This window comes from Prionailurus viverrinus, chromosome A1 (genome assembly GCF_022837055.1).
Source record: "Prionailurus viverrinus isolate Anna chromosome A1, UM_Priviv_1.0, whole genome shotgun sequence".
Classification (NCBI taxonomy): Eukaryota; Metazoa; Chordata; class Mammalia; order Carnivora; family Felidae; genus Prionailurus; species Prionailurus viverrinus.
In genome coordinates, this window is record NC_062561.1 from 143,658,699 (window position 1) to 143,802,877 (window position 144,179).

Here is a 144,179-nt window from a genome sequence, read left to right on the forward strand (position 1 = left end):
TGGTCCATCTTTTCATGGCCACATTGTGTTAGTCGGTCATTAACACAGGTCAGCCTGTGCATTGGCTGAGGCCAAACCTGGCACCTAGGCCAGGCCCACTGGCTGGGTTGGTGTGGGAGTGCCAGGGTGACTTAATAGCACCCAACATACCACAAAAGAATGAGCACAACTTCTTAAGGAAATCAGGAAATACATTTCTTTTATACCATAAGTAGGATTTCTTTTCTTTTTTAATGTTTACTTTTTATTTTCTTTTTATGCTTTTATTAATTTTTGAAAGAAAGAGAGACAGAGCATGAGCAGGGGAGGGACAGAGAGAGGGAGACACAGAATACAAAGCAGGATCCAGGCTCTGAGCTGTCAGCACAGAGCCTGATGCAGGGTTCGAACTCAACAAACTGTGAGATCATGACCTGAGCCAAAATCGGACGCTTAACCAACAGAGCATCAGGCGCCCCAATGTTTATTTATTTTTGAGAGAGAGAGAGAGAGAGAGAGAGAGAGAGAGAGACAGGGCACGAGCAGGGGATGGGCAGAGAGAGAGGGATACACAGAATCCAAAGCAAGCTCCAGGCTCAGACGCACAGCACAGCAAAGAGCCCAAAGTGGGGCTCAAACCCATGAATCATGAGATCATGACCTGCGCTAAAGTCAGATGCTTAACTGAGTGAGGCACCCAAGTGCTCCTGGGCAACATTTCTTTAAACATTTAATATTCATCTAAATTTTCTATGCTTTTTATTGATCTGCTTTAGTGCTATATTAATAGGACATGAATTCAATGTTGTGCTTTCATCATTAATTAATGCATAAAAAAAAACTCCTGGAATTGTCTATTTTGCAGAGAAGAAACTCAGAGATGGAAAATAAGTACCTTAATGGTTACAGGGCTACAGACAGAGAATGAGAAGTGGGATCTCCCAGGTAAAGGGTTTAGCCAGTACCTAATATCCAAACTGAGAGAGTGGATCTGGAGGGTTTTTGTTGTTGTTTTTTTTTTTTTTCAACGTTTATTTATTTTTGGGACAGAGAGAGACAGAGCATGAACGGGGGAGGGGCAGAGAGAGAGGGAGACACAGAATCGGAAACAGGCTCCAGGCTCTGAGCCATCAGCCCAGAGCCTGACGCGGGGCTCGAACTCACCGACCGCGAGATCGTGACCTGGCTGAAGTCGGACGCTTAACCGACTGCGCCACCCAGGCGCCCCTGGAGGGTTTTTTTTAATTGGGGTATAATTGGTACATACAGTTAATTTCAGGTGTGCAAATAATGATTCGATATTTATATACACTGTGAAATATCCCCACCAGGTGAGCTACCATCCATCACATCATCACAAACTTACGTTTTTTTCTTGTGATAAGAACTCTTAAGATGTAGTCTCTGAGCCACTTTAAGATATGCCATGCTATATTAACACTATTCACCATGATCTCCATTACATCCCCAAGGCTTATTTATAGCTGGAAGTTTGTACCTCTTGACCCCCTTCATCCATTTTGCCCCCCACCAACACCTCTTCACTGTGGCAACCACCAATTTGTTCTCTGTATCTGAGTTTTGTAATGTTTGTTCATTTTGTTTCTTAGATTCTGCATAGAAGTGAAATTATATGGTACGGTAGTTCTATTTTTACTTTCTTGAGAAACCTCCATACTGTTTTCCATAGTGACTGCACCAAGATAATATTCTTGATAATTAGGAAGTTATCAAGATTATCAAATTTTGTTACCAAGAAAATTTCCCTCTTTTCTCATATAAAATAAAGACACGTGGAAGGGAAATTAATGGTCTGCCAGAATTCTAATATATGATTGCTTTAATGAAACATTTTAAACGTATGTAAAGGGGCGCCTGGGTGGCTCAGTCGGTTAAGCGTCCGACTTCAGCTCAGGTCACGATCTCACGGTCCGTGAGTTCAAGCCCTGCGTCAGGCTCTGGGCTGATGGCTCAGAGCCTGGAGCCTGCTTCCCATTCTATGTCTCCCTCTCTCTCTGCCTCTCCCCCGTTCATACTCTGTCTCTCTCTGTCTCAAAAATAAATAAACGTTAAAAATAAATAAATAAAAAATAATAAACGTATGTATGCTTGGCATCTTTGCAACACTTACAAGTTAAGAAATTATTTTATAACCTGTTCTAATTACAGAATTTTACGTCTCACATCCAACTTTAATACCCAGGAAAAGCTCAATAAATGTTTAACAAATGTGTGTCTAACAAATTTTAAGTGATAAGTTACCTTTTACCAAAAAAAGGTTGATTTGTTCAGTCCACTGAATTTAATTTCAAAAAATTTATGAGGGAATTATTTCTAAATGGATTTTTTTCTTGCTGTACATAGTGCTAAGGGCCATCCTGTCATCTCTTTAGCTCTTGTTTGACCTGCTTTGTCAGATGCTTCATGAAATGATATTCAGAACGGCACATGTGATGTCAACTTGCATTAATTCTTTCCCAAAGAGAGGTGTTCAGTATTCAAACTGTGTTTTTACTGGCACAATCTATGTTTCAGCTTCATTTCAAAAGGTCTTCAAGCAATGCTTCCTTTGGAAGCCTGTTCTTTTTGCAACCACTCTTTTAAAACAACCTTTGGAAGGACAATAATGATGTCCCATAATACTGCTTTCAGGGAATTCATTAGGAAAATAAGTGTTTCAGAGAGTTGAATAACAATTTATGTATCAATATTAAATTTTACTGTTTTCATTGTATTACGTTATAAAAATTAAAACTATCCCTTATTCAACTACTGTTTCCTAATGAAACACGTCAATGAATAGTATTGCATTTGTTTTTATGTAGAACAATTAGTTTGTTGTCAGGTAACAAGAACCATATGCATATGCTCTTACAATTATATAATTTCCTCTAATTCAGTTATAATAGTGATTGTATATTCGCAAACACCTAAATGTTTTGCTGAATTTCATAAACAATATAGGGTAATAAAAACATTCATTTCAAATACCTTCATTTGAAAGAACAAAGTACAGCACTAATCCATTTTTCTTCCTTGTTTAGAAAAGAATTGTTATTTTATTAAGATGAGAAATCTAGATTTTGATGATTTTGAATCAATTATTCAAATTATTCATTTGAATGAACCCATGAATTATTGGTTTCTTGTATTCCCCCCCAAAACTCAGTTATGACTTTTGGTAGTCATAGAGCACACATAATTCAATTGCCTGCTGAGGGTCTTTTTCAAATTTTGTCCTTTCCATTTTTCTTCCGAAGCCGGTTTCTGGCTGGTTCTGTCAATACCAAGGGTTCCTGTATGACGGTTGCCGGATAATTTGTGCCTAACAGTTCAACTTCCACCTGTTGTCCTACTTTACTTAGCTCAACAGGCACATAGGCAAACGCCAGACTCTTCTGGACGCTGTAACTGTAGCTTCCAGACGTCGTGTTGCCAACCACCTGAAAAACAAGACCCAGCCATCCTCAGCAGCTTGGCCACAGCCTTGTGCTCCTCCTCTCCAGACTGAACTCTGAAAAAATAGGTTTGCCTTACAATCTGAAAGTTTTAGGGAATACTGTTTATGGGGCTAACAGCGGGCAGAAAATATTCTCGTAAGTGAATTTAGGCTTACAAAATTATGAAAAATAATTCTCAAAATAAATCATCAACAGTACTCTCACACTTCTCACTTTTAGGTAAGAACACCTGGTTTTTTTGAGTAGCTGGCACTATTTTGCTCAGTTTGGTGGCAAGAGATCTGATGGGAGGAAGACTCAAATATTTTTGCTTTAAATTTGAAAAGCATTATCTTCCAACCAGCATGGCAATAATAGATATAAGGGAAAATTCCTAATAATCCAAATATAAATTTACTCAAGTGTTCCTCTTGTGGTTTAGGATACGGCCTGCCAAAATAGTGGTGAAATAAACTATTGATACATCAGTAGTCAATGTGAAGCAAACTTTCTCTATGAATATATAGCATTTAGCGATTCCTGGAGATGGCGAGGCCCTTAAATTAATGTCAACTTTGCCCTCTCTAGATCTACCAGGTACAAAACATTTTGCTGGGCATTCTAGAAAATGACTGAGGTCTGGTTCCTACCCTCACGAGCTTCTAGCCTAGCTGAGAAATTAACACAGAGATGCAGGAAAATATAACCAGGGAGCCAAGAAAGTCAACATAATTAAGCCAGGATTTGTTCCACATTTTGAAGGTGGGTGGAATTAGTAGGTATATAAGGGGGACGAAACTTTGCAGGACGAGTGGAGACATGGAATTAGGCATGAGCCATCAAAATTAGGGAGGTTGAAATGGAATAAACTGGGATGGTAAACCAGAGAAAAGCACTGAGCAAACAAACAAAACCTAGGAGATGAAAACAAAGCCTTTATGCAGCAAAAAAAAAAAAAAAAAAAAAAAAATCTCATCAGGCTTGTTACAAAGATAAGAGAATGAGTGGAAACTAGATCTGAAGGAAAAGATGAAAGAGAAACAGTAGAATGCAAAAAAAAAAAAAAAGCAATACAACAACATCAGGTTAAAACACCACATTTGAAAAAATGTAAAAGGAAGACAACAAAAGCAAAATATGATAAATAGCCCTACTCAAAATGGCTTCTCCTGGCTACACAGCGTTGCACTAATCCTTACAGCCTCCCTGTTTCACACAGTGGGCTGCTTGTAGCTGGTGCTGAAAAATATTCGTGGACATGAATCGGCCAGTGATCTTTCAGCTGCCTCAGCAAAGAGTCCACTACAATCAACAGTCTTATTATAGCATTTCTAGTCTTTGAGATGCTGACACATTTATGACAGTAAGTACAGACTCCTAGCTCTGTGGTCCCAGTTTGTAATTATCTCACTGAATCCCCAAATCAGAAACCTCTCCATATCATTCCTGAGCTTATTATGGGGAGAACTGGTTGATTAAAACCAAACAAACATGAATGCATTCATTAGTAAAAGCTGTTTCTCTGGCAGGTTATTAACTGCCAAGGTATTGCTGAGAGAACACATATGCTTTAAAACGGTTTTTCTCTTGGGGTGCCTGGGTGGCGCAGTCGGTTAAGCGTCCGACTTCAGCCAGGTCACGATCTCGCGGTCCGTGAGTTCGAGCCCCGCGTCGGGCTCTGGGCTGATGGCTCAGAGCCTGGAGCCTGTTTCCGATTCTGTGTCTCCCCCTCTCTCTGCCCCTCCCCCGTTCATGCTCTGTCTCTCTCTGTCCCAAAAATAAATAAATGTTGATAAAACGGTTTTTCTCTTTTAGATCATAGTTAAGTAATGTAAGGCAGGGCTTTGGGTCAGGAAGGTTGGAGTTTTAATCACAGCTCCTTGAAAGACTTTCTTGGTAATCTTGGTTTCACTTCCTAGTCTGTAAACCTGAGGTTTGTGTTTGGAGCCCTGGAGAGGTGACCTGATTTGCTTGGGCATCTTAAGAATATAAGAAGAGGTCAGACCAAGTCTCTTGGCCAAAGCCCCTAACTCAATGGGTCAAAACCCCACATCCCTCTTCAGAGATTCCCCAGGCCTTCCCATCTCTTAAAATCCCAGCAGTGATTCATCTTGCAGTTATGCCTGCATGAGTAACGTAAAGAAATAGTGTATTTATTGCAAGAGTGCCATTTTTTTAAATATTTATTGAACGCATTGCTTTCTGCTAGATTACTTTCTTTTCCCCTTTAATTTCTCTCTAATTCAATGCTGAGTAACCCGAGTATTTCCCAAGTCTGGCCTTTCCTTTTATCTCATTACAACATCTCTAAGGAAAGGTTTTTCCTAGCAACAGTTTTATATCCTTCTACCCTAAAATATTCCAGATTCAATTAAATCTATTTCTTCTCTTTGCTCAGTGAATCACAAGAACAACCTGTGCCCACCTTCTGCCTAGTAGATTTTCATATTCTATGTTAATCACAGGCTCTCCTTTTACCAATATAAGCAATCCTCATTTATGTTTAGCCTTGTCTCATTCCTCCCTTTGTGAGAATTAAAGGCACCTCTGGCTTAGGGGAGGTAACGTGGTAGATGGCCTTTGAAAGAGAGAACATAATTTAAATTGGATGATACATGGTGTTTCTTTGGCTGTCTCTGTGTGTTTTCGTTTATAAATAATAAAAAAAGACAGCTTTCTCAACTCTCCAAACTTCATTTCTACCACACATCTTTAAAACTTCCCAGCAAAGCTGCTTTTATAACAGCAGCCCTTTGCATGCCCACTCTTTTTCAAAAATTAAACCTTATTTAAAATCCTAATCTCTCCTTCCATCACTGCCCATCTCTCAATTGGCCTTTACTTTTCCCCAGGGCACTCATCACTCTCAGATGTGCCATTTTATTTCATTTAGTATGTTCGTTGTCTACTCTCTCTCCCCTGGGACGTAAGACCCATGGAGGCAGAGATGCTTGTCTGTTTTATGCACTGCCGCATCCCCATTGCCTAGAAAATATTTGCAAGAACAGAATACCAAATACCAAAGGCAGTACAAATCTCAACAAAGTCAGCAAGTAAGAACAAAAAGTATGTCATCTCATTCCAGAGTATAAAGAGGATCCAGGAGATTCATCTGCAGGATGAGACGATCACCCTACTGAGCAACAAAGAGCAGACAAGTGGATATCAGGAAATTCAAGGGATATTTGATTTATAAAGCCAACTACAACCGAATTAAAAGCTCTTTAAGCAGATGGCATATGGGAAGAAAGATGAAAAATATAGCATGTAAACTCAGTGCACAGAAACAGCAAAGGAAGTGAAATTCAAAAAGGAACTGGGGTTTCCAGGTCCCCCCTTCCCAGCTTTGAGATATAGTTGGCATGTAATGTTGTGTAAGTTTAAGGTACAAGTTTCCAGGCTTTTTAACTTGAATTTGCGTGTCAAGACTCACACCATGTTTATCAGGGTTGGTTTGGGGTTGCATACAGAACACGACGGCATAATCTGCAACCTACGGCCAAAACGGAAAGCCAGCGCAAGGGTGGGCGTGGACCATATTAGAAAGCTGGATGAAAATAGAGTGAAAACAGGAAAAACGGAAGATGGGGCGGGGGAAACTTGACACAGCTCATTTTCTAGGATGAGAAAATGGAGGTCCAGAGAGGCTAAGATCAGGTCAAGCAGCTAGTTAATGGCAGAGGTGTGTATCAGTTGAAAGTTGCAGGTGAATGTGAAGTTGGAGGAAATGCTTATTAAGAAAAGACGTCTGGGGCGCCTGGGTGGCTCAGTCGGTTGGGCATCCAACTTCGGCTCAGGTCACGATCTCACGGTCCGTGGGTTCGAGCCCTGCATCGGGCTCTGGGCTAATGGCCCAGAGCCTGGAGCCTGCTTCTGATTCTGTGTCTCCCTCTCTCTCTGCGCCTCCCCCGTTCATGCTCTGTCTCTCTCTGTCTCAAAAATAAATAAACGTTAAAAAAAAAAAAATTAAAAAAAGAAAAGAAGTCTCAGGGCACCTGAGTGGCTCAATAGGTTAAGCATCTGACTCTTGATTTCGGCTCAGTTCATGGTCTCGTGATTTGTGTGATTGAGCCCGTGTGGGGCTCTGTACTAACAACACAGAGCCTGCTTGGGATTCTCTCTCTCCCTCCCTCTCTGCCCCTCCCTCTGCTCTCTCAAAATAAATAAACTTAAAAAAAAAAAAAAAAAAAAAAAGGAAGTCTGAACCAGAGATTTAGAACCAAAAGAAGGGGGGAGACAGTGAGGTAAGAATGGTTCAAACAGGTAAACAACCTTAGCACAATTAAAGGTGAAGAGGTTCTTAAGAAAGAACTTGAAATCTGAAAAAAAAAAATCTTTGGCTTCATAGTGTCTAATAACATCCACCCGCTTTGGGATGTACAAGAACTGTGGATCTATGGTTAAGTGCTGAAGAGAATACTGTGGGACAGCAGAGACAGAGACAAGCGCGAATTGGCCTACTCAGCATGGCTTAGGAGAAAGGGTAAGCAATTCAAAGTCCGCCTATACCCAGATCAGAAATCAGCTGTCAGTCACTGTGCAACCTCAAGCAAGTTAGCTGGGATCTGAACCCCAAAGTCTAATCTCTAAATTGAGATGATCATACCCATCTGGGAGGGGTGTTATAAAATTAGAGTAGTACACAAAAAATATCCAGCACACAGTAGAAACTCTGCAGATGTTAGTTCTACATCAAATGAACCCATGCCTCAGTCCAAATGGCCATTGGCTGAGAGCCAATTGATCCCAAAGGCTGAGATTTTATGCCACTGGCTTTCCTCACTTCCAGGGCTCTTTTTGTCACTGAAGAGAAGAAGAAAATGGAAACAAGTATCAAGTAGGCTGCAGTGCTTGAGAAAAAACCCAGGCACCAAATCTCTGAATCTTTGGGTATGGACCAAGCAGATCTTGTTCAATATGGAGCAGCTGTTTGGATGAGCTCTGAAGGCCCTGTGCTTACCCCGTGGCCTAAGCAGAGTCCCACATCTGCCTGCTAACACCGGCCAGAACACAGCAAAATCTTAAACCAAACTGGGTTTTACAAATAGTTGTAAAAAGTCAAAGCAATGAAGTTCAATTGGTAAGTTATCTGGTTTTACTGGATACTGATAGAATAAAACCTAACATGCCCAAATGGGAAGAAGGCACATTTACTCTTTCTGAAGAACTAAATGGTTTCTACCGCTCGCTTTACTTTCCAAGGCTCTACTCTCTGTTGTCATGGATATTTTCATTTGGATTTTTTTTTCTTCTGATGTGCTCAGGTTAGAATTACCTCTTTCTCAAAGACGTCTTAGAAGCTAAACCATCATGCCAAATTCTTTACAAAATTCATCTCTTGCATTCACAGATACGGATGTGGAGTGAGCATGTAGATCATTTTACCCTCTAACTCGTACCTTCCTCGTAGCCCATTGAACTTTAAGCCCTTGGTTTTATTTTCTTTCATCAAAGCATGGAGGATTTTGTTTTTTAAAATGAGTAGCATTTCATTTTCCTTCCAGTTAAATGATTTCTGCTTCTTGAATGACAGCTCAAAAATCAAAGTGTATGACCCAACCAAAATATAGGTAAATAGCAAACAAAAACCAAAAAACAAAACCCTAAAAGGAAATAGAGACAAGGAGAGTTTCTGGTACAGAAAAGCTGCAGTGGCCCCTAGCCACAAGGTCCTCAGCACTCACCTTGCCATCATACCAGATGCTTTCATTTCCCTCCGGATCAACATCGTCCGTTGCCAAGGTGAGGCAGACCAGTCTCCGTGTCAGCCCCTTGGCTTTAATCTGTTTCAGTGCTTGCTTTCCTATGAAGTCTGCGGGCTGCAGGAATCCAAGATAATGATGATGAATGAATGCTCAGACACTGTGACAAGGTTAGAGATGCAAGCATTTAAATTTGTCTTTGCGATTTTCTCGCCAATTACACATCAAATAAAAATACAGATTGGATCAAACGTCTAGACAAATATTTCTTAGTCCTCAAATGACAGTATCAGCCAGCTTTTCCTTCAGATAGGTTAGACTGAAGGGTAATAACTTGTGATAACAATTTTACCAGAACCACCTAGGCAGAAAAACATAAGGCATGATATTGCGATGGTGGATTATGAAAGCAACCCTTGTATCTAATGGTTCTGGACAGCAGTACTGGCTGGTGGTGAGCAAAGCACTACTCAATTTCCACCTACAGTAGGACACTTACAAGAAGGAAATTCATGTTTTTGATGTGTTATGTCAGAACAACCCCAAAACGCTGCACATTTCTTTCCTTCTCAGAATAATGGTCCAAGAATTTGAGTTGTACTCAGTTCATTCAGGAATGTATTGAGCCCATACTATGTGTGAGACATGCTTACCCCTGTGTGAGTTATAAAAGTAGATAGAGAATAAGCTCTTTGATCAAAAGTCTAACACAATGCTTTTCAAACTTGTTTTTCCTCCTTCAATGCAACACATGACAGATGACATTCCTATTCCTAATATGTTCCCCTGGTCACACTCAGAGTTATTCCTAATGCAACGCAAGTGACAGTGACATGGCTATAGGGATAAGCTCCAGTCCATTCACACACCTCACAACAAACAGGTTAGTGATGACTCTTCAGTGGAGACACTTAGCTAATAAAGGAGGCACAATTCTACCTACCCAGAATGCCGGGGATACTAGGTAAGACTGAAAAGGTAGCAGAGGCCAAGAGCAGTGTCAGTGGAAGGAGGGAAGGCTGACCCAGGAGGGGTGTGGATTAAGGTTTCTACTGAAGGGAGCCCCAAATCATCTCTTATCTTACCAGGGGAAGGGGGTATCTGTGATACACAAATCACATCTCTATGAAGGAGATTTAATTAGAGATTATAATGTGAGAGGGGAAATTCTCAAAAGAGTTCCCATATACAGACTAACCATTCTCTGAAAGAAGAAAGCAAACAATTTTAATTTCCTCATTGGCCAAAGAAGAAAGGAAATAATATCTCATGCCAAATATGTCCTCTGCCATCAACATTTAGGATTTATACAGCTCTTTCTGCACACAAAACATTTAGGATTGGGTGCAATGAATCCCCTTAACTGCTCAGTGAAACAGCGGGAGGGGTTCTCACATACCCTCTACCTGATGACCACCCCCCAGTTTACTCCTTTACTGGTTCAGATCTTTTAGGCTAAGCCCACAATGAAGTATGCTTTCTATAGATATTGCAAGTTTAAATTGCTGACCTTCACAGGAAACTGAAAGTTTCCATTGTCAGTGTCCATTGGCCAAGGTTAAAATAATTGCAAAATGAAAGTCCGATTACCTTCCCCAGTGTGATCCAGATGGTGAGAACCAACTATAAAGCTTTATTATGAAGCCAGATAAAAATTCAAAGACAGCTGGACCCGATGTTATTTAAGTCCAGACTGGTGGGGAAAAAACAAAACCACCAACCCACAGAAAAAGCCTGATTCATTTGAATTCATATGTAAGAGAAATTCCTGGTAACAAGTCATAACAAACTGTAACAGCCCTTCAATCCATCTTAAGGATTAAGTGGCTTCAAGTTTATGCACCCCATGCTTGCTGATTTAAGTCCCGTAGTCTGTAGCCAAACTAATCTACTTCCCTTGAGATCTGCAAACCATAGGCCTTGAGGAGTGAAGAACCAGACTTTCCCGGAAGAGAAGGACTAACCACATTTGCAAAAAACCACTGCTCATACTAGCACATCTATTTGAGGTCATGTCCACACACAACTAACCACCTGAGCACCCACTTCCACTGCAGGGAGCCCACTCACCCCCTTCCATGTCCCTCACCTTCCCCTCTAAGACCCTCTGCTTTTGCCAAGACAGGAAGGTGGTCTTTGGGACTTCGGTTTGCCGTCTTCCCAGGTTCCCAGCTTCCTGAATAAAGCAACTTTTCCTTTCCCACCATCCCTGTCTCTCCATTATTGATTTTTGACTGGCAAGCAGCCACTCAGGGGTGCTGAATTCAGAACTGGTTCTGTCTGGTAACAAAACCATAGTTCATTATACTTAAAACATGTCTATCTAAATAGAGAAAGAACTTCAACAAATTTTTATGATCGTTTTCAAAGACAACTTGCTATCATGGAAAAATAGTGACAAGGGTGCTTTTAATTTTTCCTATTTTTATTTGCATTTACTTTTTTAATGTTTATTTTTGAAAGAGAAAGAGAGCCAGAGGGTGAGCAGGGGAGGGGCAGAAAAAGAGGGAGAAACATAATCCAAAGCAAGCCTAACATGGGGCTTGAACGCACGAGCTATGAGATCATGACCTGAGCCCAAGTAGGATGCTTAAACAACTGAGCCACTGAGGTGCCACTCTTACTTTTATTTTTTAAAGTTTGTTTGTTTGTTTATTTAAAGAGAGGGAAAGACAATGAGTCGGGGAGGGGCAGAGAAAGGGAGAGAGAGACTCCAAAGCCGGCTCCATGCTGTCAGCACGGAGCCCGATGTAGGGCTCAAACCCATGAACCATGAGATCATGACCTGAGCCAAAACCAAGAATCAGACATTTAACTGACTGAGCCACCCAGGTGCCTCAACAAGGGGTGCTATTTAGAGTTCTTGTCTATATAGCAATCAATAAAAAATGGGGGAAAATGTCTCACACTTTGTGTAGACAAGCATTTTACAACAACACTGAGAGGCAAATGGGCTATTTTGTATGATTTGTGGAGTGCCATGAGATCATACTTTCCTATAATGGAATATGGATCTTTCCCATTAGAGATTCATTTAGATCTTGAAGGTTTTGGGTCTTCCTGCATCCATATTAAGAGAATTTTCCTTCAACTATTTACTCAACTGTTGTTATCCCCCTGCTGTGTTCAGACACTGCGTCAGGCAGAAGGCATGCAGAGATAAATAGATATGTTCTTGTAGTTTCTAGGAGGTCCCTGAGATGTCATTCCTTCTCTCCACATCACAACATGCCCAGTCCTGAACCACTTAAGCCAGTATCTGCTACACCTTTGGAGTGGCTGTGGTGAAAGATGGCCATGACCAAAGCTTTCAGAAATGGGCCCCCCCCTCCCAGGACAAACAAGCTTGACCATGATGCAGTCAAGTTCCTCCTGATACCAAGTCAGCCATGAAGAAAACAGAAGGCAACAACACACTTGTGTTCATTGTGGATTCAAGGCCAATAAGCACCAGATCAAACAGGCTGTGAAGAAGCTCTATGACACTGACATGGCCAAGATCAACACCTTGATCAGGGCTGATGGAGAGAAGAAGGCATATGTTTGACTGGCTCCTGACTAGGATGTTTTGGATGTTGCAAACAAAATTGGGATCATCTAAACTGTGTCCAGCTGCCTAAATATAAATATAATTTTTTTCACATTATAAAAAAAGGGTCCCATGGGGCGCTTGGGTGGCTCAGTCAGTTGGGCGTCCGACTTCGGCTCAGGTCATGATCTCACGGTTTGTGAGTTCAAGCCCCACGTTGGGCTCTGTGCTGACAGCTCAGAGCCTGTAGCCTGCTTCAGATTCTGTGTCTCCTTCTCTCTCTTCCCCTCCCTAACTTGTGCTCTGTGTCTCTATTTCTCTCAAAAAATAAATAAATGTAAAAAAAAAAATTTTTTTAAGCCATAAAAATTTAAAAAGGGTCCCTTTGTGATGCTAGACAAGAGCTCCTGAGGCATGTGCTGAGGGGTAGGAGGAAAAAGGTGTGCTAGAAGGGGCCTAACTCCACCTTTGCCAAAATCACAATTTAACCAAAGTCTAAGAGGGAACATAAGGTATCAGCTCATCACAAGAAATAGGAAAAGCGGGGAAGGGGCCTCAGAAAACTTTCTTTAAAAGAGAAAAATAAATTCAGTGAAAATAAATATTAAATACTATTTACAATTTATTAGGCACTTGCTATGTGCCAGACACTATGCTGAATGACCTCATTTAATCCTCATGACATTCCTATGAGATAAAGAATTTTATCCCCCGTTTATGAGAGAGAAAGGCCCAACAAAGTCAAGGGTCTTTCCTGAGGCTCAGTTACATGGCCACACAAGACTTCACTTTTAGATTTTATCCATGTATTTTTTAAAGTGACTATACCTAGAGTCTATCATTGGAAGGTCTAGGATATGTAAATCCTCTAAAGAATGTTTCTTTTAAATTATTTCTGGGTACTCTGAACCCGTTTTGAAGGATGTTCACTACACAGTATTTTTGAACTACCAAGGAGGATTTGAAAACACTCTCAAGGTTACTATTAATGAAATCTGACATCTGTATCTGTATATCCTTAAATCAGGAACTGATCTGGTCAGCAATATTGTCCTCAGATATGAATGAAAATACTGTAACGATGAGGCGTCTGGGTGGCTCAGTCAGTTAAGCATCCAGCTCTTGATTTCCGCTCAGGTCATGACCTCACAGTTTGTGGGATGGAGCCCCACGTCAGGCTCTGTACTGACAGCAACAGAGCCTGCTTGGGATTCTCTCTCTCCCTCTCTCTCTGCCTCTCCCCCATGACCGCATGCTCTTTTTCTAAAAATAAATAAATAAATAAGCAAGCAAACATTTTTTAAAAATTAAAAAAAAAAGAAAATACTCTAACAACAACAAAAACCTAATTAAAAGTAAGGCACACACAGTTAAAACACAGATAAAAGGTAACACCTCTCCCTGGAGACAATTCTCTTTTCCCAAGCTAACCTTGTGCCTGACACAGATTTAAAATAGGGCAGTGGCATTTCATTCTCCTTTACTTGGCTTTTCTTCCAAGATTGTAGATTTTATACATGAGAGAAGAAAATATGTCTGAAGATAAATGCTATGATTAAAATTGGTGCTATCAGGATGACCTGAGAACAAAATATATTTAATGAATCACTGCCAACTTAATTATATAAACAGCTGTTAATATCTTTGAGAAACACAAATTTCTGGGGGCACTGAGAATACAGTTCAAAAAGAGTCTTCGCTTATGTTTCTTAATCTACTAATTTTACGAAACAGTAAAAGCAATTAAAATAGCTATTTGTAGGGGCGCCTGGGTGGCGCAGTCGGTTAAGCATCCGACTTCAGCCAGGTCACGATCTCGCGGTCCGTGAGTTCGAGCCCCGCATCGGGCTCTGGGCTGATGGCTCAGAGCCTGGAGCCTGTTTCCGATTCTGTGTCTCCCTCTCTCTCTGCCCCTCCCCCGTTCATGCTCTGTCTCTCTCTGTCCCAAAAATAAATAAACGTTGAAAAAAAAATTTTTTAAATAGCTATTTGTAATATATACTAAATATAACATCCACAAAGATGATAACATTAAGATTTTAAGTGAAATAAAATTACTCATCTTATTAGCTCTACTAAAAGCACTTGTATTACCTCAAAGCATATGGAAATGAAATAAATTAAACCAGTACAGTTTTGGTTGTGATTCTTAGGTGAATGCACAGTTGGCTGAGATGTAGCTAAATCTGAATTTAACACAAGCAGTGCTAAGAAGGCTCTGATATGGAGAGTCAGGGTAGAAAATTCAAGGAAGTCATCGTTTTCATTTAACTGTCCCAAATCCTTTAAACCTACATATCTAAAGTCTCCAAAGACTAAATACAATAATTGGGGTAACATCCTGGGTCCCAGAAAGCTCCCCTTAGAAACCACCGGCAGCATTGGTGGGAAAATCATGTTCTTGCTTTGACAAGGATGGAGAGGGTTGCAGAGAGAACAGTTAGTCAAGTGTCAATGTAAGTGGCTGAGTGGAGATGGAAATCCAGGTGACAGATTTCTGCCACTTGTCCCCCAGTACTTTCTAGAAATTATTTTAAATGGGGCTCAGGGACCATCATTTAAACACAGTCCTGATAGGATTCCCTCTTAGGGCATGTGGCCATTATTAACTGACCGTTTATGTAAATCTTAACTTTCTTCCATCAGCTGGTGAATATCAGGTACATCTGTGCTTGTCTCACAGTCCAACTGATAAAACTGTATACGGGTTCATTCATCTAGGGGATGAATCAGCTGACCCACCACCCCATCAAGACAGAGTAGACTATCATTCCTTTCACTTTCTCATCATTAGAATCACAGTTTTTAAGCAGACAGAAAACATAAGGGTCTTTCCTGGGGTGATAAATGTACCAAACCTTGAACCCAAGCTTCTCAACTCTTGATTCTTTTTCCACTATGCAGAGCTTGGTAACATTCCGTGTATGTTTATATAATGACTACAATTTCACTATCTCTTTATTAGCAAAATGTTAGGTTATTAGTTTAGAAACTTACATCTGTTATTATTGGCTCCTACCTACACAGTTTTCATTCTTTGCCCTTGGCAACGTAAAACAAAGTAGCATTTTCTTTTCTTTTTCTTTCTTTCTTTCTTTCTTTCTTTCTTTCTTTCTTTCTTTCTTTCTTTCTTCCTTTCTTTCTTTCTTTTTTTTGAGACAGAGAGCACGCACACATGAGTGAGCTGGGGAGAGACAGAGGGAAAAAGAGAGACAGAACCCCAAGCAGGCTCTGAGCTGTCAGTTCAGAGTTCGACGTGGGACTCTATCCCACACACACCACCCTGGGATCATGACCTGAGCTGAAATCAAGAGTCCAATGCTCAACTGACTGAACCACCCAGGTCCCCCTCATCTAGCATTTTCTCAACAAAAGTACTAATCAGTTAAGTATTCTTTCTTGAAAAAAGTATTTACTATAACTAGAAAAGCAACTCTCTTAACTAAAAGAAAGCTGGGGATAAACAGAAACCTAAAGAAAATATTTAAAATATTATTTATAATATTAAGCCAGGCCAAGAATTAGGTTACAGTTAGCATTCAAACCAAACTAGCATTCAAATTTTTCAAAACTGAAATAGCCCCCATTACATGTATGTTAGGACTTTTACTAGATTCCATTTTAACAAGAATATTTACGTTTCTATTTTTTTAAGTTTATTTATTTTGAGAGAGAGAGAGAGAAAAAAATGCACTCAAGTTGGGGGGGGGGGCAAAGAGAGAGAGCAGAAGAGAGAGAATCCCAAGCAGGTTCTACACTGTCAGTACAGAGCCCAATGCAGGGCTCGATTCCACAAACCATAGATCATGACCTGACCCAAAATCAAGAGTCGGCCACTTAGGCAACTGAGACACCTAGGTGCCCCCAATATTTACTTTTCAGTTTTGGAGTCCAATAATCGAAAGGACAGCCATGGAATGCAACAGACCTGTGACTTTAGCAGATGTACTTTTATGTTTAACTGTGTTACTACTAATCACGATGTAGACTTTTCATGATAGTTTTCATCTTTAGACTCAAGCGAAGAACAATTACCCATCTGGTATTTTACATTTAGCACTCGAGCCTAAATGAAAAGTAAATAATTATTAAATACAACAAGAAACACATGAATAAATGAGTCCTCAATAGGGACACAAGATCTTTCTTGCTGGGGTCTTCAAAAAAATGGAAAGGCTTTTCTCTACAGCTGTTTTTCCCTAAATACTTTTATATTCACTTCACTAAGATGGAACAAACTAACATTTATTGAGATACCACATGTTTTTTACTCCTCTTATAAACGAATGAGGTCGCTATTTTCTTCATTTTACAGATACGAAAACTGAAGTGTTGTTAGGTTAAGCAACTTGTTTACTTTCAGAGCAAGTGGCAGAGCCATAACTCAAACCCTTCAACAAATACTCAGGTCCTACTAATGACCAGACACAGCACTAGCCTAAGGATTCTCCAGCTGTCCTGGAGAAGCTCACAGACTAGCTGAAGCAGCCGACATTATGGGATATGCCAAGTATCACTACAGAGCTACGTACAGCATGCTATAGAGCACGGGTTCCCAGGGGTGCCTGGGTGGCTCAGTCCGTTAAGTGTCCGACTTCAGCTTAGGTCATGATCTCCCAGCTCGTGAGTTCAAGCCCCATGTCAGGCTCTGTGCTGACAGCTCCGAGCCTAGAGCTTGCTTCAGATTCTGTGTCTCCCTCTCTCTCTGCCCCCCCTCCCCCGATTCACACTCTGTCTCTCTCTCTCTCTCTCTCAAAAATAAACATTAAAAAAAAGAAGAAGAAGAGGGGATTCGCGACACTCCCCTGGCTTTCATTACCACCTATACGTGAACAATCCAAATCCATACTTTCAGAGCAGAGGTTCCCAAACACATGTGCAGCTGTCGGTTGGCTGTCCCACAGCCCCTCAACCCCACCAGTCCTTCCAGCCTCCCAATTACACCCTTTGTGTTTCCCCATTCGTGATCAGTATCCTAAATCCTCTTCTCCACTCCCTTCACATAGAGTCCCTCACGTGGTCTCCATCCTACCTTCTTCATATCACTCACACCTCTTTCTTCTCCATCCTATGTCCAATGCCTTAATTGAAGCCGTCAACATCACTCCACTGCATTTCTTCAGTAATTGGGAAATGCTCTCCCACTCACCAGGCTAGTTCCTTTTTAGTCTATTTTCCGTCATCTGTGGGTCATTCCTTAAAATTGTTCAGTGGCTCCCCAGTGTCTCCAGGATTCACTCCAAATTCCTTAGCCTGGCAGATGAGACCTTTCACGACGAGGTCTCAGTACTTCTCCAGCATCAGCTCTTGGCACTACTTTCAACAGCAAATTACTTGCTGGGCACCTGCTATATGCCACCCCTGAGCTGGGTGTTAGGAATAAAAAAGTAAACAAAATGTATTTTGTACTGTCAGAACTTGTACTCAAGAAGCTCATTCCAGGGGCGCCTGGGTGGCGCAGTCGGTTAAGCATCCGACTTCAGCCAGGTCACGATCTCGCGGTCCGTGAGTTCGAGCCCCGCATCGGGCTCTGGGCTGATGGTTCAGAGCCTGGAGCCTGTTTCCGATTCTGTGTCTCCCTCTCTCTCTGCCCCTCCCCCGTTCATGCTCTGTCTCTCTCTGTCCCAAAAATAAATAAACGTTGAAAAAAAAAATTTAAAAAAAAAAAAGAAGCTCATTCCATTCAAAAGAAAAAGGAAAAAAAAAATAATTGTAAGCTGTGATACATCCTAGAAAGATACTGCAGCTGCAAAATATATTTTAAAAATGATCAATAGGGGCATCTGGTGGCTCAGTTGGTTAAGCAACTGACTTTGGCTCAGGTTGTGATCACACAGTCTGTGGGTTCAAGCCCCGGGTCGGGCTCTGTGCTGACAGCTCGGAGCCTGGAACCTGATTTGGATTCTGTGTCCCTCTCTCTCTGTCCCTCCCCCACTTGCATTCTGTCTCTCCGTCTCTCAAAAATTAACGTTAAAAATATTTTTTTAATTTAAAAATTACCAAATGAGGGACACCTGGGCGGCTCAGTTGGTTAAGCAGCCAACTTCAGCTCAGGTCATGGTCTCACAGTTCGTGAGTTCGAGTCCTACATCAGGCTCTGTGCTGAAAGCTCGGAGCCTGAAACCTGCTTCAGATCCTGTGTCTCCCTCTCTCTCTCTGCTCCTCCCCAGCTCATGCTCTATCTCAAAAATAAAATAAATATTAAAAAAATAACAATATCAAGTGAAATCCAACAATATAGAAAAAGATAACCCGTCATTACTAAGTGGATTTTGCCACTAAAATGAAAAGTTGAGTTAACATTTTAATATTAGTAAATGTCCTTCATTGTATGACAAAGCAAAAAAGAAAAACCATATGTTTATCTCAGTAGATGTAGCAAAGGCATTTGCCAAAATCTGATATCCTGATTAAAAACAAAACTTTTAGCACTCAGAATAGATAGGGATGTCCTTAACTTGATAAAGAGCATCCATGAAAAACGTACAACTAACATCACACTTAATACTCGATGCTTTCCACCTAAGATCAGGAACAAGCAACAATTCTATTTAACTCTGTTGAAAGTTCAGCCAGTGGAGGAACTAGTCATTGTGGTAATGCAAGAAAAATAAATAAATAAATAAATAAATAAATAAATAAATAAATAATAAAAGGCATCGAAATTAGAAAAGACAAACTATTTGCATACAACATGATTGTCCATGGAATCTACAAAAAGTTCAAAAAAGTACTAGAACTACTGAGTTTGGCAAAGTTGCAAATTACAAGATCAATACATAAAAACCAACTGTTTTCTATATACTAGCAGTAAAATGAAAATCAAAAATACCATGTAAACATTATCAATATGAAATACTTAGGGATAAATCAATCTACAAAAACATATGCAAAATCTGCAAACTACAAAATATTTTGGAAATTAAAGGTGACCTAAGTAAATGGAGGGATACGTGTTTTTCATGAGCGCAAGACTTGAATTGACCTGTAGATGCAACACAATTCCCATGTTTTTATAAATTCTAAAATTCATGGAAATTCAAAGGACCTACAATAGCTAAAATGACTGAAAAAGAGCACAGTTGCAAGGCTACCACAACCTGATTTAAGCCACAGTTATCAATACAACACAGGAATCAAGAAAGACATATGAGTCAATAGAGTCCAAAAAAAGAGTCCAAAAAGAGACTTCAACATTTATAGACAACTTATTCTTGACAAGGGTACACAGGTGATACAGTCCAGAATGTGCAGCCTTTCCAATGAATGGTAATGGAAACAAATCCGTGGGTATATGCACACACATAAACTTTAATTCATATCTGGCACTAGATATAAATATTAACTAAAAATAAATAATAGGCCTAAATGTAAAAAGTTGATAAGACCTCTAGGAGGAAACAGCAAAAAAATCTGTACGACTTTGGGTTAGGCAAAGATTTCTTTCTTTCTTTTTTTTTTTTTTAAATTTTTGTTAACGTTTATTTATTTTTGAGACAGAGAGAGACAGAGCATGAACAGGGGAGGGGCAGAGAGAGAGGGAGACACAGAATCAGAAACAGGCTCCAGGTTCTGAGCTGTCAGCACAGAGCCCAACGCGGGGCTCAAACTCCGGGACCGCGAGATCGTGACCTGAGCTGAAGTCAGACGCTTAATCGACTGAGCCACCCAGGCGCCCCAGGCAAAGATTTCTTAATATGACACCAAAAGCATAATCGGTAAGAACAAGTTGATAAGGACTTTAAATATTAAAAAATTTAAAACTTCTGCCCTTGGGGTGCCTGGGTGGCTCAGGCAGTTAAGCATTTGATTCTTGGTTTCAGCACAGGTGATGACCTCACAGTTCATGGGCTGAAGCCCTACATTGGGTTCAGTGCTGATAGCATGGGGCCTGTTTGGAATTCTCTCTCCCTCTCTTTCTCTCTGCCCCTACACCGCTCATACTCACTCTCTCTCTCTCAAAATAAATAAACCTTAACGAATGGCACCTTTAAAAAAATAAAATAAATAAAACTTCTCTTTGAAAGACACTACCAGAGGTATTAGATGAAAAGAAGACAGAGTGGGAAAAGATATTTGCAGAGCATGTATCTAATAAAGGACTTGTACCTAGGATACATTAGGAACTTTCAAAAACCAAAAAAAAACAAAAACAACCCCATTAAAAATGATCACAGGGGTGCCTGGGTGGCTCAGTCAGTTAAGCGTCCAGCTTCAGCTCAGGTCATGATCTCGTGGTTTGTGAGGTTGAGCCCCGTATCAGGCTCTGTACTGACAGTTCAGAGCCTGGAACCTGCTTTCTGTCCCTCTCCCACTCGTTTGTTCCTTCGTTCTCTCTCTCTCAAAAATAAATAAACATTAAAAAAACATTTTTTTAAATTAGTAACAGAGGGGCACCTGGGTTACTCAGCACCCAACTCTTCATTTCAGCTCAGATTATGATCTCACAGTTTTTATGTTCAAGCCCCACATCAGGCCCTTGGTGGCAGTGCAGAGCCTGTTTGGGATTCATTCTCTCTCCCTCTCTCTCTGCCCCTCCCCTTCTCACTCTCACTATAAATAAACTTAAAAAAAAAAAAAAGGAGTAAAAGAGGGGTGCCTGGGTGGCTCAGTCGGTTAAGCATCCCCCTCTTGATTTTGGCTCAGGTCATGGTCCCAGGGTTGTGGGATCGAGCCCAGAGTCACCGCAGAGTCATGCTCAGTGTGGAGTCTGCTTAAGATTCTCTCTCTCCCTCTGACCCTCTCCCTGACTCACTTGTGCATACTCGCTCTTCCTTCATAAATGAAGAGATAGGAATGGTGGACAGACAAATAAAAAGATTTTCAACATCAAGTCACTGAGGAAATCAAAAGTATGAGACCCTACTACTTACCTCATAGAGTAACTCAAGTTAACAAGACTGACCATGACAGGTGTTGGGTGAGGATTTGGAGGAACAGAAACTCTCATTAACTAGTGGTGGGAATGTAAAATATAAAATGGTTCACCACTGTGTAAAAGAATTCCTTACAAAGTTGACATATATGTGCCGTTTTATGCAGCCATTCCACTCCTATTTACCCAAGAGAAACGTCCTAAACTAGAAACAACCCCGAAGTTCATCGAGTATATAAACAAACTGTGCTATATACATACAATGGAATCCTTTACTTAGAATTAAAAGGAACAACTTATTAATACATATAATACCACAGATGAGTCTCAAAATAATTATGCTTAGTGAAAGAAACAAAACCAAAACAAAATATATTATGAATATATTATAGGATTCCATTTATATAAGACCCTAGAAAATGCAAAATTGTCTATAGTGACAAAAAGTTCCTTGGGAAGTAGGTGAGGGTATAGGGAGGGTTGGGAAGTAGGGACTACAAAAAGGCCTGAACAAATTTCTGGGAAGAGGGATAGGCTTACCATCCTCAATTGTGGTCATAGTGTCACAAGTGTATACATGCATTAATACTTAGCAAATGGTGGGGCGCTTGGGTGGCTCAGTGGGTTAAGGGACCCACTCTTGATTTTGACTCAGGGCATGATCTCACAGTTTATGGGTTCAAGCCCAGTGTCCAGCTTCACACTGACAGTGCAGAGCCTGCTTGGGATTTTCTCCCCCCCCACCCCCCCGCCCCCGTCTCTGCCCCTGCCCCAGGTGCATGTGTTCATGCCCTCCCTCTCTCTCAAAATAAACATTAAAAAAAAAAAAAAAAAACAAAACCTGGGGCGCTTAGGTGGCTCAGTCGGTTAAGCGTCTGACTTTGACTCAGGTCATGATCTTGCGGTTTGTGGGTTCAAGCCCCACGTCAGGCTCTGTGCTGACAGCTCAGAGCCTGAGCCTGCTTTGGATTCTGTGTCTCCCTCTCTCTCAGTCCCTCCCCCACTTGCCCCTGTCTGTGTGTGTGTGTGTGTCTCTCTCTCAAAAAATAAATAAACATTAATAAATATTTTTTAAAACTTTAGCCAATGGTGCACTTTCAATATGTCCATTTATTGCGTGTTTAGTTAAGCTGTTAAAATAAAAATATAATAAAAGCAATCTAAAGAATTATTTCAACTTATTCCTAGTCCTGAGTTTCCAGAGACTTCTAAATTTTAAAGCAGGCATCTAAACAGCACACTTACACTTTTAGGGTGGAAATAGAACATTGTTTCCTAACAGAAATTGGATACATATGAGGATACTGATTCAATAGCTGGTAGCTTAATATACTCTGATAAATGTTTTAGGCATGATAAACTCTATCTCAGCCTAGGTTTTACTTCTTTTCTTTCATTTTTCCTTTATCATTTAGCAATGGACATGGGTAAGGGAATAAGGATGGCTTAATTAAAGTGTTACAATTATGTGGCTCATATGGATAACCGTAACAACGTCCTCAATTACTCCGCTAGGTGGTATTTCTTAGGGTTTTAGACATGTAAGGAGCCCTCATTTTATAGACTAGCAGTCTCGGGTGCAAAATGAAACTAAGTGGCTTTCCCAAGGACACACAGCTAAAATTTGGTGACTTAAAAAAAAAAAACATTCACTTACTGTCCAATTCCAAAGAGAGAGAGAAATTGGGGGCAGAATGTATTAACTGTAGCCTAGCCAGAGTAGGTGACAGATTTACTTACTTGCAATTCACTACCAATTCCATAGCACCCTCCTTTAACCAAACCACTTGTTTTAAGTTCTGTTTATTTACAGGACCACACAGGCATAAAGGTAAAGAACTCAGAGAGTGGGTCTCAATCTTCATTGCATAAAACGAAGAAACCCAAACCCTCCCTGCAGAGCTAATCCAACTGGTTTCTGGTCCAACTGGTTTCTTAAACTTGAGGGAGCATCAGAATCACCTGGAGGGCTTGTTAAAGCAGATCACTGAGCCCATCCCCAGAGTTTCCGATTTGGGGATGGTACTCAACACCTGGCAATTCTAACCAATCCCTAGCTAACACTGATGCTACCAGTCTGTGAACCACAGCTGAGAACCACTGAGGGTAGGGTAATCTTTAAAAAGTTCTTCAAGTTAGTGACGTACAGCCAGTTGAAAAGCGTTGGTCTAGCACTATCCCTCTCCATCTGTTTTGGAATCACCTGGAGAATTAAAACAAAACAAAACAAAATTGATGCCTGAGTTCCTACCCTCAGAGGTTCTTTTTATTTTTTTTTAATGTTTTTATTTATTTTTGAGACAGAGAGAGGCAGAGCATGAGCAGGGGAGGGGCAGAGAGAGAGGGAGACACAGAATCTGAAACGGGCTCCAGGCTCTGAGCTGTCAGCACAGAGCCCGATGCGGGGCTCGAACTCACGGACTGAGAGATCATGACCTGAGCAGAAGTCGGCCGCCCAACCGACTGAGCCACCCAGGCGCCCCCAGAGGTTCTTTTTAAATTGACGTGGGTTGCAGCATGAACCTCAGAAATTTTTTAATCATTTCATGATTTAAAAGAATTATACTCCAGATGATTCTAATGTACGCCAAGACTGAGAGTCACTGAAAATTTTCTGCCTCAATGCCTATTACCATTTACCTAAAATTTCCCCAGAGTTGGGTACTTATACCACTATAACATATTAGAAACTCCTTTCTGACTTGTCTGTGAGTAATTATTTATTTCCATTCTGGTATTTTAATAATGCTAACATTTATTGAATACTTAGAATGTAGTAAGCCTGGTGGTGCTTTGCCTCTTTGTTTTTGTGTTGTTTTACTTACTAGTTACGCCTTAAATAATTTTTCCGCAAAGACAGACTGTGTATTTCCTATCAACATTGTCTTCTCACTTGTGGTTATTATCACCTTATTCTGTCTCTACTGGTTAGAAGCCTAGGACAGGAAAAGAGAAGCCAAGGAAGAAATTGGGAGTGGGAAGGATCTTTAAAAAATCATTGGGGCACCTGGGTGGCTCAGTTGGTTAATCATTCGACTTCGGCTCAGGTCATGATCTCACAGTTTGTGGGTTCGGGCCCCGCGTTGGGCTCTGTGCTGACAGCTGGGAGCCTGGAGCCTGCTTCGGATTCTGTGTCTCCCTCTCTCTCTGCCCCTCCCCCACTCGAACTCCGTCTCTTTCAAAAATAAACATCAAAAAGAAAAAAATCTCCTAAGCTGCTTCAACATGTTACATTGTTACTTCAGTCTCTGAATCTTGGCAGAAGTTGTCGCTAAATGGACATAGACTCAGTATTTCCAGGAGGAAAATTCCAATACTTATGATTCCATTCTAAGGCAGCTGATTTTCCTTTTGCTCTTGACTAATGCATTTTATTTCTAAAACAAAAAACCAAAAGCCAGAACCACTAATTTTTCCCAAAAAGTAGCTTCTATTGAAATTATAATACCACTAATAGCAATGATGTAACTTTTGGGGGGTAAAGGGATTTTAGTTGAGATTTTAAAGAAATAATTTAATTATTTCTACTTGTATTACGCTTCTGGTTAATGCTTCCTTTCCAGGCTCTATGCTCACTGTCCACAAGATGGCACTGTTGTGTACTGCTAGACGATCCTCCTGGATCGATATTTTCAGAGTATTAAGAATGTTTCCTACAGTTTCAGTTCCTGAAATGCCATTTGCTTCAAACGTCATGAGATAGGAGAGCCATCAGGAGTTATGTCGTTAACTGTTAGACCTATGTCCTAGCACGGTATTTAATGAATGGTACTTAATGTTGACTCAGAAGGAGACTGAGCCTGTGCACAACTACTTCACATTGATGCGGGAGCGTGGAGCGGGCTGACGACAAAGTGCAAGCTAGTGTGCGCACGCACACACACACACACACACACACACACACACACCCCACCACCACCACCACCACCAAATGGATGTGTGTGATATTCCTCAGGCACTTCTGGCTGCCCAAGGACAAAGGAAAGAAAACAAATGGCCGATTGATAGAGATCACAGTCATGCAGAACATGGGTCTCCATCAATGCACAAATACCTTACTAAATTACAAGAAAAAGGCAATTGTATCAATAGGCCAACCTCCAGAAGCCTGTAGACTGTTTCCTGGAGCCCCAATATCACCCCTCCATAGTGATATGGGGAACAAAGGCAAGAAGGTAAAATTAAATTTCCTTATAACCTGCAGGCCATTGACAAATACTTGAGGCAAATACAGAATATAACATTTCTCCAGGAACCCCCTAATGTCCTAATGTAAATGCCTTACTAGAGGGAAAACAGCCTTCGCTTGACAATAGCAAGGCCTCAGGTATCTTAGGAGCCCTCTTTAACAGATCAAAGTCCCTTGGGAGGCCTCCCTTTTGACTTTACCTCCCCAACTCCATAGTATAAAACCAGGTATTCTTCACAACCCCAGCGTAGCTCTTCCTGCCCATGGGTCCTGTCCCCATGCTTTAATAAAATCACCTTTTTGCACCAAAGACGTCTTCAAGAATTCTTTCTTGGTTGTCGGCTCCGGACCCCTGCCACCATCACCCCAAAACCTCATCAACATCAGCCAACGCCGTGGGAAGGCTGCAGCTCAAACAACTCTCAGAAGTAAGGAAAGCAAGCAGCATGCACTATCTTCCTTTGCCATCTAAGATTTCTTCAATACTCCATTTTTCTTTTCCCTACTTTTACACTGGTTTTGACGACAACGCAGTTCTCTCCAAAGAGGCCTGATGGCCCATCTCCTCAGACACCCGTTTTCCTCCTTAATGTGGTTAAATCAGCTATTCTGATCCTAACATAAAACGCAAAATCAGTTACAACAAAAACATGACTGTGGGAGGCATCAATTAATAAAACATAGTCCATGCATATTTTAGGATATGTTGCCAGAAAAACATTCCTGGGCAGTTATTCAAGGTTGAAAAGCCCATGAGGAGAAAGGACTTTGTTGGGGAAAGTGGTGGGTGAGGGAGCACTGTGGTGAGGTCAGAGGTCACTATACCTTTCCTTGCTTCAGTTTCCTCACCCATAAATGAGGAAGGGGTACTGAGCCACCTTCAGGGGCCTCCTAGGTCCAACACAGCCTATGTCCTATACAATTTTTTAATATTATGGCTTATACAATTGTTGTGTAAACACTCAAGGGCCAAGCGGAGAATTCTACATGCTTGCTTCAAAGAGAAAGGAAGAAAAGGATTTTATTTTTATTAAAAAACAATTTTTTTTAATGTTTATTTCTTTTTTGAAAGAGAGAGACAGAATGTGAGTGGGGCCAGGGGCAGAGAGAGAGGGAGACACAGAATCCGAAGCAGGCTCCAGGCTCTGAGGTGTCAGCACAGAGCCCGACATGGGGCTTGAACTCATGAACCATGAGATCATGACCTGAGCCAAAGTTGGACACTTAACTGACTGAGCCACCCAGGTGCCAGAGAAAGAAAAGGATTTTAAACAATTGTGAAATGCCCAGGATTTTTTTTAATTTTGTTTTCATTGGTGTATTTATGGAATAAAAAAATATTCCTCTGTCTTAACTGCTGCTTCAGTTCTCATAGACTGTCAACTTTCCAACGCAATATGAACTGGCATTACATATTCTTTAAAATGTAGTATGAAACCAGATTGGGCAACATTTTTATTTTTAGGCATAGAACGTAAAGTATCAAATTACATCATTTAGTTTATAATGTTAATTAGTTTTTCAGAAACCTGTTTCATTTTATAGACTGCTACAAAACAAAGATAAAGTTGTGAAACCACCATACAGAATCTGAACAAAGTTGATCCAACCTATTCCCCAGTCTTGGAGATTAGCTGGCATCACAGTGACACCCATGAACCACCCAAGTCAACATAATTGAAAAAGACTAGCTCAGTTAGGTCCAGGTCCTGGTGCTACACCGCACGTCAACCAACGTAATCACTAGAAATTAACTCTGTGACACCAGAATGAAAACCAGTAATTCAGAAATCATAAAAAACGTACCATAAATCAAAATCATCATCTGGTAAACAACTTAATTCTGAGCTCAGCTTGGGTTATTGAACTAATTTAAAGGAACTAATAAATACACAATCCACACCTGCTTATAATCATAAAGAGAGTTCCAAAAACCCAATTTCAGCACGAAGAGCTCATTTATCTCTGCCTTATCCCCAAACAATAATACCCAAACACTGTGAAGCAAGAGAGTCAGTTACCTATTTATCTTTTGGTGACCAACAACAGAACTTTAGTGCTTTGAAGAGTCAGGCCATTTTTATCCTTATTTTAAACAACTAAACGAAGACTTCTGTTATCAGAAGGAGCAATCTGCTGTAAGGGTCTGCCCAAATTCTAAGCACCTGCTTTCTCTGGTCTGGAGGCAGATGGTACATCATAAAAATAAAAGTCATAGGGAAAACGCACAGAAAGATATTCCCTTTAAAACCCTTAAGGAGGCTCTTTTTCCTAAAATCTAATACTATAAATATACATGTTTATGTTAATATCTCAGCTTAGAATTTGGGAACTTGATGCAGGGGCATTTAAAAAGTTTTCTTAGCCTGATTCATATGCATATGTTCACATATTTCCATAGAATGGGAAAACGGCCTTTACTTTAGCTGACTAGCACCTAAACAGGACAATTTATTTTTGAAATTCTAACAAGTATCCTACACAGCAGCAGCTGCTGTCCTATCCTTCAATATTACCACTGACTGCATCTCCGTTAGGTTCTTTTACGGTAACTAAAACACTACCCGGTGGGTATTTGAGTCAGCTTGGGCTGCTGGAACAAAATATCATAAACTAGGTGACTTTAACAAGAAATTATTTCTCACAGTTGTGGAGGCTGGTAAGTCCAAGATCAAGGTGCTGGCCTATTAAGCTCCCCTGTCAGTGTCCTCTTCCTGGCTCACAGACAGCCGCCTTCTCACCATAGCCTCAAGATGAGGCCAGAAAGCGAGCTCTGGTGTCTTCCTGTTTCTCAAAAGAACACTGATTCCATCGTGGAGACCCCACCCTCATCATCTGATTACTCCCCAGAGGCCCCACCTCCAAATATCATCACATGGGGGTTAGGGCTAACACATGTACATTTTAGAGAAACACAATCATTCAGTCCATAACAAAGGGATCACTTCATGTATAGTTGCAGGACTTGTATAGACGAAAGAGGCTGTAAGAAATTGGCTTCGTAAGACACGTTTCCACAATAATTATGTAGGTTGGTGCTTCTCAAATTTAGATGCATCAGACTCCCCTGCAGCTTGCTGAAACACAGGTTTCTTGGCCTGAGCCCCAGAGAGTCTGTCTTAGCAGATCTGGGGTGGGATCTGAGAATTTGCATTTCTAACAAGCTCCCAAATGATGCTGATGCTATCTGTCTGAGGTGAGAGCTCCTAAGGCAGGGGTTCCCTTTGGAATGTGAATTTCAGTTATCATACCTGTACTGGCTTCTCAGTACTCATTTTATGCTAAACACTTGAAATGTATCATTTGCTTACACTCAGATGTCGCAGTTACACATGAAAGTGCTTAATAAGCAGATGGGAAGATCTGCTGGCACGGCTTCTTTATGCTGTGAGCACCCAGGGAGAGTCAATTAATGCTCTATGTGTGATTAGCTAACGTGTGACTTCACAAATCACCAGGATTTGCAAGAATGTCTACTGACATCTTATCCTTACTAATTTTTATCCCGGAATTTAGCTTCAGTCTTTGAAGTTGCTGGATTCTGCTATCTTACATCTATGAGCATACTGCAATGGCTTGAACTGATACCTAATTTTGACAAAAGCTTAATACAAAGCATATGAGCAATGCTTAGTATTTATGTTCAACTCATTTGTCCTATAATCACACTTGGTTAAATTTTAAAGCATAGCTCTGTCACAAAACAGCATCATAATTTTAAGATGTACTTCAAGTACCCTTCGGAGTATAAACATACCTTATTTAGCTTTATAAAATAGTCCAGTCCAGCTTCCAAGGGATTTGTATCACAGTTCATCTAAAAGGGAAGCACACAGTTTTTTAAAAAGCTTTTTTTTTTTTTTTTTTTTTTAAGCAGGCTCCACACCCAGAATGGAGCCCAACACAGGGCTTTAATTCACAACCCTGAGATCAAGACCTGAGCTGAGATCAAGAGTTGGACACATAACCAACGGGACCATCCAGGTGCCCCTAAAGATTTTATTTTCAAGTAATCTCTATCCCCAACACAGGGCTTGAACTCACAACCCCAAGATCCAGAGTCACATGATCTACTGACTGAGCCACCTAGGTGCCCCTGGAAACACACATTTTAAATCTTAGACAAGTGAAAATCATTTCAGTAACATCACCTTCATATATTATTTTCTTAGGGAAGAGAACACTTTTGGATTGTGAAAATAGATTCTGATAGGAAAATTACAGACTGGTCCCCAGAGGTATTTTTTTAACTCTGAAATTTAAATGTAGTCTGTCAGCAAATACTATTTGAATAGCATATTAGACACTAAAATTCAGTTTGTTTCCATGGCTCTTTTACTGATAATAATTTTTTTTTAACGTTTATTTATTTTTGAGACAGAGAGAGACAGAGCATGAATGGGGGAGGGTCACAGAGAGAGGAAGACACAGAATCTGAAACAGGCTCCAGGCTCTGAGCAGTCAGCACAGAGCCTGACGCGGGGCTCGAACTCACGGACCGCGAGATCATGACCTGAGCTGAAGTCCGCGGGTTAAGCGACTGAGCCACCCAGGTGCCCTCTTTTACTGATAATAAATATTAGAGGGATAAAATAACATGCTATTCCTCCCTGAAATAAGACTTTACTGTGTTTTTATATAATAATTTTACATAGTTAGGTTTGAAAAATTATTAAGTAATTTACTTATCTTACAATTGGCCAGAAATCAGGACAAGTAGACGAGAAAGCAGATGGTAGGAAATTGGCTTCGACAGAGTTCAGGAAAGAGAAAAGGAAACCGGAGATCGCGTCTCAAATCTTTTCATATAAGGTTGAGTAATTACAATATACTTTAAGCTAAAGCCTCTATTTGAGACTAGACCTGCAGTTGATAGTTTTTGTTTTGTTATTACTGTTCCCTTTTGTGCTAAGAGAACTGGTCTAAACTCCATAAAAAGTAGCCAAACTTTTTAAAAGACAACACAGAACTCATATAAATTATATGAGTAATATAAACTTGTTTTATATGCTCTAAAATTTGGTCTCACGTTTCCTAATCAATCTGAGCAACTGTAAACTGATTTTTTTATCTACTGTATTTTCAGATTTTCTCCAGGAAGAAAATAAAACACAGCACAGAAGATTGCTGTAACGCCACTAGAGGGCGTGCTGGCACTGCTGGGAAATCAGAGGGATGTGGGAGGAAGAAACGCCAAGGGAGGGGAGGGCTCAGGGGAGCAACCTCGAGAAAATGAAACGCAGGAGAGTGGAGAAATGGCTAACTCCCAAAGGCTGCATCAGCGGTTCATTCCCTGAGGAGTTTGGGGACAGAGCTGTCCTCTATTTCTCTCCCTGCAGCGGCCTCATCGAAGGCCCCAGGTTAAGGCTGAGAATCCCCCTAGAGAGCGCCTCCCCTGCAAAATAAAACCCGGTAACTTGCCCCAGAGCCCTTGTTCTTTCAGTGACTCCAGGGCACTGCCTCTCCACCTTGTTTCTCCCACGTTTCTGCTCACAGTCTAAATGTCCCAAGGGCCCCCGCTTTCAAACCCACTTTTCCCTCCAATTAAATTCATTCTATCACATGCTAGGCACTTTATCTAATATCTACAGTAACTCCGTAGGATAAAGATTATCTTCATTTTTTAGAATAGTAAACAGAGGCTCTGGAAGGTTAAGTCCATATAGCTAATAAGTGATGGAGGATAAATTCAAACCCAAGAAACCCCACCCTGAAGTATATCTGTTACTACTATCCTTTATGTCACTGCTCAGGCCTCAAACCTCAAGGAACCAACTTCTAAGGAAACAAGTAGGAATATGAAAAAAATTAGGTATCCACAGATAGCCTGTCACTGGAGATAAAACAGAACACAGTTTAAACTATAGTTTGGGCACGTTCGTGTTATCTGGACCAAGTTATTTACTGTTTCTTAGTGTGATTATATATAGAATTGGGATGATTTAGATAGCCTCCAACTCCGAACTCCTTGCCCAGAAATCACCAATAATACCATCTTTTTTTTTTTTTTAGTTTTTTTTTTTTTTTAATCTTTATTTATTTTTGAGAGAGAGAGAGAGAGAGAGAGACAGAGCATGAGCAGGGGAGGAACAGAGAGAGAAGGAGATACAGAATCCGAAGCATGCTCCAGGCTCTGAGCTGTCAGCTCAGAGCCTGACTTGGGGCTCAAACCCACCAACTGGGAGATCATGACCTGAGCTGAGGTGGGACGCTTAACCGACTGAGCCACCCAGGCACCCACCAATAATACCGTCTTCAGGAAGAGTTGATAAGGTAAAATAAATCATGCATATGAAAATGGTGTGTAACTTGGTCAGAAACCCTTAGTTCCTGTTATCAATGGTGCAAGTAGGCTGGACCAACACATCCTAGACCACCAACCCTGCTCCTCAGAAAGACACTTTTTCTTGCTATTTCCCCCAAAAGCTACACGATAAGAAGAAAATGGGGATGGGCAACACGACAGACAGAGTAAGAGGAAGAATCTGAAAAGTGCTCCTCAAATACTGTAGGGTCAGCAGGCTCCACTAAAGCAGACACAGCTCCACACAGAGATGGATGTCCAGGGCTCTCTGAAACGCAGGAGGAATTAAAGCAGAATAAACAGTGTGCCATAATTCCACTGAACTTTCAACTGAGAAATGGAGGAGAAAAACATCTTCACTTAATTAAATAGGGTTATCTAATAACACATAGTTTCTCGTATAGTCAGAGCCAACGTTAATGCAATTAAAATTAGCCCTCATACAAAAATCAGATACAGTAAATGAAATTTTAATGAAGTTGCTGGCATTTCAAACCTCTGACCCCCAGGCTCTGAAAGCTTTCTCCAGTCTTAAGGCATTCATGGCGTATGTTCCGAAATTGTCAATTCCCTCCTCCTGGCCTGCATTCATGATAATGTCATAAAGGGCTACAGAATCTTCTCGTCTGTGGTACAGCTCCCAACCCAGCTCACCTGAAACAAACCCACAAGTACCACACTAGGGTAAGAACAGTGATCACCAGGTCTAATGCGCATCAGCTGAAACAAAAATAAATGGAGATTCCACGTATGCAATACAGACATTGCTGAGCTTTAAAAGACCAGTTCACAAAAAAGCTGCAACTACCATACCCACCCCTTTCCCCACAAAGGAGCCTGCCATATCACAGATGCATTCATGCCCCATCCTATCTCCCAGACGGTGGTAACTGGGACACCTTTCCTCATGACACAGAAAGATGTTAATATAGGAATTTATCTGGACTCCTGCCTCAGCTTCATAATGTTATGTGAGTAATTACATATTAGTATGGCTTAGTTTGTCATTACAAAGGGTTCAACGTTTAGAAATCTCAACCCCCAACTCCTTGCTTCCAAATCACAAGTCTTAAAAATATAGGCAACTGACAATTATTCATATGGTCTTTTTTGTGGGATAACCATTATCTCTAATGCTCCCCCATATTCTTCCCCATTTGGTCATATTATTCATCGTTAGAGCTGTGGGTTAAAACCAAATGAAATGAAACCCAACCCAAATAGTCTTGTTTATTTTTTATTCTGCTTATGCTTTATTCTGGTTACCATTTTGCCAAGGTCAGGTGAAAGAAGGAGGGAGAAAGTGTACAGCAGAAGCCCAGAGAAGAGCAATAGCCTTCATACTTTATGCGTTCTCCTTGTTCCCCAATGTTGAGGGCTGATGGTGATGTGTTTCTCAAGGACACCACCAGAACATGAGTAACATGTAATTGAACGAACGCCTGGGCACCAAATACCCTTTCTATGAAAGAGCACGGAGGTCTAGAGGAAGTTGGAAGTGAGCCTACAGCACCAATGGGCAACTGAAGAACATTAATTCATCTCTATTTCAAATACCTACTATGTGCACGATTAGGTGCTATATGAAGAATTCCCTAGTGCACTCAGAGTCTAGAATGAAAGTCTAGAAGCTGCTACATGAAGACTTCCTTAATGCACTTAAAGAGCCTTAGTGGTAATGCCTTAAGACAGGTGCCTGATACATTTAAGATGGTCTCTAGGAGAGATTCTATCTATGGGAGACCACCTTGAATGTTCCTAGATAGTCAGCTGACCTGAATACTCTGTCAACCCTTCCAACTATTCTAACAGCTATCCTCCTCCAACTTTTTTATCCATCCTTCCCAGTAGCAGGTAGCTATGAGATTGGAACAACTGGAAATCTGGGAAATGACTCTCCCAGCATAGGAGTGAATAGACTGTAAGAGTTGGACAGGAGAAATCTTCCTCCAAAGTTATACTGACAAAAGTCAGTGTGTATGTGAGCATGCACATGCACATGCATGTGCACAGGTTCATTTCTGGCAGCTTCTTTTGAATTTCAGAGACTTTCTCTTAAATTTTAGAGAATCGTTTTCCAATTCTTACCAGTATAAGATATCCTAATAGCAGTGACAGGAATGTTTGAAACCTTTAAAGACTTGGTCTGAAGAAACTTGAAAACATCATCACTAAGATCTTCAGAGGTCAGTTTCTGAAGAACCTTTCTTGCTTGGGGCCCTGCAATCCCAAGAACTCCAAGCTCATCGGTTATGTTTTTAATTTCAACATCATATCCACCATTGACTGCCTCTTCTTCAATCCATCTGCATTTGAGTCATAAACATTGTGTTAAGTCTTGCTTGAATAACACATGTTGGTAACATATTATTTCTCTGAAGACATGCTCTGTGTCTAGAACTACCAGAAAGTCCCCAGAGTGTCATTTCATATAATAACCTAATTTATTAAGCTGAGGAAACTGAGTCCCAGAGATGTCAAGTGATTCTCTTTAAACCACCCACTCATAAATTTTGGGGGTAATTTTTCACAGTACAGAAGGATCCTTCAATTTGAATAAGCTCTGCCATATAATTCTTTTAAAGAGTGACAGCCCTATTGCATTTAAACTAATGATTCAATCTTCAAAAATTAATTTAAACCCAAATTTTCTCTAATACCTATACATGGAGGCACATTTGTGCTGCTAAAGGTTAATAATGTGCCTGCCACCAGACACCTAACTGCTTTGGCAATCACAAGGAAACGATAGAAACTCTAAAGACTGGTTTCAATTTCTAAGTCTTGATGAGTTATTGGAACCCAGTCTTAGGGTTTGTTTATAGTTTATTGAGTAGTCCCTGGAGCTACATGAAATGATCATCTGGATTTACACAAAGCTAGCTACTAAGATACATCTTGGATTGGTGGATATCATTGGTATCGTTTTACAGCCAGAGCGAGGATCTCAGAGCAAGACATTTATTAAACATTAATGTTCCAAATATTTTTGGAATGCTAAAAACTACAGATTTTATAGTAGACTAAATCACAGACTAAAGATTCATGTGAAGGATTGACTTGGCAGCTCAAAGACTTAGATCTAGCAGTGGGCCAGAGGGCACAAGGCACGGCAAAGGAGGAAGATAACCCAGGGAGGCAGCTCACTGAAGTGCACTGAATGTGGGCATCAGAATCAAAAGGACTGGCTTAAGCAAGTTACTTTAACCCAAACTTCAGTTTCCTCACATGAAAATGGGAATAATATATACCTTGAAGATATGTCTATTAAGAGGATTAACTGAGATAATGTCTAAAAAGAGTTCTGACACATTGATAATGCCTAATAATCAGGAGTTAATATTAGAACCAGTAAACCCTATGGATGAATTACCTTTTGGAGGAGTGGGGACAGGGTCCCTCACTCCAAATAATTTCCTATAAAAGACACGAAGTTTATTGGAAAGAATACGGTTTGAGAATTTAAGTTGTACTTTCAACTATTGGCAAAAGAAAAGCTCAGTGAAAGTTTAGATCAATATATAATTCATATAAAATTTTCTTATTAGCTGTGCACTTACCTAAGATCATGAAGCTCGGATCCAGAACCAGTTATTAGTAGAAATTCCCCAGGAGTTTGGTGAGAAACAGTCAATTCAGCATACACTCGACCTTTTGGTGTCAACATGTGACTTATATTTGTAAAACCCACCTACACAAAAGAATTTAAAATTACCTCAATATAAAATTAAAATCTTACATATCCTTTTAGCACAACATGGAAATAAACAAGTGTCAGTGAAACGTATCTGAATCTTATCATTTATATCAATCGTGTGAACTATCTTTAAACCTAAACCCAAGATTAATTTTGGGTAATTATAATTATTTGTCATCAAAATTACACTTCAGTCAATTTTGCAGTTCTCTATTGACAGGATTTAGCAAAGTCATAGAGTCCTTGGATGACAATTGTAATTAGAAAATCAGCTAGAATATTTATTCATGGTCTGTTGAAGAGCTATAGCATTCATACAGAAACCATTAGGTGGACTAAAATAACATACTGGGTTTTTTTGTTTTTGTTTTTTTGTTTTTGTTTTAAATGAGAGGATAGATGGGGTGCCTAGATGGCTCAGTCAGATAAGCACCCAACTCTTGATTTCAATTCAGGTCACGATCTCAGGGTTGGTGAGTCTGAGCTCCACATCAGGCTCCGGGCTGACAGCATGGAACCTGCTTGGGATTCTCTGCCCCTCCCTCACTCACTCGCACACACAAACTCTCAAAATAAAATAAACTTTAAAATAAATAAATAGATAGATAAATAAATAAATAAATAAATAAATAAATAAATAAATAAAATTTAAGAATGAGGGTTCCCTGGGTGGCTCAGTTAAGCATTCAACTTCCACTCAGGTCATGATCTCACAGTTTGTGAGTTCAAGCCCTGCACTGTGCTCTCTGCTATCAGTGCAGAGCCCACTTCAGAAACTTTGTCCCCTCTCTCTCTGTTCCCCCCTCCCCTCAAAAATAAAGAATAGAAACATTTTAGGAAATTTAAAAATGAGAGGATGGAGAATTAAGCAGGCAGGAATCCTGAACCTTGTACCCATATAAGGTTATTTACCTTTGGAATGACATTTGCAAAGAGATGGTCCAACAATCTAACAGAGTCTTGGCCTTTGATGTTAAACTTGCCAAATGGTGACAGGTCAATAACCCCTACGCTTTGCATAACCTGTTTATACTCAGATCCCACAGGCTCAAACCAGTTTGTGCGGCGAAAACTTGGCCTAAAACACAATGTTTGTGGTAAAACAACTGTCATTCATTTTCAGAAAATTACAGAGTATTTTATTTTAATAAACCCTATTGATCTAGAAAATCCTATTTGGGAAAAGAAGTAACATCTAAAATTCTGTTCTCTGAATGATACATATATGGTAGAAGCTGATTTTTTAAAATTACTCTTCTATTCCTTTGACCCATTTTGTAGTGAACGAAGTATTAATTAACTAGAAATTAAGATAGGACATGTGGGCTTTCAGATCTGGAGGAAAGCATAGAAGTCTACCAGCCCTGAGGTTTTCAATCTTGGTTGAATATTAGAATCACCTGGGGAGCATTTAAAAAAATACCCATTTTCTGGACCTAATTAAGTCAGAATAGAACGGGGTAGAGCTATCTTGTCCAGTGCTTCTCAAACACTCATGCAACTGTACATCACTTACAAATGTTAAAATGCAGGTTCTAATGTAGCAGGTCTGGGGTGGAGACCTATATCCTGCATTCTAACAGTCTCCCAAGTGATGTTCATGTTGTTACAAGCAAGAACCTGGTCCAACATCTGCATTTTTTTAGAGAAAAGGTACAAGGTGACTTCCAGGGCCTTTGTCTTAGTAAATGCCAGAGCTTGGCCTGGAACAAAAGTCTACTGACTCATTCACGGTTCTTCCCACTTGGCAAAGTCAACTTCTAATGTGGTATTTTAACTGCAGAGCAGAATTCTGTCTGATAAATGAGTTTTCAGTTGTTTAATTATTCAAATAATGGAAGGAACAGGTCAGATCCAAAGAGCAAAGGTGAAGAACAGATTTGGCATTTATCCAAGTCGTTTAGGAAAAACCAAACCAGTATTTTGCCCCCAGATAATCTAGACTTTCTACTGAGCCCAAATTCATTAATCAACAACTGGGCCTCTACTATACTTTGTACCATTTAGATCTGGTCTTAAAGTAGACATCAAAACCTGTTTAGTAAGCAAAATGACAAGTCCAAAAAAAAAAAAAAAAAAAAAAAGAGGTAACAATTTCTGGATTTGCTATTTGTTTTCTCTTGGTTTATGGATTCTCATGAGAAAAAAATATATAAGCATTATTAACCCCAAATGACAACAATGGCTCAAAATCCAAGTATAACAATGGTAACAACACTAGAAGAATTCAGAGGATTGTTTCAGTGACATGCTTTATGCTTTAGCTTAACCTAACATGCTAAGTAAATGATCCTTTCCCCTAATTTATCAATGGTACATATATTTTGCATGACTCAGTGCACACACCCTAGAAAGCAGTTGCTGTGAACTATCTTTGATAAATAGAAAATCCATATTTCTAGACTATTTCCATACAATGTGATTCGACCAGGCATCCTAAAGCAGGACACATCTTTAGGAGCCACCTGAAGCCATGTGGGGATCAAGAGGGGATGGGGAAGGTTCCCCTGAGCTCCTGGAAAATGCCAAGTGGAGGCTTCACCTGAGCTGGCTGTAGGACTCTGGAGGCCACATGGGTCCTAGAGATGTGAGCCAATGTCACGTGGGATAGACTAATGCCTCCATTGCCAGAAAATCATTTTTGTAGGAAAAGGCTCAATGCTCTTTGGAAAGGGTGGAGTGACTTCTTTGCGGGCGCAGGGGCAGCGCTTCTCCGACGTCCCTCGATTCAACTTCCAAAATCGCGTTCTACATTCAGAGCCCCAGGCAGGTCATGCCATTCACTTACCTATACCGAGTATCCTGGCCTGGTTTGTAGAACCAGTGTGGCTGCTCCCAGCCTGCATGGAACCCCATGGAACACTTAGACTCCAGGATTTTATAAAGCCCACTGACTCGCTGAGTTGGTCTCCCGGCAAATCGCTCTTCTTTAGGATAACCAACTGAAAAAGGAAAACTAGTACCTAAGTACCATATAACCAAAACTGTAAAAAACTTCAAAGGGATTCAGAAAGTAGAAAACATAGTTCTTAACATCCAGAAGCACATATATGTATGAAATTTATGTAAAAGATGGTAACTAGCTTTCTTGGGGTGAACATTTCACAATGTTCCCAAATGTCAAATCACAGGGCGCCTGGGTGGCTCCGTCAGTTAAGCGTCAGACTCTTGATCTTGGCTCAGTCATGATCTCAGGGTTCATGGGATCCAGCTGCTCTCGTGAGGCTCTGCACTGGCATCAGGGAGCCTGCTTGGGATTCTCTCTTTCCTCTGTCTCTTCTTCCCCTGCTCCCACAGGCAACCACATGTGCTCTTTCTCTCTCTCTCTCTCTCTCTCTCTCTCTCAATCTCTCTCTCTCAAAATAAATAAATTAATTTAAAAAAAAGTCAAATCACTATGTTGTACACCTAAAACTAACATAATATATACTTCAATTTTTAAAAATTATGTAAAAAAAGCCAGACTGTCATTCATATAGCTATCCAAGGATAAAGTAAAAGTAAATTTGAAACTTAAAATCACTTGGGGGGAGAAAAAAGCAACTTAAAATCACTTGGGGCGCCTGTGTGGCTCAGTCAGTTAAGCATCCGACTTCAGCTCGGGTCATGATTTTGTAGTCTGTGAGTTCGAGCCTTGTGCTGACAGCTCAGAGCCCGGAGCCTCGTTCAGATTCTGGGTCTCCCTCTTTCTCTGTCCTTCCTCAGCTCATGCTCTGTCTGTCTGTCCGTCTGTCTGTCTGTCTGTCTCTCTCTCTCTCTCTCTGTCTCAAAAATAAACAAACGTTAAAAAAAGTTTAAAAACTTGAAATCACGGAAGCACTCCACACATTAAATATACAAACTCATGTAAGATTCCTTCTTGTGTCTTAGAGGCATAATGCTTATTAGAATCCCTAAGTACTCCCACCACAAAGCATAGAATAACAAAGATCTAAAATCAGAGGCGCTGCAGGTCAATTCTGTACACACTTTACAGACAATAGTAAATTTGCACTTTACCTATATTGTTGAATCCATATGACTCTCTTGCTTTGGCCTCAGTGTACTGAGTTGTTGCCCATTTGCCATAGCGATTAGGATCCAATTCTATCAGATCAAAAGGAGGTTCTCCATGCAGGATCCAGTCACTGAGATATTTCCCTACCCCACCGGCGTGGATTATGCCGTATCTTTCAAATACAGAGATAAACACCCTGTTATGAACACATGTTGTTTTCCAATAATGAAACATGTCCAACTCTTCTACAGGGCCTCCAAGTTGGAGTGTTCTGTGATCTTCAGAGCAGACAGTCAACATAATGCTTATACTATAGTTTTTTTCCTCGGGAAAAATACATGTTTGGGCATCCAAATTAAATGTACCTGACTTGATAGCTAGTTTGTTTCCACAGTTTCAAGAGACGCATACCTGCAAAATAGCCTACAACTCTTAGCTAGAAAAGATGCTCACTTTAGGAAAATGGAGGAAAGGAAGAAAAGAGGAAGATGTGGTTATCTTAGCAGCCCTTCTGATCTAGAATTATCCTGACTGATGGGAACCTTGCAGGAGAAACCGTACACTGCCCAGTGACACATCTCTTCTCAGACTCAACTTAGTTCAGGTCCCCTTAGGCGATGACTTCTGTGCAAGGACCTTGAATCTTTATCTTAGAAGCATTCAGAGGAAGAGGCACTCACCCAGGGGCTTGTGGGGAGGAGAGAAAAGGAACACTGTCCCCTGTATTTTGCAACTAATGGGTCACTTGGTGATGAGGGTAGTCTTATTGTCCATTTCTATATGATGATGCTTTAAAACCAAGAACATCACTGTGGCAAATCAGTTGCTATCAGATGAAGGATTCACAGTTTAACACTGGCCATGTGCAGTACTAACCACTCCCTTTTGCCTAGTGAAGGACTTTCCTATAGGTTTATCTGTCGTTTAAGTCAAGACAAGCTTCTGAGGAATGAGATGAGCAGAAAGTCATGTGGGGGATGACCAAGAAACGGAGCTACATGAGCAGACCTCAAAATGCAAGAAATTCCAGTATCCTGAATGACCACAAGTTAACAGCCAGACTCACGGTTCTAAGAGCTTGGGAGCACCTGAGCAAAGACTTTAAATGTTAACTATTTTCCCACAAGATACCAGTTTTGCCATTTAACAAAAATGAATGACTAAATTTGTTACGAGGATATTTCTCAAGTAGAATAAAAAGGCGACAATTTATATACTTCTCCGAATAGTTAAAAAAAAAAAAAAAGACATTGGTCATCCAAATCACCCACAAACAATCTCACTAAGTTTCAAGAAAGCAAGAGAAATTATTGAATGTATGCTTAAAATTCACTTAACCAGGCCCAATGTATGATATACAAAAGCTGTCATTTTTGAGATCTAGAGATACTGTTGATAAGACTTGAAATTGTGTAAAGTTTTATTGACATTTATTGAGTGCTTGCTATTTGCCAGGCATTGTTTCCACCTAACATGTACCAGATGATTTATTCTTTAGCAATTTTATTTTACCACTGGGAAAGCCAGTCCCCACTTAGCGATTAAATAAGGTCACACTGCAATAAAGGTCAGGATACAGACTCCATCAACTGGCTTCAGCATACACTCTCTCTTACTGAACTTTACCTCTTCAACAGTTCCCAATTTTCATCCAAGGCACACATGACAGACAGCATTCACATCCTTGACAGGCTCTTGGGAATAGCCAGGACTGTGCTTGGTTTCCTGTGGCCTCACTGCTATGCCATTATGTTCTTTCCCTTTCAGTAGTGTATATGAGCTAACAAATGGGGCTGAGTGCTGTCAATTGGGGAGAATCCTGAATCAAGGATAATTTGTTTTCAAAAAGTGTTTACTTTACAAACTTCAGCTCTCTAACCATTAACAAGCTATGTGTCAAATGCCACACTACTGAGTGTTATGAAACATGCATTGAGAGCCCCTGGCTTAGTAGTTAAAAGCAAGCATACAGTAAGAGAGCTCTGGGTATGATTTCACTCCTGCCAGTACTAGCTGTGTAACCATGGGCAAGTTGTGTGACCACCCTGAGCTTTAGTCTTCTTTCATGCACACTTCCTTTATGGTTCTAGTGGAGAACATTGGCATGACATTGAAAGCACATAGTAGACCAGCAATGCATGCTTGCTGTTAGGCCCCTATATAACTAGTAACAGAGTATGCCTATGCCCAGTTGATAAGATTTTCATACCAAGTAATTTGTGTGGCATGGAAGTAGAAGGGAACTTAATAAGGAAAGGAGAGTTAGGTTCTTCTGTCGCTAACATTAATCTGTAGAACCCGCTTCTAAATGGCCTAGTGACTATGCTTTTTGAGTGTTTGTGTCTGCTTTTCAGGATAACTCCGTTAAACTGTCAGATGTTATATCTTACAGCACTCTCCCCTCCTTAAGTTTCCTGTTTATAATGTGCTCTAAGCCAAGAAAACTAGATTCAATTCAATACAATCCATTAAACATGCTGGTTGACATGGTGTCACCTAGAAGCAAAAAACCTTTTGTTAGAATTGTGACAAAACAAAAGTAAAAGAGTTTTGACTGAGGGTGATCTGTGAGTAAGGTAAATGAGCACTGGCATATATGTACACAGGTTGCAAGTTCCCCACGTTCTCTGGACGGTTGTATCAGAATAACAGACAACATTGAAATGCAGATCCCTGGGCCTCTCCCCAGACCACTGATTCAGAACCTATAGAAGTAGTGTCTGGGAATCCATTTGCTTATAGTTTTCCAATTCAACACAACTTCATGGGTTCTCCTGACAAATAGGAATTACACAGATACGATGTAAAGGAGGATGAAGCATACATAAGTGACTAATCACAAGGTTGAGATTCTTTTTTAACATGGGCATGTGATTCTCCTGCTCAGCCAGGTATGGAAACCACTAGCCTCCAGAACCAGGGAATGGATCACTGATGCAAGCCAGCAGGGGCAGCCAATGTAAGCATTCCATTTTACATAAGAAATATCTTAGCAAGATAGCAACAAGTCCTTTGTTCAGACCAAATCTGTCAGAGTGTGAGGCACTTTGCCTGCCCCCTACCTGTCATCTTCCCTATCCATCTCCCAACATCTACAACCTGGGAAAATTACCCAGAACAATCAGAGCAGGAATGCAACATTAGCCCCATGCAAGTACATACAATTTCTAGGTAATAAGTAACTGGTGTTCTAAAGAAATCAACTTCCTAATTTCCTTGGCAAGTAGTAACAGATGCTCCATTAAAATATAAATATAATAAGGCCAGGGATACTGTCTGCTTGTTCAGAGCATGGCTTGTGGTCAATGATCCACATATTTTCATTGACTAAATCAATAATTCTATGATTCAGCCAACTGCAGAATCAAAAATAATAAAGACCTAGGAATGCATTTAGCAAAAGAAGTGCAAACTTGTACTCTAAAAACTACAAATCATTGCTGAAAGAAATTTTAAAAGACTGAGCCTGGGTGGCTCAGTCAGTTGAGCATTGACTTCAGCTCAGGTCATGATTTCATGGTTAGTGAGTCTGAGCGCTGCACTGGGCTCTGTGCTGACAGCTCAGAGCCTGGAGCCTGCTTCAGATTGTGTCTCACTCTCTCTATTCCTCCCCTGCTCCTGCTCTGTCTCTCAAAATAAATAAAAACTTTAAAAAATTTAAAAATAAATAAATAAATAAAAGATCTAAATAAATGGAAAGACATCCCATGTCCATGAATTGGACTTAATACTGTTATAACAATACTCTCCAAATTGATCTACAGATTTAATGCAATACCTATCAAAACCCTAGGTGGCTTCTTTGCAGAAATTGACAAACTGGTCCTAAAAATTGCATGAAAATTTAAGGGACCCAAAGTAGCCAAAACAATCTTGAAAAAGAGCAAAAGTTCACACTTCCCAATTTCAGAACTTACTACAAACCTATAGTAATCTAAACAGTGTGGGGGTGCCTGGTGGCTTAGTCAGTTAAGCATCTGACCCTTGATTTCAGCTCAGGTGGTGATCTCATGGTTCGTGAGATAGAGCCCTGTGTGGGGCTCTGTGCTGACAGTGCAGAGCCTGCTTGGGATTCTGTCCCTCCCTCTCTCTCTCTCTCTCTCTCTCTCTCTCTCTGCCCCTCCCCCACTCACATGCATGCAAGTACTCTCTCTCTTTCAAAATAAACGCTAAAAAAAAAAAATGTGGTAATGGCAGAATTGGAAGTCCAGAAATAAACCCATACACATATGGTGAAATGACTTTTGTCAAGGATGTTGTGGTATAATAAAAAATAAATATTTGGTCTTTGTCCCTGATTTTTGGCACAGAGCTCCTAAAACCTCTGGAATTTATAGTCTTTGTGTGCTAATGAGATGACTCAAAGTGGAGTGAGTGATACCTGGGGGCTTAAATAGGGGCTGGTTCAAGAAGTTGAATCATCAATAGTCGATGATTTCATCAATTATGCCTATGTAATTAAACCTCCATAAAAACCCCTTCAAAGCTCAATGACAGACTTCAAAGAGCTTTCAGGTTCTGAACGCACTGATGTGCTAGGAAGGTGGTGTGTCAAAGAGGGCATGAAAACTCTGTGCCACACTCCTCCCCCTCACACCTCACCCTGTGCATCTCTTCCATTTGGCTGTTCCTCAGTTGTATACTTTATAATAAATGGGTAAAAGGAAGTGTTTTCCTGATTTCTGTGAGCCATCGTAGTGAACTGTCAAGCCTGAAAAGGGGGTTGTAGGAACTCTCAAAGTTACAGCCAGTCAGAAGTATAGGTGATCCCTGGAGTTGCAACTGGTATCTGAAATGGAGGCAGTTTTGTGGGACTGAGTCCTTAACCACTAACTCTGGAAGTTAAGATCAGAATTCAATTGAATTGTTGGACACCCAGTTGGTGTCAGAGAATTAGAAAATTGAAAAATTGAATGTGGGTATCAGAAGTGGTATCAGAAAAAAGATATCACAGAAGCCAACATAATTCAATGAGCAAAGAACAGTCTTTTCAACAAACAGTGCTGGGACAACTGGCTATGCACAAAAGAATGAAGTTGGACCCCTACCTCACATCATATACAAAAATTAACTCAAAATTGATCAAAGATTTAAATGAAAGAATTAAAACTATAAACTCTTAGAAGAAAATATAGGTATGAATCTTTATGAATTTGGACTGGAAAATGGTTTCTTATATATGAACTACATGCTAAAAAAAAGAAAAAATATGCATTCTGGACTTCATCAAAATTAAAAACCTTCATGCTTCAATGGACACCATTAAAAAAGTGAAAAGACAGCCCACAGAATGAAAGGAAAAAATTGCAAATCATGTATCTGATAAAGGTCTTATGTCTAGAACATATAAAGAACTCCTACAACTCAACAGTAGAAAGACAAATAATTTTTTTAATGGGCAAAGTATATGAATAAGCATTCCTCTAAAGAAGATATTCAAGTAATGTACACGAGAAACACTCCTACATACACATGCCTGCACACGGATACTATTGGTGATTACCTAAACCCTCAGTTACTTTATACCTTACAGGTCCTCTGTCTCCATCTGGTTTTCTCCCTCTGGATGTCCCAAAGATATCAACTTAACACTTCAAACCCAACCTTTCAAAAATGAAACTCATAGTTTTCCTGATTCTCTGTCCCCATGGCCCCAGCATCCAACCAGGGGTCAAGTTAGAAAGTTAGCCATCGTTTGCTTTTTTTCTCTTCCTCAAGACCTAATGCAATCAATCATCAAGTCTAAATAATTTTATCTCCTATCTCTCAGTCCCTGCTGCTGCTCCCTCAGTTCAGACCACAGCCCCTCTACTGTACTGGCAGAACAGCACCCCAAGCAGTCACACACCTCTGGCCGGACCTCACTGCCTTGTTTTTAGCTGTAGCCCAGTGCCTAGCAAAGAGACCTTGTACAGAGCTGGCAAACATGAGATATTAGTTGAATACATGGCCAAATAAAATGGAGAAGAAAAATAGAATATTAGAAGCTGTGATATGATAGTAAAGTGGGCTTGACATTAATATTCAACAAATTAATGGGACATATATTAAGGATGAAGCATCAAATGGGTAACAGAATCGTAAATAGTAAGCAACCTGAGGAATCATTAAGAAACAAATTATGTTGGATAAACCTGAATTATGGTGAAAAAGGCATCATATACGTTATTCATTTGATACTTGGTATTATGTTTGTCACACTGTGTTATGAAAACAGCCTTGTAAAATTGGGGCAAATTGACCAATATGAACATACACAGCATGAAAAGAGACAGGAATAATGGAAATGGCAGGAAATATGTGAAGAGAGGTTTCCAGGAAATCACTGCCCTTCTATGTGATCATCTTTAAAATCTATACAAGTGATTAAACCATTATACAGTCAGGATTTTAAAAGTGAATTTAAAAAAAATTTTTTTAATGTTTATTTATTATTTTTAAGAGACACAGAGAGAGACAGAGCGAGCCGGGTTAGGGCAGAGAGAGAGGGAGACACAGAATCTGAAGCAGGCTCCAGGATCTGAGCTGTCAGCACAGAGCCCAACATGGGGCTCAAACCCACCAACTGCGAGATTGTGACCTGAGCTGAAGTCAGACGCTTAATTGACTGAGCCACCCAGGCACCCAAAGATTGAAATATCTTATTCCTCATATCTCAATGGTCATTTAAGGAAGAAAACTCTCTGCCCTTCTCTCATTTTCCATTTTGGACTGAGATTACAAGACAAGACTTATCTATAATACTTGACTCTATTAAAAAAGATACTTGACTCTATAATAAATGTTGAATTAAATGGAGATACTCAGAGTTCTTGGGTGGCTCAGTCAGTTGAACACCCGACTCTTGATTTCAGCTCAGATCATGGGATAGAACCTCACATCAGGCTCCATGCTTGGCGTGAAGCCCACTTGGGATTCTCTTTCTCTCTCCCTCTGTCCCTCTCCCTCACTTGTGCTCTCTCTCTTGAAAATTAAAATAAAATAAAATAAAATAAAATAAAATAAAATAAAATAAAATAATAAAAGAGATACTTACCCAAAGCCTATAGCCACCCAGTAGTTTCTGACTCCCTGATGGGGACCCACCATAGGCAGAATGTCAGGAGAATAGGTGATAGGACCATTGACGATATTGATGATATCAGCCTTTTTCAAGACTGGAACCATTTCCATGGCAGCTTCCACATGTTCCATAATTCGGTCAAGATCAGACTCAAAGAGCTCCTTTCCAAACCCTGAAGAGACATACCATTGTGGTCAGGATGCCACAATTGCCCTGACAGGTATTCCAAAGTGACTTAAGTCTGAATCAGTTTACATTTAAAGATGGTCTTATGGAAGGTACTTCTTCTTTTTTTTTTAAGTCTAAACTTAATATTCACTATCAACAGATAAGTACCCATCACATTTCTGAGAATAATAATTTATTTTTGTTGAAATAATAAAATCATGAAAGTTAATCCTCTTAATTAATAATAAATATAAATCTAGGTATATCAACAGTTTTCAACATGTAAACCAATCATAATTTTAAAAAACAAACAATAACTGGTTTGTCAAGAGAGAACTTTTATCTTTTAATTAACCCTAAAAGTCTGATCTATCCTCCCAGTTAAGGGCAAAAGGGAGCTTGCAAAGTCATGTCAGGACACAGGGCATAAACAGAAAACTACTCCAGGATCTAGAATAATGGATGCTAGATGCCTTTTAGCTCTCAGCACAGAAAGAATGGCATGGAGGCCTCCTGCCACACGCCCGCTCCCATACGTAATTGAGAGCTAGATTCGTAGAAAAGAGTCAGGGTCTTGAAACACATTAATTTCCTCATTCGTAAAAGGTACTGTGATTGAAGCCACAGATGAGCCTCTAAAAGAACTTCTCCGCCAATACTGGTGACTTTCCCACACAGCAGTCAGCCAGCTTCTTGTTCCTCCTGTGAAAAGCATGTTGGGTTAGTTGCACAGAGGCCTGCAGACCACGAGGGTTGGACCAGGACATGTACGCGCCCAGGGACAGCTAACAATCTGGCTCTCCCTCCAACTTGGAATTTGGAAATTGAAATATTTGTTCAACATTTATTTGGAAGATGGGGCGCCTGGGTGGCTCGGTCGGTTGAGCATCCGACTTCGGCTCAGGGCATGATCTCACGGTTTGTGAGTTCGAGCCCCGCATCGGGCTCTGTGCTGACAGCTCAGAGACTGGAGCCTGCTTCGGATTCTGTGTTTCCCTCTCTCTCCACCCCACCCCCTGCTTGTGCTCTGTCTCTCTGTCTTTCAAAAATGAATAAACATTAAAAAAAAGTTTTAAAAACAAAACATTTATTTGGAAGACAGGCTGCCAGCATGAGGGAAGAACAGAAAGGAAGGTTCTCAGGTGTCCATCAGCCCTCCTGAGATCAGGAGCTCTTCCATGCAAGCCCAAATGTGCAGAGCCAACTCAACAAAACAAAAGCCCTCAGCTAGCTGGCCCAACTTCTCTGGAAGGCAGTTTAGTGATCATTCGTGGTCACATGGGCACATGTGTATTGAGGAGTAGGGGAGAACTTCAGTCCCTATCCCAAGTAGCTTATCAAAGTATAATTCTAGGAAGTACAATTTCCTCCATTTCTTTATATCCCCTATAATATTTCAGTGCCCAATGACATTTTAGTACTTTCTACAGATTGTTTTGTTTACCTCCTTAGGTAACCTCCATCTTTAATTTAGCTCTGTAGAAATGTTTCATGGAAAACAAAACGGGTCCACCTCCCTTACAGAAACTATGGTTCCTCCCGCTTTCGCATAGGGCTTTTCTACATTTATTTATGGAGTAGGGGAGGGCATCAGTTTGCAGGAGCAACCTATCCTGCTCTGTGACAGACTCTGACACTTTCATTCTTAGTAGGCCAGATATCCTGTCTCTGCTACCTGCCATGTTTCCAACCGTCAAAGCACAATATCAGCTATATCCAAATCTGGAAACTAGACCAGGCAGGTGAGAGAGCGAGGAAAAAGTGGGGAGGAAGGAGGTTGGTGCAGGCAGGTGAAAAATTACCGGGAAGCGGAAGGTATGTTTCTTCAGCTTCTCCATCACCAACTGCCTCTTCTCTCTTTCCTTACTTCCTGCTGTGATCGGTGAAAGGGACATGAGAACAGAGCTGGCCTCAAACCCCTCACCTCCAGCGTCCCAGGTATCCAGTAGTCTAATGTTACGGTGTCATCTTAGTCTACAGCCAGCCCCCGCCACAGAGAAGACAAAACATATGTGCCCGACCTGCACAGACTTGCATTTGTGGAACCCACCTGGAGGGACTCCATTGGTGACCCACGAGTCCTGCACTTTCATTTTCTCCTGACTTTCATATGGACCAAACAAAAGCCCATCCCTTTCCTGTCGCAGATAATAGGATCCTTCCAGGTCACGGAGCACAGGGAGTTCTCGTTTCAAAGCTTTCACTTCAGGTATAGTTGATGTCACAACATATTGATGCTGGACCGGAATGAGAGGGTGTTCTAGTCCCACCATCTTACCTACTTCACGAGCCCAAAATCCTTAAAGAAAAAAAAGTCATTTTAAAATGTTACCACATACGTAAACATACTACACCTGACACAGATATGGCAATTTATTTTCAGATAAAATATCGAGAAGACTTCAGTACTCATGGAAAGTCTAAAGAATGTGATAACAACTTTAAATTTTTTGTCATTACAAAACTGAACCTGGGGGAAGAGAGTATTTTACCTGCCCCAGCGTTTTGAAGACACCTATAATCTAACAGATACATACTTGTTTTTCAGGAGTTTGTAATTCCTGAAAAAATATTTTGTCTATAAGCAGAGGCAGGCAGGAAAACAACAACACATTTATTTGAAGAACAAACCAAACAACCCAAATATATAAAATGTACAAATGTTGATAAGAAAGACAGTAATGGACTGACCCTACTCCTGAAACAGAAATGATCAAACCATAAAGGGGCCTGTGTTGATCGGTATAATAATTGTGCACAAGAAAGCCTTCCAAGTCAATCCCTCTATCCCCCAGGCCCTCCTCTCCCCACATTACTGATGCCTAAGATTCTACAAATACAGAATTGTTCTGTTAACTTAAATTTTGAAAATGTATATACTTTGGGAGAGATAGCACAGTAAGTTTTATCTGTTATTGTAAACGCTTGGCTAGAATACATCTGTAAGATCCTTTCTTGCAACGGGCATGAAGGAACCATGAGTCCAGTAAGTGGGAGTACCTCTATGAGAATGTATCTCAGTTCACAGTGTGTATTGGGACTGTCTTACCGGTGGAGATGAATGTTATTTTTACCTTTGCAAAAGAAAAAACCAGATTGTGGCTGAAAGGACCCTTGATTCTCCCCCAGCTGACTCTTCGGTACACAGACGTGGAGCTAAAGTCCAGAGAAGGAAAGAGACATGCCCAATGTCACACTGGGAGACCTTGGAATCATCATACCTTATTGGTTTTCTTCCTATGGGAAGATTTTGTTTTAAAAATCCAAGACACCTTCACTTGCATAAAGGTATTTTAGAATCTAGAATGATTATTTGGCAGGGACATGGTGTTGCCTGACCCATCAGCAGATTATTTGGGGGAAGGAGGTTCTATTTGCTTGTTTGCTTCAGAATAATTTTGAGTAATCATTCAAATGATTAGAGAATCTTATTCAAGTTATTTCTTTAGAGGTTGCACTCAATTTTTTAACCATTTCTGTTTCTGCTTTTTTTAGAAATCTAATAAAGAGTTCTGAAGCCTATGTCATTATGAGGTTCAGAGCTAAATACAGGATCATCGATTATGAATCAGTCTGGGAACCCAGACTATGTACCCTATGTGTCAAAATTTATTTCTACTGGGGTGCCTGGGTGGCTCAGTCGGTTAAGCACCGAACTTCAGCTTGGGTCATGATCTCACAGTTTGTGGGTTCGAGCTCTGCATCAGGCTCTGTGCTGACGGCTCAGAGCCTGGAGACTGCTTCGGGTTCTCTGTCTCCCTCTCTCTCTCTGCCCGTCCCCAACTTGCACTCTGTCTCTCTCTCTCTCAAAAATAAACATTAAAAACATTTTTTTTAATTATTTCTATTTTACTATCTAAACGTCATCCTTGGGCTTTGTTGTTTTGCTTTGGCCTAATGGCTAAACTGACCATAAGTGTTTGTTTGTTTGTTTGTTTAATATTTATTTATTTTTGAGAGAGAGAGAGAGATGGGGGGGAGAGAGAGAGAGAGAGAGAGAGAAAACAAGGTGGGGGGGAGGGGCAGAGAGGGAGGGAGACACAGAATCTGAAGCAGGCTCCAGGCTCTGAGCTGTCAGCACAGGGTCTGACGTGGGGCTCAAACTCATGAGCTGTGAGATCATGACCTGAACTAAAGTCAGATGCCTAACTGACTGAACCACCCAGGTCCCCTGGCCATACTTCTTTTTTTTTTTTTTTTTTTCAACGTTTATTTATTTTTTTGGGACAGAGAGAGACAGAGCATGAACAGGGGAGGGGCAGAGAGAGAGGGAGATACAGAATCGGAAACAGGCTCCAGGCTCTGAGCCATCAGCCCAGAGCCCGACTCGGGGCTCGAACTCACGGACCGTGAGATCATGACCTGGCTGAAGTCGGACGTTTAACCGACTGCGCCACCCAGGCGCCCCTGGCCATACTTCTTTAATAGCCCCCTAACTGGATGTCTATTTGCAAACCAAAAATCTTACTTGTGGGCATTAGAGCCTCTTGTTGGTCTTTTAATAATTTACAGATTTAATTTATTTTTGTTAGTAGGAAGAAGTGAATTTTCAATGGAAGAACTTTGTAAGAAAATATAGGAGAGCCATAAATGCTAGTTATATGCACCACAGCAGATTTAAAATATAAAAAGCCAAAATATTTAGCCTAGCAATTCAAACCACTCCAGTATCCCCAATACACTTATTTCAATTAAAAGCAAAAATTGAAGAAAATAAATTCTTTCCTATTCAAACATATTTATGAATTTCTGAGTCTAATTGCTTGCTTATTAATGCACTTGCTCATTAAAATACAGTGGGAACATATGCGTAAGTATTATAGAACTATATGATTTTACACTCCAGAACAAGCCGAATGCTGTTTTACCCTATGGTGGTGGTGTTTGTTGGCATTTTCTTCCTCTTTCTGTCAAGCAAGTTAACCTAAATCTGGTGTGGTTATAATTCAACTCTCGCTACATCACCCACCCACCAAGTTCAAAGGTAAGAGAGACAAATATGGAAGAATCACTCAAATCTACCATTATGACCTCAGAAACAACAGAAGGGTCAATAAAAATAGTTATTGGAAATGGCTTCTGTTTTTTTTTTTAATGCAATGATTAATAGAAATAGAGTTAAAATGAAGAGTGAAGGTTCATAGACAAGTTTACTTGTACAGGTGGTTTATACGGTGACAGTGATGGTTTGTTTATACAGTGGCATTCTCTGATGCAGAGTGCCAGGCAAAATTAAGCAATTCTCTTTTGGCCAAACATTGGGCTTCACGTTGGCATGATCCAATCATATTTCTGATTTACCATATTAAGAAAATTCTTAAGTAAAGTTTATAAAGTTATCTCAGGCTTAATGAGTCAAGAAGAAATGGAGTCAAGAGAAACATTCTTCACCATGCAGAGAAAAAACTTACATGATAATAAAATATCTTCTGCTCATGCCCCTGAGCAGTTTCAGGTACCAAAGGCAAGTTAGACTATTTTATCCCAAGAGGTCAGAAGTGTCCAAAACTAGTTTTCAGCTCTGCTTGCTCAAGAATAAGGTTACTACAGGGTGCCTGGGTGGCTCAGCCAGTTAGGCTTCCGACTTGGCTCCGATCATGATCTCGTGGTTCCTGGGTTCAAGCCGCACGTTGGGCTCTGAGCGTCAGGCTCTGTGCCTGACAGATTTGACAGCTCAGAGCCTGGAGCCTGCTTCAGATTCTGTGTCTCCCCTCTCTCTCGGCCCTCCCCTGCTTGTGATCTCTCTCTCTCTCTCTCTCTCTCTCTCTCTCTCTCTCTCTCTCTCAAAAATAAATAGACATTAAAAAACAAAGTTAAAAAAAATGTAAAAGAATAAAGTTCCTACTCTCCTCTAGGAACATCTATGTAATAGTGTTTCTCTAAAGATGTTTTGCAGACCATCTGGAACAGACACTGCAGTACCTGGAGTACTTGCTTAAAATAGAGCTTCTGAGTCCCCACCCAGATCACTTAAATTAGAATCTTTTGAAATCTGGGAAACTTTCCACAGCAATTCATACGTACATCAGTTTGAGAACCAAATGTACCAACAGAATGGGTGCTGTGTGACAATGGAACAAGTGAAAGGAGGTGGGTAAGGTTAAAAGCCTGTGCCCAGAAGTTATAGCAAACTGATGCTAGTGTTCCCGGGATGGGGTGGTGGGAGGGGCAGATAGGCTTTCAAGGAAACAATTATAATCATAATCATTAGACGTATTTTTTCTAGTGCTTACTGTGTGGTACTGGTTCTGTTCAGGGTACTTTTCATTATTAGCTACTTACCAGTCATAACAGCTTTCTGAGATGAGAACTGTTCTCTCCGTTTTACAAATGAGTAATTTGCCCAGGTCACATGGCTGGCAATACATGTGTCTCTGGGCCAGAGAGCCCCATAGACCTGGACAATGCTGGAAACACATCAGCAAACGGACACATTTTTTTTTTTTTTAATTTAAAAAAAATTTTTTTTAATGTTTATTTATTTTTGATAGACAGAGCACAAGCGAGAGAGGGGCAGGGAGAGAGGGACACACAGAATCCGAAGCAGGCTCCAGGCTCCAAGCCGTCAGCAAAGAGCCCGATGCGGGGCTCGAACTTGTCAACTGCGAGATCATAACCTGAGCCAAAGTCCGACGCTTAACCAACTAAGCCACCCAGGCACCCCAAACGGACACATTTTTACTTTTAGACTTTCCTTTTCATGAATATACTAAAGACTCAGCTGCCTTCTGTTACGACTTCACATAAAGAAACTTCTAGCAGGTTATGGTACAGTTGAGTACCATAATGGTGGTGTTTACGTCTTTTATATTTCGGTCACATTTCCAAGTCTATATCCTGGTTGCTTTAATTAGATTTCAGAGCTAGCCTGAAGGCCTTGCCTGAATTTGTGAGGCATCCTTGTCTCACTAAGTAACTCTGGGATACATCTGTCAGCCACGCATTCTCAAATCACGTTAACACAATGCTTTCTGCAGATGCTTTATTCATAAAACTGATCTCTGTTAATTTCAGTTCGAGAAGCAAGCATACCCAAACCTTTGCCCTCAGTTACTGAGGCTTACCTTCTATACTGCAAATAAGGTGGTTTTTTTTTAAGCAGACTTACAAATAATTAAACACACACTTCTCCACACCTTCCATGGACTACAAATATGCAATCAGTTAGATTTTCTCCAGTAACTTTTACCCAGTGGAAGAGAAGAGATTGAGGAAGAAAAGAAAAAAAACAAAAAACAAAACAAAACAAAAAAAAAACAAAAAAAACACAAGATTATGGGCCAGAGATACGATCTGCATGAGATAAAGAAATGAACATTGAGACAGCACAGTTCTTCACACAATTTTCAAGAAGGAGCTGCTTGGCTTACCAAAAACTGAGGATGCGAGAGGGAGTAGATGTGGCCGGGTAAAACACCTCCGGAAGAGAGAACAAACAAGGGCATCCTGGAGAACAATCCAGGCTGGAGAAAATTAGGTCCCATGGAGCGGTAAATGCAGGGCCACACTATCACCCTAATTCCAGGGATTTCTTTCCCAGGCCAGCACCAGAAAAGCTGTACTCCAGGACCTCCTGCCACAGCCCTCCCCCACCCAACCACACAAGATTTCACAGTTGCATAGAAAACTTCACCTGGTAACCACTGCCCTGGGTTTAGGTCAGATGTCTTTGAGAATTATTCTATCTTTATCTTCAGTGATTCCTTATTCCTCACAGTTTATGGTTTAGAAAAAATTTATTACAGGAGTGCCTGGGTGGCTCAGTCTGTTAAGCATCTGACTTCGGCTCAGATCATGATCTTGTGGTCTGTGAGTTTGAGCCCCACATCAGGCTCTGTGCTGACAGCTCAGAGCCTGGAGCCTGCATCCGATTCTGTGTCTCCTTCTCTCTCTGCCCCTCCCCAGCTCGCATTCTCTCTCTCTCCCTCAAAAATAAATAAATAAACATTAAAAAAAAAAAGAAAAGTGTATTACAGTGGCAATGAATTATGTAAATAAAAGCTTACCATCTTAGGAAAACATCAAAAAATATGTTAAATTAAATTCTTCTACATTATTTCTCAAAATATCAGTTGGGAGTGTGTGGCTGCCTGAAGCACCGTGTTGAGAGACATGGGAGAACACGCCCAAGCCCATCTGAAATAAGTGCAGTGATCAATTAGTGATGTCTGGTATGGAGGTCAGAGTGTGTTTCATCTGTTTCGTTTGCTATCACTATAAAAACAGTCTGATGGATTTAGACAATAATTTTGTGAGACCATAAAGTTACAAGATTACAAGCAATCCTTGTTACGTGCGGAAGAAAATATGAATGATTTCATTGCCTTACATCTTCTCACAAAATTTAGATCAGTGGTGCCCAAGGATGGTGATGGGTTACCAGATAGGGATTGGGGTGGGGTGGGGTGGGAGGCAAAGCTCAAAAACAAAGCAATGTTTTGTTCCTTTGCTTTTACTGTGTAGGCAAGTCCTTTTACATTATTTTCAATTTCAAATAATATTAAAGAAAGCATAAGATTTTTATGCTTTTCAAATGGAGGGCATGGATTAGAAAAATTCAAAAATACTAACTTAAACTCTTAAATATAATTAGATCTGATAAATAATAAAGATTGGTTTCATTTTATAATTTAAGTAATGACTCCAAGAACAGACCACAAGAAAATCAGTTACTGGCTCTTGCTTACTTTGGGTTTTAAATTAACCACTATGAACTACAGGTAAATACAAATTATTAGTCCAGTTCAGACTGCATAAGCATTTTCCTTTGCACAAGAGCTTACTTTTGTATGTCTGATAATTGAAAATGACTTCACAGGTAAATGACCTGTTGGAAAGTGTATTAACTCAGGAATCAAAAGACTCAGGTCCAAAACCTGGCCCCAACATAACTCTGCTGCTTTGCCAAGTAACATGACATTTCTGGAACTTGGTCTCCACAGTGGAAAAATGGGTGGGTTGTGAGATTAACTCAAATATCCCTTTTGACTTCACTAATCTGAGTCTAAATTGTAACAGGACAATGTAAAAAATCAAGGTTATGAAATAGATTTAATAATGTTCTGAAAGGAAAAGAGTTAAACGTTTTTTGACTGAAGTCAATGAATCAGAAAAGGATGAGAGAGCACACAAATGATCAGATCTGCTCCCAAAAGTAAACTGAGAACAAAAGGATGCTCACGAATTTGAATACTAGACTTTGGCTATTAGAAGAAAGAATGAGTGAACATAGAAAAAGCAGCATCATTAGCAAAAGATGATCTGGAGCAGAATAAAACAGAGAATGGAGAAGAACACCAACTTTCTATGGGTAACCAAGGACAGGGCGGCATCTCATACACCAAAAGCAAAGTGATGGAGGGAGGGCTTTGTAGCTTAGAAACAGACAAAATGTTCACCTTGGGAATGTTACAGTGTTCCCTAACAATGTACATAATGTAAAATATTAGATATTACTCTATGGCCAAATATCTTATTTCTTTGCCACTTGAAAAAAACCTACTAATTACACATATATTGAATTATATATATAATGCTTACCTGCAGCATTCACAATTCTATTCGCTCTCATAGATCCCTGTGGTGTTTCAACATCCCATGTTCCATCTGACCTGGGTATCAGAGAAGTCACCGGGGCAGGATACTTTAAAAGGGCACCATATTTCCTAGCCCCAGCAGCTAGGGCCATAGTTAGAGAGTAAGGATCGATGTGACCATCTCCAGGATTATACAGTCCAGCTAAAATCTAAATCGATCATAAAAGAGTCAATATTTAAACAAATACATATCCATTATTCTGTGTAAAACTGGACTGTAAAAGTGTATCATGGCATCAGATTGATCAATCTGTACTTCTTTTCCCTTTATCAAATCTCAAACTAGGGAAGGATTCACACTGAATGTTAAGTAGACAGGCTACTTAATAGAGGTTTGCAATTGTCTCCAACATCCATTCTCGCCCCCGACCCTCATGGCAATGTAAACTGAATGTTTATGTAGACACATGGCCACTAAGAACAGTTTCCAATAGTTGGCAGTTATTAGTTCCAACTGGTAGCTAAAAGTATTACTAAGTTTTGGTCAATGAAATATAAATGAAAGCATCATGTGGCAGCTTTCATGAATTATTTTTTTTAAAAGCCACTGGCCTATGCCGTTTGTCCTTTCTTCTTTGCCCTTCCTCAATCCCATTGTCTGGAATGCAGATATGACAGCTGGAACTCTAGCTGCCATCTTGGAATAAGAACACAAGTCACACCCTAGGAATAACAGCAATGATCTAGAAGGTGACTGGGTTCCTGAAGTCTTTGTGGAAAATAGCCATCATTCAAATCCTGCACTGCCTTACTGAAAGAGAAATTATCTTGTATCTTGTCTAAGCATTATCATTTTGGTTTCTAACATTTTCAGCTAATCTAATACTAACTGATCAATTATTTATATTGAATTAATACTGTTAATAAATTCACTTGTTAAATATATGTAAGTGTCAGGAAAATGTATTCTTGATTTAGTCATTCAACAGCTTAATACCTGAATACCTATGCTATGCTAGGACTTCAGTCTGGGTACCATGTGGAAACAAAGAAGAATGACAGTCTGATGAACCGAGTTGATAGAAGGAACACTGTGCGGTATTATACTCAGGTTTCATCCATTCAACAGAAATCTACTGAGCACCAAACAAGGAGCTTTCATCAAGTGTCTTTTCTGCATCTATTGAAATGATCGTGCGTGTTTGTCCTTTATTCTATTAATGTAGCATATTACATTGATCAATTTTCAGATGTTAAATCAACCCTGCAACCGTGGCATAAATTCCACTTGGTCGTGCTGCATCATCCTTTCTAAATGTTGCTGAATTCAGTTTGCTAGTATTTTCTTAAGGATTTTTGCACTGATATTCACAATATGTCTTTCTTTTCTTGTCATGTCTTTGTCTGGTTTTGGTATCAGGGTAATACTGGCCTCATGGAAGGAGTTGGGAAGTTTTCTCTTCTATTTTTGGAAACATTTGTGAAGGATTAGTACTAATTCTTCTTTAAATGTCTAGTGGAATTTACTAGTGAAGCCATCTGGGCCTAATCTTTTCTTTGTGGGTAGCTTTTGATTATACTAATCCAATCTCTTGTTATAGTTTTAGTGCAAGAGACTTGTTTTGATTTTAATGGAATTCATATTACTGTAGACTTCCAAATGTCATGTTGGTATTTTATAATGGATATGTCCTCATTGAAGTAATCCTGTATTTATTTGATTTGGCACCCTGCCCCAGACCCAGAGAATACTCTTCCCACGTATTTCCATTGTCCAATACCTTTGAGAAAACACTGTGATGGTGAGGTCTTCCAGCAAAGCACTCCGAGGGTGACATATAAACACATATAACATATTCTTACATCGGTGGAATTTCAATGCAGACGATGCAATGCGACATCACTCTGCCACCACACTGTCATCACACAAAACTATAGACAAGAGAGTGCCAGCAGCCTATAAAGACTCACGAGGGCAAACAGCCCCAGCACCCCCTCAGTGATACAAGGTGCTGCTACAGTTCAAAGATGTTACAGGCAGTCACTAGGGAGAAACTTTAAGCCTCTATGTTCCTCGACAGCCTCACCTGGTGGTATACTTGAGTAGTGAGTACAAGGGAGTCCGAGAGCCTGGCTTCAAGTCTCTGCTCCAGCTCTTTCTAGCTGGATGAGCTTGGTTCCATTATGTAAACTATCTACACTGTAGTTTCCTGTTTAGTAATAATAGATACTGTATAAGATTAGTGTGAATATTAATAAAATTATGCCTATGAAAAGCTTAGCATAGTAGTACCTGGTACATAAATCTGTGTCATAGTGTTATGTAGCACAGTGTTAGCCATTCTTACTATTTGAATGGGAGTATTGACTAGCAAAACAAAAGCAAATGGTTAAAACCAGATAAATATCTGGTATGGAGCCTACTGGCAGTACAGTTACGAGCTAGAAGATATTTATAGAGCAACATAGCATGGCACCTCTAAATTTGATTTTGTTTTTTTTTTCAACGTTTATTTATTTTTGGGACAGAGAGAGACAGAGCATGAACGGGGGAGGGGCAGAGAGAGAGGGAGACACAGAATCGGAAACAGGCTCCAGGCTCTGAGCCATCAGCCCAGAGCCTGACGCGGGGCTGGAACTCACGGACCGCGAGATCGTGACCTGGCTGAAGTCGGACGCTTAACTGACTGCGCCACCCAGGAGCCCCATCTAAATTTGATTTTGTAAAAAGTTTCAATAAGACAACCTTTCTCTCTATATATTTATCATACCAGGTCATTGTTTTCTCTGAAGTTCTCAACAGAAGCTTATGTATGCAAACCCCTAGGTCTGGGGGACAGAGTAATAAAAAGGTATTGAAAATGTCTCATTAGTTGTCCCAGGTAGAAAACCTTTTTTCATTACTTTTTTATTTAATTTGGCATACGTAATAGCCCACCTTGTTACGTATCCAAATTCTAGCATTAACCATCTGATTTCACCATTCAAGACGTGCGCACAAAGTTTTTCTACCTTTAATAAGCTTCTTAAAGTAACTTTTTCTACTCTTAATTCAAGTTAATGGATGGCGAAAACACCCTTAAGATAAATACCTTATTCATGTTGAGTAGCGGAAACATCTCTTGAATTTTTTCAGGCTCAATAATATACTGCTCTGTTGCATGCCAGCCAGTCCGAGTCATCTGATATTTAAATTCATCTACTCTTACAGGAGTGGTAGCGATTCTGATACTCCCTGGCTGATGGAACCCCACCACCTGTGACAATAATGCCAAGACAAACACATACATAAATCATTATTTGGCATTCAAACATGGTTCTCCTTCAGCACGATGAAAATGCAAGTGTGTAAGAAAAGAGTTGGTCTATGCCGTGCAAGGGATAACTGTATCAAATAGTTGCCTCTTACAAAAAGACACTCATTCAGCAACTATTTACTAATTGTCTCCTCTGTGTCAGACACCATGCTAAGCCGCAGAGATGCGTTACAAACAAGAAGCAAAGACCCTTCTGCATGGAGTTTATGGTCTACAGGGGAAGGCAGACAGCTGAAAGCACAATTACAATAACACGGGATAGGGTTCATGTACAGAGTAAAAGAAAACTGTGTGACAAAGGGAAAGACAAAGGATTTGAGGAAGGAATGTAAACAATCAGAATGTTGCAGTGATGAGATCTCACGTGAAGTGAAAACAACGTTCATGCGACAGTTCTTGATGTCCTTCAGTTGGCCAAGGACTCAGCTAAGCCCTAGGTTACAGAAATAAAAGATCTTCTCCTTGCCCTCAAGTTTCTCATAGTCCCGAGGGAAGATCAACCAGTAAAGTAAATGCCACAACAGGGAGGGGCGAGGGGCAGGGAGGAGAGATTCGTGTTAAAGGAACGTTGTAAGAACATACATATGTTGTTAGAACCAAGAGAAGTGCCCTGAGCTGTCCTGACTGGTGGGTGGGGGAAGTCAAAGACAGCTTCTCAAAGGGGGTGACCTCAGGGAAGGGTAAAGGGTGAGTGTTGAGATGGGGCCAGAGAAAATGTTGTTTCAGGCAGAGAGCCCAGCACATTCCAGAGCTATATGTAATTAAGATTAACTGAAGCGTATGAGCATAGCAAAGAGTGGCAAGGGAAAACGTTGGAAAGGCAAGCAGGGTTCACTTGATGAAGACTCTCCCCCTCTGGCCTTTGGCTGTGGGCCCTCTGATAGTTTTAGGCAAGGAAAAATAGCATGAAAAATTTAAGTAAACTTCCATCTTAGCCTATGGGTAGTGTTTGCCTGTGACTTTATTTTGAGAATACTAATGTAATCATGAGAAGAGATAAAAATAAAAGTGAGGGGCTTTTAGTGAAGTACTTTTCAAAGCTGTGTGACTCTCTTCAGGCACGGCCATCAGATCCTTTGTAATCCAGTTGCTGAAATACTCTGATTTCTGAGTTTCTAGATATAGTAACTGATGAAAGATATTTTTGAAAGCTGATTTTTATCCTTTCCTTATTTAAAAAATCAAGAAGAGTGGTGAATTGCATGGGAAATGTACTTCAAGAAATTAAACCAAAAACAGAGCAAACTCGAGGGGTTCTTACCTTACACATTCATTAGATTTCTCTACCACATTAAACATTTCACATGCCATTAATGTCACTACACACATGATAATATGTCCAAATTCTTCAGAAATCTTAGACATTTCTGAGAAATAGACCTAAAACAAATTTCAAGTTAAATACATTTACCTGTCCAGTTTCCTCTTCCAATTTCTCATAAAGTTTGATGCTAGCATAATGTATCTTCTTCAAGTTTATTCCAGGATGAAAGTAAGTTGTTAAACCTGCCTTAAAACGAGAAGGAGAGAAAATACTTAAAAAAAAAACTGTCATTCTCTAATTTTTTTATTTGGGTATAGTTGACACACAGTGTTACATTAGTTTCAGGTGTACATCGAGATTCCACAACTCTATACATTCTGCTCTGCTCATCACAAGTGTAGCCACCATCTGTCACGATGTAACACTATTACAGTACCGTTTACTATATTCCTCACACTGTACCTTTTATCCCCATGTCTTATTCCATAATCTGGAAGCTTGTATCTCTCACTCCCTTTCACCCCTTTCACCCCTTTTGCCCTCCCCCTACTCCCACCCTCTCTGGCAACCATCAGTTTCTGCATTTGTGGATCTGTTTCTGCTTTTTGTTTTTTTACTCATTTGTTTTCTTTTTTAAATTCCACACATAAGTGAAACCACGTGGTATTTGTCTCTCTCCATTTGACTTATTTCACTTAGTATAATACCCTCTAAGTCGATCCATGTTGTCACAAATGGCAAGATCTCATCCTTTTTTATGGCTGCTTAATATTCCACTGTATGCATATGTGTGTGTGTGTGTGTATATATATATATATATATATATATATATATATATATATATATCACCCTTCTGTATCTTGGCTATTACAAATTATGCTGCAATAAATATAAGAGTGTATATATCTTTTCAAATCAGTGTTTTTGTTTTCTTGGGGTAAATACCTAGTAGTGGAATTATTGGATCATATGATATTTCCACTTTTAATTTTTTGAGGAGCCTCCATACTGTTTTCTACAGTGGCTATACAAACTTATATTCCCACCAATAGTGCACAAGGGTTCGTTTTTGTCCACATCCTTGCCAACAACATTCCTTAAGTTTTAGTACTTTATCTGTTAAGCAGTAATTTATTGCTGGCAAGAAACTGAGAAGCACAAGCCAGCTCTTTGACATGAGAACACATCAGCTCCAGTTTGAGCACACCGGGGCATAAAACTCATGGCAGAGTTATGAGAACCAATTTGAACCATATAAGTAATGTGGGTGTCAGCCAATGAACATATATTTTAAGTCCCTAAAACTTACTAAGGAAAGAGTGTTTGCAGATTCAGATATGGGATGATTTGGAGGAGAGGCTTAGTAATATATGCTGTTAAGAAGAATATGGGGAGGGGGGTATATAACATGGACCCAAACCAGCAAATCACATGTGTTCCCATGAGGAGAAGGAACATGGACTGGCAAAGTTTTCCTTGACCCAATCCCCGCCATTCCCGTAAATGGAACAGCCCTCCTGTTCCCTTTCCCGAAATTTCCCAAATTCAAGAAAATTGGAAAAGAAAATTCAAAAGAATTGGAAAATTCCTGAGAATTAGAGCCTGGATAATTGGTGAACAGACTTTTGTTGAAGCTTAACCTGTGTGATAAACATTGATTATACCCCACAAATATTTGCTGAAAAAATCCTTATGAATTACAGTCACAAAAAATATCTAAATAGCAGCATGCCAAAACCCTTTTATTAATTCTGGCAAATGCAATGTAGTATCCAAAAAAAGAATTCTAAGCAATTATATGAAGCAGGTTCTCTCAATTAAGTATCTGGAGCCCCATTTTGCAGCTAATTTATCCTGGAAAGCTCATCAGAACACAGTCTGTTCAAAATAAAATCTGTTTAGGAAGGATTTATAAGTTTTTTCTATGATAGTGGTAGGTTATTTGGTTCTCCTGAACTCAAAATCACCCCATTGATAGTTCATTAATCGTCCTTTATGGGCCAGAACCCTGGGGCTTCTATTAAATACTTGTTCATACATCTGAACATATGCACAGCTTTTTGTTTGTTTGTTTGTTTGTTTTTGTTTTCTTGAGAAAGATCCTGGCTGAGCTTCAAGGTGCTCTCACAGCCAAGTGCCATTCTAATGGAAGTGCAAGTCAGGCTCTTTCACTCTCAAATATTCCACTCTCCATTACATGCTCAGCTATCTCATTTGAATACGAGACTTTCCAGATCATTAATGGAGAATCCCTTACCTTCGGGTGTCTACTAGATACGTCTTCCGTGTATCTCCTGTCAGTTGAAAACAATGATATTCATAAGCAGTGGTGTAGGGTTCCATTCACCATATACTCAAGATCCTCTGAGCTTAACATGGGGTAAACCAGACCACCAAAAAATTGTATATCTACACTACATCAGTCCTCTTCTTCCTCACCCCAGAAGGCTATCTTCATAGAATTATAAATTAATGATCTTGCATTGGAAAGAGTCACGTGGGTTAATTTTTGCAAAATTGTTATTCAAGACATTTAGCCCAATGAACTTTATTTAGGGAACAAATTCTTCTAGAATTCCTAGTTAAGGAAAAGTTAGTCACTCTTACTAAAATGGTATACTTATTTCTACCAAACAATTCCTACTCCCTTCACTTCCTTGCTGCTAAGACAGTCAGAAGTAAGTGCTGGGCTTAATTTGTTTCTCAGGTATAAAAATTGTACTTATTTTTTTAAAGATTTTATTTTTTAAAGTAATCTCTACACCCAATTTGGGGCTCGAACTCATAACCCTGAGATCAAGGATCGCATGCTCCACTGACTGAGCCAGCTAGGAGTCCCTTTACTAATGTTTTTGTACCCTGTATTTTTTATCAGCTAGCTTTTCTCTTTTAATCTGTGTTTAAAATCTGGGGTCACAGCAATTGCATTACTAGGAACTTATCCAAAGGATACAAAAATGCTGATCTGAAGGGGCACATGCACCCCAATGTTTATAGTAGTGCTACCAACAAAAGCCAAATTATGGAAAGAGCCCAAATGTCCATCAATTGATGAATGGATTAAGATGATGTGGTATATATATACACAATGCAATACTACTCAGCAATGAAAAAGAATGAAATCTTGCCATTTGCAACAATGTGGATGGAACTGGAGGGTATTATGCTAAGTGAAACAAATCAGTCAGAGAAAGACAGATATCATGATTTCCCTCATATGTAGAATTTGGGAAACTTAACAGATGATCAGGGGAAGGGAAGGAAAAATAAGATAAAAACAGAGAGGGAGGCAAACCATAAGAGACTCTTAAATACAGAGAACAAACTGAGTGTTGATGGGGGTGTGAGGGTGTGAGGTGGGGTAAATGGGTGATGGGCATTAAGGAGGGTACTTGTTGGGATGAGCACTGGGTGATATATGTAAGTGGTGAATCGCTGGGTTCTTCTCCTGAACCAAGACTACACCATACATTAACTAACTTGAGAATAAAAAAACTTTTTTAATAAAACTCCAAAATTAATTAATTAATTAGTAATAAAATCTGGGGTCAAATATATCTGTGCTTTTTATTGTAAGATTTTTTTTTTCTTAGAGACAGAGAACAAGCATTCTAGTTGGAGGGGGAGAGAATTTCAAGCCCAAAACAGGGTCTGACATGGGGCTTGATCCCACAACCCTGGGATCATGACATGAGCTGAAACCAAGAGCTGGATGCTCAACTAATTGAGCCACCCAGGTGTCCTAATGTAAGATATCTGAATGTAGTATCATACATGGTATTTATTAATTTATGCGCCAATCCTATGACATGGAATGTACGAAGGGTACAATGTGTTTGTGTTCTGGGCTTCAGCAAGGATATATTAAATGGGAATTTTGAAGAAGAAAACATTGTTCTTATCCTTCAAGATGTTATGGCCTGACTGAAGTCTTGAAACTTTCATGTACCAAACAATGAAATCAAGAGCACATGATTAAGTGCCAGAGCATTTAGAGAAAGACCTAAGAACTGAGAGAAGAGAAGGTGCTAGAATAGCCACAAGTCTATAAGGAGGACAGGAAGGGGCCTACCTTTTATTTGAGGAAAGAAAATGATTATTGTTGGAAGAGAAAATAAAAGAGGAAAGATGAAACAGAGACATGAATAATCATTAGGAACTATAACTCTTTGAATAAAATAAGAATTATGAATCCTTATTGATTAAATAAATACATACGCAAATAAATAGGGAGAAGAAAAATCTCTTCCTTATAGTAGGCTAACAGTGAATGAATATGAAAAGCAACATGGCATTAGAAAACCATCAACTGTCACTAAAGCCAATGATGCTCTATGTATTTAATAATCCTTTCTGCTCTTTCGTGAACCTCTACAACCTCAAAAAGCCCAGTGACTGACCTCAAGCCATCTCCAAGCACCCACGTAAAATAAAAAAATGTTTAAGCAGGGGCGTCTGGGTGGCTCAGTCGGTTAAGCATCCAGCTTTGGCTCAGGTCACGATCTCCCAGTTCATGAGTTCCAGCCCCATGTTGGGCTCTGTGCTGACAGCTCAGAGCCTGGAGCCTGCTTCGAATTCTGTGTCTCCCTCTCTCTCTGTCCCTCCCCTGCTCGCACTCTCTCCCTCTCAAAAATAAATAACCATTAAAAAAAATTTTTTTTAAGTTTAAGCATACCCACTAAAATACATGTATATCTTTGTTCTCACGTGATATATAAATATGTATTACTATATTAACAGAGATCATAAAACATACAAAGACAACTTGAAATGAATTAAACATTGTAAATAATTTTTATTTATTGTGTAGAAAAGCTTTCAAATTTTAAAAATTCGCTTATTTAAGAAAGGTTTTGAGTTTTTAAAATTTATTATATGGAAAAGCTTTTGAAGAGTCAACTTACTTATTAATATTTTAGTAAATCTAGGTGACTAACGTGCTTTGTTACTAAAATATATACAGGATGAACCTTGGTAAAACAGCAACTTGAATGCCTAATCCTAGGTTTGTTTTATTTTGAGACTGGTTTGAATGGCTCTGATGGCTGAAGATGCTACCTGTCAATGATACAAAGGTCTACTTTGTAGAGTCTCCTGGGAAAAGGAGACTCTCTGGGCTGTACTCTGTGCATCCTGACATCACTTCCTCCACCCCAATCACCACTCACACAAAGGTTTCTTTTGAAACCTGACTATTAACATTTCATGTTCTCTTGTCTATCAGTTGTTATAAGCAAATTGGAAGGTATTGGGTTTTTCTGTTTGTTTTGTTTTGTTTTGTTTTGTTGAGAAAGAGAGAGAGCACACAAGCCGGGGAGAGAGGCAGAGGAAGAGAGAGAGAATCTCACGCAGGTTCCACGCTCAGCACGTGCCCTCAATCCCACAGCCCTGGGATCATACTGAGCAGAAACCAGGAACCGCTCAACAGACTGAGCCACCCAGGGGCCCCACGTTTTTATATTTTAAATAAATGGGTACAAACCCCACTTAAACTCACCATTTGGGAAAATTTTAGATACCTTAAAAAATTTATCTCTTGTATATATGAGAGTTTTTCTACATGATGCATATCATTTTGATCAGAAAATCTATTGATGATACCAACATTTCCAAATATTCCTTTTCAAAATGTACCCTTTCCAACAGGACTATTTTGCAAAAAGCAGTCATTTCTCACCTATACCATCAGCTTTACTTTGAAAGCATAGATTGCATTTATTTTCTTGTATGTATCTGCTATGTGGTATTTTTTATATGTATCTCCTAATGACTGGTAGTCATCTGAATCACTATAAAGGTCACCAAATTTAAAACACTGGCCTTTTTGTAGAAGAAAAGGTTTGTCTCGCTAACCCTTTTAATTACTGCATGAGATAAACAACAAACCTCCATGGAGCACACCACCTTCCAGTTCATTCCCTCTTCCTTTCATCACGAATTCTATTATTTAAAGCCCTGTCTCTATAAACGCATCGCAACGATACGTGATACGTGATCTGCAGTATGTCAAGGTAGACGAAAGACAAAAGAAAGTACGAGGCTGCCTCTGTCATGGTGTGCCAACCTTTCTTTTAGTCAGCCTTGAAATCATACCCAGTATGTCACCTGCATCAAAGGTAAAGGCTATTTATAAAGACTAGTAAAGCTTCATCCCTTTCTTACATTTGTAGATAAAAATAAACAGAAAGTTCTAATATTGTCTTCCCACACCCCAAAATGATCATCCTGCATCTTTAGATCTTCAGTCTTCATTTCTCCAAAACATTCATGTTGGCACCATCCCCAAGGGCTGCCTCTCCTAGGGACCCCATGCTCCAAAGCTGCCTCTCGCTCCATCTTCTCCCCTTTCTGTCCATCCTACATGAAATGCTCTACATTGGTAGTAGTGTTACCTGCTGACAAAGCAGTATTGTTAAAATATGGCAAAACCTCAGGGTTTTTAGATTTGTGACCCCATTTTTATTTTATTTTATTTTTAATGTTTATTTTTAAGAGAGAGAGAGAGAGAGCGCGCGCGCGCGCGCATGAGCGGGGGAGGGGCAGAGAGAGAGGGAGACAGAGCATGAGCGAGGGAGGGGCAGAGAGAGAGGGAGACACAGATTCCAAAGCAGGCTCCAGGCTCTGAGCTGTCAGCACAGAGCCCTATGCAGGGTTTGAACTCATGAGCTGTGAGATCCTGACTTGAACTGAAGTGGGACGCTTAACCAACTGAGCCACCCAGGTGTCCCTATTTTATTTTAAAGTGTTTATTTATCTTGAGAGAGAGAGGGAAAGAGAGAGAGCATGAGCACAAGAGAGGGAGGGACAGAGAGGGAGAAAGAATACCAAGCATGCTCTGCACTGTCAGCACAGAGCCCAACTTGGGGCTCGATCCCACGAACTGTGAGATCATGACCTGAGACTAAATCAAGAGTCAGACGCTTAACCCACTGAGCCACCCAGGCGCCCCAGTGTGACTCCATTTTTAATATTCACTTTGCAAGCTGTGCCTTCCTCACTAAGCACTTGATTCCTGCACTTTGCAGATATAAACCTTAAGTACATGTTATACTTCAGTGAGGCTACCTTGATTTTTGTAGTCTGCTCCTTTAGCTGGCTCCCCAAACTTCTACATTCTCATATCTGCTCCAAATATTTCTATGTTAAAAATTCCCAACATGTAGAATTTCTTCATGTTGTTCCTCAGAGGTAGGCCTCCCTGACTTGCAAAAGGTCCTGGGACCGACTTCCCAGGGCAACCCTCTTTCCTTTTCCTTTATTCCCAGTGGGCCAAATAACCTGGCTTCTGATGCCCAAGTCCATCTTGAGCTCGCACTGCATGAATCTCATTTTGTAAACCATAGCGTAAACCTTGTGCACAAAGTAGGAGAATGCCTTTTCCACTCACTCTGATATCTCTCTGGTTGAAGAAGACATATTTGGCACAGTTAACATTTAACCAGAAGCTATCATCTTAAAAACTTTGCCCACTTTTCTCCAAAAAACTTAGGTTAACAGTATGCTGCTTTTTTTTTTTTTCGTTCATGAAATGTCTAAGAAGTAATAATGCAGGGAATCCTGTAATCTATTCTAAAATGTAGGTCACATCAAATCAATGAAATCTAAATGAGCAAATAAGTAATTAAAATATTAAGGTGTATGCCCTGTTTAACAACCCAGAAGTATTAAAAGGGTATAAGCTTCCCTCTCAGGATATCTCCACTTGCCTAAATTTCCCTCTGCCTACATGCTCTTTGCTGGACAGCCTCACCAGCACCTCATTCCCCTCTTGCTGGTCTCTGCTGAGATGTCACCTCCTCAAGGCAGCCTCCTTGGCTACCTCTCCTCAAGGTAGACTCCTGCACCCCATCATTCTTCACCCCTCTACCCCAGTTTACTCTTCTTCGAGGCACCGATTACTCTCAGGCATTGTTTTCTGTTTAGCACACCAGAATGTGGCTCCATGAGGGCAGGGACTTAGCTTTATTCACTGCTGTGTCCCCACCTCTCAGACCAGGGCTGGCCTGACACAATACAGGCTCTCAGTGAATATTTGTTGAAAGGCTGAGTGACTGTCCACGAAAGAGAAGTGCCAGGAGAACTACAGGAGAAATTCAGGCTTCCTTTTGCATGATAATGTGAAGCCTGAATAGAAAGTCTAGTTCGGGGAGGGGAGAAGGGCCCGGAGTTTTGGTGGCTTCCCAGACCCCTCTCTCCAGGTAGGAGGAAGTGAGGTGAGGGACAGGGTGAAACAAGAGACAGTATGTCTGTAAAGGCTCTGAAATTACATTCAGGGAGGACCAGGTGCCTGGACCTCCCTCTCAGACCCAGAAATGAGGGGACTGGAGGGAAAAGAGACAGAGAAGAGGAACTGGGCTTGGTGTGATTTTCTAGGAGCTTCCATCCAACCATAAGTGTAGTCTGATTCTGAGACCACCAGGACCCAGTGGCCAGGGGGGCTTAAGTCTGGGCTGCGGTGTCCCCCGATCTCCACAGGACACAGGCAGCCCTTTCAGTGCTTAACACCCCCCAAACCTAGAGCAGGCTCTAGATTCTAAAGTCCCTGGAAAGCAGGGTTTCCTCCTGACTTAGCAGAGGAAAACTCACAACAGAAAGGGACGGTGAGCAGTGGCTAACACTGCCCAATTCCTTCTCCAAAAGAAATGTGTACCGACAGTCACAAAAACTTCCTCTCTCTTCCTTAACTGACTTCAGAAATCATTGATACGGCATAATGCTATGAGAGCAGTGTCAGTCACTTCATTCACCTGAGTAACTTTCCATTTAAGCCCAATTATTGTGTAGTGCTGGAACAATTATTTGTATTATTAAGTCTGTCCAACGGAAGAGGCTGCGTGTTAATTTACTACAACACAAAAGCAACATCACATGTTCTCAGCCCTCACAGTTCTCAGCCTCATGACACCAAGCTGTTGTCTCACAGTGCTGCATTAAAATCATAAATGAAACTAAAAAGACCACAAAACCCAGGTGAGGGGAATTTAGTGCAGGTCTCTGGCTATATGTGCAATCATCCAGCTACATCCTTCCAGACAAAAGCTAACATTTGCTAAACGTTTACCATGTGTTTAATACCTTTACACATATTAACTCAATCTTCATCACAACCCTGTCAGCGAGGTACTGTTAATATTTCCTTTCTGCACATCAGGAAATGGAAACTGACCAAAAGTCATATGGGTAGAAAATGGCAGAGCCAGGAGTGAATCCAGAAGCTATATGCTCAAGATAAAAATATTATATATTTTGATCACTAGACTGCAATTGCACTTTCCAACACTATTGAAGGGATGCTCACTCTAAAGATCTCAAAGCGGGGAGTTGTGATGGGAAGAAAGTTGATTGCACTGGTTCACACACTTCAGGGCAGGTGACGGTTTGGAGGGGCTTTTCTTTCTTTCTTCTCCTTTTTTTTTTTTTTGAAATTTATTGTCAAATTGGTTTCCATACAACACCCAGTGCTCATCCCAAAAGGTGTGGAGGGGCTTTTCTTACTGCATGCCAGGTAGATCCAGCAGTGAGCTCTGATTTTTCCAGGAGGACCACATCCTTCATCCCTGCTTTGGCCAGGTGATAAGCCAGACTCACACCAATGCAGCCACCTCCAATTATCACAGTTTCTGCTCTGTCTTTCCATCTTGTTTCCGCAGACAAAGGTGGGTTTTCCTCTCTGGAAGACAATTTTTGTAAATGGTAGTTTTATTAGGCTATGGCAGCTATAGTTTTTCTGACTTGTTTCCTGTTTCTTCTCCTTTTTTCTCTAGTATCTTAACAGTGCCCGTGAGGGTTGCATAGCGCTGATTTAGTCATTGGGGCATCTAAACCCTGATTGAAGCAACCTGCTTAAGGGAGGAAAGAGGAGGACTTTGAAACCCATTCCATATAATTCTGGTCCATTGTAGATAACAAATATAGCTCAAGAATTGAACATGACTTCTATTTTTTTTTCCCAAAAGAGTTAAAGAGTATTTTTTTTTCAGTCTACTTGGAGAACACACATAATCATTCTATTCCATGAAAAACCATTATTAAGAACTTTAGCTCCTGTAGGTCTTGGATCATCTCCTCCATCCAATGCTTTCCAGGCTGCGGAGAGCCAGACGGAGTTAAATGTTCTTCTTCGTTTAACTTCCTCACCACGTACAGCCTCCTCTAATTTTATAGTTACTGCTCAGTGGTCTCATATATTTATTTGCGTGACTTTCTACCTAGCAGGATCGTGGGCCTCTCCAGGACACGTTGTAAAAAGCAAGGTGTAAGTAAGGCAAAGAGGAATATATATCTCTATATACCATAGACAGATATACACCGTGTGTGTGTGTGTGTGTGTGTGTGTGTGTGTGTGTATGGTGTGTATCTTCCTATGTTTGTTTACACATAGACAATCTCTGGAAAAATACAGAAGACACTGTTAACAAGTTGACTGGGAGATGGGGGTAGGAGTAACTTCGCACTGGGAACCCTTTGATACTGTTTCACTTTGTCCACCAGCGCGTGTAAAAGAAAACACGTACATCTAGAAGAAATCCGAATGCCCATTTCTCAGAGGCCCAGGCTCCCCCGACCCGGCAGACTGCCTCAGGCCCTGGCTCCCACCCAGGCAGCAGCCCATCCGCGGGCCTCGGCGCCGGCCGGGCCCCCACTCACCCTTGGCGGCCGCAGGCTGAGCGCGGGCGGCCGGGGGAGCCCTGCAGCCGGAGACTCGACAGCAGGAGGCCCCGCTGCGCGCCCGGGCGGAGCATGGCGAGGCCGAGGAGGCCGAGGGCGCGGGCGCGGGAGCCTGCTCCGAGGCCACCGGACACCCTGGGTCAACGGGGCCGGCGGCTCTGCTGGGGGCCCTCCCCCGGGCGAGGGGCGGGTTCCAGAGCTAGGCGCGCTCTCGCGGACCCGGCGGCCGCACAGCCGCGGCGAGATGGCTCCAGCCGGAGGCCCCGGGGCCAAAAAGGTGAGTTTCCGGGAGTCAGCGAGGTACTCAGCGCGCCCGGCCGCGGGGCTCCCAGCGCCTGACTTGAGACCCCACTTCAACCCCTGAATGAGCTCTGCGGCCCTGGCCGGGCACCTGGAGGGCTCTGTGTCTCAGTATACGCGATCGCCACTTGCCCGGGGCGACAATACCGCCTTGGCGTGAGGAATAGATAATTTACTGAGCCCGGACTCGGTGCCCCACACTTCACGGACTGCGCACAATTATTCCCATTTTTCAGGTGAGGAAACTGAGGCCCAGAAAGGCCACTAGCTCAAGGTCACCCATCTAGTCCAGGGTGGAGCGGGGATTTGAAGTCTAGCTCCGGACTCAGGCGCCGCGCTCACATTTTCTACCCTCAGCCTACCTCAGGTCTTGGGCTCAACTAGCCCCAGAGCTTGGTTCTCTGGCGTTTTGGGAAGGGTAGCAGCCTGGCCCTGCAACTGATGGGCTGGCCTGAAACCAGGGGTGCAAGATGCTCCCAGACCCCCACCGCGGAGTGGGGGGGGGGGGGGGGTTGGTAGGGAAGTGCGCAGGTTAGTGGGGTAGCGGCGCTCTGCCTACCCTTTTCAGTAGAACCGGCTACCTGGTTCCTTCTCTAGGCCTCTTTCCCTCTCTGTTCACCAAGTGTCAGCTTTGTCCCCCCCACCCCCACCCCCCAACGTTTCTATGCTAGGTGTGTAGTTGGTGAGGAAAAGGGGTGACAAAACAAAATTAGGAAAGGCATGAACTTGGACGCAGGACATCTCCAGGATCCCTCAAAGCAACCCAGCTGTGCCCTGAAACTCAGAGGGGGAAGGGAGAAGCTATATAGGCATGTAAGTATGCACCACTGATCTTTTTCTCCTAAAAAGTTAGCAACAATCAAGATGCCCAATGATGGTGCGCTCCCTAAATAAAGGTGCATCCACTTAATAAGTTATTAGGCAGCCAATTAAGAAGCTAAGTATGAGAACAAGCAAACTGCTTTGACAATAGTTAAGTTACAAAAGGAGTTATACTATACAGACCGACCCCAACTGTGTAAATATTTATATATGCAGTGAAAGGAAAGAAATAATAATGGTAATAGTTGCATAAGATGTGGAATATGACTTTAACAATTAAAAAAAAATCTTTGGATATGTTTTATAAAAGTAAAATATGGGCATTGAAGTAAATGAGCTTAATAAAAGATAAAGACATTGTGCTGATTTCTTTCTCTAAATTTTCTGTATTACTGTGTTCACCTTTGGCTCACTTTTTAAAAGGTTTTTAAAATATGCTGTCCCTGTTCAATTTCTTCCCAGCCTCTGCTCTTGCAACGCCAAGATTATCGTATGATAACCATGTTAATGTGTACCTGGGAATTAAAATGTTAGTGGGAAGCAGCTAATCTCACCTGTCCTGTCAGCCAACAGGTACATTTTAAGAATTCATTTAGTTGCCACAGGGGACACTTCCAATCGCTTCATTAATCCCCAAGAGCAGTCCTAGTGGCAACTTCAGGCATATTGGATCTCTGGCAGCGTCTGGCCGAGGGTGAATGAAGTTGGTCTACTCATCTGTCTGATCAGAGGTGCCCTGAAGCCATACCTTAAATCCAGAAGTCTAGATACTGACATCTGCAACAAGGAACCATAAATGCCTCTCAGAGCTCACTACCAGATCCAAGGCAGAGTCACTGCCAAATTGAAAGGGAGGATGGACTGAAAATATAAATGTACTGCAAATTAATTTACATTGCTCTTTATTTTACAGAGTCCCCTGTCATTCTGGAGCTGTCTTTAGATCAGCTGGTGTAGTAATTAACTAGGGTGGTAGATAGAGCAATGAAGGAGAGGCTTAAAGGTGCTCTGAATTCAAGTCTTGATAATATAGCTATTTTGCTAATGGCTTTTTAAGAAAACTGGCAAAATTTAAAATTTTGGACAAACATCTAGATAACAGATCAAAATGGCTTAACTTGTTATCGTGAAGATCACAATCAAAATAGGCACTATAATTTTCTTAAAACCCTAGCTAGCTAATTTTCTGTTAAAGAGTGTCATTTTTTTTTTCTCTCTCTCTCCTCAGGACTAAACTTGTAGCACATAAGACACAAGTGACAGTTTCAAAAATCTTATCTGTCTGCTGACTCTTGGCATAGTTTGTTAAGAGCCTACTCTTTGTTAGGTGCTGTTTGAGGTGGTAGGGATACAGACAAATGAGATTTGTCACCTGAGCCTCAAGCATTTTAAAGCCAAATAGAGGGGACAGGTAAGTAACCAGATACTATAGCTACAGGTGACAGATGCAGGAATGGAGGGTGTTTGACCTGAAGCAGAACACAAAGGAGGAAGTAATCACAAGTAAGAGTCAGACAGGCAAGGCTTTGGTCTGTAGCAGTGGAAGATACAACAGAGTGGGCTGTGGGAGCAAATTGGAGGTCATTTCAATAATCCAGGGACAGTAAGGATGTGGGTACGTATCTAAGAAGTGTTAAATAGATACACTTGGCATAACCCTGAGACAGGTTGAATGTGGTAGGTGAGATACTAACTTATAACACCTAAACTGTATGCCAGTGTTTTTCCCCTCTAGAATTGTTTGGTGTGTACTATTAAATTTGAATCTTAGCTTATAATTGAAGTGTTAGATTTCCAAGATGAGATTTTATACAGATGACTATACCTCTGATTTTCTGTTCTGTATTCCTCTGCAGCATTTCTTTATTACATATATTGTGATGATTTTTTGACCCATCAGCCTTCCTCCGGGTGGGCAGACTTTGAGTTTCTTGAGGGCAGGGGCCTTGTCTTAGTCCAATGTTTATCCCTCTTGCCTGGAACTGTACCTGGCATGTGGAAAGTTCGCATGAAAATTTAAAGCTGAAGTCTTTTTTTATGTTTCAAAAGTACAACATTAAAAGAGCAAATTGCATATCTTGGAAGGAATAGAGAACTAGATGAGAATCATAATAAATATTAACATTTCTTCCACATTCAACTAAAATTCATCTTTAGATATAAAATATGGAAAAAATAACCAGAGTCAAAGCAGTGTTTATGGTTAATATAGCTAACACAGCTTGTATTCCATTTCACTTCCCTCCGCACAAAAATGGAGATGCTCTAGATATGGCGGCCTCCACTGCAACTCTTTCTAATGTACCTTCCTGGGCTGCAGATATGGCTGGTTAGAAGGGGCAACTGAAGGCATTTCTCTCCCACTCATGCATTGCTGTGTGTCTAGCTGTAGACAGGGCTAAAGTGAACTGGCCTTGTATTTTCAATAAAAGATTGTATCTTCAGCTAATGCAATCTTTACAAGAGGAGTAGGGGTCACCATGGGAGTGTTTGCAGTTTTCATATAGGATGGTCAGGGAATGCCTCCCTGAAAAGATGACCCTTGACCAAAGCCCTGAAGGAATGTGACGGTGAGCCATGCAGGTATTTGGGGGAGGCAGGTATTTGGGGAGGCACATTTTAGACAATGGAAACTGTAAGCCCTTGGAGAACTGCTCTGGGTACAGCCTTTTATTCAAGTATGGGTGGGCCAAACAGAAAAGTGGGATTAGAAAGAGAGTAGATTAGGAATTTAGAAGATCTGAAGTCCACTTTAGCTTTGTAATCTTTCTTAGCTCTGTGATCTTGGACAAGTCACTTAGTCTTGTTGAACCTCAGTTTCCTCATTTATAAAATGGGAATAAAAACCATCTGCCCTGCCTAGCTCACAGAGTTGTCGGGAGTACCAAATGAAAACATATATGAACATGCTGGAAAATGTAGGGGCATAGTTATGAAACTTTCTGTCCCCTAGGATTATGTTTAGTGGTTTATGCAAAAAAAAAGAGGCTAGTTTTCTCCCCTAACGTGAGGCCTAACAGTCCATGGCTGCTGCAGCTACGCAAAGATGCCGTTAAAACCCTGCGGCTGTGAGGACAGTAACTATTAGTCGGCTCCACCTGCCTTAGTGTGTGACTTTCAATGGCATGGCTGCAGGATGACTGGTATACCTCTAGGGCTTATATTGACATTCTAGTCAGGAAGGAGAAAAAGTGCCACGATGGAAGAGAGTGCCCATCTATATCGGGAAAGCAAAACTTTGCCAGAAATCTTTAACTGGCTTCTGCCCATGTCTCATTGGCCAGCTCTATGTAATATACCCACCTCCCCCCAGCGGAAGGGAGCCCGAGAATTTTTTTTTAAGTGTATTTATTTATTTTGAGAGAGAGCAAGATAGAGTGTGAGCCAGGGAGGGGCAGAGAAAGAATCCCAAACAGGTTCCATGCTGTCATTGCAGAGCCCAATGCAGGGATCAGTCCCACAAACTGTGAGATCATGATCTGAGCAGGAACCGAGAGTCAGACGCCTAACCAACTGAGCCACCCAGGCATCCTGAGAATTTTTTTAATAAATTTTCTTTTAATGTTTGTTTATGTTTGAGAAAGAGAGAAAGAGAGAGAGTAGGAGGGGGCAGAGAGAAAGGGAGACACAGAATCCGCAGCAGGCTCCAGGCTCTAAGCTGTCAGCACAGAGCTCAATGTAGGACTCAAACCCACAAACTGCGAGATCATGACCTGAGCTGAAGTCAAACACTTAACCGACTGAGCCACTCAGGCATGCACTGCCCCTCCGCCAGAGAATTTTTTTTAAGTTGAGGACATTGTCTCCCCAAATGAAATACATTAACAAAGAAGAGAAGAGGAAATACATACTAATTAGGCAACTATCAGTGTCTGCCACAAACATGTTGAGAAAACAGTATATCGCAGAATCAGCACTTTCACTATAATTTGACTCAGTGTAAACATTATTTGAGAAAAAACAGTCACAGCACTTTGCACAACACAAGTACCTGGAATGTCCAGGAAATATAGTATACTCAGTCTTTCTAGAATATTGTTAGACATTGAGGATTTTGACAGAACTGGATCTATAAGAACATAGGACCACCTTTCCTAAAATTGGAAACTGCTTTAAGGGGAAAAAAAAAAAAAAGAGGCATCTTGGGTGATTTTTCTTTCTTTTCTCCAGGGTATTTTGGAACGTCTGGAGAATGGGGAGGTTGTGGTTGGAGACGGCAGCTTTCTCCTAACTCTGGAGAAGAGGGGCTACGTGAAGGCGGGGCTCTGGACTCCAGAAGCCGTGTTGGAATATCCCAATGCAGGTCAGTGCCAGCAGCCCCGACAGCGTTTATCTGGGTGACAGTTTGCTTCAATCTGACTGAGAGAATATAAAGGAATAATTCTCAGTGTTTTCTAAGGACTGTTTCCCTTGCCAGAATCACCAAGATGTAGACGGTGACAGTACATGGCTGAAGCACATAGAATAAAATGTCCTCTCCCACCACCACCCCCGCCCACCACCACACGCTTGCATCTCCATATATAGGAGGTGTTAAATTATACACCTTAATATTTGTCCCATGAATATTCACCTTGTGGATAGTCAAGAGTTTCCTGAACCTAATGTGTTATGGCTTCACGTTAATCCTTCTGGCTAATTTGCTTATTATACTAGAACCGTGTTTGGTAAAGATGATTAATGGTAACCACCAGATTAACAGAGCATAGAGAGTAGACATTTGGGGTTTGCTGGGGGAGAGGGGTGTGAAGAAATAAACAGTTTCACCTCATCCCCTTAGCTAGAAAAAAAAACCAAAAAACAATGAGTTGGAGGTAGAAATTGGGATGGTATTGGTGAGTAACATCCACTGGAGCTTTAATTCTGCTTTTACTCTTTATTGAGAGCAAGGTCCTAAATTAAAGGGGAAGATAAAGTGAAAGAATGAAATGGATACAAGCTGGGAATGGAACTTTCAGTTTGCTCTGATTTTATTCATATATGCGCGGTGTATCTGAGAAGCCTGGGATCCTGTCCTGGTTCTTCTGCCGACCAGCCATGTGACCTTGGACAAGTCATTTGACTTTCCCAAGGGTCAGTTTCTTGATCCATGCTCACATGAGGGTGTGAGATGGGCTAGTTGTCAGGACTTGTGAGTTAACCAGTGTGAAGGGTCCCACGTGTCCTAAGTCCCTGATGGCATTTGCATTGTTTCATCCAACGCCCAGAGTTATGTGGTGGGACCAGGTTTTATTTCTCTGGTGCTTAGCATGAAGTTTTCATCTGGCCCAAGGAAAACTTGTTCTTCATTTTATTTATTTATTTTTAAGTTTATTTATTTTGAGAAAGAGAGAGCACGTGGTGCAAGCATGTGCAAGCAGGGGAGGGGCAAAGAGAGAGGGAGAAACAGAGTCCCAAGTGGGCTTCATGCTGTCAGCGCAGAGCCCGACGAGGGGCTTGATCTCACGAACCTGGGGTTATGACCTGAGTCAAAATCAAGAGTCAAACACAACCAAATGAGCCACCCAGGTGCCCCTGTTCTTCATTTTAGAAGATTCTTCTGCTAAACCAGAAAATGTTGAAATAACAAGGATGAAGAGAGAGAAGGAAAGGGTGTTCTGATAGGCCAACAAAAGCTCTCTGATGGCACCTTAGCAGCCGCTTGCTGTTGAATCTGTTTGATGGGGGCACAACCCACATACACTCTGTCCAATTTGAGAATTTCCTCATCCTTTTTTGAGGGCTCCCAGTGCTGACTATAAGTAGACCAGCCACATCCCTCACAACACAGGCAAATGAATAAACCCTCTCTAGACCAAAAGATTGAGGGGGCAGTTGGCCAACCAGGCCTTAATCTCTTCCTGCGACTGCACCAGGCTGTTGAGGCCCATCGACAGGGCAACATGAGGCTACTCCAAATAGCCCCAGTTTGGTATTGACTTTGCCTTGTTCTGTCCTTGAATTCTACTGACCGTAATCTGCAATCTTTTATAAGTACAAGGTTTGAAATGTGTTTGATTAAAAGAGATGTGAGTGGGTAAGCTACTTTTGCTATAAATGAAAGCTCCTATGGTTTTTATCTTCTTAATTTTAATTCAAAATCTACCTTGTAGTTCGTCAACTTCACATGGAATTCTTGAGAGCAGGATCAAATGTCATGCAGACTTTCACCTTTTCTGCCAATGAGGACAATATGGAGAGCAAGGTAATTTTGGTGTGGGGGCAGGTGTGAAGGGAGGGAGGAGGAAAGTGTCAGGGATCATCTGTAATAAAAGTAACCTCTTGGGGAGCCTGGGTGGCTCAGTCAGTTGGGTGTCCGACTTCAGCTCAGGTAATGATCTCACAGTCCGTGGGTTCGTGCCCCGCATCGGGCTCTGTGCTGATGGCTCGGAGCCTGGAGCCTGTTTCAGATTCTGTGTCTCCCTCTTTCTCTGACCCTCCCCTGTTCATGCTCTCTCTCTCTCTGTCTCAAAAATAAATAAACGTTAAAAAAAAAAAAAGTAACCTCTTGACGGGAAGCTATGGAATTGACCTGATGTGTTACTATACTTTGCTACAAACTCCACACAAAATGTCTATTAAAGAATTAATTATTATGTAAATGAATATATACTAAATAAATGAGCTTTTTTTTCTGCCTCTTTAGCTGAGGTATGTGGGGAGGATAGGACTAGGAAGGAATTGGCCATTGGAAGGACATGGTCATCCTTCTGTGCTATTATTTTATAGATGCCTTTTTCCCTTATTTCACTGTCTTCTCTTCTGACTTGTCCATCTGGAGACAGGGTGGTCCTTGGGAATATGGCACTGGCCTAGGAATGAGAAGAATTGGGTTTGATACTCAACTTTGCCATCTATTGGGTGTGTGACTTTGTGCAAGACACTTGACTGCAGGGAGCATTGGTTTTCTCTCTGCAAATAGAGATAATTTATGCTTAAATGCATAGGGTTGTTGAGAAAAGGAGATAAGGAGAAGAATGTGGAAGTATTGTGAGATATTCCATACGTGAAAAGTGTTAATACTTGCAAATGTTCATGCCCATGTATTCAACCAACCAGCATTCCTTGAGTACCTGCTATAGTCCAATCTCTATGCTTGAAACAAAGATGAAAGAAAGCCACAGACCTGATTCCTAAGTGGCTCACAGTCAAGTGAGGGAGGCAAACAAACATTTACCAAGATCCAGTGTGGCAAGTCCAGTCATGGAACTATATGCTCACTGGTAGTAGAGGAGAAGGTACCCAACTCTGCTGGTCTTCCCAACTTGCAGTTTACCCCATACCTTGAACTCGTCTTACTTGCTCATTGCCCCTTTGGTTATTTGTAATATTTTACCTCTAAAACGCCAGGCTCACCATCTGAACTCTTGCTCTCCAACTTCAGTGGGAAGATGTGAACGCCGCTGCCTGTGACCTTGCCAGGGAAGTGGCTGGAAAAGGTGACGCTTTGGTGGCAGGGGGGATCTGCCAGACATCGGCGTACACACACCACAAGGATGAAGCTAGAGTTAAACAACTCTTTCAACGCCAGCTAGATGTTTTTGCCAGGAAAAATGTGGACTTCTTGATTGCCGAGGTAAGGTTCGTGTTTTAGGGAAACACTATTTTGACAAATACAACTGCATAGTCTTTAGCTTTCAGGAGGGTATTGGATTGCTTTGTGCCTTCGTTTCCTCAGGGTACAGGGTCAAAGGTTTGTTTAAATGCACTGTAATCAAGGCAAACATCCTCTCAATTGTGTGCTAGGTTCTGTGTGAAGCCAAAGGGCAGACCCAGGACAGGCCTACCTGTAGCCTTCGTGTTCTTTTGGGTGGTTGTAGCAGCTGACTCACAGGGGACCGTGCAATGTTGGGTGAGAAGGGGACGGTGATTCAGGAAGCAGTCTCTCCTGCGGGAGGGGCAGGGCAGGAAGGGGCTGTGTGCGTGAGCTAGAGGCTGTGAGAGCAAAGCTTAGGAGGTAGATGGTTGCTCGGGCTCATGCAGGCCCCACTAACAATACTCAGTACCAAGTAGTTTCGTTGCCCTCCTCTGTTCATGCTGTGCTTACCCCAATCCCTCGGCTTTCCCTCAAGCTATGATATGTGAGTGATATTTTGAAGAAAAAAATCAATAAGAATTGATCATTGATTGGACATGAAGGCCCAGAACATTCTCTTCCTTCCACTTCCAAAAATTAAAAAGCCCTCATTCCCGGGGCACCTGGATGGCTCAGCTGGTTGAGCGTCTGACTTCGGCTCAGGTCATGATCTCAAAGTTCATGAGTTCGAGCCCCACATTGGGCTCACTGCTGTCCGCACAGAGCCCACTTTGGATCCCCTCTCTCTGCCCCTGCCTGGCTTGCACTCTCTCTCTCTCAAAAATAAATAAACATTAAAAAAAAAAAGCCCTCATTCCCCATTCCCCACCTTTGTTACCATGTAAGGTCAAGCTCTCAACCCAAATCTCTACCCTCAACAAGGACAATAGCCTCCCAACTGCTATTTCCCTAACCACTCTCTGAACCTATTGAAGTCCTTGCTTGGTCAACCTTCCTAAGGCTCAGGGCCAGCCAAGCCTGACAGACACACCTGGCAAGAATCATCTGCAGAGACGGTCACAAACCCCACCTGATAGGTTCTCCAGATGGATGAGGACACCAGTTTGTTTTGCAAGAGCCTCTCTGTGGACTCCCTCTGCCATTCCCCACACACTGATTCTGCAGAATCTAAGTCAAGAAGGAAGAAGACAGGGAGATTTTTGCTGACTTTTCTTCACTTACTTAAGGTCAGCTTTTCAGTGTTGGCCCTTAAAGACATTCCTGGGAAGCACCCCTGCAAATGGCCTGGGTTTACCAGACAAGGTGTCTTGTCCACCCTCGGCAAAGAAACTCGGTAGCTACTCCTCCCTGCCCTGTGCCTCAGCATTCTCGACGGGCAGAAATCATCATATTTCTCCCTACTTCATGGAGCACTTATGAACGTCTAACTAGAAGTGAATATAAAATCACTTTGAAGTATTAAGCATAATACACTACTCATAATTTTTTTTTGGAGATTACCCCAGTTCCATAAAAGAGTTTATTAATAAAATTCCTTCAAAATTATGAATTTAAATACTCAATTACTTTAAAAACCTTTTTGGTTTTTGCTTCTGTTTTTTTCCTAACAGTCATCATCTTGCTGAATCAATGATCCCCAAATGAAAATCTATATATTATTGTTAAAGGAATTAAAATGTGTACTTTAGAAAAGCATTCTTTAGGGGTGCCTGGGTGGCTCAGTTGGTTGAGTGTCCAACTCTTAATTTTGGCTCAAGTCACGATCCCAGGGTCATGGGATCGAGTGACATGTTGGACTCTGTGTTGAGTGCAGAGCCTGCTTAGGATTCTCTCTCCAACCCCCCCACTCTGTTTCTCCCCTGCTTGCATGAGCTCTCTCTCTCTCTCTCTCCCTCAAAATAAATAAATAAACTTTTAAAAAAAGTATTCTTTAGTCTGCTAAATACCTGTTCCTAGCAAGTTTTACCACATATATTTATTTATTTTTATAACTATTTGGCAACATTTGCATTCCACCTTTCAAAATCTGCTTTACATTTGGACCAATAGAAATGGTGAAATTTCTCTTAGTATTTTGAGCATGCCGAAGAAGCCATGTGGGCTGTGGAAGTCTTAAAAGCGTTGGGTAAACCTGTGGCAGCTACCATGTGCATAGGCCCAGACGGAGACATGCATGGTGTACCACCTGGAGAATGTGCCGTTAAGCTGGTGAAGGCAGGTAATCTGGATGCATCGTGTGATTGTTTATAAAATTTAACAAAGTTTGCTTAATATTGTGAGAGCCGTTCATTGCTAACAGAATTAACTGGAATTGGTTTCCTTATTTGTAAAACTTGGGCGGTGGAGAAGGATAGCTAATTTCTAAGGCAATTTCCAACAACTGAAAAATAAAATAAATAAAATATATAAATCCTTTATTTCTTTGCCTAGGGGCTGCGATTGTAGGCGTGAACTGCCGATTTGGACCCAGCACCAGCTTGAAGACGATGAAACTCATGAAGGCGGGCCTACAGGCTGCAGGGTCGAAGGCGCATCTGATGGTGCAGTCCCTAGGCTTCCATACACCGGACTGTGGCAAAGGAGGGTTTGTGGATCTCCCAGAATATCCCTTTGGTAAGCCCAGCCACATATCAGAGGTCCTTGTGTTTTCTTGTGCTGACAACATGGAAACGGCCATAATAAATAGCTATGGTACAGTCTTACAAATAGAGACCTCATTAAGACAAAAACGTTCAATGTTAATGAAAATTGAGCAGAATCTAAAGTTCGTGATTTTCTAATTGTAAAAAATGCCCATCAGAGCACCTGTGATTTGAATACAAGGACAGTAACAGCAATGCTGTGATGGTTGTGTTGCAGGACTGGAGCCCAGAGCTGCAACCAGATGGGATATTCAGAAATATGCCAGAGAGGCCTACAAACTCGGGGTCAGGTACATTGGTGGGTGCTGTGGATTTGAACCCTACCACATCAGGGCGATTGCAGAGGAGCTGGCCCCAGAAAGGGGCTTTTGGCCTCCTGCTTCTGACAAACATGGGAGTTGGGGAAGCAGTCTCAATATGCACACCAAGCCCTGGATTAGAGCCAGGTAGGAATTTTCTAATTGACATTACTATTTTGCTCGAATCTCATTTTATTTATTGTTAGAAACACTATGCATGCAGTAAAAAATGAAAAAATATACAAGTATATAAAATTAAAACTAGAGGCTCCTGGGTGGCTCAGTCAGTTGAGCATCTGACTTCGGCTCAGGTCATGATCTCACAGGTTTGTGACTTTGTGCCCCATGTTGGGCTCTCTGCTGTCAGCATGGAGTCTGCTTCAGATCCTCTGTCTCCCTCCCTTGTGTTTTGAAATCTTATACCTTATTTCTGGTTTAGCAATTTTAAGCTGTAATTACTGCTAACCCTTTAAAAAACTGAGGTATTTAAATCACAAAATATTCCCCTTTTCTTCCTGATGTACTTTTCCCAATTTTGATGTATTACATTTTTATTTCTTCTTTTGGTTACCTTTATAAATTTGAATTTTTTTTCTATTTAGCCATCTATTTCTTAATCCATTGCTATAAAGCAGTATCTCTTAATTCCACTTTGTAAAACAAGAATTAACTCGGGGCACCTGGGTGGCTCAGTTGGTTGAGCATCCAACTTAGGCTCAGGTCATGATCTCATGGTTTGTGACTTTGAGCCCCGCATCGGGCTCTGTGCTGACAGCTCAGAGCCTGGAGCCTGCTTCAGATTCTATGTCTCTCTTGCTCTTTGCCCCTCCCCAGCTCATGCTCCATCTCTCCCTCTCTCAAAAATAAATAAACATTAAAAAAAAATTTTTTTTTTAACAATTAACTCTTTCTGCTCCCCTCTACTCTCTCTCCCTCATCTACCGCTTGGTTTCTTTAAGGTGTTCCATGACAGTTACATCATTGAGTTCTGCTCGATTGAGTTCTGCTGTAAAGCTGGGTGCCTGGGTGGCTCTGTCGGTTAAGTGTCCGATGTCACTCAGGTCATGATCTCATGGTTCATGAGTTTGAGGCCTGTGCCAAGCTCTGCACTGGCGATGAGGAGCCTGCTTGGGATTCTCTCTCTCTTGCTCTCTCTCTCTCTGCCCCTTCCCCACTTGCACTCTCTCTATATCTCAAAATAAATAAACTTTTAAAAAAATGTAAATCTAGTAAATAACATTTACACTATTATTGTAATTGTCATACTAAACAAACAGGATTCATGAAATGTAATAATCAGAGTGCAACTTTATTTTTGTCTCCCTCTGTCTCTTTAAACCTGCTCATTGGGTGAATTCTTTTCTCTGTCCCTATTTAAAAATACGGACATGCCCCAGGACTTTGTTGGGTAGCCTTAGGCAATAGAAAGCCCTGCGACCACTTTATTTAGCAAACACAGTCTTAATTCAGTAATTAAAGTGTATAGTTCCATGTAAAATCAAAACTTGGAACACATGAAGCTTACATCTCCTGTTTTCCATCGGTTGCCTTCAATAGGCAGGAAACTAGGGACAGTCAGACTGGTCCTTCTCTTTCTTTCTTAGGCTTTCAATCCTCCCTTCTCGTCTTGCTAACCATGATTCCTGACCTCTTCAGATTGAAAGGGAGAAGAGAGAGGATGGAAAGGGGACTTAACTGTTCCTCCTTGCCCAGCAGCCTAACAGGAAGACTGCATTTTCTGGGCCTGGCAGGTCTTCCTGAGCACTGCCATGGTTCCTCACAGCCTTCCCCTGGGATGCCACAGGCATCGCTTTCTCTCACTGCCACTTCCCCCTTCAGATCCTGGCTTTTTCAGCAGGTCACTCGAAATAACACCCTGTTTCAGAGGTCTCATCATCCTTCCTGGTGATTCTAAATACCTCCAGATTTTGAACACCTCCAGGCTGGCTCTCTTTCACTTGGGGGCCAAAACTGACTAGAGGACCTTTCACTCTTCCCTCATGTAAACAAACTATGAGACTGTGGTCTGATCCCAATTTAATGGCACCCTCTTTGCTCTCAATCAGAGAAGCTGGTCCTTTGGTCTGTGAGCTAGATTGTCCAGGGTAGAGTCAGGTGAGCCATGGTACTGGCTCTTGGCCACCTCCTTTGAAACTTCTGCAGAGTGTCTGTCTTATGACCTTGATACCTCATGTCTGCCATATCTTGGTGCTGCCAATAAGATTTCCAGTCTAATATCCTGATACATTAATGATTTTCTAAATGTTCACTTAGAACTAAGACATAAGCATGGAACTATGGAGAAAGAGAAATAATTCTGTTTTAAGACACTTGAGGGGTGCCTGGGTGGCTCAGTCGGTTGGGCGGCCGACTTCGGCTCAGGTCATGATCTCACGGTCCGTGAGTTGGAGCCCCGCGTCGGGCTCTGTGCTGACAGCTCAGAACCTGGAGCCTGTTTCAGACTCTGTGTCTCCCTCTCTCTCCCCCTCCCCCGTTCATGCTCTGTCTTTCTGTCTCAAAAATAAACGTAAAAAAAAATTTTTTTTTAAAGACACTTGAGCCTCTTGTGGGAGAATGTTCCAAGCATCAAGCTCAAATCAATTTCCTTCTGTCATATTTCATTTCATCTGTAGTCCACATGTATGCCGTATCTTAATTTGTTTCATACTTAGACTGTGACTTTCTTTGTACAACATTTGGTTTTCTAGGAACTTCTAATTAACTTCCTTTGTCATCGTTGAAAGATGAATAACAGGCCTTTACTTTCTCTAAGGTCTAACAACTTCTAAATTATACTATTTGTTATAAATTGTTACAAATCATGCTTTTTGTCAATGCACTTTGTTATTGAAGACATTTTTCTGAGGACCTCTTGAATGACTGTTGTGTTATGAATCACTGCATCTCTGACTCTCTCTCGTCTATCTCTATACAATGCCATCCCGTTTCCCTCTTTTAGAAACCAAACTCTCTGCTGTCTCCTCGTCTTTCTTCAGTGCTGTTATGTATTTAACCCATTTTTTATTTCTTTATGCATTTCAGCGGGATTTTTTTAATGTTTATTTATTTATTTATTTATTTGAGAGAAAGAGAGTGTGTGTGCATGCGCGAGCAGGGGAGGGGCAGAGAGCAAGGGAGAGAGAGAATCCCAAGAAGGCTCCACACTGTCAGTGCAGAGCCCAATGCAGGGCTCGATCTCACAAACCATGAGATCATGACCTGAGCTGAAATCCAGAGTTGGCCACTTAACTGACTGAGCCACCCAGGCGCCCCTTCAGTGGGATTTAGAACACTCTTCATTTTTTACCTGAAACAACATCCCTAACGTAAATTTATTTAGATTGTAAAAGCAGACAAGAAATCATTTAGCCAGACATTTCTTTTGGGAGATATGGATGCTTATCAGAGAAAATTGATTTTATAGGTATCATACTTAGAACAAAGTAATACAAATATAATTAAAAGATGAGGAGAGCAAACTTTGGTGATGATTAAAATAGTTCAAATAAGTGAGATATGGCTTACTTTAATTATTATCTAGGGATCCTTAAAATTCATTACCAGGTAAAGAGAAAACATTTTTCTGTAGAACAAAGCCAGACATTCCTTGTACCTTGAACTCCCAAACATACTGATGTTCACAACAATTTGTGATTACACCAAAACCCATAGACATCCCAGATTTCTGACATTTTCATCATCCAAAAAATGTCAATATATTCATTGCTTTGTAAATAAAGTGGAAAAAACTGTATAAATATATTTACTACAAAGGTCTGTGACCAGGAACCTTTGTACGCTTCTTTCTTTGTTTAAAAACAAGAACAAATATTAACAAAATAATTTGTATTCGGTTTCTGGTTACTTTTGAAGACTTACACTGTGTTTTTACATTAAAAACCAGCTTCGGGGCGCCTGGGTGGCTCAGCCAATTAAGTGGCCGACTCTTAATTTCAGCTCAGGTCATGGGTTGGAGCTCTTAATTTCAGCTCAGCTCACACTTCATGGGTTGGAGCCCTGCGTCAGGCTCTGCACTGACCATGTGAAGCCTGCTTACAACTCTCTCCCTCTCTCTCCCTGCCCCTCTCCTGCTTGTGCTCTCTCTCTCTCTCTCTCACACACACACACACACAAAATAAATAACCATTTTTTTTAAACCCGTCTTCATATATTTGTCATTATATAAAAATATTGAGTAGAGCTAGAAGGACCCTGCTAGAATTTTCAGAATACATGTAGTTCACCAAAACATGTAAAATTTAAACACATATTCTTTTTCTGAGAGGTGGTGTGAAACCCAGTGATTGTTTTTGATAGAAATGTGAGAAGAGTATTGATGGACATAGTTTTTCAGTCTGTGTGTTGAAACTGAAGTTCTGCCTGATCATCTACCAAACCTATGTGTATTTGGCAAATACATACATGCATACGTACTAATTTATTTTATATTCATATATATATACATATATATATACATATATATATATATATATATATTAGACTTATGAAACAGGTACGCATTTTTTAATTATTTTTTTTTAACACAGGGCCAGAAGGGAGTATTGGGAAAATCTGCTGCCAGCTTCGGGCAGACCTTTCTGTCCTTCACTGTCACAGCCGGACGTCTAAGGAGTAGTGCTGTTTCAGAATAACAGAACGGAAGGAAGTCCCCCTCCGCCCCCGTCTGGAACTCTTCCCCGCCTTTACCCCCAGCCCACCTTGCCGTCTCCAGTTGCTGAACAGCTAATGTGCTGCTGGCCCTTCGGTTCCGTCCAACATACACATCTTATGCTCCCACTGTGGACAAACACCCAGCTGGATGCTGCAGCAGATGCAGAGGTGATGGGAAAGGGCCTCTGCATAGAGGTCCTCCAGCTCCTTACTGTCCAGTAATGCTGTGCTACATTCTTTGGAAGGTCATCAAGAATAGCAACATGTGGTGCACCTGAGTCGTTCAGTCAGTTAAGCATCTGGTTTTGGCTCTCATGGTTCTTGAGTTCAAGCCCCACATCGGGCTCTCTGCTGTCAGTGCAGAGCCCGCTTCAGATCTTCTGCCCCTCTCAAGTGTCTGTCCCTACTCCACTTGGGTTCTTTCTATTTCAAAAATAAACGTTAAAAAAAGAATAATAGCGAAACTTGTTTTTAGGGTGAATTTGAGATTTTAAAATAACCAGAAGTCACTGAACACCAAACCTAGTGATTCATTCAGGCAACCAAGCTAGGTGCTTGGGGAAGATGGAACAATGAGTCTGCTTCTCTTACATGATTTGTATGATGACTCCAAGGGCAATCCCAAGGAAGAGAAGCAAAAAATGTTTTGAGCAATGGCAGGGTTATTGAAGTAAGTGATTACTTTCAAAAATGATTTTACTTAAAGGTGTTAGGTCCTTAAAAACAAAAAAGGTGTTAGGATCTAGAATGTTCTTAAATGTGTCTTTATGATCACAAACAGATAAATTATAAATTACTTAAAGACAAGGACAATTTGCTGTGCTTCATATATTTTTCCTTCAAGTATTTAGCGCTGTGCTAGGCATAACAATGGATGCTCAATGAAATTCTTATTTTTGATTGTTAAAATGAGTAAAAATAAATCAACGGTTTTAGAAGACTTTTGAGAAGGTCTGTTCTAATCTATCTTGGTCTAATATTTTCTTGACTTATGTTTGTGTTAGTTGCCATGTGCCAATATCTCTCTGCTTTTTCCAAAACAATGTATCAATTTGTGACAATTAATAAAATTAAAAATAATGTACCTGTGATAGTGTTTGAATATTTAAAACATCATGGACATTCTTTGGAAAATAATAGCAAACATTTATTCCTTATTATGTTCCAGGCTATTGCTTCACTCTTGTTCTCACACTTTATCTATCTATCTATCTGTCTGTCTATCCATTCATCCACATTCATTTGTCCTTTACAGGGATTAAATAATGAGATCGTGGTTTTAACACAGTAATTTATGTAGGAGGAAACTAGAGGTAAGTTAACTTTCCTGAGGTCACACAGTTAGTAAACAACAGAACTGGGATTTGAACCTACATGTGTGTCTCTGGAATCCAGGTTCACAACTACTATACTTCACAACCACTATCATGTGCACAGTGGCTGCTTTTATCAGATTTTTATCCAAATTTTTCTGTTGTGAAGTTTCATGTATTTTTATCAGCTTTGCTTAATATGAATCAGCCTTTCAATCCTATTTCTGTAAAGTAGATAACCTGGAACTCATTAAAATGTTGCCATTCTAGGGCACCTGGATGGCTCAGTGAGTTAGCATCCAACTTCAGCTCAGATCATGATCTCATAGTTGGTGAGTTCGAGCCCCCCATCAGGCTCTCTGCTGTCAGTCTGGAGCCTGCTTGGGACCTTCTGTCCCCCCTCTCTCTCTGTGCCTCCCCTGCTCCCACTCTCTCCTTCTATAAATAAATAAATAAATAAAATGTTGCCACTCTACCCATAATACATAACCCTAGCATGCTGAAAATTAAAAGGTGAGCCACTTACCATCATCTCAAGGCCTTGGGGTTCCTTGAGGATGACTAATAAAAATCACTAAATATGTGCCTGAATATTTTGCTGGCATCCCCAACCAGGACCAGCCAGTCTCTGTCTGGACTTTTCCAGTAGTAACTCACTACCGTGCAAGATCACATATTCTTTCTTAAGATATATTTCATTCTTTGGAAATTATTGTATTCATTAACCAGAAACCTACTTATCAACAACTTTTGCCTGTTTGTCCACATGTTAGTCTCTGGGCACCCATAAACAAATGGGTGGTTTCTTCCATGTGATAGCTCTTCAAAAATTTAAAGGTAAGTGTCATGCTTCCCTATACTTACTCCTCCTCATTTCCTCCAACCAAAGGCATAGACTTGTAAGATGTGCCTTGCCATACTAGCACTGCGATAGTGGACAGTTAACTTTTCTGTCTTAATTTCCTCCTCTGTTAAATGAGGATAACAATAGAACCATCCTCATTGGAGTACTATGAGGATTGAGTGAACAGTTAGGATTGAGATAGTCAGGAACAGTGTCTGGAATATAGTAAGCACTCAGTGTACATTGTGTAGTGTAATATAATTACGTGACTTTGTTTCCAATCCCTTCATCCTCATTGTGACTCTCTTCTGGCCACACTCCAGCATCAAAGCCTCTGCACAAATTTAGTGCCTGGTCCTGAACACCACACTCCAGGAGTGGATGCTTGGACAACAGCTTGTTTGACAGATGAAGTTTATGTGAAAAGGAAAGTGGACGGCATCGGGCAAAAAGCAAGAACTGAGAGGCTACATCTGGAAGGGGAGCTATCTTTCACTGTAAGCCCCTTCCTTGGGTCTACACCCGTACAATTAAAACCTTCGTTTTGTTTCAGGCCATATGGTTTAGAAGCAATGTAACAAATAAACATGAATTATATATGGTAGGTGGTAAAGAGGTGACATTAAACCTGGGTCCCTCGGTCTGTAACAACTAAAAATCACTTAAGAACCATATATGCTAAGAGCAGTCCATTTAGGCTTTTAGGAAGAGGAAAGTCATTCATCTACTTTGCAGATTAATAACTGTGGTCTATAGACCAAATATACATAAATATGAATAAATCTACACGTGCTTATAAAGAGAAAGACACAATATTGTAAGAGGCATAGTTGTTCTAAATTGATTAATAAATGCCGTATAATCCCAGTGAAAAATATCATCAGGATTGAGGGGAAATAGACATGCAAACTCTCAGGTTCATATTAGGGGGAAAAAAATAGGGGTTATGGGAAAATTAGAAAAAGATAGGTAGTGAGGAAGGTGTAGCCTCGCCAAATAATTGCTATATGCAACATAGCTGGATGTGTGCATTAAAAAAAAATATAAAGATCTGGGGTGCCTGAGTGGCTCAATTAGTTAAGCCCCTGACTCTTGATTTCAGCTCAGGTCATGATCTCATGGTTTGTGAGTTCAAGCTCTGCATCAGGCTCTGTGCTGACAGCATGGGATTCTGTCTCTCCCTCTCTCTGCTCCCCTCTGCTCATGCTCGCTCTCTCTCTCAAAAATAAATACTTTTTTTTAATTTTTTTTTCAACGTTTATTTATTTTTGGGACAGAGAGAGACAGAGCATGAACGGGGGAGGGGCAGAGAGAGAGGGAGACACAGAATCGGAAACAGGTTCCAGGCTCTGAGCCATCAGCCCAGAGCCCGTCGCAGGGCTCGAACTCACGGACCGTGAGATCGTGACCTGGCTGAAGTCGGACACTTAACCGACTGCGCCACCCAGACGCCCCTAAATAATTTTTTTTAAAAAAAGATCAATGGAAGTTAATGTATGATAAAGAGGGCATTTCAGGTCAGTGAGGAAAAGCTGGATTGTTTAGTAATGATGGATATTTGGTCAATCATATGGAAAGAAAAAGTTGGGACTCTTAAAACAAGTTCATGCTTGATCTACATTTTAAACATAAATCCATAAAAGAAGAAAAACATAAATTTTACCAAACAAAAAATTTAAATGTATGCACAAAACCCAAAATACTTTATAAACAAAGATGAAGTCAAATGGGAATAATGTGTAACAAGGATTAATAACTGCTATTCCAGGACTGGGTCTTGAACTGTCTTAGTTCAACCCTCTCCCCATGCATGCAGATAACATGAAGGTGGGGCTCACCTATGAGACTGGCATCCAGAACTCCATTTCACCGCATTTCCTTGCACTTGCAAGAATCATGAGAGGGAGATGTATGCAGCTGGGGGCCAAGCAAAGCCTTGGGGTCAGCACTAGCATCATCACCATTGCTTGACAATCACTATTCCAGTGTAGGATAGGATATGTGAATCAGCTGCCCCAGGAAGCACAGTGCACCTGGTAGAGGTGAGGTTCCAGGCAGTGGGTCTGCAGGCACTGGCTGAGAGTTCAGACAGCTCTGAACGTTGACACATTACCTCATAACGTGGTACCTGGCAGGACCAACTTGACTCTTCCTTCCCCAGGCAGCAGACCCTCTCCCTTGCTGGGCAACTTCTGGGGATCAATTCTCAGCTCCTGCCCTGCCCACTTGCTCATCATATGGCCTCCTCCCCCATTTCCCTCAATGCCCACACACTATAAGGTTTTCAGAGAAACCCTTTTTTCCTCTTGCTCTATGGGTTATAATAGGACTGTAGACCAAAATCAAGAGAAAAATGAGGTTCATTTTCCTAAAAGACATCTTTATTGAAGGTAGGAAAATATTTGCCTTATATCTTTGCAGTGCAGGAAAAGGGAAGGGGGTAATAAATTTACAGATTAAAGCAATCTGAATGCTAATATCCTGCCACAAATATTGCATACATTAGATAAACTAGGCGAGAATTTCCTTACCCTGTAGATTAGGAAATACATTTCCTTCACCTATGAAATGTTGACGAAGATATACGACACATTCAAAATTAGATAAATGCATATTAAAACAATGAAATATCTTTGTCTACTTACCATTGGTAAAAAACAAAAAATTGATAATACCTTCTGGTTATGAGGGCATAGTGAAAAAGACACTACCACACATATGCTTTTTGTAGAAGTGTAAACTGATACAAACTGTTTGAAAAGATTGACCACATCTATTAAAATTTAGAATTCACATACTCTTGGGGCACCTGGGTGTCTCAGTTGATTGAGTGTCTGACTTGGGCTCAGGTCATGATCTCATGGTTAGTGGGTTTAAGCCTCACATCAGGCTTGCTGCTGTCAGTGTGGAACTGTAACGGGACTGAGGTTCATACAGAGAGTCGTGACACTGAGGCTTTTCTTTCCAGAAAGCAACTTTATTTGTACCAGCACAGGCTCAGTGGGTTTGTACCCAAAAAACTGAGCCCCAAGCTTGGAGCGGGGGGGGGGGGGGGCAGTATATGTAACCTTTTATACAATTTCTACCTCTTTGTCCCCTGTACATGGTAACATAGAGACATACAGTCTGATTGGGCAATTTATGTTACAGAGTTATGAGGAATGTCACATATGCACATATAGCCAGATCGCCCTCCCCCGTCTTGAGGTTTTCACCACATTCCTTAAGGCAGGGCTCTATCATAGAACCTGCTTGGGATTCTCTCTCCCTCTCTCTCTGCCCCTCCCCAGCTCATGCTGTCTCTCTCAAAAGTAAAATGAACATTAAAAAAAAAAAAGGCAAAGAATTCATGCACTCTTAAACAAGCAATGTCACTTCTAGGAATGTAACCTCTATTTATTTTCTTATTTGTGCAAAAGTGCATATCTGGAGATTACCAAAATGTCCATAATGAAACATTAGTTGAGTGAATTAAGGAACATCTACAGGACAATAAACCATGGAGCCATTAAAAGAATGCGCTAAGTCAACATGTACTGAAATGGAAAGATCTCCTATGTATACTATTAAATGAAAGTGTGCTCCTATTGTGTTTGTGGAGCATATTTCCAGGAGGAATGCTTCCCTCCTATGAAAAGGAGACTAGGGACTGAAACTGTTGCCAGGTGAACTGGGGAGATGCCAGGTGTCATCACAAGAAAGAATTCAAGGACAGACACGCAACACAAAGTCTGTGAAAGCAAAAGTACACTCTTAAGATGGGAGTGGAGAACTCAAGAAAGAGAGAACTCCTGCCTTGGGGTTTGGGTTTCTATCTTTCACTGACAGTCTTTAACTAAGGGATGAAATATTCATTACCTGGGGCAGGGATTTCTTGGAAGCAGGGGTGTCCTTTCTTTCCTTACTTTCCTTTCTTTCCTGTCGTGGCACCCACCATCTTGGGCCTGTCTGGCTTGATCTGGCTTCTTGTGGAGTGCTGCCAGGACAGAGCTCTGACTTTCCCAGTAGCTGCCCATGACTTCCTCTTTGGTAGCCCCCAGGTAACCTTTTAGAACCTAACCTACTGCCTACCCTAACAAAACTATGGTGTAGTAGGAAGACTTCCTTTTCTCTGATACTTCTTTCAGTATCTTAATGTGTTAATAAGGGTAGTTATTAATACTTTTTCAAAAAAATTAATTAACTTTAAACTTTGTATTGAGGTGCCTGGGTGCCTCAGTCAGTCCAACTGTCCAACTCAGTTTCAGCTCAGGTCATGATCTCAAGCTTTGTGAGTTTGAGCCCCGTGTAGGGCTCCATGCTGCCAGTGCAGAGCCAGCTTGGGATTCTCTATCTCTCCCTTTCTCTGCCATGCTCTCCCTTTCTCTCAAAAATAAATAAATAAATAAACTTAAAAAGAGAAAAACTAACAAAATTTATATCAAGATTTCTAATTGTAAGAGGATAAATTATGATAAGAAAAATACAGGATAAAGTAGGCAGAGAGGGAAAAGTTAGGACCTGAGGTTCCTGGGTGGGGAAAAACATATTTTAGAACAATGCTGGGAGCATCTGACCACAGCAAAACCCCCAGGGCGTAAGTTTCCTCTTAAGAATTTAACGGACACCACCGACTCCCCCTCAGGTTTCCCTCAGGAATTTGACAAAAGACCTATCTTTAGTTAGACCATAAAACATATGACCCACAAGGACCGATTTGGCCATAAACCATGCCTCATACAACGGAAATGAGCCAATCAAAAAGAAATGACTAGGCATTTAGAGTTACCTAGACAATAAGGATAGAACCTGAGAAGAAACAGGGGAGAAGGAATAAGGGGGAAGGGAAGGGAGGTGCCAACCAAAACCTTAAAAAAGAAAATCCCTTGCCTTTTGTCCTGGGCATTAACTTTCAAACACCCCCTCTCAGTAAAGAGAGCTGTCATGCTACTCCCACTTTCTAATCTTATACTCCAATAAACTTTTGCCTGCTGCTCATTTTATTCTGTGTTTACCTCTTCGTTCTTCAAAGTGGTGGGACAACAAACTCCAGGTATTGAGGTAAAAAAGAGTCCTGCAACAAGATCATCAGACATCGGGACTTTCCTGTTGTGACATAGAATTAGAAACACTGCATCATCAGTGATGGTATAGCAGCCAAAAGTCCCTGCGTAGAATCTAAATAAGTCTTTAGATTTCACTTTCAGTTCAGAGGGAATACAAATGACATAGGGATAAGGTAAATAACACCAGAAGGAAGCATTCAGGTGAATCATATACGCTACAGGAGAGCTGGTCTGGTCTATTCCACCGGTCAGTACTGAGGGGGTTCTGGAGTGATGGTGGGGTCCAGAGCCAATGCCCAAGAATTCTTTAGACATCTTTGGTGCAAAAAAAAGTGATTTTATTAAAGCCTAGGGACAGGACGAGCTGCCCCAGACCGTGAAGAGAGACTGATTATACACTTGGGAGTTTGGAGGAGGTAAAGTGAAGGGGAAGATTCCAAAGTGACTTTCATGTGCTAAAGAAGGCTGCTGGATACTGGAGGCCTGGCTATTGTCAAACTAAAGTTGCTTTTCCCTCCTGCAAAGCATTAAGACAATAGGGAGTTCCTGGAGAAAAGTTTTATTCTACCAGCCTCAAGTATTTGTCAATGGGCTGCAGGTTATAAGGAAATTTAAATTTATCTGCCATTTCCTTCTGCCTTTGTTTCCCACATCAAGTACCTTGGGACAACTCATCTATATATAACAAACCAATGCAATACATAGTCCTCAATTGAATCCTAGTGTTGACAAACCTGCCATAAAAGACCTTTTGTGTACAAACTGGGAAAATCTGCATATAGACTGGGTGTTAAGGAATCAGAATTAATTATGGCTATGTAGGAAAATGTCCTCACTTATTAGAGATACTTATTAATTTTTGAATGCATTCTAAAATGTTATAATTCCTATTTATAATTTAAATATTTTAATATATAAAAATGAGGGTTTCCTTAGAAAGCAAACTTTCTACAGGTTCTGATGTGGTAGGGGGAAATTAAGAAAGAGGTAATTAATTGTCAAAAGTTAAGACTGCTCTGTGAAACGAAGAAAAACTGGCTTGAACCAGCTCTTTCCAGTTCCACAGCAGATGTTTACTGTACTAGGGAGTTACTGAGAAGAGTAGATGGCCCTCTGATAAACCCTGCTGTGCTGCATGTAGAATCAACAGTGCAAACCAGCAAATAGCTGTAAGGGATGGAAGAGATGTGCGGAAACTAAGGGGCGAAGTTCACTGGAAAAACAATTCCCACCTCACGATGAGCACAGACAGGATTTGATCCCCCTATGCAAAATCGTAAGCAAAGTTAAGCAACCCATTTTGGCTGTACAATCAGCTGCCTTGAAGACCAGCACATACTTTGTTTAGTCAATAATGAAAATGCTGAAAAGAATTTCGGAAGGGTACAATTTTGCCTGACATCAGAGTTCTTTTATTAACGAGTCCTGAGCAAAGTAGATGGGGTGTGCTGACTGGCATTGTTGGTGCTCTGTGGGCGCCTTTCATTTCACACTGTTATTTGGTCAGAGCAGAGAGGAGAGAAGAGGAGAGAAAGGGAAAGAAAAGTTGTAATTTCCATGATACAGATACAGATGAACTGGCCTCTTCCAAACAGAAAAATTGGAGAAGCATCTTTGCAGTTGACTTACATTAAGGGTTCTGTGCTCTCATAACAATTATATCCACTCAGTCATTCATTGATTCACTCAGACACTCACTCACCCATTCATGATTCAAATAACATTTACTTAGTGTTTGACCTATGATAGTCACTGCACCCTTCCTATATGCTTGATAGTACCCAATATTTATCATAAATAAGCACAATGTAATGTCAATATTCTCTTGATCATTCCTTGCTTGTACCCTACTTGAGGGGCCAGAGAAAATATTTTGTTAACTGTTGTACTCCCAGTATCTAGCACATTGTAGGACTCAAAAAAGATGTGTTGAATGAATAAATGAATGTATAAACCATAGTAGGGTCAAGGGATGCAAAGAGGAATACATCACTGTCTTATGCTGCCTTGTTGAATTCTCTTGCCACAAAAAATTTTTTTTGAGAGAGAGAGGGTGCAAGTGAGTGAGGGGCAGAGAGAGACAGGAAGAGAGAGAGAGACAGAGGGAGAAGCGGGACTCACCCAGGGCTTGTGTTTACCCGAAGCAGGGCTCGAGCTCACCCAATGTGGGACTAGAACTCACAAACTGTGAGATCATGACCTGAGCTAACTGCAGATGCTTAATGACTGAGCCACCCAGGCACCCTCTTGCCAAAAACATTTTGAAGAACAAGAACATGATGTATGACAGACCACTATTAGATTGTGCTGATTCAAAGGAGCTGAAGTTAGGGAGACTGGTGGGAGGAAATAGGGGGCATCAGTAAATGGAATGGCAGGCTGTGCGAACAGAATAGCTCAGGGAGCAACCCCAGGAAGGTCCAGGTTGCAAGAGCTGAAGGAAGCATTAGGATAGAGGAGGGAGTTAGGACCCGGGATCATTAGCAATGGAAAAAGTGCACATTTAAAAATGCATCACTGCCATTTAAAATATGGAAACCATTTTAACATATAAAAACAATAAAGCCAATACAGCCATTTTAACTTTTTCTAAAAGATGAGTGTGGAACACTGTATTCCAAACCACTTTCAGTAGCAGCAAAATTGGTAAATTATGTTTCTCATTAGGAGATTAAGAAACACTAGTCTCTCCCCCTACCCCCGCTCCAAAAAAAAAAAAGAAAGAAAGAAAGAAAGAAAGAAAGAAAGAAAGAAAGAAATACGGATCCCCCATTCATGAAAGCTGGGCTTCTTTCCATGCTGAAGAAGCCTTATAAGTTGCTATGATGAATATATATATATATATATATATATATATATATATACTCTGATTTTAGGGGCAATACATATCCCCCCACATACTCCCACTAAAAATATGTCTTTCTTTTACCTACTTGCTCATTCATTTATTCATTTACTCCTTCTATTCAACAAATATTTATTAAAGCTGTTATAAGCCAGGCATTGTTGTAAGTGCTGAGACGCTACAGGGTGACCAACTGGACTGGTTTACCCAGGACAAACCCAGTTTTAGCACTGAAAGTCCTGTGTGCTGGGAGAGCCCTCTCTCCTGGGCCAATGTTGGCCATGCCAGAGCCTACAGAGTTGAGATTTTAGATAGAGAGGGACCTCGGAAGCCTTTGCTAGAAAGGTTACTTTCAAGAAAAGACCTGGATTAGATAACAACAATAGCCACATACATTTCTTGAAGAAGAGCAATCCAGAAAGGTCAAAGCCTGAGGCAGGCAGCTATCCTATCAGATGTGCACAAGGAACAGCCAAGAAGCCAGAGTTGCTGAGAACACAGTGAGAGAGAAGAGAATCACAGGAGATGAGACCTGAGAAACAAGGAGTCGGATTATGTGAGGACATGCCAGTTTTAGCAAGGATTTCCAACTTTCCCTCAGTGATATGAGAAGGCACAGGAGGTTTTTGACCTAGGAAGGGACAGGATCATTTTGGTTGCTGTGTTAAGAATAAGCCACAAAGGGGTGCCTGGGTGGTGCAGTCGGTTAAGCCTCCGACTTCAGCCTGGTCATGATCTCGCAGTCCGTGAGTTCGAGCCCCGCGTCAGGCTCTGGGCTGATGGCTCAGAGCCTGGAGCCTGTTTCTGATTCTGTGTCTCCCTCTCTCTCTGCCCCTCCCCCATTCATGCTCTGTCTCTCTCTGTCCCAAGAAATAAATAAGCGTTGAAAAAAAAATTAAAAAAAAAAGAATAAGCCACAAAGAGGAAACAATGGGACAGGGAGGTGTAGCATTTAAATAGTCTCATTATTATTATTATTATTATTATTATTATTATTATTATTTCTTTAGTAATTTCTACACCCATCTTGGGGTTTGAACTCACAGCCTCAAGATCAAGAGTCTCATGCTCTTCCAATTGAGCCAGCCAGGAGCCCCTTAAAATTGTCTTTTTAAAGTTCTAGTCCCTCTCAGCTCTGTCCAAGGAAATTGACAGAAAGATTACAATTCTTTTGGGGGCTCAGTTTTATGTTTTAAAAAAGGGGAGGAATCTCTACTCTTTCCTGGTTCAATTATGACTGTTCCTTCTCAAGTTTATCATGAAAGAGTAGTTTCAAACATGAAAAATATAAATGGTGTCATCTGAATCAAAATTCTTGCATGACATGAACATACTGCCATAGAGTAATGTTAAGGATGTGCAGTCTGGGCTCCGACTCCTGACTCTGAGTCTCAGCTATGCTGCTCAGTAGCTATGTGGCCTTGATCAAGTCACTTAACTTGGGAACAGTAAGGGTACCTACTCTCAGAGTTGTTGGGACAATTCAATGAGTTAACGCATGTGCCTGGGGCCTTCATTAAGGTTAAGTATTTTTATAATTATTGTCATCCAAAGATAGATGCTTAGCTCTAAAACAGAGGTAACAGGTGCCTGGGTGGCTCAGTCGGTTAAGACTCTAACTCTTGATTTTGGCTCAAGTCATGATCTCACAGTTTGTGAATTTGAGCCCCACCTGGGGCTCTGTGCTGACAGTGCAGAGCCTGCTTGGGATTCTCTCTTTCCCTGTCTCTCTGCCCCTCACCTGCTCTCTCTCTCTCTCTGTCTCTCTCTCTCTCTCTCTTACACTCAAAAATAAATAAATTAACATTATAAATACATACATACATACATACTAAAACAGGTGAGCTTTCAGAGACAGGGCTTGTATTTTAACTAATCACCATATCCTTTTCAGCTCTGAGTATAAGATTTGTTGAATGAATAAATAACTGTTACTAAAGCATCAGTCATATTCTTTTACTGACAAAAAATGTTGAGGCATATCCCATCACATTGCTTGCTTCTCAGACTCTCAAGTTCCTGTGTCCGAGCAGCTAAGTCACAAAGCTGCCACATCCTAGCTGCCATTTGGAAAGCTGGGGAAGCGAGTGTTGGGGCTTCTGCCTTGGAGGGACAAGCCTCTTAAAATGGGAAGTTACCCCAAAACATAGGAAGGATATTTGAAGACAGGTAGGCAGCCAGACAACATTACCACATTAACAAACAGAAATCAAGTATTCACATGGACTAACTACGATGCTATCACACTCAAATATAATCATATGCATAAGATATTAATCATATTTAACGCATAACTGAAGTTATAAGCTGAGATTATAGTTGGAGATAATTGTTGAAATAAAAACTAAAAAGCAGGCAAAATGATCTGTTTAAGTTTTCCAGAAACTTCCATGACAGTTTGGATCTGATTTAAAATATGTACATTTAGGGGTGCCCGGGTGGCTCAGTTGGTTAAGCGTCCATTTTCAGCTCAGCTCATGATCTCACAGTTCTTGGGTCCGAGCCCCGCATCGGGCTCTGTGCTGACAGCTCAGAGCCTAGAGCCTCCTTCAGATTCTATGTCTCCGGCTCTCTGCCCCTCCCCCACTCACACTCTGTCTCTTTCTCAAAAATAAACACACATTAAAAAAATTAAAATATGTACATTTAACTCTCAGATCTGCTCAAGTTGTTTTTCTAGACTTTCCTGCACAGTGAATACTAAACTAGAAACATGGCATCTTAGAGCCCCAGGAAAGTAGCTCCTCTGGTCCAACTCCATTATTGCTGCTGAAAGGAAACTGAGACCCAGGAAAGTTTAGCGATTTACTCAAAGGGTCTTTGTTGAAAAGAAATCATGTTGAAAGTCCAAACAGTTGCCTTGTTTTTAAAAGAATCCTTTTTCAGAGCTTCCCACAATACAGTGGGGAAGCAGGACGCTTTGATCTAAAGGGCCCACGATTAGGATCCCTGAAACATCCATCCAGAAAGGCTACTTCAGCTTGCTGTGTTCTTCTGCAGAGATTTATTCCTGCCCCCTCCTGAGGATGCTGTGTCCCGCAGCCTCAGACATGAAGAATGAGACAAATAAAACCAATTTCCACAGAAGCCATAATGTAGAAAATACTGCTTCTTTTCCCCTGCCAAATCAAACAATTGAGCCTGCTTCCCCTATAAATCCTCCCCCCTTGTGGCATCGCGGCATTCATCTGACAAATGTTTATTGGAGACCTACTTTGTGTCAGGCACTCTACTCAGCAGTGGCCTGCATTTATTAGCATCAATGCTTTAGGATTAATTTGGAATGGATGGAAACTTGCTCCATCTAATAAAAGTCTCTTCTTTAAATGTGGTAGAAAAACCCATCAGCTGCCTTCATTGTAAAATAGCAAGCAGTTGTTCAAGTAAATAAAATGGCCTCTGGAAAACATGTCCTGATTCCTAAAAACATTTTAAGGAACAAAATAGAGCATTTTAAGGTGGAAGCAATGAAGAAAATAAATTTAATTAATTGGCTAATTAACATAACTAAAGGCACCCAGGTGTGTTCTGCATCTCTGTAAGCATCAGCACCTAGGATGGTGGGAGAGGGGGACTACTTGGGGAGAGCAGCAAGAGCCTGGGTCATACAAAGGACCAATTGAATTGCATTACTTGGTACTTTGCCTATACAAGACAAACTACTCCCTATGTTGATGTGACCAAATGTTAGGGAGTGGAGTGAGACAGTAAAAAAAGGAGACTAGGTAAAGGGTAGGACACTGGGGTTCAAGTCCCAGTGGCTCCAATAAGATATTTGCGAACTTTACAAGTCACTAAATCACTCTAAGCCCCAATATCTTAAAAACAAACAGGGCCTGGGTGGCTCAGTGGGTTAAGCATCTGACTCTTGATTTTGGCTCAGGTCACGATCTCATGGTTCATGAGATTGAGCCCTGAGTAGGGCTCTGCACTGAGGACACAGAGCCTCCTTGGGATTCTTTCTCTCCTCTCTCCTCTCTCTCTCTGTCCCTCCCCCGTTCACATACTTTCTCTCTCTCTCAAAATAAATAAATAAACACTTAAAAAACAAATAAACAGGGGTACCTGGGTGGCTCAGTCGATTGAGTGTCTGACTTCTGGTAAGGTCAAGATCTCATGGTTCAAGAGATCAAGCCCCATGTCGGGCTCTGTGCTGACAGCCCAGAGCCTGGAGTCTGCTTCAGATTCTGTGTCTCCCTCTCTCTCTACCCCTCCCCCACTCACGCTCTGTCCCTCTCTGTCTCTCAAAAATGAATAAACATTAAAAATAATTTTTTTAACAAAAAGTCAGGGGAAAAGGCAAACTGGAATGGGGGAAAATATTTGCAAATTATATATCTGATTAAGGGTTAATATCCAGAATACACACACACACACACACACACACACACACACCCCTACAGAGTTTAAAGAACTCAAATAACAACAAACCAGATTTTAAAATTGTCAAAGGACTTCATTAGACATTTCTCCAAAGAAGATATACAAATGGCCAACAAGCATATGAAAAGATGCTCAACATCACTAATCATTAGGGAAACGCATATCAAAACCACACCCATTAGAAATAACAAGTGTTAACAAGGATGTGGTAAAATTGGAACACTTGTGAACTCTTGGTGGGAATGCAAATGGTAGAGCTCTGTGGAAAACAGTATAGTGGTTCCTTACAAAATTAAAAATAGAATTACCATATGATTCCACTTCTGGGTGTATACCCAAGAAAAGTGAAAGCAGGGACTCGAACAGATATTTGTATGCTCATGTTCATAGCGGCATTATTCACAATATCCAAAAAGTAAAACTAATCCAAGTAGAAATCAACAGATGGATAGATAAACAAAATCTGGTATCTACATGCAGTGGAATATTATTCAACCTTAAAAAGGAAGGAAATTCTGATGCATGCTATATAACATCAATGAACCTTGAAGACATTATGCTACATGAAATAAGCCAGTCATAAAAGGACAAATACTTACAATTCCACTCGTATGGGGGCTCAGAGTTGTCAAATTCATAGAGACAGAAAACAGAATGGTGGCAGCCAGGAAATAGGGGAAGGGCAGAACAGGGAGTTACTGTTTAATGGGTGTGGAGTTTCAGTTTGGGAAAATTAAAAAAGATCTAGAAATGAAGGGTGGTAATGGCTACCCAGTAATGTGAATGTACTTAATGCCACTGAATTGCACACATGGCAATGGTTAAAATGGCAAATTTTGTGCTATGGATATCTAACCACAATTTTTTTAAAAAAAGAGTCAGGAGAACAATATCTGCCTGGAATATCTCACAGAGTTGTTATGCAATCAGACCTGAGGCCTTGTACAAGAAGTTAATAGTAATGAGGACCCAGAACTAGTTCCCCCATTTGATACCGTAAGGAGCCCCAGACCGGAATTTCAAGTCACAGCAGTGCCTACCATTCTGTGTACTCAATTCCTCATAGAACTACTGCAGGCAGCTCCAGCACCCTGTGTCCCATTCCCTCCACACCTCTGACTGAAATTCACCTGTGCCTCAGACTCACCTGCCACCAACAGCACCCTCCTCTAGTGCTGCCCCCATCTGTACCAATGCCTCGTCTCTTCCCACAGGCAAATGACCAAAAGTGTAAGGGAGCTAACATCTGCAAAGCAACCCTCAATCGGTGCCAAACAGATCCAGTGGATTCATGCTCCTGAATCCTGTCCTTCCAAGCAGAGAAGTCCAATAGATATTCTGAATGATTATCAGGAGGTGCTACAGAAGAGGCAATGCAACCCCACTGCCTAAAGCTAGCAACCTTTCTAGGACACCGCACAGGAACCCTACCCCTTCCCTGTCTTACTCTTCCCACTTCTTTACTCAGCTGCCTTAAGTCACGTCCCAGATAAACTACCTGAAACCAAAACCATATCTCAGTCAGTTAAACATCCAACTCTTGATTTCAGCTCAGGTCATGATCTCACAGTTCATGAGTTCAAGCCCTGCACCAGGCTCTGAGCTGACAGTGAGGAGCCTGCTTAGGGTAGTCTCTCTCCCTCTCTCTCTGCCCCTCCCCTGCTTGCTCTCTACCTCTCTCTTAAAATAAAAATAAAAATAAACCTTAAACAAAAATCATTATGATCTGTACTTTATATTAATTTCTTTAATATTTTATAGCTTACCATTTTTTAAAATATAAGCAGTTGGTAGTTGTGTTCTAAAGTATGTTTACAAACTTATGAATACTTTGAGACTTGAAATACATTCTCCTACTTCAGAATGTGATTGGGTTCCCAGCAATATAAGGACAAAAAGCCCACTGTAGGTAGGAGAACAACAGAACAGAGAACAGTTTCAGCTTTCACCCCAACTATACAGGGGCTAATACAAGCACCCAGCTCTTTAAAACTTAACCATGGGGGTGGGGGCGCCTGGGTGGTTTTGTCAGTTAAGTGTCCGACTTCAGCTCTGGTCATGATCTCACGGTTTGTGGGTTCGAGTCCTACATCGGGCTCTGTGCTGTCAGACCAGAGCCCGCTTCAGATCCTCTGTCTCCCTCTCTCTGCCCCTCCCCAGCTCATTCTCATTCTCTAGGATAAAAAAGAATAACTCTTCTGTCACCCCCAGAGGAAGATTATTAGAGACTCAAAGTGAAGAAGCAAACTAAGATTCACTTTATTTCAGAAGAAAATAAGACTGGATGAGTGATGCCGTTTCAAGATTTAACTTCTTTAGGGCTTTTTGCTTTCTATAGCATAACAAACCAACTCCAGAGCCATCTGACCCAACATGGGATGAAAGTGAAGGGATTGTCTTAAAAAGCAGATATTAGAAGGAAAAGGAGAGGAAGACCAGAAATTCCAAGTGATGACCTTGAGAGGAGTAGAGGAGTTCTAGAGCTCCTGCCAAGGTCATTGGGCAAGAGTGGCCATTCTTTTTTTTTTTTAATTAAAAAAAATTTTTTTTTCAACGTTTATTTATTTTTGAGACAGAGAGAGACAGAGCATGAACAGGGGAGGGGCAGAGAGAGAGAGGGAGACACAGAATCTGAAACAGGCTGCAGGCTCTGAGCAGTCAGCACAGAGCCCAATGCGGGGCTCAAACTCACGGGCCGTGAGATCATGACCTGAGCCGAAGTCGGACACCCAACCAACCAAGCCACCCAGGTGCCCCAAGAGCGGCCATTCTTTTGTCAGTCAGTTGCTGCCTAATTTCTTCTGGCTGATTTAACAAGTATTTACTGAGAGCCAGGCACTGTGCTATGTTTTCATCCAATAATTATTATTTACTTTCACCTGAAATAGACGATAGACTTTCCATTAATAATTGTTGAGCAAGTGAAAAATAATAGCAAGTACAAAAGTATCATTTATTTGGAACTTCTGTATGCCTGGAGTGCTGATTCACAGGGGCACATGTACCCCAATGTTTATAGCAGTGCTTTCAACAATAGCCAAATTATGGAAAGATCCTAAATGTCCATCAACTGATGACTGGATAAAGAAAATGTGGTTTATATATATGATGGAATACTACTTGGCAATAAGAAAGAATGAAATCATGCCATTTGCAGCAATGTGGATGGAACTGGATGGTATTATGCTGAATGAAATAAGTCAGCCAGAGAAGGACAGATATATGCTTTCACTCATATGTGGATCTTGAGAAACTTAACAGAAGACCATGGGGGAAGGGAAGGGGGGAAAAACACAGAGAGGGAAGAAGGCAAACCACAAGGGACTCTTAAATACAGAGAACAAACTGAGGGTAGATGAGGGGGTGGGGGAGAGGGGAAAATGGGTGATGGGCATTGATGAGGGCACCTGTTGGGATGAGCACTGGGTGTCGTATGTAAGCGATGAACCACAGGAATCTACCCCAAAAACCAAGAGCACACTTTACACACTGCATGTTAGCCAAGTTGACAATAAATTATATTATTTTTATATGTATAATTTATTGTCAAATTGGTTTCCATACAACACCCAGTGTTCATCCCAACAGGTGCCCTCCTCAATGCCCATCACCCACTTTCCCCTCCCTCCCACCCCCATCAACCCTCAGTTTGTTCTCAGTAACAATAAATTATACTAAAAAAAAAAGAACTTCTGTATCCCTGCACTTCATATAAATTATGAAATTTGGAGAGTAACTCTCATCTACAGTTAAAACCTTCTTCAAGTAACATGCAAAGGGAATGAAATAAAGCCCCAAGCCCAGCCCTGTGGGACAAGCATGAAATGATTTCAGGTAGTCTGTTGTTACATTCCTATGTATCCTCACATCCTTACATAACTGGCTCAGAATCCCCCAGCTCAGAAATTAAGAAACGAAAGCCAGGCATTTCTCATGTGGCTGCACTGGTTCCAGTGCACCAGCTCAACCTGGTATATTGCTTTTGCCCTTGTCTTTCTACAATCTAGTCTCAACAAGCGACCAGAGTAAGGCTTCTCAAATGTACATCAGTTGAGCTGGACTTAGTGACTAGCTTCCAAAGAATAAGGAATAGAAAGGGGAAAATATTAAGTAATAGTGGAGAAACCCACCCGAATCCACATGAACCAAGTGACTAGGCTAGCATCACTTCCCCGGCTGGATATCGGGTGGCCCTGATAGGTTGTAAGGAAAAGAGCACTTCACTTCTTTAGTATTCTTTCCCTCTAATCATAAGGGAAACATCAGACAAATCTAGACTGAGAGACGGTCTACAAAATACCTGATCAGTACTCCCCAAAATTGTCAAGGTCACTAAAAACGAGGATATATTGAGAAATTGTCACAGATAAGAGGCCATGAAGGAGGCGTTAAGAACTAAATGCCATGAGGTATCCTGGATTGGATTCTGGAACAGGAAAAGGACATTAATGGAAAAACTGGTGAAAACTTTTTGAAGTCTGGAGTTTAGTTAATGGGAGTATACCAATGTTGGTTTCTCAGTTTCAAGAAAGGCACCACAGTAATGTAAGATAATAACATCAGGAGAAACTGAAACTGGGTAAGTCAGCCTGCTTTTAGAAATCCTCATAGCTAAGTTATAAAGAGCTCTGTGCTCTTATTAGGACCTAGATGATTAGGATGAAAAGATGAATTACAACTTTTTAAAAATAATTTTTAAAAATTTTATTTTAGAGGGGCACCTTGGTGGCTCATTCGGTTAAGTGTCTGACTTTGGCTCAGGTCATGATTTCACGGTTTGTGGGTTCAAGCCCTGTGTTGGGCTCTGTGCTAACAATTCAGAGCCTGGAGCGTGCTTCAGTTTCTGTCTTCCTCTCTCTCTGTCCCTCCCTGGCTTGTGCTCTGTCTCTTATTTTTGAGAGAGAGAGCACAAGTGAGGGAGAGGGGCAGAGGGAGAGAGAGACAGACAGTGGGGCAGGGAGGGAGGGAGAGAATCTTTAAAAAAATTTTTTTTTCTTTTTAAGGTTTCCTTATTTTTGAGAGAGAGAGAGAGAGAGAGAGCAACCAGGGGAGGGGCAGAGAGAGAGGGAGACACAAAATCCAAGGCAGACTCCAGGCTCTGAGCTGTGAGCATAGAGCATGACGTGGGGCTTGAACTCACAAACTGTGAGATCATGACCTGAGCCGAAGTCAGACGCCCAGTCGACTGAGCTGCCCAGGCACCCCGAGGGAGGGAGAGAATTTTAAGCAGTCTCCATGCTCAGTGTGGAGCTATCATGGGGCTCAATCTCATGACCTTGGGATCCTGACCTGAGGTGAAGTCAAGAGTCAGACACTCAACCAACCGACCCACCCAGCTGCTCCTGCAACTTTTCTATAAACCTAAAACTATTTCAAAATAAAAACCATATTTTTTAAGACAAAAGAAAAAAACATAACGGTGGGGAAAATCTTGCAACGGCCTCCAGCTTATGCAGGGCAAATGCCAAGTCCCTACAGGGGGCCCCTTGGCCCTATTTAAAGTTGCAACACCCTTCTTCCTTTTTTTGAGAGAGAGAGACAGAGAGTACAAGCAGGGAAGGGGGCAGAGGGAAAGAGAGACTCTCAAGCAGGTTCCATGCCCAGCACAGAGCCCGATGCAGAGCTCAATGCCATGATGGTGAGATCATGACCTGAGCCAAAATCAAGAGTCAAGTGCTTAACCGGCTGAGCCACCAGGCGCCCCTTTTTTTCCTTTTCTTTCTTCCTTCCTTTCTTTTTCTTTCTTTTCTTTTCTTTTCTTTCTTTCGACATCCTTCTTGACATGACCTACTCCCCATCACTGGTTTATTTTTCTACAGAGCATTATTTAATCTTTCCTGACCTGTATATAACATATTCATTTCGGGTGTCATCTGTCTCCTATCTCTACTCACACCCCTCCACACACACACACCAGAATGTAAACACCAGGACAGCAGGAAATGTGGCATCTTTTGTTCATCAGGGAGAATAAAGTAGGACTCAATAATTATTTGCTGAAGAAATTAAGGAGTGCATGGGTCAATCAATCTCTACCTGAAAAACATTATAACTCTAGAACTCACGTTTGATTAAGTTCAAAACTAAAATGATTAAGTGGAGAAAGCAACTGAATATTGATGATGCAGAGTTAACTTGTCTTCTAGATTTACTAGGTAGATATTTATTCAAATATATGAAATAACATAGGTGGAAGCTGTTCATTTCAGTTTGAAGTGGCAAAGCATGGAAATAATGTTATTACCGATCAATAGGGATAGGTGAAATAAATCCTGCCATATTGTACAATAAAATATTAGGCCATTAAGAAAAGCAGAAGCTCCTTGTCTATTAATGTGAAATGATTGAGAAGATAGGTTTTTAGGTTAATAAAAAAAAAAAAAGCAAGATAGCAACAGTGCTCTACTGGTTGGTTAAATGGGGGGGGGGCAAAAAATGTTTATACATATTTGTTGTATGTGCATAAAATATTTCTGAATAGACCCCAAAAACTGAAACATTGGTTGACTGGAGGAATCGGGTACCTGAAGGACAGGATGCCCTTTTTTAATTTTTGAATTTTGGACCAAGTGAATGTCTTATCTATTTTAATTAACTCATTAATTAAAATGAAATTAACTTTTGAAAAATGGATTTTTACACATTATGCAATAGTGATGTAACAGTCATTTAAAAATAAAATGAAACCGACACCCTGAAATAGCGTTTTAATTTTTTCTTTTTGTTTATTCTAGATCATGCTGGTAGACTTCATCTCATTAACAATTAATGACCTTTTGAATTTTGGGTACCGTATGTATATATTACGTACTGAATTTATTTTTCAAAATGGATTACTTTTATAATAAGAAAACAATCAGAGTTAATTTTGTCTGCCTGAATCATTCCCTACGACCAGTAAAATGACTGTATTCAAAATTCAGACTAGTTTATTTTAAAGTTTGTTTGTTTGTTTGTTTGTTTGTTTATTGAGAGAGAGAGAGAGAGAGAGAGAGAGAGAGAGAGAGAGAGAATCCCAAGCAGGCTCCACACTGTCAGCACAGAGACTGGCTTAGGCTAGGGACTCAGGGCTCAATCTCACAATCCATGAGATCATGACCTAAGCTGAAATCAAGTCAGATGTTTAACCAACTGAACCACCCAGACACCTCTAGACTGGCTTATTTTAGACTTTTTAGTTTATTTAGTTTATTGGGCTTTTTGTAGGATATACAAAAGTCCAAGAGGCTGTTTTATGTCAATTTTCTCTGTTTTTAATTTTTATTAGAGTGTAAGATACATACAAATAACAGTGTGTATTCATAAAGGTACAACTTAGTGAATAGTCATAAGCTGAACACACTTAGGTACACAACACTAAGATTAAAAAAAAAAAAAAAAAAAAAAACCATTACCAGCATCCCAAAAGCATCCCAACCTCATTCCCTTCTTGTCACTCTTCCCTCCCCAGAGAGTAATCAATACTGTGACTTCTAAGAGGATAGCTTAGTTTCTCCTGTTTTTGTACATTATATAAATTTAATCTTATAGTATTGCCTTTTCATGTCTGGTTTCTCTTACTCGACACCGTTGGTAAGATTCATGCATATCTCCGCATGTAGTTATAAGTGAATTTGTTCACACTGCACGTAGCATTCCATTGTGTAACTACATCACAATTCATTGATCGATTCCATCACTGATAAGTGTTTGGGTAGTTTTCAGTTTGGGCCATTTATGAATGGGTTGCTATGAGCAATCTTGTAAGCGCTTTTTGAGGAAAACTTACATACCAACCAGGAGTGGAAGTGCTTGATGTAGAGTGCAGCTCTAAAAGATACTACCAAACAATTTTTTCTAAACAATTGTACCAAGTTATACTCCTACCAACAGTGGTGAGAGTACCTGGGGGCTCTTCATCTGCCCTAGCAGCTCATATTTTTTATTTCAGCTTTTCTGGTACATGTGTACTGGTATCATTGGAAAGTGTACCATATATATATTTTTTAATTCTTTAAGCTAAGTTATAAGTACCAAAAAAGTTGAAACTAGAGAAGTGGAAGTTAGAGAGAAACTTATTTTTTATACATGCCCTTTTTTACTCTTTGGCGTTCTTATTGTACGTGTATATTAAGTTGAAAAATACAGTATATTACTATATTCTTGAGGTTCAGAAGCTAGTGGGTGATGCCAATTTTGCTACTTAGAAACATGTTATTGGAGCACCTGGTGGCTCAGTCAATTGAGCATCCAGCTCTTGATTTTGGCTCAGGTCATGCATGATCTCACGGTCATGGGTTTGCATCAGGCTGTGTGCTGACAGTGTGGAGCCTGCTTGGGATTCTCTCTCCCTCTCTGTCTCTTTGCCTTTCTCTCTCTCTCTATTCCAAACTAAATAAATAAACTTTGGGGGCACCTGGGTGGCTCAGTCGGTTGAGCCTCTGACTGGTTCAGGTCATGATTTCACGGTTTGTGAGCTTGAGCCCCGTGTCGGGCTCTGTGCTGGCAGCTCAAAGCCTGAAGCCTATTTCAGATTCTGTGTCTCCCTCTCTCTCTGACCCTCCCCTGCTCACTCTCTCTCTCTCTCTTTCTCCTTCCCTCTCTCTCTCAAAAATAAGCATTTAAAAAAATGGTAATAATAAAAAAAATAAAAGTAGATTTAAAATAAATAAATTTTAAAATCTTGAAAGAAAAAGGAAATATGTTGTGATTGTCTAACCCTTCCCTGGGCTGGACACCTTATCTCATACCACCACAACCAGCAATGTGGTGTGATATCCCCCACAGGTTCTAAACCAGGACATGGGATTGAAATCGGGAGCTACATACTCGAGTTGACGTACTACAAAGACATCCTGTGGCGGCCCCATGAGAAAAAGGGGATCTGTAGCCTTTACTCCACCTTTTCCCATTCAAAGAGGTAGTTCATCTTTCAGTAGGTCACAAAGATGACAGAAATCAAGGTTTGATGGATCATCTCAGGAAATCATGGCTTCTCTTCTCTGAAACCCGTTGAAAATAATAAAGTTTCCGAGTCACTGGACAACCCAAGGGTTGGACACAATCCTGAAGTCATGGTGTATTTGTGGGAGATGATCTGCGCAGGGCAGACCATTTGCTGTTGATGACAAATTATACATCCAGTGAATCTGAACTTCTCCTGACAAGAAAAGGGACCTCTGTGTTGGGTCAAGTGAGTGTGTGGTGGTAGGGGGTGGGGAGAGGGCAGGCATGAACTGGATGAGGTTATAAAGAGTTGGGAAGATGTTTAGAAAATCGGTTTACTGAAAATGAAATATAGAGTAGCTCTGGAGAGTGTGACCTTTGGCTTCATCCTGCATAGGCTAAAACCCTCCTCCCAGCTCCATGCTTACTATTGACGTGATCTTGGGAAAGTCACCATTTAGTCTACGCGTCTTAATATTGTCATCAGTAAAATGGGGATGGCAAAGTCCCCATCCCCTAGGGTTATTATGAAGGTTAGTTACATAATGCCTCTGAAGCACTTAGCACAGCTAACTCCATATAATAGGTGCCCAAAAAGTTACAGTTATCTAGGTGTTGGTTTGTTTGTTTTTTAAAGGCACATGACTGCAGAAGAGAGTGTTAAAGGAAAAGCTTAAGAGAAGAGAGAGGAGTGCCTGGTGGCTTAGTAGGTTAAGCATTTGACTTCAGCTCAGATCTTGATCTCAGGGTCTGTGAGTTGGAGCCCCACATCAGGCATCCCTACTTCAGATCCTCTGTCCCCTCTCTCTCTGCCCCTCCCCCAACCGATCCCCACTGCATCCCTACTCTCTCTCTCTCTCTCTCAAAAATAAGTAAACATTAAAAAGAGAGAAAGAGAGAAGAGAGAAAATTTCAGAGCTAGAAAGAAAACTTGGGGTGGGATTACCATGCTGGAAGGATAGTGTGGGAAACTGGGTGTGTACAGAGTTCACAGGAACATTGGCTGGAGGACTCTTCTGTGGAAACCAGAAGACTCTGTACAAGTTGGCCCGTCCACCAGCGCTGAGACAAACATTTTTACTTGTGGTGGAAGGAAGCCCTGAATAGTCTAGGAAAAAAACAAAATAGAGATACTCTGCTGTATCTCCAGAAAGTAGGAAGGGGCTAAAGTTGGAGGGCACACACAGGAGCCAGATGAACTTTCTGAGCCAACCTAAGGGAATGCTTAATGACCACAAGGGGGAAGGCAGAGGGAGCACCGTGGGAAGAGGCTATTTTGTGCTCTAGTATATGCAAAGCTAAGTTTATGCCAAGCCAACTGCAAAACGAAAACAAAAACAAAGTGAAAAGTCACCTAGTTTCAACTTGAATTTTGCATATGAATAAACCAAGGCTCTTAAAAAGGGGATAATTGTGTGAGGTGATTTGGTATGCCTGGTGTGTTGTGTGTGGCCATTTCCCAGGCCAGAGGGAATGAAGTAGTACCAGAAAACGTGAAGTGAGGCAAGTCTGTGCACCGGGGGGAGAGGGTTGTAGATGAAAAACCCACCACCACCATCCCTTTATTTTGATCCTGGGCAGTGGCAACAGAAAATAGCTGGGGGTTACTAGCCTTGGAAAAATAGGAATGAAAGTAAAATCTTCAATTTGGGGGCCATTTGGGAGAGTTCAAACTGAAGGACATCTCATAAATCTTTAATAACCCCAACTATACCTTCTATTGACAGCAGGAGTTGAAAATTCAAATGCCTTCAAGATAAGGTAACTATGTGAACAAGAAGAGAACAGGAATGTGGGGCGGACTGGCAGACAGGAAGGCTCTACATAAAGGAACTTCCATTTTCTAAAAACACTGGCCTTGCCAAAGGAAACACAGAGGTTGGCTACATTTCCATGTCACCAGTTTGTAAACACTGTTCTCTACATGGTGTTAAAACATGACACATCTTCAAAGGCTTAAAGGCTAAATGCAACATTTTTACTCTAAAGCGACCTGAGAAAAGACAGTTTTCATTTTGAAGACGATACCAAGTGAACAGAAAATGAAAAGTCCTCACATTTTCCCATCTACATATCGATAAAGGGGACAGTTTAACTCTTACATGAGATGATTTCTATCTCCCGCTTGGAAAAAAAGGAGATATCCTGTACCTCCAGCGGCAAGCACAGTGTTTGAAACATTGTATGAATGAAACATTTAAAGGTTTATTAAATGAACAAGTGGGGTTACAAGTAAAGCAAAGCACCAGCAGAAGACAGACAGCCTCTCTTTGGAAGTCATAAAACTCAGGAGGGTGGATCTTCAGCTCTAACCCTCCTTCTTCCCTTCAGGATTTATTTTTAACCCCAAATGAGCTTGTAAAAGGCCAAAGACTTCAGTATTATGACCTTCGTCATCTCATGGCTCTAGCAGGCAACAGAGGACATGGGCAGTCTCCCAAGAACAGTTATTACAGAACTCACTCCCCAGGTGGTATCCAAGCGGACTTAGTCCTTTGGGAATGGGGCAAAGGAACTTTAGACGTCATGCAGATAACTGCTGTACTTCCTAACTTCATGGTTCTTGAATGCAAAGTGGGGGTGCCCACCTCACAGAGTTGTAAGGAGTAAATAATATTGCGTCTGTAAAAGATGTAATGTAGCACCTGGTACATAGTAAACACCCAGTGAACTGTGGCTATTATTTATCTATTGTGGAAATAGTAGGCGAAGGCATTCTTTTTTTTTTTTTTTTTTTTTTTGTGAATGCATTCTTATTAACAGCCCTAAATGGGATGGGGGTGGAGAAGTAGGATAGCAAATTGTGAAGCTGTGGGGGGGAAAAAAAAATTTTTCAACAACTGCCCATAAATCATTTTGGAAAAGGTAGAGGTGGACAAATGTATAAATAACTAAAATGTCCTACATTTAAATGCAAATCCTTAGGTATATGTGTATATACTTAAATATATCCATAGAGTTCCTCTGGAACAACAGGGAAAGTGGTTACCTCCAGGAAGGGCTTGTACTGGGAATAGTAGCTGGGGAAAGACTAAAATTTTGCATTGTATCTCCATTATCTACTAAAAATTCGCAATTCATTTTTAAATTAAGTGCTAATGGTTTAAGATCTCTCCTAAATTTTGCTAAATTTGAAACCGTGTGAAATTGCGGAAGGCGGCTTTCGGCTTTTACTGTCAGAGCCCTGATACCGCCCCCTAGCGCCCGGTACCCGCCACTACAGCTACTCCCTGCAGCCACGGCCGGGCTCACCCTGAACCTGTATTTCTCCAATACTCATCAGGGTCCAACCATAAGTAGTTAATTCATTAACTAAACTATTAGCTTCTCGGACACTCCAATGCTTTAATGGTCGAAAATCTAAACACTGGGAAGGATGACTTTACCTCATTCCTCATTCTTGCTGGGTAAATGAAACATTCAATTATTTAAATTACAATATACGCATCCATCATCCTTACATTTTTTCCCATTTTAAGCTCGACAATTAACACAAGAAAAAGTACTTTTCTACTTTCTCAATTGTATCTCAAGTGCACATCATTTTAAAAATTAAATTTCTATTAATTCATCATTTGCTACAATAATTTCCTTCTTTGCATGTGTTGAAATGGAAGTTACTGTTCCACATACAAAATTTTCTTATGTGCTTTTATTTGGGTAAAAGTTTCTGAACTCTGTTTCAGGATTTTTAACTCTGTGCTCTAAGATATTTACTGTGGTGGTGCACATTTGTTGAACTAATGCTTTTATTATTTTAAAATCTATGTGTTATTAGTGTAGAGATATTTTGGGGAATACAACAAAACATAATAAAATAAAACCAAGCCCTAATTCCACCATCATCAGATAACTACTATTAACATTTCTATTTCCTCCCAGTTCTTCTAATACCTGTATGTCTTTACACACAATTTTCGAACTGAATTTTGAAATGTCCAAGGTATATTTCCACTGTCATATATAGATGTTAAAAGTCTGTCCTGGTTATATATTGCAAAGATATTCTTACTAGAAAACTACTGTGTTACTAGGAACTGCACGGCATGTTTGGATATAATGGCAGAAGGTCACTTTGAACATACCCACTAATTCAGAGTTAGTATTAGACGTTCTGTAAATGCTGTATTTGTATTCCGTTACATAACTCCCGGATGCATTTCGCCCAGATCACACCTCAGACTGAACTTCTTCCCAGGGCATCGCCTCCTCATTCAATAACCTTGTATCCTGGCCTTTGACAAATATTTGTGCATGAATGGAATTCTTAGGGGCCAACTCTGGTGACTTAAGTGGGTAACGGTGCATGATCCCAGACAAGAGAGAGATAAATCAGGGTCGGAACCCCTGGATGCGAGCGACGGGGGTGAGGGGGGGGGGGTACCGTGTATTGGTAGGTTAGAAACCTGAGCGAGTGGCAACCTCGTTATTTTATTTTACTTGGTCTGTTTGCTCACCCATTTGAGAGAACAATCTCGATCCTCTCCTCCACAGGGCAAGTTCCCAGCGAGCCGCGGGACTCAATAATAAAGCTGGGGGGGGCGTGTTCCCATGCGCAAGGCCCGCGTTGGACGCGCCAAGGCTGGGGAAACCCACCCCGCGCCCAGAACAGGATATAAAGAGCCTGGCTGCGGCGGTGGGGCAGCTCCCGGTTTCGCGCGGGGTAAAGCTCCCCTCGTCTGTCCGCATCCGTGTCTACTATCCACCGGACACCTCGAAAATGGCACCCGTTGGGGGCAAAAAGGCCAAGAGGGTGAGTCTACAGGGGACCCGAGGGCGCTCTCCATCCCAGCGGTGGCTCTGAGGCTCGACCCACCGGCCCTGCGCCCCAGCGTCAGGAAGTGCAGAGGGGTCCCCAGAGCCTGGCTGTGACCAAAAGGTGCTCTCAGAATCTCTCGGGCGGGACCCCAAGGTGCCTCTGACCTCCCCCCAACACCCCTGCCCATATCCAGAGCGCGCCCTAGATCTACGTGACCCGGGGGGACACCCCCAGAGCTCCAAGACTCCCAACGTTTTCTGAGTCCCGCACCAGAGCACTACCTCAGAGGTGGGGCTCCTAGACCCACAGGCACGACTTTTCTTCCCGACAGCGGCGGGACTAGGGAGCTCCTGGTGGCTTCCGGCTCCCCTGGCCACCCCGCGTCACTGCCCGCGCTGCCCGGCGCGCCCCTCTGCGCCCTGCGTGGGCAGGCCAGGGAGGCGCGCGGCCGCGGCTGCCAGACCGTTGCGTGCCCGCGCCTCGACGGGTGCAGCGGGGCCCCGGGGCCGCCTACCTGCCGCGTTTTGGGGCACGCAGCCGTCCGGGTCCCGCCGCAGCCCCAAGGCTCACGCGTTGGGTGAGCCATGGTAAGTTTGCACCCGCAGTTTGATTTCTGCGATCACAATAAAATGAACCATTCAAGCCTCGGGGGGAAAAAATGGGCACAGGGACTGTAAGATATTGAGTAAGGGCTGTTAAAAAGATTGAAAAACCAAAACCCAGCAACTCCACCGCCTGATTAACGACAAGCCTATCTCTTTCCTAGTTGGGATGAGCGTTCCAGTACAGACTGTCTGCCTTGGGCTAGTTTGGGGAGTGGGGGAGGAGGGGTGGATGGATAGATGGATGGAGGAACAGACGGACTGTGGGACTATGGTTGGGGCTGGAGGGAGGAAGCAATATACTTGACCCTTGGGTGTCAAAGTACCCTGCCCCCGCCTGGCTGACAGAGGGCCCCAGGGACTGACAGACAGATGGGGCCAGGCCAACTGTAGGGGCTGTTAGAATAAAACTAGCTTTCACCATATTAAGAATGTGTGCTTAAGTATTCATTTGAGGCTTTACAATAAAATATTTTCACTTAATCTTTCTGTAGATATTTCTTCAAAGATAACATCCTCCCACCACATTCTTCAAAACTCTTATTGTGTTCCGAAAGACCCTCACCCCTAGCACATGTATACACATATTTTCATATTTTCATTATATGAGCATTCTGGTTGTTTGCCTTAGAGTCATCAATTTATAAATACATGCACTTTCTGTGAATTCTAAAGAAATCATACTTCTCAAGAATACCATAGCAAAAGTACTAAAAATAGAAAATTGTCTCAAACTCAAGTAACTCCCTTCCTTCGCCCCCCAACCCCCATCTGTAATTTTAGGGCATCCTAGAACGTTTAAATGCTGGAGAAGTTGTGATTGGAGATGGAGGGTTTGTCTTTGCACTGGAGAAGAGGGGCTATGTGAAGGCAGGCCCCTGGACCCCAGAAGCCGCAGTGGAACACCCAGAGGCAGGTTGGTGCATATAGCTCTCTTCTAGGTTCTCATAAAAGAATGCGACATCGACCAGTGTAGGAGCATGCCATCAAACACAGACATTCGTGGCACATTGTCCAACATTCATTATTGCCTGCTGGGCACTGTGCTAGGCATGTAAGTACAGAGTCACAGGTTGGATGATCACAATGGCCCTTCCTGTGGCTGTCACCTGTGTTTGCCTCTTGGTTCCTGCCCCTCGCTCTAGGTGAGTGTAGAACCTGGCTCACTGCTTTCCTCTCTGCCCTTCCCTCCCTCACCACTTGAGGTGACTTCAGTGTCCATGCAGATGATCTGTCCAGAACTCTTCCTGTTAGTGCCTTGATCTCATCTCCAGTTGAATGTTTCTTCCACCCTCCACCTCAGCAATGCACTCCTAGACCTTGCCATCACCCCTAGCTGTCTACTTTGGAAATCTCAATTACGAGGGCCCCATTTTCTAACCACCACCTTCTTTCTGTCTTTCCTGCCGACTCTAATTCTCCCACTCCTCAGCCTCACCAAGATTCTCAGTCCTTCATCCCTTCCATGTTAGCATTTATTATCTATTCTGTCCCCACGTGTTCATCCCCCCTCCTTACCCACTTTAAGTTCCATGGTACAGCATCACTCACTGTCTGGGAGATAAGCCCTCCTCCATTGTACGTTTGCCAACTAGTTAAATGCATTATATACTAGCCCCATCCTATTTAAGTTCAACTATCTACCTGCCCTGCACCCATACCCATGTACCTTATTCTCACTTTACTCTTTTGACCACAGATCTCTTACAGGGAGATGCAAGGAGGGGAGGTGAGATGGAACATGAGGGAGATAATGCTGTCTTACAAGGCTTCTGCATCAACCTAAAGCAAGGAGGAAGCATTCATTTATTTTTTTTATGTGTATTTATTTATTTTGAGAGAGAGAGCAGAGGAGGGTCAGAGAGACAGACAGAGAGAGAGAGAGAGAGAGAGAAAAGGAATCCCAAGCAGGCTCCACACTGTCAGCACAGAGCCCAATGCGAGGCTCCGTCCTCAGAACCGTGAAATCATGACCTGAGCCAAAATCAAGAGTCAAACACTTAACCAACTGATCCACTCAGGTGCCCCAAACATTAATCTTTAAAAGAGAGAAATGGGCCACTTCTGCAGTCCCAGAGAGTTCAGGGAGGAATCTGGGTTTTTAAGGTTATGAGTGAATCCACCCATATGTCTTCACCCCAATCTCAGGGTCCTATGTCTTCCTGATCAGACCCTGACTTTGGCAGTAGAAGCCTTCTGTGGTTGATGATTCAACCTCTCTGACTCTCTGCTCCCTGTATAATTTAGTCCTGGGCCAGATCCTCAGCTTTTCTGCTTGCTATAGCTACAACAGGTGTTTCTTTATATACCACCCAGGAGATCCTCAGACTTTCAGACGTTGTCTTAAACTGGTGATGAATCACCCTTAACCTTTCATTGCCTTTCTCCAGTATGTTGGTGGTACCCAACAATAGCCATCCGATTCTAAAGTCTTTATAATTACTACTTCCTCTGAACCTCTCAAACATTTGAGATAGTGCACCTGCTAGTACATTCCCTTCTAAGGGCATCTCATTCTAGTTCACTACAGGTGAAAGTTTTTAAACAATTGTACCCCTAGAGCATGCTGGGAACTCTGCCACCCATGATGAGCTAGGTACTCGTTACCAGCTGGCCAGAAGTGGAGATTTGTGCTCAGGAGTTTTAATGAGGAGTGCATTTATGAAATAACACTTCTAAGGGAGTGAGGGAAGCAGGATTGGGCAGAGGGAGGAATTACACTATAATGCAGTTGTAACAGAGGCTTTGGCCAATTCCTCAGGAAGCTCTGGAGTTGGACAGGTGCTTCAGAGTACTCCCAAATTGAGACCGGGGAGCTGGATCTTTGTTCTCTCCTTACCAATAGACCAAGCTTTGCATGCGAAGTATCAACCCTCTCCTCTTCTAAGAGAGAGCTTAGCCCCTGGGCAAAGAAGCACCCTTTGGCTTAGGGCACTTCCTAGAGAAGGTCTCAGAGGACAGCTATCAGTAGTCAACACTGTGAAAGAAGTGGACTCTTACAGAGGAAACTGGAGGAAAATTTCTTGTGAATATTATACACATTGAACAGTTGTCTTCAATGTTTATTAAAGAGCATATTTCAGTGAACTCAGTGATAAGGGATAGAAACTAACAAAGCATATAAACTGAGAGACAGTACAGCTTTACAATTAAGCATACCGATTTTGGATTCAGGCTAATTGAATCAAATTTTGACAGCCACTAGGCTGTGTGACCTTGGGGAAATCACTTAGCTTCTCTGGGACTCAGATTCCTCTTCTATAAAACTGAGATAATATTGACATCTACTTCAAAGGTTATAAGAATTAAATAAGTTGTCTTTAAAATAGTGCCTGATGCACGTCAAACACTACAAGTATTAACTATTATTAAATTCATTGTTTCTTCTCTTGATAATATCTTATATAGTATCTAGATAATAACTTCTCTATTTCTGCTAGAGAAGTACAGAAATTTTGTGTTCAAATCACACTATCCTGAAATAGTATTCAAAGGAAGACAGCTATAGTCACACTGTTAAACCCAGCAAATATACACAACTTTCATATTTCCAAATAAATGTAGAAATAATGCTGTGTTCTACCCCTGAAGGAAGGAAGAAAGAAAGGAAGGAAGAAGGAAGGGAGGGAGGAATTCAGTAGGCTCGGGAAGCTAAAACAGCAGTAGTCCTCAAATTTTTATTGTACCAGCAGTCGGTTAAAAATTGTAGGTTCCCAGCCTCCACTTAGACATTTGGATCTATTAGGTCTGTGAGTGGGTCCAGGAACCTGCATATTTATAATTGTCCCCAGGTGATAGCAAGGTGAACCATGCTTTGGGAAGCATTGCCATTAAAGGGTTTTAAGGAACACAATGGAATAATTAAGATACAAGAATGAGGTTTTAAAATATATCTATGGTCTGTTTCTTATTTTTTTTTAATGTTTATTTTTAAGAGAGAGAGACGGAGTGCGAGCAGGGGCAGGGCAGAGAGAGAGGGAGACACAGAATCTGAAGCAGGCTCCACACTCTGAGCTGTCAGCAGGGCTCGAGCCCACAAACCATGAGATCATGACCTGAGCTGAAGAAGTCAGACGCTTAAACGAGTGAACCACCCAGGCGCCCCTCTATGGTTTGTTTCTTAAGGTCAGCTTGCTGGGTTAAACTCAATGAAATATTTCTTGAGCCAAGCTGATATTAATGATAAGCTACCTTTGTGCAAACTCTGCCATGTAAATAAAATAAGGCTTTTATTTAAACCACAAGCTTTGAGGGGCGCCTAGATGGCTCAGTTGGTTAAATGTCGACTTTGGCTCAGGTCATGATCTTACGGTTTGTGAGTTTGAGCTGCATGTCCGGCTCTGTGCTGACAGCTCAGAGCCTGGAGCCTGCTTCGGATTCTGTGTCTCCCTCTCTCTCTTCCCCTTCCCTGCTCACATTCTGTCTCTCTCAAAAATAAATAAACATTAAAAAAATTTTTTTAAACCACAAGCTTCAATTTTATAAGTCACATTTTTTTTTAAGTTATGCATTAGAGGAGTTCGAGAGAAACTGTTCTGATATTGATTTTACTTTTATTAGTGCAGAAACAACATGTTTATCACTTGGCCCTCTGTTTCTTGAGTTTTTTTGTCTTATTTTAAGTGGACTAATTCTCCTACTAAAGTCTATGCCAAAAATTGTTGTTCTTGTACCCAGTGGAATTAGCAAAGAATTCAGCAAAGAATTAAGGTTTGCTGGATCTGGAGTGGCGTAGGGAATCTGAATCCGTATTAATTGCCCCCATGTGAGTCTAAGTGGGGTTATGCTTTTGAGAAGCTCTGCAGCTTTAAGAAGCATAGAAGAATATCAAATTGATTAAGAGCAAGGAGTTGGGTCACTGCCTTCTGGCAAAATCTAACAAAAGGGTATAAAACGCAGTGTAAAATATACATATACACAATTTGCCCGCTATTCCAGGGTTTTTTTTTTTAATTATTTAAAAAAAATTTTTTTTGTAATGTTTATTTATTTTTGACGGAGACAGAGACAGAGACAGAATAAGAGTGGGTTAGGGGTAGAGAGAGAGGGAGACACAGAATCCGAAGCAGGCTCCAGGCTCCGAGCTGTCAGCACAGAGCCTGACGCGGGGCTTGAACTCACGAGCTGTGAGATCATGACCTGAGCCGAAGTTGGATGCTCAACCGACTGAGCCACCCAGGCACCCCTATGATAGGGTTTTTAAACAGAGTTTCTAAAAATCCACCCAAGGACCCCCTGGGTAGATTTCCCAATTATAAGCCATCTCATCCTAGTGTATGGAAAACCCCATCTATAGGCCCTTCACCCTGCTCCAACCACAGCAGCTCTGTGTTTGATTAATAAACGGGGACTGTGTATGAAGTGTTGTTAATTGGTGCCTTTTGCTAATTAAAACAATTTTTAGTGGCGCCTGGGTGGCTAAGTCGCTTAAGTCTCCAACTCTTGGTTTCAGTTCAAGTCGTGATCTCACACTTGGTGGGTTCAATCTGCACATGGAGCCCTGCCCGTCCGGCTCCACACTGACAGCACGGAGCCTGCTTGGGATTCTCTCGCTCTCAGAATAAATGAACTTCAAAAAACAAAAAGGAAAACAAAACAAGTTTGAAGTTTCCTCATTTAGGCAAGCTTCTAAGTTCCCACTCAGGACTAGAGTTTCCAGGCTTAGAAACCCATTTTCTGAAATTCAAAAGCTTTTTTGCTTCACTTTCTTGCTCACTGAAAAACAAAACTGAGCTTCCTATGTTCTCTGCCCTCTACTAGGTAGCTAGGATGCAAAGACACCAGACTCCTCTTCCATAAAGGGCTAAGGGCTCCAGTGTCCTAATAATTTCCTAGCCTCTAATGTAGTCCCTCCCAGACCTTTTGACTTTTAACCTTCTTACTTTTAAAAGCCTCTGAAATGTCAAAATAGATTTCAGGGGCTGACACAGGATTGCCAACTTCTTACTTTGCCCAGTTGATTCTCCTGACAAAAACGAACACCTGGGAAGTCTCACTATCATTTTATAAAAACAGCATTTTGGGGCACCTGGATGGCTCAGTTAATTGAGCATCCAACTCTTGATTTTGGCTCAGGTCACGATCCCTGGGCCATGGGATTGAGCCCCACATTGGGGCTCCAAGATGAGTGTGGAGCCTGCTTAAGATTCTCTCTGCCCCTCTCCCTGGCTCACACTCTCTCTAAGATAAACAAATAGGGTTGCCTGGGTGGGTGTCAGTTTAGTGTCCAACTTTGGCTCAGGTCATGATCTCGTGGTTCATGGTTCTTGAGTTCGGGTACCACGTCCAGCTTATTGCTGTCACTGGAGCCTGCTTCAGACCCTCCACCCTCTCCCCTCTGTCTGCCCTCACCCCCCTGTGCACTCTCTATCTCAAAAATAAAATATCAGCTAAAAAAATAAATAAATAAATAAATAAATAAATAAATAAATAAATAAAATAGAGCATTTTCCCAGTCCTAGTCTTTATTTCCCAAAATAAAGTAGAGCATTTTGGTGGTTTTCAACAAAACTGCAGATAAGAATCAGTTGGAGAAACACACACACAAAATCTATGCCCTGCCCCCACACCGATTAAATTAGAATATTTGCGAATTTGGCCCTAGCATCCATTGTTTTTAAAAAGCTTGCACAGTGTCTAATGGGGAACCAGAATTTAGGACTACTATTTAAAGCAAAGGTAGTTCCTTAAAATGAGTTTATTTGATCAAATGGGGGGGGGGAGCCCCATATTTTCTTTAGCCTGTAAAAACTATTCATCCACAGACCTATGCTTGGGAACCTTGCTCCAATTCTTAGTCCACCCTACTACCAAAATTATCTTTCAAAAACAGTGAACTAATAACATCACTCAATTGCTTACAAACTGCTGGTGTTTCCCCGAACCTGTGGTCTGCAGCCCAGACTCCTTAGGATGATGTTCTAGGCCCTTGGTACTCTGTCAGCCAGCCCACCTCTCCACCTGCCTCTCCTACTACTTCTCTTATACATCCTCAAGTCCAGCTTCTCAGACTACGTGTTGCACCCCCAAATGCCAAGCCTACTCCTGCCTCCTTTTTGTTCAAGCCCTTACCTCTGTAGGGAATGCCTTTCCCCACCTTCTCTGCCCAGCAAAAATGTTCAAATGATGATTCCTCCCTTGTGGGATCTCCCTCTTCCTTTCACCCCACGTGCATGGTAGAAATAATCTCTTCTTCTTAACGAGAGACCCCAGAGCTACCTCTCATTAGCCCCCAGCATGCACCAATGCCCAGCAACCAGGAATGTGAGCAGATGTTTTCACATCTGTTTATGTGATAGCCTTTTGAGAACATCACGGGTGATAAACTGATAGTAATTAATACCTCTCCTCATTTAATCTCCCAGTTCGCCAGCTTCATCGAGAGTTCCTCAGAGCTGGATCCAATGTCATGCAAACCTTCACCTTTTATGCAAGTGAAGACAAGCTGGAGAACAGGGGAAACTATGTTGCAGAGAAAATATCCGTGAGTAAAACCATACATGGCATTCTTAGAAGGGCCTAGTAGACACATGTGTCATCACAGAAGTTCTTGTAGAGAAAAATGTTGTGCCGCTTCAGGGTTTTTAGATAATACAGAAATGAGATATGTGTGAACAACTCTTCTAGGTTTTAGCTGGAGTCCTCAAAATTGACAGAAAAGCATTTAATGAAGCAGGTCCAAGAAGGCGTGGTTAATGATGAGCGATTCAGTCTCCTAAGTTGCTGACAGGGTAACCTAACAAATTCTTACACCCTTAAAGGTTTTTAATGTGGCACAGTGTAGGGGAAGGGTCAAAGGCACAAGGGGGCAGTGACCCTGGAATCTTCCTGGCTCAGCTATAATCAACCTTGTTGTGTTGCGCAAACCATTCAACTATGCCATCAAAGCGACAACTTCTTGATCCCTAAAATGAAAAAGAAGTTCCAACATTCCATGAGTCTGTGTGACTTACAGCACCGGGGTTTAGTGAAGACAAGTGTTAATTTTTAATGCCTACGTAATTAGAAAATACCTTGTGATGATTATCTGTTAATTAAGAAAATACATAATGACAAAAAGTCATGAATTCTGTCATCATTTTAATGATGGCATCATCAACATCGTCATCACCACTATTTGCTAGGTATTTCTCTAAGTGCAGCTTAGGCATTAGAAGATACCAGGTCCTTTTATTTAAGATTTTTACCCTCTCCCAGATCATTGGTATGTAATATCCTATATGCTATCACTGGATTTATTGTTTTCATTACTACTATTGGTGTTGTTACTGCAAATTGCTCAACTTGGTAATATGAACTATTCTGTCCCTGTTATTTTCTAGAATAAAATCTCTATTGTAACATACAACTGAGATGTGGATATTTGAATAATAATTTGGTTTTAACTTCACATGAAAATGTTGATATATCATATAATCATCCATTTTAGGGGCAGAAAGTCAATGAAGCTGCTTGTGACATTGCCCGGCAAGTGGCTGACGAGGGAGACGCTTTGGTGGCAGGAGGTGTGAGCCAGACGCCTTCGTACCTTAGTTGCAAGAGTGAAGCTGAAGTTAAGAAAGTATTTCAGCAACAGTTAGAGGTCTTTTTGAAGAAGAACGTGGATTTCTTGATTGCAGAGGTAAACGAAGATATCACCAAAGATGAGACATAGACGCTTAGTACATTTTCTCTACCTTTTGCTTTCGTGGGGAGCAGGTGAGATTAGGTGCCAATCATGGCTGGCAATATTTAGTATTAAAATCTTTTTTCCAATTTAAGCTTTCTAGTGAATTTGATTCACTTAATCTAATAAAGTGTTCTTCAAACCTTTTGACTGCAATTCACAGTCATCAACCGTCTGTGGCATTTAAAAAATGCTAATGGGTCACACTCAAAATGTGAAGACGATTCAACTAGTGATAATTATTAAGCAGTAGAATACGTTTTCTAACTGGGGAGAAACAAGATTAAAAGTACGTCAACCTGATCTTATTTCAGTATTTTGAACATGTGGAAGAGGCTGTGTGGGCAGTCGAAGCCTTGAAAGCATCCGGGAAACCTGTGGCAGCTACCATGTGCATCGGCCCAGAGGGAGATTTGCATGGCGTCAGCCCCGGCGAGTGTGCAGTGCGCCTTGTTAAAGCAGGTGATGACGCGTTTTGACCAGTTTGCAATTAGTGAGTCTTTTAAAATTACGTAAGGGACACCTGGGTGGCTCAGTTGGTTATGAGTTCTACTTCCTATGAGTTCTACTTCCGCTCAGGTCATGATCTCACTGTGTGGTTCCTGGGTTGGAGCCCGCATGAGCCTCTGGGCTTTGAGCCCGCAAAGCCTGCTTCGGATCCCCCGCCTCCCTCTCTCCCTGCCCCTCCCCCAAACTGGCTTTCACACGCACATTCTTTCTTGCTCTCAAAAAATAAAATAAACAAATAATAAAATTACATACAAATGTAGGTCCACCTGTTAGTCCTATATACTACTTTTGCTTAAAGGAAAACTAAAAATTTGCTCTTCTAGGAGTATTGATAATAATATTGAGTCCAAAAGAGAAAAAAGTAAAATAAAGTAAGAAGTACACACACCTGCCTTTGCAAAGGGGCCACTAGACCTACACTGAAGGTTTAATACCTAGAAATGAGAAGAGTTTCAGTAAGTCAAAAGGAGCATTAGAAAAACATGTTTTATTTTAAACCTAAATTGAGGCCTTTAAACATATACAAAAAGCAAAGCATATCGGACTTAAAAGTTCAGTTGCCTTCTTTGCCAGAGTTTTTCCATTTTATTTTTTTTTAAGTTTTTTTTTTTAATGTTTATTTTTGAGACAGAGAGAGACAGAGCATGACTGGGGAGGGGCAGAGAGAGAGGGAGACACAGAATCAGAAGCAGGCTCCAGGCTCTGGCCCATCAGCCCAGAGCCCGACGCAGGCTCGAAATCACTGACCGTGAGATCGTGACCTCAGCTGAAGTCGGACGCTTAACCGACTGAGCCACCCAGGCGCCCCGAGTTTTTCCATTTTCATAAATTTCTGATATGCTCTGCTTTTTGTAATCGGTATAATGAACTTAAAATAATTTGGTATGAAATACTAACTTATCTTTTTCAGTAATTTCCATTCCTAACATTGGGTTTCATTTCAATTAGGGAAAACTCACAAAATGTTTTCAAAGCTGCCTCACTTTATTATTTTTTTTAATGTTTATCTTTGAGAGAGAGAGAGAGAAGGCAGGCGACCTGGGGAGGGGCAGAGAGAATCCAAAGCAGGCTCCAGGCTCTGAACTGTCAGCACAGGGCCCGACGTGGGGCTTGAAGCCACGAACCGCGAGACCATGACCCAGGCCGAAGTCGGACACCCAACCTACTGAGCCACCCAGGAGCCCCTCAAAGCTGCCTCATTTTAAATGCAAGGCATAGCTCAGGGTCAGTGGAAGAGTCCAACTCACTCTGAGGAACAGAGACACTATGTTTGGCCATGTTTCATTTCTGATTTTTATCCAACTCCTGATATTTCATAAAAGTCACTTCATACTTGTCATTAACAATAACAATTATTTAGATTTAGGAATGAGGCTATATAATCCTAAATTTTGGGGCGGAAATGTAACAATGGGGGGGAGGAGAAGCATGTTAACTTGTTTCAAAAAGATGAGAAGAGGCTTTCATGACCCCTATTGTTAATTGGCAGAGATTTGTGGCCTGCGTCTAATTCTTCCCCCACCATTCCATTCAAGGTAGGTGGCCACGGTGCTTGACATCACTGTGCCACTTATCTCGTTTGTGTATCGCTTTAATGTCTGACTCACTAGACTGTAAGGTCAAAGAAGGCAGAGACTGTGTCTGTCTGGCTCAGCACTGAGTGCCCTGTGCCTAGCACAGCACCTGGCACAAAATAGGTCCTTAATTAATATCAGCCTAATAACTCCAGTCCATCTTCCAATGTTAGCTCAAATTCTACCTCCACATCCCCATACATCACCACACATACCCCAAGTAAACATTCCCTCCTCTCAGCAACTAGAACACTTTCTACTTACACCACTCATTTGGAATATCCTCAGTCAGCATCTTCTAATCTGTGAGAACATTATTAGGGTTCTGTAGTGAAATATATTTAGAAAGTGCTGTGTTAAACCAAGTCACACAGGTCCCTTCACTACAGAATTTCTCAGAGCCTTAGTGCTTGCTTAGGTGGTGCATATACTAAAATTGGAAAAATACACAGAATTTCTCAGAGCCTTTGATATGTTTGTGTATAGCAGCAGTCTCCAAGAAGGGGATATAGTAAACAGCTACTTCCTCACAAGTGATCATAGAGCTTTGTTTTCAGGGAGCAAACCTAAGGAAGCCCTTTGTGTCAAACCTTATGAAACCCTTGGTGTCAGGGACCATGTCCTATATTTATATTTCTCTATAATCCCTTAAAAGGACCCTTATACCTAATAGATATCCAAGAGGTAACCAACATAGGATTAATTCATTAGTGTAATGAAGTCAAACAAGGAAAGAGAAACTCTGGCAGCAGAACATCCAAAAGAAGAAGAAGAAGAAGAAGAAGAAGAAGAAGAAGAAGAAGCAGCAGCAGCAGCAGAAGGAGGAGGAGGAGGAGGAGGAGGAGGAAGGAGGAAGAGGAGGAGGAGGAGGAGGAGGAGGAGGAGGAGGAGAAAGAGGAGAAGGAGAAGGAGAAGGAAAAGAAGCAGCAGAAAGAAAGAAAGAAAGAAAGAAAGAAAGAAAGAAAGAAAGAAAAGAAAGTAAAGGTAGTCAAGATCCAAGTGAAGATATTAAGTAAGCTGTTGAATATTTAAGTCTGGGACCCAAAGGAGAGGTCACGGTTAGAGAGAGAAATTTGGAGAGTTCTGGATATAGATCATACTGAAAGCCCTGGGACTGGAAAGGAAATGTAGGAGAAGAAAAGATGGCCCACTGGGATCCTAGGACATTGCAAGATTGAAAGGTTCAACCTTGAGGGGGTTGGCACCTAATGCCCAAAGAAAGCAGCCAGTGAGGTAGGAGCACCACTGAGAGAGCATGAGAAGCCAAGAGAAGGGGAGTGTTGATGAAGGAGGGGATGGCCCACTAGGATGATGCTGCCCAGACATTGCATCAGATGAGAACAGAGGGACAACAACTGGATTTGGTAAGATCAAGGTCACTGGTGCTCTTGGACAAAAAACTGATTCAGAGAAATAACAGGAGGGAGGATTGGAACAAGAATGAAGGAGCAAACTGCAGACCCAGCTCAGTGAAAACCACTGAGATGCTTGCCCCTGAACACTGGATGCTGTGGCTTGTGGCATCAGCTTAGCTGCTCCCAGAATCTGGATTAGTGATATTTTTAAGTTGGCCTGATGAAAGGGAACACTGATCCTCAAGTGAGTGGTATGGTAACCACGAGCTGGGAGTGTTAAAAAATTATTGTGTCAAGATTGAAAAGTTGACTTCTAAAATTTGTAGTTAAAAAAAAAAACAACCTTTAGTAATGATTTTTTGGAAAAAAGATGGACAGCCAAGTGTACATAAATGACACTTCAGTTGTAACAGATTCTTCACAACACTTTTCCCAGAAAGCCCTTGCTGCCTGTTAGTAATCATTCCCACGCAGAAATAAGCTAGGTTCGCAAGGAAGCAAGAATCAAAGGCTGTATTTGTAATTCACTGTTTCAAATAAAAGCTCCTTGATTAAGAGAGGAGAGTTGGGGCCACCGGTTATCTGATAAATCCCTAAAGTTCAGTTGTTCTTCCCACTTGCAGGAGCTTCCATCGTTGGCGTGAACTGCCATTTTGACCCCACAATTAGTTTACAAACAGTGAAGCTCATGAAAGAAGGCTTGGAGGCTGCCCGACTGAAAGCCCACCTGATGAGTCAGCCCTTGGCTTACCACACTCCTGACTGCAACAAGCAGGGATTTATTGATCTACCAGAATTCCCCTTTGGTAAGACAGACATTTTATAAATTATCTCAATGTCTTGATGTTTGACAAATTCCAAATCTATAGCCATAGAGCAAAGAAATGGCAGCATATCTCATCTCTTGCCCTCAGTGTCTCTCCCTGCAGTCAAAAGCCCTTTGATATTTGACCACAGTAGAAGGAAAAGATGGAACCAACAAGCAAAAAAGATCTCTGAACCTTTTAGCTGTAGGCTGGTAAAAAGGATGCCCTTCCGGGTGCGATCAGCAAAGACTTTGGTTCTGGTTCCAGCTCTGTCGCCGAGTTATGTAACCTTAGCAAAACCGCTTAGTTCTAAACCTTAATTTTCTCATCAGAAGAATTAAAAGGATAGACCGGTTTATGTCCAAGTTACTTTTCCCCTGTTCTTGAGGGCAAGGAGAAGATACCATCACTAGGTTACTGTATAACAACTTTGAATGAAGAGGCTGAGCAGATGCAGGGAGGGAATACTTGGCAGTCTAGGAAAAGGGGTCAAGCACGTGTGGGAAGTCGGGTGTGTCCACCTGAAAATCCAGCCAGAGAGATCACCAGGGCCAGAGTTTGGCCAGCTTCTGCTCCATTCTAAGGTCCTTAGATACTATATTTTATAGGGACCCTCAGAGAAGTAAGGTATTATAACATAATCCATCTAGAAGAACCATGGATAAAGAATGGCAAAGCGTCTGTGTTATTGGCATAGAACAAATTATCGCAAAATTTAGTACCTTTAAACAACAAACAGTTATTATATCTCAGAGTTTCTGTGGGTCATGAATTTGGGAGCAGCCTAGCTGGATAGTTTTTGCTCAGCATCCCTTATGAGGCTGCAGTCCAGATACTGGTCAGGTTTGTAGTCCTCTGAAGACCTGATGAGAGCTAGGGAATCTACTTCCAAGCTCCCTTTGTTGGCTGTTGGGAATAGGTGTTAGTGTCTTGCTGTTCTATTAAACAGAACTAGAGGCCTCAGTTCCTTAAATTATTGGCCTTTCCACTGTGATGCTTGAGTGTTCTCACAACATGCAGTTGTTCAAAGAGAACAATAGAGATTGAGACAGAAACCGTAATGCCTTGTATAACCTAACCTCAGAAGTCACCAACCATGCCTTCTGACCTATTCTATTGGTCTCTCAGACCAACCTGATATGAGAGGGGACTACACAGGGTAAAAACAGAAGAGGGCAGGAATCATTGGGAACCATCTTGAAGGTTGGCTATCACAGCATTTAAAAATGGGCATGTAAACGCCAATTAGCTAATAATTTTAAAAAATAAAGAAGCGAATGTTAACAACTTACTTAATTCAGTTCTTGAAAATTACATACTTATTATAGCTGTTTATTTTGAATATTTTTTTAAAAAAAGAATTCACTCCATTACTACAGGACTGGAGCCCAGAGTTGCAACAAGATGGGACATTCAGAAATATGCCAGAGAGGCCTACAAGCTGGGGGTCAGATACATTGGCGGGTGCTGTGGATTTGAGCCCTACCACATCCGGGCAATTGCAGAAGAGCTGGCCCCAGAAAGGGGATTTTTGCCGCCAGCTTCAGAAAAGCATGGCAGCTGGGGAAGTGGTTTGGATATGCACACCAAACCATGGATTAGAGCCAGGTAAGAACCTTTAAACTGTATTTGCCAAACCAAACTCATTTGGATTATGAGTATGTCCAAGTGAGGTCACAACAAAGAGTATAGATAATTTGCTGCATGATGATAAATAATGTTATCTTCCTTCAATTCTTTCATAGACATGTTTATAAAATAGCCTATGTAGTGATCTCTGGCTTTAGAATATAAATAATATAAATTGCAATGAAGTGTGATTTCATGTTCTGGGCTAGAACCATGTGGTAGACACTGAACAACATTTAATCAATTGGCTGTTAAGATTTAAGTATAAGTTAGGACACCTGGGTGACTCAGTCCATTGGACATCTGACTCTTGGTTTTAGCTCATCTCATGGTTTGTGAGTTCAAGCCCTGTGCTGAGCCTCACATTAAGCCCCACATAGGGCTCCATGCTAAAAGCATGGAGTCTGCTTGGGATTCTCCTCTGCCTCTCTCTCTGCCCTTCCCCTGCTCACTCATGCTGTCTCTCTCTCTCTCTCTCTCTCTCTCTCTCTCAAAATAAATAAATAAACTTAAAAAGTGTTTTAGTAAAAAGATTTAAGTATAAATTAAATGTAAAAAATATTAAGTGCTTGTTCTGTGCCAACCCCAATCTTGGAGCTGGGAATACAGTGGAGAATAAAATAGGTCTTTGCCCTCAGAGCTTACACCCCAGTGGGGTAGATGAACAATAAACAAATATTTTACATTGGGCAATGTGCAAGGCACTGGGAAAATACACATGAAAAGCTGGCTAGAGAATCTCAGTCTACTGGGGAAAATGGGTAAGAAAGCCAATGTATTATACTGCAGTACCTGCTTTGGTAGAGGCACAGATTTAGAAAGTGACAAGAGAAAGGAATGGCCATTTCTGCCAAATAGAATGATATTTTAGAGGAAGGGATTTTGGGGCGCTGTATTTTGAAGGGCTAAGTAGCCACGAGATAAAGAAGAGGGTGGGGGACGAGCACCAAGCAGAGGGGCAGTTCCACTCCATTCAGCTGATATTGATTGTATACAACTATATCAAGGCACGGGTGTGGACATTGAAGTAGCAAGAACAAGGCACAGGCCTGTCCCCAAGGAGTTAACAGACTAGTAGGCAGAGAGACAAACAGGCGAGTTCAAGTTGGCTTAGCCAGTTCAGTTCAAGTATGAAGATATGCAAAGGTGCTATGGGGTCTGAGCTAATGGCCCAGGAGGGCAAAAGGCAGAGGAGGGTGAATGAAGAATTTCTTTTTTGTGTTTTAAATGTCTATTGATTTATTTTGAGAGAGAAGACGAACAGGGTAGGGAGGTAGTGAAGGAGGGCGGGGGGGGGGGGGGGGGGTAGAAAGAGAGAGAGAGAGAGAGAGAGAGAGGAAAGAGAGGATCCCAAGCAGGCTCCATGCCAGAGGGTGGAGCCCCACACGGGGCTTGATCTCACAGTTGTGAGATCATGACCTGAGCAGAAATCAAGAGTAGGACGCTTAACCAATTGAGCCACCCAGGCACCCCATTTGTATGCATATATTTAAAAAAATAATTTCAAAGTAATTTTAGCCTATAGAGCCTTAAAAAAATTGTAGTTCAGATTAATAAATGTGTTTTAATGGACATACTCTCAAGAGTCCAAAGACAGCTCTGTGGAGGTATATTCTAGCTCAGTGACATAGATACAGATGCTCAGGAAGGAGTCTAATGTGTGTTTGTTCACCCAGGGCCAGGAAGGAATACTGGGAAAATCTTCGGATAGCCTCGGGCAGGCCATACAACCCTTCAATGTCAAAGCCTGATGCCTGGGGGGTGACCAAAGGAACAGCTGAGCTGATGCAGCAGAAAGAAGCCACCAGTGAGCAGCAGCTCAGAGAGCTCTTTGAAAAACAGAAATTCAAATCTGCACAGTAACCTCAGTGGAAACCATCTTTAGTGACTTTTATGTTTGGGCCACAGTTCCCCCAAATCAGGAAAAGACGGTTTAAAAGCAATGCTTATGTTAATGCTAGGCTACACATAAAACTGGTAGGAGCTGAACAACACAGAACTATAAATAGCACTTGATGATTTTAAAAGTATCATTTAGAAATTTACTTACAAGCAAAATAAATAAGAAGTACATCTTAAACAGTTTCCCTTATACCATGTATAAGGTATTAGGGAAATCACTGTGGCCAAGGAAAAGTTATTCAGATATTCATTCCTACTTCAAGAAGTTTGCATTCTAGCAAGGAGAATGAGACAGGAGCTGTCATGACAGATAAAGTGCTATAGGGAAGTGACTTCCAAGTCCTTTTGAACATGACCCTTAGTAAGAAACAAAAGTTTTCGAATAACCCAGTAAAGCACATACTATACAACCAATGAAATAAAATGTGAGATCCATTTTGGCATTTTCTATTCCTTTCCATCCTATCTCACTGATAAAACATGCTAGTTGCGACACTACAAATTGATTTTATGACCCATTAGTGGGTTTTGACCCACGGTTTGAAAAACAACTGTTATGGAACACTTGAGATATGGGGACTTTGCTAGTTCTTTAAGTTTGTTCTTAGCAAATCACTCATGTGGGACCTGATCAATAAGTATCAAAAGACCAGAATCCTGCTCTCAGAGTTCCAGAGTTGTTCTCTCTCTTTCCTGACCCATTTCTACTGCTAAAAAATGTATAGACCAATGGGGAGGGGAAAGGAGGCATCAGTATCTAGATTTTCTCCATCGTGCTCAAAAATGGATCCACCTAAATGCCTTTAGTCAGTAAGGCTGAGGAACAGTGAGCTTGTATTACATTGGTTGCTTTAAAAAAAGTATAATAGGGGCACCTGGGTGGTTCAGTCAGTTGAGCATCTGACTTCAGCTCAAGTCATGATCTCACGGTTCGTGGGCTCAAGCCCCTCAAGTGGCTGTGTGCTGACAGCTCAGAGCCTGGAGCCTGCTACAGATTCTGTGTCTCCCTCTCTCTCTGTCCCTCCCTTGCTGGTGCGTGCTCTCTCTCTCTCTCTCTCTCTCCCAAAAATAAATGAATATTAAAAAAATTTTTGTAAGTATAATGAAGAAAAAAATAGGGATTCTCCAAACTCTTATCCAAGTTGCCTAGATTGAGAACTATGATATTTTTACATGATAACATCTACTCTCCCATGAGACCTCACCCCTGAAGATGCAAGACATTAGCATAAACATGGCTATTCTCAATGTATGAAAAGTTCATGCTGCTTTCTACACATTCTTGGGTTAGGTGTTTTGAAATGTAATTTCTTCAGCTATTAAAAAAGAAGAGCAGTGAGACTACCTTGATTCTTATTTTCATTCTCTAATTTGCTTAAGTTTTACATGAAATTTCTATACATCAGTTTATTCATCTATTTTAAAAAATAACAACCTTCCTACTTCACAAGTATTTGAGTTTTAAAGGAGAAGGCAGCAGTATTTAAGGGGAAAGAAATTTCCGGAATTTTCTTGCTAAGATAATTAGTAATCCATCCTTATCTTCCAGTGCATAGAAATAAAGCCAAAGGAATATGGCTTTCAGAGGCTGCATGTGGTTGAGGTGAAATAAAAGGAGAATGAATGTCATTTAAAAAAAAAATAAAAGTTGCTATCTACCATTTCTCACAAATCAGGTTCGGTATCTCATACTTCATTCATAGATGATAGAAACTTCTATTCAACTTACTGTTCTATTATAGTATAAGATAGATGACCCTTTAGTACTCTTTTCAGAACTTTATTGCCACACAAAACATTATAATTTCTAATCATTCTTATATCCTTTGATTTAAAAAATATTTTCCTCAAAAGGAACTATACTGGATGTGCTTGAATAAAACTATATGCCAACACTGCCTCCTAGCGGCATATTTCCTATACTGAAAAATTTTTTTGAAATTCAACCCTTGCACCAAGTGTATTAGTTTTATTTCCTACAATCTTGCTCATTAAAAGGAAGGCTTGTTTAATACCTAGGAGTTTCTTCAAGTTAAATTTAAAGACATTTCTCACTGGTAAACATATTTTTATGGAATCAGCCAGAGGGACCCTAAAGATCAGGAGTCCAAACTCTCCCTTTTAAGGATAAGATACCTAAGGTAGGATGCCAAGTCAGAAAGGACTTTTTGCTAGTCCCAGACTGCTGAGAAAGACGGTTTTAGCGTGGATCGGTGGTCGGAGGAGGGTGGAACCAGGACATACAGCTCACAAAATTAGGCAGTCCATCCTCCAACCCAGAAATAAAGATCCTTGCATTACTCAGAGTCAATGTAAACTCACTGAATATATGGTTTGCAGTTTATGGCCCTACACTTCTTTACACTGCAGCAAAGTGACTTTGGGTAAGAAAGCCCTGAGAAAACGGACCCATAATGGAGACAGAAATGTACGGGAAAGAATCAAAAGCTTCCGTTTCCAACTTCTCCAGAGGGGGGCAGCAGGTCACCAGCAGGGAAGGCCTGAGGAGCCCCAGTTTGCTTTGAAGTGAAGTTATTGCATCAGAATAAACGAGCACGACGTGGCAGAGGTATCTTGACCCCTGTTTTTTGTTTTGGTCAGTTTTTTTCCTAAGATGCATGGATCTTTGAATCCCATCCAGCACAACTCACCCAGCAAAGAAAGCCTTACATGTGTCCATTTCCCCCCAAGATCGTTCTTTTTCCCGGCTCGCACATAGCTTGGCTGAAATCATTACAGACTGTTTTCCCAAACAGCCGCCCGTTAGTCAGGGAGTAGTATGCCTGACAGTTCTGATAAACAACAGAATTAGAGAAAGCCAAGGCCCAGCACTTCTGAACACCTTCAGGAACAACTTCATGTTAGTGTTTGAACAGAAAACCTGAAACGCGGCCACATATGAGGACTTCTCACAGACGGTGGCAGGAAGGGCAGGGTCATTTGGTGAAAATTGGTGGGAGTGTGGTCAGGGAAAGGAACAGACAAAACGCTTCAGTTTTAGGGCAGCTGGAGGCATTCTGTGGGCCTTGGATAGAGGAGGGAATCAAGGGGATGGAAAGCGAGAGACAGATGTCATCATTCGTGCGGCTGTGAGCTATAGACATAATGCCGCTTTGAGCACAGCAAAATCAAACCGGTTGATTTACAGGCCACTAAATCAGAGGCACAATAATTTTAACACGTGGTTTGACATATTTGTGAAAGTCCCTATGTAAATTTTTGCAAGGAGATTTCATGGGAAACATTTAGCTTATTTTTAACCAAAATTTATTTCCCCAAATGCCTATAATATTTTTAGTAGTCATCACTTACATGCAATTTATAAATTATTCCTGTTTGTGCCTTCACACAGGTTCAGTGTGACCTCTATTTGGCCCCTTTTTGTGGTTATTTGCTCCAATTTACTACACAGCCTTGAAAGGAAAAAGCTGAAAATCTCTGAAAATAGCTCAAACTTTTCCCCCAATTCATCCTGGCCATTCTTCCAATTATTCTGACTTAATGAGATTTTACTGTTCTTTGGAAAGGTTAATGTCTCAACATGTGAATTTGCTTAGTGGAATTCAGCCATCTCCCCCAAAACACTAGTGCAATGTAGCAGAGAAAGCAATGAATAAATTTGGAATCAGGAGCTTGGGGTACGAGGCTTGCTTGGCCCCTGTCACACTGTACACCATTGGAGAAATCACCTCACTCCTCTGACCTTCGATTTTCTCATCAATAAGATGACAAATCTCTACCACCTCACGAAGAAAAACCCCACAATTTTATTTTTGTAACTTGATGGTGTAGATAAGCAACAGCCTCATCATTGTGAACAAATATTTACCGAGTGCCACTTGGTCGTGTGCTTCCAGCAGACTTAACTGTTAATTAATTATTCCCCTGGCTACGCAGACAGCAGACCAAAACAAATAACACTGTTGAGAGGGCAGGGAAAATGTTATTAGCCTAGACTCGGTCTGGCACTGGGAAGTGAAAAATGTCATTCCTTCCCACAGGTACTGCATCCTAGGGAGATTCGGGTCTGTGGTTTTTCATATTATGAACTGCTTCTGTTTTCAGGACTCAGAGTTCTTTGTAGGTTTCCATAAGCTATGGAAGTTCTAGAAACTGTTAAGTCAATAATTCTTGTTTAGAGTTTTTCCTCTACCTAAAAAGGAAGAGAACTGCCTTCTCACATGTTATAATCAAGTGGTGGAGTTTGGGAGCTAGAAGCCTCAGAACTTTTTCCTTCCATAAAGCCATTTTCAGAAGATTGATGGCTCCTAGATTTAGATATCCAGATGGAACCATTCCCAAGAACATGTATTTGACATCAGCCTGACTGTTAGACCCAGGCTAGTCCCTCACCTGGGCCCTGGGCCTTGAACCCTGGGCCCTTACCCATGGTTGTCCAGGAAGATGCCCCCAAACTGGACCTGGTGACCAGAGATGCCCTCCCCCTAAATTTTTAAGTCCGTCTGAAGTGGCTAAGACTGGTCAGGGCCAGCTGAGCCATCCAGGAGGGGGGTGCCCCAAGCCTGGACAGGTCAACATGGGACCTGGTCCTTGTTTCTTCCCTGTTGGGTGCCCAGTGATTCTCTGTACCCCTCTTCATACTTCCACCCCACTCCTGGAGCACCCAAGTCCCTCAAGAGGTCTGGGACTCTTTTTTGGCCCCAGTTCCAGCAGTGGCACCTGGGGACAGGATGCTCCCACTGGCAGATGCAGTGTTAATGTCCCAGAATCAAGTGAGATGGGCTGGCCAGTATAGTGCTAACACTGATTTTGTATGACTCATATCAGACACAGGACAAGTTCAGGGCTCTGGGCCATCAAAGATGTCTGCCAACCCTTGATTTGAGCAGCCTACAGGGGCCCCATGTTGGCTCTCACTTGTTGGGGTTCCCACCTCAGTACTAGCCACACTGCACAGAAGCCAAGAACATCAGAGGTGGCAATGGCTGTTCATCACCCTGTGCATCCTTCCGCAGACATTGCCACTTCCCCCAGCCCAACTCAGCTCTCCACAGGCTCTGCCACAAAGGTCAGACCTCCAAGAGGGGTGGCCATGCCTCATCCTCTGAGGGTTTTCCAGAAATTGTTCCGCAATGTCAACAGGCTATTTCCATCAATGTCCTCTGGCATCTCTATGAATATGGTGCTGTCCTAGTCTCCCAACTTGGTATTAAGTCATGCCAGACAAGGGATGGACATCCCTTCAGTGAATGGAACCTTTCTTCCAGCTCTGGCTACTGGTGCATGTGTATTGAAGGCAGGAACACAGTCAAGATGGAAAGCAATTACATTCTGGGAAGGAAGTTTACACCCTAACAACATGTTTGCAAGATGTACTCCTTTACATTTACGCTTTAAAATTCCCACCAGCTAATTTATCGTAAAATGAATTATCGTTCATATGTTCCCCCATATTCTGGGGAAGGCATGCACTTGTGGTTATCTGCAAAGCACAGGAGTCATCTCTGAGGGTCACGGAAGCCAGTATCCCTAGGCTGCACTGTGGGTGACGTGGCATCAAGAAGACTAATGAGATCGGCATTAACCAAATGGTATTAGGGAACTGCAGACACAAGATCTATATTGTTTCAATACAAAGAGTTTCCAAAGAACCGTGGCATTGAGAGTAATAATACCAGGCTATCTCTTTCTCCTGATGGAAAATACGAAAGGTAGCACATTTGACAATAATGAACTAGAAGAGATGGTCCCTGTTCCTCAACAGGAAGAGATGGTGGTACTCTTTGCATACACTAGTCGGACAAGGAGCAAATACAGACATGCCTCTTTTCTTTTTTTTTTTTTTTTCAACGTTTATTTATTTTTGGGACAGAGAGAGACAGAGCATGAACGGGGGAGGGGCAGAGAGAGAGGGAGACACAGAATCAGAAACAGGCTCCAGGCTCTGAGCCATCAGCCCAGAGCCTGACGTGGGGCTCGAACTCCCGGACCGCGAGATCGTGACCTGGCTGAAGTCAGACGCTTAACCGACTGCGCCACCCAGGCGCCCCGACATGCCTCTTTTCAACCCACTATTCTAAATCACATGGCAGATCACCACACCTCACATAGGCTCATGAATTTTTATTTTTTTAAACTTTTAAGTTATTTTGAGAGAGAGAGAGCGCGCGCATGTGCAAGTGGGGGAGAGGCAGAGAGAGAGAGACAGAGAGGGAGAGTGGGAGAGAAAGAATCCCAAGCAGGCTCCATGTGGGGCTCAATTTCATAAACCGTGGGATGTATGACCTGAGCCAAAATCAAGGGTCAGACTCTTAACTGACTGAACCACCAAGGTGCCCCAAGCTCATGAATTTTTAAATACATTTTTAAATCAAATACATTGTTTAAATCAAATTACTTATATAGACAGATGTTCCATAAAAAGATTTCCCAGAGCCCTCTACACCCTAGGGGGAGCCCAGCTTGATGGTGGGGACAAGGTCCTGCTCTTCCCTTGTTCACCTAAACTTGCCCCTGCCACAGTATCTTCCATCTTAAAACATGGTGGCTCCAGTCTTCCAGTTGCCCAAGCCAAGATCTTGGAGTCATCCTTCACTTTCTCTCTCTCTCTCACATTCATTTTCAATCCATCAACAAAATCTGTCAGATCTACTCAAAATACTGTATATCCAAAATCTGACCCCTTCCTTCCTTCCTTCCTCCTCCCTCTCTCCCTCTCTCCCTCCCTTGCTCCCTTCCTCCCTCCCTCCCTTACTCCCTCCCTTCCTCCCTCCCTTCCTCCCTTCCTTCCTTCCTTCCTTCCTTCCTTCCTTCCATTACTCCCTGGACCAAGCAACCATCACACAAGTGTCTCCAGAAGTCACTCTGCTTCCTCAGATCTATTCTTCATGGAGTATCCTTGGTGATGCTTTTTAAAACTAAGCAGATGGGGCACCTGGATGGCTCAGTTGGTTAAGCGTCTGACTTTGGCTCAGGTCATGATATCACAGTTCGTGGGTTTGAGCTCCGCATCCAGCTCTGTGCTGTCAGCCTGGAGCCTGCTTTGGATTCTGTGTTTCCCTTTCTCTCTTCCCCTCCCCTGCTCTCTCTCTCTCTCTCTCTCTCTCAAAAATAAACATTTAAAAAATAAAAAATAAACAAAATAAAAACTAAGCAGATCATATCCCTCCTCAATTCAAAACCTTCCCGTTGCTTAGACACTGAGTTACTTGTGTTGCTCCCTGCCCTAGCTGCAAGGCCTATGAGAGGGCGTGGCACACCTAAGGGATTCAACAAATATGTATTGAATGACTGTGTGGGAAAGTATATAAAAAGACACTGCTTCCATAGAGACACAAAGGACGACTGGAAAGCCAGGGACGGGTGAGAGTGAAGCATGGTGCCCCAAGGAAAAGTTTTTGTCAAAAAAAGATCATGCAGCTCTTTTTACCTCCTCAAAGGTCCTGACAGCAGTCTCCAGGTCTGAAGGATGGTATTGGGGGATTCATTATACCATTCTCTTTTCTTGAGTATTCTGGAATTTTTCATAATAAAAAAAAAAAAATTAAGGGGGTGCCTGGGTGGCTCAGTCGATTAAGCATCCAACTCTGGATCTCAGCTCAGGTCTTGATCTCATGGTCATGAGTTCAAGCCCCACATTAAGCCCCATGCTGGGCGAGAAGCCTACTTTAAAAAAAAAAATGAAATGAAATGAAAAATAAAAATAAATAAAATAAATGACACAATTTTAAAAATTAAGGAAGCAAAAAATCTCGGTGCCAAGAACGCAATATATATGTATGAAGGAGCTCATATAAAACTTAATGGTGGGATCTGGGGTAAACTGGAGACCATAGACTCTACATAAAGATGTTCAAATTCAAATTTTTTCCCAAACCTTAGTGTGGTCTAAACAAAATGAGCCTGAATTCAGCCAGTTTGTGACCCTTGTGTGGCCCAGGCTGAGTCACACATCCTAAACAATCTATTCAGTCACAATTCTGTATAATCTTACACAGAAATCCCCAGTCATCTGGAAAACAGTAATACCCTCAATAGTATTGAAGAATCAGGCTCTTTTCCAGGACCTCACTTCTACTTCAGCTCTGTCTTATGACAACTGTTCATTTCCCTACTGTGAGATCATGGAAAATATACACTGGTCTCTGCCCCCAGCTTCTGGTGGTGCAGAACTCCTGAAACCTTTGGAATTTCCTAAATGATAAGAGCACTAGGAGCATTTTTTTTTTTTTGAGAGAGAGAGAGAGAGAGAGCGAGCGAGCGAGCAGGGGAGAGAAAGAGAGAGAGGGAGAAAGTCCCAAGCAGGCTCTGCACTGACAGAGCCCCAATGTGGGGCTCGAACCCACAAATTGTGAGATCATAACCTAAGCCGAAATCAAGTTGGCTGCTTAACCAACCGAGTCACCCAGGCACCCCTCTTTTGTTCTATTGATGTGGGCTTCTGGATGGGGGGCTGATCACCAGAAAGACAAAGTCTTGATTAGAATCTGGACATTTTCAACCCCATCACCCATCCTCCACCCTAGAAAAAGGGGCTGGAAATGGAGTTCATAATTGATCTATGCCTACATGATGAAGCCTCCATAAAATCCCCATGGCACAGGGTTCAAAGAGCTTAGAGGTGGAAGAACACATCCACCAGGAGGGTGACAGACCCCAACTCCATGGGAACAGAAACTCCTACGCTTGAGACCCTCCCAGACCTAGCCCTCTATTTTGCTTCATCTGACTGTTCATCTGTATCCTTTATCATATCCTTTAGCAAAGTGGTAAACACGAGTGAGTGTTTCCCTGAGTTCTGTGAGCCACTCACGCAAATTAATTGAACTTGAGGAGGGGGTGATGGCTACCTCTGATTTATAACCCATGGGTCAGAAGCACAGGTGACAACTTGGATTTGCTATTGGCATCTGAAAGAAGTTGGGGGGGGGGCAGTCTTGTAGGACTGAGCCCCTTACCCTGTGTGACCTGACACTACCTGCCTGCGGAGTGCATTACGTTGTAGGACACCCAACTGGTGTCACAGAGAACTGCTTGGTGTGGGGGAGCACACCCCCCCCAATCTGTTGGCCAGAAATGAAGTGTCTTGTGTGAGTAGTGGAGACACACAGAAAAGGGAGACTCACGGGTGGAAAACAGTTTTCCTATACACCAACCTTCTCCTAAACTGCCTGCAGGGAAGGGGTTAGCTACAGCTCCTGGAAACTCCCCCTGGCAACTTCCAACCATCACTTTCTTTTTTTTTTTTTTTATGTTCATTTTTGAGAGAGATGGAGTGGGCACAAGGGGGGTGGAGGGGCAGAGAGAAAGGGAGACAGAGGATCCTAAGCAGGCTCTGTGCTGACAGCAGAGAGTTGATACGGGACTCAAACCCCTAAACCGTGAGATCATGACCTGCTCTGAATGCTTAACCGACCCCCAACCGTCACTTTGCCACCCAAAAAGCCTCTTCTTTGCGGCTCGTGTCATCCAAACACCCATCTTCCTCCCATCCCTATCCTTTTCAATCTTCCACCCCCTGTCAGCAAGAGCGTGAACCCCTCCTCACACACTGTCTCTGCACCCACAGCCTCCGGTCGGTACCCCAGAAAGTGATAAGCACCCACCAACATGACCCAGCCCGCAGCCTCACCTCCTCGTGCTTCAAGGAGACCGCCACTCTGAGCCACACCAGACACTCGTTATTACCATCAATCTGACATCCCACCCTCAGAACCGCCTCCCTTCTGAATCCAGGTCTCAGTCCCACATCTGGGAATCTCCAATACCGTGACCTTTCCTTCCCTTTTCAATCTGCCAGTGCCTACTTACCTTCCTTTCTTTTTCTTACATACACTGCTGTTTTGCAACCTTCGTTAAATATTGGGATCGCTCGGGATGAGTAAGTTGCCTTAATGACCTCAGAAGCACTGGGGAAGAGACTCAACACACAAAGCTTTGAAAGCTCTGCAGCTGATTCCAATGACAGCCAAGTGGAGAGAACCTCTTAATGCTCTACACCCTGGGCCTCACGGACCATCACTTTAACGGCTCCCCCACCGTCCACCTTCACCTCCTCATTCTCTTCTTTACCACTGTGCTCCCTGAAAAGCCCAGCCTTGGAGCAACCCCACTGCACACTTTCTTTATTCCTACACAGAAGCTGCTGACTTCTACTGGAGGAAAAACCAGGAAGCTGTCAGCTTTCTCTGGAGAGCGAGTCTCACATAAGGCACTAACATGGTGGGATTTGAAGTTTCAAGAAAGTCGGGGCGCCTGGGTGGTGCAGTCGGTTAAGTGTCCGACTTCAGCCAGGTCACGATCTCGCGGTCTGTGAGTTCGAGCCCCGCGTCAGGCTCTGGGCTGATGGCTCAGAGCCTGGAGCCTGTTTCCGATTCTGTGTCTCCCTCTCTCTCTGCCCCTCCCCCGTTCATGCTCTGTCTCTCTCTGTCCCCCCAAAAAATAAATAAACGTTGAAGTTTCAAGAAAGAGTCATTCCTCTGGGACACACACTGACTTCTGTAGGCAATAATCTTACCAAATGCATGTCATGAATAGAATTAATTTATTTCATAGGGTGCCTGGGTGGCTTAAGCTTCTGTCTTCGGCTCAGGTCATGATCTCACGAGTGGTGGGTTCGAGACCCACGACAGCCTCTGTGATGACAGCTCAGAGCCTGCTTTGGAGTCTGTGTCTCCATCTCTCTATGCTCCTCCCCTGCTCATGCTCTCTCTCTCTCTCTCTCTCTCTCTCTTGAAAATAAATAAACATTTTTTAAAAGTTCAAAAATAAAAGAATTAATTTATTTGATGGCATAATAGCTGAGACTCTGGTTTCAAGTAACAAAAGCCCCCTTGAGCTATGGCAGCAGCATAGATGTGAGCTTCTGCTGGAGGGCTGGTCCTGCCCCTCTAGTTAGCAGAAGGATGCATGAATCACTGCTGTATTAAAAAAAGTTAAGAACGGGGCGCCTGGGTGGTGCAGTCGGTTAAGCGTCCGACTTCAGCCAGGTCACGATCTCGCTGTCCGTGAGTTCGAGCCCCGCGTCGGGCTCTGGGCTGATGGCTCAGAGCCTGGAGCCTGTTTCCGATTCTGTGTCTCCCTC

General features: G+C 41.6%; 3 protein-coding genes across 8 annotated transcripts; 2 read left to right on the plus strand and 1 right to left on the minus strand.

Moving 5' to 3' along the window:
- Nucleotides 1–3,018: 3,018 nt before the first annotated feature.
- On the minus strand, nt 3,019–71,840 carry DMGDH (dimethylglycine dehydrogenase). 2 transcript variants are annotated; one of them, XM_047869771.1, is made up of 16 exons: nt 71,708–71,840; nt 70,556–70,730; nt 61,208–61,306; nt 59,572–59,736; nt 56,484–56,688; nt 48,994–49,242; nt 46,749–46,947; nt 39,715–39,884; nt 38,504–38,657; nt 36,628–36,793; nt 35,579–35,709; nt 34,107–34,324; nt 32,515–32,672; nt 29,472–29,531; nt 9,104–9,238; nt 3,019–3,422 (listed from the first exon to the last, which is right to left on the minus strand). In XM_047869771.1, exons 1-16 carry the CDS (start codon nt 71,800–71,802, stop codon nt 3,207–3,209), a joined length of 2,595 nt encoding a protein of 864 aa, XP_047725727.1. In that variant the 5' UTR covers nt 71,803–71,840; the 3' UTR covers nt 3,019–3,206. The 2 variants fall into 2 exon arrangements, with proteins under 2 accessions (XP_047725727.1, XP_047725717.1); XM_047869761.1 differs by having other exon boundaries at nt 39,715–39,908.
- Nucleotides 71,816–89,062, plus strand: LOC125172164 (S-methylmethionine--homocysteine S-methyltransferase BHMT2). 4 transcript variants are annotated; one of them, XM_047869797.1, is made up of 9 exons: nt 71,888–72,005; nt 73,313–73,423; nt 77,021–77,153; nt 78,943–79,034; nt 80,214–80,405; nt 82,437–82,584; nt 82,797–82,979; nt 83,226–83,454; nt 87,855–89,062. In XM_047869797.1, the coding sequence occupies exons 4-9, from the start codon at nt 78,957–78,959 to the stop codon at nt 87,934–87,936; spliced, it is 912 nt and encodes a 303-aa protein (XP_047725753.1). In that variant the 5' UTR covers nt 71,888–72,005; nt 73,313–73,423; nt 77,021–77,153; nt 78,943–78,956; the 3' UTR covers nt 87,937–89,062. The 4 variants fall into 4 exon arrangements, with proteins under 4 accessions (XP_047725742.1, XP_047725753.1, XP_047725772.1 ...); XM_047869805.1 differs by lacking the exon at nt 71,888–72,005 and adding an exon at nt 72,711–72,841; XM_047869786.1 differs by lacking the exon at nt 73,313–73,423 and having other exon boundaries at nt 71,816–72,005.
- Nucleotides 89,063–115,822: 26,760 nt separating this feature from the next.
- On the plus strand, nt 115,823–133,570 carry LOC125161206 (betaine--homocysteine S-methyltransferase 1). Of its 2 annotated transcripts, none has more exons than XM_047850909.1 (8): nt 115,823–116,086; nt 117,478–117,610; nt 124,059–124,177; nt 125,123–125,314; nt 125,674–125,821; nt 129,422–129,604; nt 130,984–131,212; nt 132,910–133,570. In XM_047850909.1, the coding sequence occupies exons 1-8, from the start codon at nt 116,054–116,056 to the stop codon at nt 133,094–133,096; spliced, it is 1,224 nt and encodes a 407-aa protein (XP_047706865.1). In that variant the 5' UTR covers nt 115,823–116,053; the 3' UTR covers nt 133,097–133,570. The 2 variants fall into 2 exon arrangements, with proteins under 2 accessions (XP_047706865.1, XP_047706953.1); XM_047850997.1 differs by lacking the exon at nt 115,823–116,086 and adding an exon at nt 116,566–116,679.
- Nucleotides 133,571–144,179: the final 10,609 nt, after the last annotated feature.

Excerpts from the sequence above, each read along its gene's own strand:
- DMGDH (XM_047869761.1), bottom strand. The coding sequence starts at position 71,802 with ATGCTCCGCCCGGGCGCGCAGCGGGGCCTCCTGCTGTCGAGTCTCCGG. Across the intron at positions 56,689-59,571 it reads CGCTACTCAACATGAATAAG|ATTTTAGCTGGACTGTATAA; the intron begins GTATTTATCTTA and ends TGATCGATTTAG. Across the intron at positions 32,673-34,106 it reads TATTAGGATATCTTATACTG|GTGAGCTGGGTTGGGAGCTG; the intron begins GTAAGAATTGGA and ends GGTTTGTTTCAG.
- LOC125172164 (XM_047869786.1), top strand. The coding sequence starts at position 71,973 with ATGGCTCCAGCCGGAGGCCCCGGGGCCAAAAAG. Across the intron at positions 77,154-78,942 it reads GTTGGAATATCCCAATGCAG|TTCGTCAACTTCACATGGAA; the intron begins GTCAGTGCCAGC and ends TCTACCTTGTAG. Across the intron at positions 82,980-83,225 it reads TCTCCCAGAATATCCCTTTG|GACTGGAGCCCAGAGCTGCA; the intron begins GTAAGCCCAGCC and ends GTTGTGTTGCAG.
- LOC125161206 (XM_047850909.1), top strand. The coding sequence starts at position 116,054 with ATGGCACCCGTTGGGGGCAAAAAGGCCAAGAGG. Across the intron at positions 116,087-117,477 it reads GGGGCAAAAAGGCCAAGAGG|GGCATCCTAGAACGTTTAAA; the intron begins GTGAGTCTACAG and ends CTGTAATTTTAG. Across the intron at positions 117,611-124,058 it reads AGTGGAACACCCAGAGGCAG|TTCGCCAGCTTCATCGAGAG; the intron begins GTTGGTGCATAT and ends TTAATCTCCCAG.